Genomic DNA, 144,179 nt, shown 5'->3' on the forward strand with positions numbered 1-144,179 from the left:
GACTTTTTCATAACACCTGTGGAAAGCAGTATAGCTTAATATTCCTTCCTGGTGCTTGAACCTGCAACCTCTTGGTGTCTAGTTGAGTATTCTGGAACCACTACACTGGCAACAACTGGTTGTCAGTGAATGCTCTGCAAACTCTAAACATATCAAAATAACTTAATAATGTGTTGCTGAATAGCTTTGTGTAATCAGTGCATTATCTTCTCACTTAAATCTTGTCTGTCTATATACTTGAAGTCACAATAAGGTTTTTGGCAGTAACTATTAAACTCCACACTCCATACAAGAAAAAAGAACCTATTGCATTTCCTTGTTCAGCCATCCAGGGTACACACACACCTATTTATTTCGGTAGTACTTTTCAAATAAATAGAAACATTAGGAAAATCAGAGTTAAAACAGCTATAGGTACATTCAGATTCAGGCCACATTTCATTGTAATTACATAATCCCTTATTCTACAGTTTTATGCATCTCATATCTGTCTTAAATTTATGATAAAATTAATAAGCAGCAATTTGATCTAGTCAATGACGGGTTAGCTACAGAGACTAATTTAATCACACGAATGTGACAATTTATAGTGAAGTACACACACACACACACATTTTCCAAACCGCTTGTCCCATACGGGGTCGCGGGGAGCCGGAGCCTACCCGGCAACTCAGGGCGTAAGACCGGAGGGGGAGGGGACACACCCAGGACAGGACGCCAGTCTGCTGCAAGGCACCCCAAGCGGGACTTGAACCCCAGACCCACCGGAGAGCAGGACCCAGTCCAACCCACTGTGCCACTGCACCCCCTTATTATAGTGAACTAAATTGGTAAATTTAAATTTTTTGTTAACAGAAGGGTCTGGGCCACCAGGGAACACAGAGACACCATAAAAATTGACCAGCAGTTGGTCCAGCTAAAACTGTACTTATGTTAATTACTATGTCTTGGTGTACAGCATTAAGACAGGCTTTATACAGTCTTTATTTAATTACAAATATGTAAAACACAGTAATACACACACACATTTTCAGAACTGCTTGTCCCATATGGGGTTGCGGGGAACCGGAGCCTACCTGGCAACACAGGGCATAAGGCCGGAGGGGGAGGGGACACACCCAGGATGGGACGCCAGTCCGCCGCAAGGCACCCCAAGCGGGACTCAAACCCCAGACCCACTGGAGAGCAGGACCCGGTCCAACCCACGGCACCCCCACGCCCCTACGCCCCCCTAACACGGTAATAATAATCTTGATATAAACTGTGATATATTTTACCAATTTTAAAGTGCAATTATTTCTGTTATGCAAATTTAGGGCCACACAAGAAGTAATTATCTTCATATACGTCACCGAGTACATAAAAATCATTTTAGGCGTGATTGAATGATACCTAAAGGACACAGTATATTGTCAAAGCACCTGAACTCTGTGCCATATTTTTAAGTACAATACATCCTGCACAGGAAAAAGAAAATTCATCAATGTCTAGATTGCTGCCAGGGAAAAGAAATACAAGGGTGGAAGGAAAAGAGAGATGAGAGAGTCTGTGACAGATCATGGGGTTTCAGCAGAGGCAGGAAAAGATGGGTTATCTAGTGACTGGGAGACTGACAGCACAGCAGGCAGCCTTCACAGTTCATTGTCAGGGGCTCAAGTAAAACTGCAGGGAGAACCTTTATGGTCTGCGGAGGTACCTTCTCACAGCCCGTTTGAAGGATTCACCTTCATAGGTTTCGCACTGTGACCTGAAAAGGGGAAAGGAACTGGAGAAAACAGTGAAAGGAGGCCAGTGAGACACCTCCAGCCCCTCTGTGCAGTTCTGCTGCCTCGCCCCCCGTGGAGCTCCCCTCTAGTTCTCAGAGGTCAGTGGAGGGTGAGGTCAACGCTTCTGATGAAAACTCAAGAATAATGTAATTTTTGGGGCCTGTGCTCCAAGAATGCTGCTCAGGTATGTTGAGGAAGTACCCGTGAGAACCTTAGCACTTGTGTGCCAGCTGTGTGTGCAATGTGTCCATGTGTGCAGTGTGCAGGACCTCGTGGTGCTCCTCGCAATAAAAGTGAACAGGTCTTGCTAAATATCAGACACAGTACAGATGTGCTCTACAGATCTGAAAGGAGAAACAAGATGTGTCACAGTTTCTCTTAATGTCAGAACGCTGAGATGTTTCTGTGTATTAATACAATTTGCAATGCTGTGAGACCTGATCCAGAAGTCATGGTTTGTTTTTTGCTTATAACGTAATGTCAAACCAACAGGTCGTTTATAATGTATGAACATGGCACTCCGACATCGATCACTGTGATGAAGCCATTATAAATGTCCCGAAAAGACCCAGTTGTGCACATAAATTTGAAAATGCCTTTAAAATTTTACATTTAAATATCTGACACTCGGTGCATGAACATTTACACCATACATGAGCTTGAGACATCATGGGCGAAGTGAATCTGGAAGAGGTGAGTTTTCAGAGCCTTCTTGAATGTATACAGAGTTTCAGCAGTTCTGAGTGAGAGGGGGAGGTCATTCCACCACAACAGAGTCAGAACTGAGAACCTCCGTGTTTTACCTTTCGTCTACCTTTCATATGTACCGCAACTGGATTGTTCTGGTAAAAGTAAACAGATTGAGTAAAAGATCCCTCCAAGTCACCTTATTTCAGAGGGCACATCATTCACAGCTGTGTGAGTTTTGCAGAATCATTCTTTAACGCTAGGTCAGCGGTCATCGAGGGGACCCTGGGCTGCTGACGTGGGGGGTCACTTTGAACTTTGAGACGTCAGACTGAAGAATGGGTCATTATGTCCGCACCCATGACGGACAGTCCACGGACTGCAGAGGCCAGCAGAAACGACCCTATTTCTGGTTCCTCACTGAGGCTCCGATGGGGACAGAAGGCAAAGCTACACCTAATTGCTGCCTCTGCTCAAGCGTAAGAACTACAGAGAACAGAACCTCTAATTTCCCATGAATAATGTCCCCAAGCAGACTGCACCCCATAGAAAGTAGTAGTTTCCCCTCTGGAAGGAACCGTGGTTCTGCTAATACAGAGAATTGCGGGATTATGACAAATAGCTCTGGACGGTTTTCAAAACGGTCAAACAGTTCACGTTGACATTCCTAATATATAATGGAAAGTGCAAAACTAGCATATATGTTTTGGAAAAAATACTGAGTTGTATTCAAAACAGGAGAGAGTTTCTTGTGGTAATGAGTTACATTATGACTATGCTGTATACGAAGAGCACTCATAATACGTAGACGGAAACCGTCAATTGACAACTCCACGGAACGACATTTAAATAATTTAAGCATTATTAAGGCATCATTACATCATACGCTGGACTGGTGCATTAGACACAGCATAAAACTAATGTTCTCTGCATTAATAATGTAATGTTTAGGTAGTTCATATGAAGGTGTTGTGAATTTTTGCAGACATAGCATGTACTTTGGTACCATTTGTATGTTGTAACGCTGGAGATGAACACGAGTTGACAGACGGTAACTTTTACCACTGTTTAAAAATGGAGTAAGAATGTTCATCTGATAAATTCCTGTCCTTCAGTGGAACATGCAGCATTTGTTTAATAGTGCTATTTATGCATAGCCTTCCAGTCACTGGCCTGTAAAGCCAAGGAAATATTATTTGGGATTTATTTCCATTTGTTTAGGTTACCAAATGCTTTCATTTAAATGTTTCCTAAAATTTGTTTTCAAATGCAGCCTTCTTTGGGGCTGCAAAGCGAGTTTACAAGGAATGAGTTTGCCATTAATCATTTGGAATTTATTTAGTTTGAGTCACTTCAAGAGAACTCGTCTTGATCTCTGCAACATGTTCCTCTGGAAGGACTTCCCTTCGAAATACTCAGAATCAAAAATAAGGGGCTCAGTTTTACATTCCACTTCCCAGTATCTCTGAGCTCCATCTGGCACTGTTTAAGTGTTCTGGAATGAGGGCGACGTCAGTGACATACTTTTAATATTTGACAGTTTTTCATATTCCGATTTTTATGACTGAAATCTCACAATCATCATGATTGTCATGATGGCCAAATAAATATCCCGCAGAGGCAATTAGGACTACAATAAGGAGAAGAGTATGGAACCAGTGAAGATATGTTGTGATAAAGGATCTAAAATCTGATTATGCTGTTTACAATAATATATTTGGAAACACAGAAAAAGCTTTTCACAAAGAATGGCTTCTGATAAGAAAATGAATCAGGGGGAACTGTCAGAGTTAAGATCAGACACCATTCTAGGAGACAACACCGAATAGCTCATTTCTGCTCATTGTCAAAATGGTTGAGCATTTTTCCAATTGTTACGTATTTACATGAACAGGTAGAAAATGAAGATGTTCTGGGAGTCATTGAACTTTCATTTTGTGTAAATGTCAATTTTGATATCCCCTTGGTGTCAAACTTAATCATTTACAAGTAGACATCTTTCTGTTAATGCACACATACGCAAAATATTACATTCTCAATTCAAAATTTGGTTTTATTAATCCAAGCAAGACAACCACATATGGGCCTTATTTAAAAATGTATCTGTTACACAATTACATAAATTTTACCGCCTGATACGTGCTTAGGACTGCTTTGCTGACAGGAAGAGTGTACAGTCTTTGGCCAAAGGAGAAACAGAAAAAGAAGGCACTTATTGTTATTATTAAGGCAGTTACTGCGGAAAATGGAAAGAGACTGAGTGTTTCATAAATACTTGCATGAAATCCAAATTAAATATTCATTGAAATGTATCGGCAGGATTTTAAAATGCTTCCTGCTATTATAATAACCAGAATAATGTAAATATAAATGCTGACATCTGTTTTCTTTCCCTCTTAATCTGTACATATTTAATATACTTCCAGCACACCCTGCTGAGTAAATTCTTCATTCTGGATACCCTTGCAGGTGACAAGATGCCCAGGAAGGCGCTAACCACTTTTTGCCCTCAGTTGTATCTGGCCTTTTCGTTGGCCAGGGCAAGTCGCCGGATGTTGGCCACACAGCCAGCTGCTGCTTCTTGAAGAACCTCATCACTAGATCCAATCATGCCCAGGAGCAGCTGTTTGAGACACGAGGGAGAAGGAAAACTGAGATGTAACAGGAAGCGGAACACACACTGTGCACAGCTCAATATCCATGACACATTTTTTAACATGTTCTCAAACAGTTATTAATACTCAGAAATAACTGACTAACAGAACACAAGTGTGACCGTGACAATAAACTGTAAACCATATTGCCTTGCCCTGTATGGTTGTGTATCGGCCCTTTGAAAGTGTTATTAAGAACTGACTACTGCTGCAAACATGTGCTTCCTAAATTTTGATAGGATAAAGGAATGTGTCTAACAGATGGGACCGGCGCTGAAACCCTGAACTGGAAACTTACGGCCTTCCAATCTTCAATTGTCAGATTATATCCGAGTCTTAGGGGCTTATTTTAGAATCCTTTTTGATCCTATTGAAGAACATAGGTTTGAAGTATTCAGATGTGCATGTTTTAAGAACAAGGTACAAAAAAGTACATACTGCCCTGCAAATATGTGCTGTGGCCATTCACTTTCTTGTTTAACACCGAACGAAAAAATGAGCAGAACCTGCCGGTTTTGCCAAGTGCCTTGGCGTTAATGGGGTTTTAAATGGGATTTTAAATTAGTCCACTGTGGTAGTTTGTGTATTTTACATGGATGTACTGCTCTTGTCCTCGTAGGTGATTCTGATTGCTGGTAACTGGTGCACAACAGTGACACTTTTCATTATTCTTTCACTTTGATTTACAGTGTTATAGACACTGTAACAGTAACTTGTCAGATGTCCAGCCAAGGAAGTCGTGATGAGGGCTTTCTGTCCTTCACAAAATTTCAGGAAAGTATATTTGCCCACTTCCTGAAATCTCAGAAAACTACATTTCAAAAAATACAAAAAAAAAATAGTGGGCATTGTGTAGTTATACAGTTACAACAGAAGTATGCTATACAAATAAAAAAAGGTATATAAAATTATATGACACTGTATGTGTGCAATTAAAAATTACAACTGTTTTACGCAATACAAAATTTAAATTGTTTACATGTAGTTATACTGTTACAATACTCTTACACTGTAACTATGCAGAGGGTGTGAGGTGGCGCAATGGGTTAGACCAGGTCCTGCTCTCCGGTGGGTCTGGGGTTCGAGTCCCGCTTGGGGTGCCTTGCGGCCGACTGGCGACCCATCCTGGGTGTGTCCCCTCTCCCTCTGGCCTTATGCCCTCTGTTGCCGGGTAGGCTCTGGTTCCCCGCGACCCCGTATGGGATGAGTGGTTCAGAAAATGTGTGTGTGTGTGTAAGTATGCAATACAAATTAAACAGGGTTATATGTAGTTAAACTGTTACATTGTCTGTACGCAATACAAAAGTTCAAATTCTTTACATTTAGCTGATACTTTTCTCCAAAGCAGCTTATGTCAAGCAAGCTACAACTGCTTACCTATTTATGCAGCTGGGCGGTTTTTTTACATGAACAATTTAGAGTAAATACCTTGATCAAGGGTACTACAACCAGAAGTGGAACTTAAACACAGCCTTTGGGTGCAAAGGAAGCAACTCAAACCTCCACACTATCAGTTGACTTCTTGTTTCTTCTAGTTGTATGTAGTTATACCGTTACACTGTAAGCATACAATACAAATTAAAGATTTTTATATGCAGTGTACTGTTACACTGCACATATGCACTACTGCCTATTTAGACTAGATGAATAAGTTTTTGGCTATATTTAACAACTTTATTATGTTCATTAGGGTTATAGGAACCTGCCCCTATATTTTTGTAGTAGTCATCTTTCTAATATCTGTGTTCGCAGAGATGATCTCTGACTTTTAGAAGTTACATGCAAACCTGCTCAGTATTTATGTTGTAAGGATGGTGCCAAGACGGAAAGAGAGAACATTCCCAGAATTTTCGGCTGAAAGATAAATATGGGAAGGAAAAGAGATGAGACGTGAAGCTGCTATCTCCGAGCACACATTCCTTGGTGAATTGGCAGCCCTGAAAGACTGCCAAAGTACTATTATTTAATTTAGTTTTTATTGTTTTTTTTTTTTTTTTTTTATTCTGGAGGGGAAAAAAATGTATGTGAGGCCTAGTTTTTCCCTAATATATAATTTGTAACTTCATTTTGTGGCGATAGTTACAGTTCGTTTCGCTCCAAAATAGCATCAAAAACACCACAGAAAAGCAAACTAATATTTGCCAGTTCAGAGAAAACACACAGCTCCTCGGGACAAGTCTCTTTTGTGAAAATAGAGGATGCTTGAAGTGCCAAGAGTAGCCTTTTGCCAACCTCATTGCGCGCTATTCAGACTTGGCCAAATAGCAACTCCTGAAGCACAGAGTTAATGCAAAGATAAGGTTGTCTTTCTTTCCTGCCCCCCACCCCCCCACTCCCAGCTGGGATCTGAGAAACTATAATGCAGCACTTGTTCAATGTTTCTAAAACCCGTGGAAACACGGAAAAACTCGACTCGTGCTTGAGCAGCGGCTCCAAGTCGCTTGACTTTGCGTGACTTGCCTGGAGCCCAGGTGTGCACCCTGTCACTGGATCTGCAGGTTCAGGTACGAGGGGCCACGGCAGTCACTGAGGTGTCGTTGAGTTAACCATTAAGCAGCCAGCTGCTGCTTCCTGAGGTATAACCCCCAAATCCCCGACGGTCTCAATCCATTCGACAGCAATTAGCCAGCCGACTGTACAGAGCCATGGATTTCCTTGTTTTCATCGTCCAACCAACCAACCAACCAACCATCCAGCCATCCATCTCTCCATCCGTTCATCCATCCGTTATCCATACCTGCTTCTACAATTCAGGGTTGCGGTGGTCCAGAGCCTATGAATACTTTAAGTAAAAATCCATAAATTGTTCATTTGAATAAAATGCACAGAAACTAAATGTTATTTCTCCTAAACTTTGAGGGTATAAGCAATTAATAAACATGATCACGCAGATAAGTCAAGAAATAAAACAAATAAACTGATTCAAACTGCAGTTCCAGAACGTCTTTATGCGTCTCACCCTTTCCATCCTTCTTTTGTCTCTGGCTGATTGTGCTGCAGAAAATATGTGGTGGAGAAAATCCCAGCTGTAAGTTCACTGGGAAATTTGGGACTTTCAAACATGTCGACTGTTTTCAGCTCACGAAAGTTCTTTGATCCTTGCAGATACAAATCGCAGCGCAAGACGCACGCAGGTCACGGAAACTCACGCCAAAGTCCTTAATGTCTGTTTTACCTTGCAGTTGGCATTCATACTGCAACACATGTCACAAACTGGAGAGATGTAAATAGAGCTGGTTATGCATTGTTGAAATGAGATGGATGACTTATCAAAGTGTAGGTTTTGAATACATTTCCTGGGCAAGGAGAATAACTGTGCAACAGCAATATCATCTGTTCACCACATCTCCACCTTTAGACCTGTAACAGACACAATATGGTTAGCAAGGAGCTTGGAAATATTTCTGACAAAAACTATTCTTACAAGCATACCTCTACTGCTTCCCCATGTCCAGTAGCGTATCAGAAAAAAATGAAGATAAACAGCAGTAATATGTTCTGTATACAAAGCAACCCCAAAATGAGGTTTCTTTGATGTCATTTAAACAAAGTACATTTTCTGTAATAATAATTTTTTCAATAACTTTGGTTGAAAATCACCGATAGCTGCAATCAGTGTTTTTCAACGGGTCAAATTTGCTTCATAAAAGTGAATTCATATGAAAGGAGTCATTTAAAAGCTGACTCAAGCTGTCTCCTGGGATTTATGGTTTCGGCAAACAACCCTCCACCCTCCAGAAGTAATGTAAAGAAAAGGACGGAGTGTGTTGATTTTGAACAAGGGACAAAATAAAGTGCTTCCTTATAAAGCTGTGAGATACCAAGAGTATATGTGAAATCAAATGAGAAGGCAATTCATCCTGGCCTTTTTTAGTTTCCTACTGATACATATTTGTACTGGGAATGCAGTTACAGAACCTCAGCTTCTTTTTTTTTTAACAAAAACTTCAATAAAAAGATTTAAGAGCACAATGCCCCAAAAGCGTAAATGAGTAAAACAAAGCTTAGGTCAAATCAAATTTTGAACTTAACAAAACAATTGAAAAATAAACAAACTGAGACCTGTGATGGAATTGTGTCTGGACCACGGCGACCCTGACTTAGACAAGTGGTTAAGGAAAGTGAGTGAGTGTGAGTGACAGAACAAGGAAGGATAGCACAGCTTTTTCACATTGTACAATTACAGAAAAAAAGATGGTGATATTTCAAAGGAGGAAAGAAAAAAACTGAAAAAGTCTAGATGATCCTAATGTGTTTTCCAGTGTAAATGCTTAATTTCCTCCCCTAAGCCAAGGGAACTGAGTTATACACCAGAGGAGGAAAGTGACTTGGAGATGAAAACACTGGGGGAAAACTATACACTCAGTGAAATCACAGGAAATGTGGGTGAGCATGTCTTGAGCACTCTGTGTTTTTGAAGTAACGAAAAAGTGTTCTGAAATACTGTCGCAATAACACCAGAAGGCATTCTTGAATTTTACACTCACGCATAAATTCAGCTCTAAGGAAGACAGAACCCAGCGTCAGTTCCCGAGAAATGCATTAAACAATGTATTAAACTGCAGGAAATTATGTTTTGCCACACTGCGTGTCGTGTCATGGCATATATCATAAGCACTACTTAGGGGAGGACTGACTTTTCGTCTCTAAGCCTGACAACTGCTCATGTTATAATGCTTTCTTGGGGTCATAAAGGTACATTAAGAAACAATTCTCGGCAAGAAACATGATTTAATGTGAGATGAATTAAATTTTAATGTCTCCTATTCACAGTAACTGATGTGTAATTTTTGCTTTTCAGTTAAGCCCATTAATAGTACATGGTGCAGTTGTGCGGAAACTCAGCTTTTACATTAACAAAGGAAAACAAGAACAATCTTAAAACGAAAAACAAGAAACACAGCTGTCATTTTTTTCCCCCTCTCTGTGGTTTAAACAAAAAATAAAAATAAAATCTGCAAAATTACTTTTGCAAATTGGACATTACTCTTTTGGAACGCCAAATGTTCAGTTCAGCAACCAATTATGGGCAGTGTTGAACCACATGTGATGCAACAGCAGATTTAGCTGAAGTACACCATTAAATGAACATGGGAAAAAATATTTGGCTGCCAGAGCAGAACCACTTCATAATTTACAGCCCAGTCAGATTTGAGAAAAAAAAAAAAAAAAAAAAAGAAAAAGAAAAAAACTTCATGTGGTTGAAAATATTTTCTCGTGTGAAGCTGTGTATGGGATATATGAATAATGAGTTAAAGAAATAAAGGTAAAATATTGTTCAAAACTTTGCAGGCAAGAACCTTGTAACTTTGCGATACAACAATGACATCGTGACAAAAAAAAATCTCTAAATGCATTAAATATTTAGAAGCATTGAGAAGCCAACTTCATCAAAAGAAGGGAACAGGTAATGTCAGGACAAAGATGCAATAAATGCTCTTGGGAAAAATATTCAATTTGAATTGCTTCCCAAAAAGTTTGCATATGTATGAAATTTACATTGCGCAGATGTAAAAAAAGTAATTTTTTCTGAATGTTTGAGCTAATTTTATTTGAGCATTTTTAATGGATGTACTGCACAGCTGTACAGGAATAGATAACAAGCGATACACTTGAATTATCGTTTCTAATTCGCTCGGCAGATTCTGCAAAGTCTCAGTGCTGAAGCTTTAATTTGCAAGTGTGCAACTGGATCTTTAGCTGTTGCTATTCAACTAAAGCAGCTTGCTCAGGTGAAAGGTTTCAGTCTGCAACCCTGTGCTCATAAACTGAATTCCTGACCTGCTATTGCCCTCACTTTTAAATTACTGTACTGTTATCTGCTCTTCCCGCTGCACTGAATTACTGCACCGCCTTTGAAAATAATTTGTAGCTGTCTTTTCTGATCCAGAACGCCCTTGTCTTTTTGGGCAAAAAAAAAAAAGAAAGCACTGCTTCATCGCTGCCGTTGTGTAGAACTCTGGTTGAGAGTTTCACCCTTGTGTTGAGATGTAGGTCGCCGTGGCAACGGTTGCTGCAGATACACCATTTATAATGGCTCAGTAATGGCATCTCCAGTTTGAAAGTGGCACTTCACACACTGAAATGTTTACTTTTACAAATTCCCTTGACAGCTAGAAAATTTTGCCATGTTTCTGCCAAGGACAAAACAAGTCTTGTTCCAGCTTCGCTGATCAAAGGTTTGCGAACGACTACAAGCGTCTTACCAGAAGTTTCCTTTTCATTGTACCCAAAAAAAGCAAGTGCAGTTGGCTTCAGACAGACTAAGAAGAGTAAAAGGAATGACAAAGTCTCTCATAGCTATTTGTCATCTCTAAGTTTGGGTAGGAGGGTGGGGTGTTGCTTGAAGAATAAGAGGGTACCTTAACCGCTCCATTTTCATGCATTGTGATGCAGTTGTTAGGATCCTTAGACAGCTGGAAAAGGGCCTCTGCGGTGGCCTGATGGACCGAGGCGTCCGAAGACCCGAGGTAGCCCACCAGCGGAGCCACGGCACCAGCCTCCCCAAAGGACACACGGTTGGTCCCCCACATGCAACACTGAGCAATGGCTTCAGCCAGGTGGCGGCGCAGCTTGTCATCAGCCTGCTGCAAGGTTTCAAAACCATTGAGAGATCTACTACATGTGACACAGTAAAATAACCCAGCAGAGCAGCAGATACTGATGGGCTCTTTGACCATCACCAGTTCTCAGTCTAGTAATTGCACCAAGTCCACTTTTAGGTTTGAGCACACAGAGCAGTACTGCTTGCTGGCAGGAAAGGCTACTTACTGTGTTTGCCAGTTTCGCCAGCATCGGCACGACCCCGTGGTCCGTTATCACTGCCAGGTTCTCTTCGTCTTTGGCTATGTTGGCGATGGCAGCGCAGACGCTTGCCAGGACCTCTTTGTTTGTCGATTTCAGCAAATTAACAATCAACTCCAGTCCGCAAACAAAGGATCGCACCATTTCCCTTGCATCCTGGGGCAAAAAGCATCTCATTACTTTGATTTCTTAGTTAGCAAAAGAACAGCAAAGGGATCATCCCTTCAAAACAGAAGGAGGCAACAAACGGGCAACCATAACGATCAATCACGTTAAAAACAAAGCAGTTATTTTAATAATGTTTAGAAATTTCTCTAAAGTTTACAAATTATAATCCATTTTCACCTGTCATTTTTAATTTCATCTTGCATCAAAACAATATACTTCTATATGAGATAGCGTATTTGTCATCTGGGTGGTGCAGTGGGTTTGACCGGGTCCTGCTCTCCGGTGGGTCTGGGGTTCGAATCCCACTTGAGGTGCCTTGTGATGGACTGGTGTCCTGTCTTGGGTGTGTCCCCTCCTCTTCTGGCCTTACGCTAGGTGGGCTCCGGCTCCCCCCGACCCTGTAGGGGACAAGCCGTTCAGAAAGTGTGTGTATTTGTCATCTCAACACAAGTACTGAATGTTTCAGTATTGCCACCTTTTTTTTACACTGAGAGGGAAAATTAGGAGCAAAATGAGTCCTGGTGAAATTTGACCTATATACAGTTCTTTCTGTCGTAAATACTATGGTTTTGTTCACCTGATTGCTAGAAGGCTTCATGCCTTCCTCCACATTAATCATCAGAACACAGAAAATCAATGGTGGCCAGTGCTGATGAATTTTAGGTACTTTATTCACATTTTGTACATCTATGGTGTGCGTTGAGATCTGGGTGCCACAGGCAATGAATGGTTGAGACTATAATAAAGAGCAAAGAATGTCAAATGCAAATGCACGGTTTCATTTTGAGGAAATAATGTCCAAAGACCATAAGTTCCAAAAAGAATTGAATAACTTGTGATAATGGCTACGACTGAAGTTGAATGATGTTACACAACTTTAGGTAATAATCAAAGTTTTGTAATTGCTTTGTAAACAGTTATAAGGGGCCACCCAATTCTAGACAGTAACACTACAAGCAGAAAGTTGTCTGAAACACGACCCACGAGTTAAACAAAACTGTATTTAATGATCATCATAAGGAAGGCCAGCCCATCTAGGGTACAGCAGGGAAGAAAATGCAGGGTCTTACAGATTCACACTGCAGGACAGTACCAGGTGACCTTTACATGCAGAATCAGTTATGTAGCATCCGTGCGTCCGTCCACATGCTTACACTGAATATGATGAAAAACACGGCTGTATCAGCACATATAGCAGGTGGGCAGTGAGAGGCGAGTGTTTGACTGTGTTCAGCGTTGAGCTGTGGACGTCCCTTAGCCGCTGGCATGAGTTGCGTCAGAACATGTGCCAGGAGAAGAGCTCTGTTTGGAAAGCCACCCCCCTCCCAGTGCACAGAGGAAGCGCTTCCTCAGGAATACTGATGACTCGAGTCAGAATGACAGGGCTCTCTAAAGCCACCAGCTGTGACACACTGTGAGCATTTCTTTCATGAGCTGGATGGCGGCCAGAGATAAACCACGACATAATGGCTCTCTGCATATCACATCAAAAAAATGAAATAAAATTGAAAACACACTACTGAAAGTCCTTATGCAGGCAAGACTTATTCTGTAGGCAGCAGTGGTGAAACACAGAAACATGTAAAACCCCAGGAAGACCCCTAAATTGCACTGATCTGCCCCAGAGCCGTTTACATGAGCAACCAATGAAAAGAATGAAAGTGAAAGCTGGCATCATTGCCTTCTGCTGCTGCACCCAGAGGAACATGTTTCACTGAATGAAGAATAAAGCGAGTGAAGCAAATGCAGGACTTTACCGTGTTACCTCTGACTACTAATGACTGTCCCATTCAGAAGTGACTGTCTCTGATGCAGAACTTGTAGCAAAGGAGGAGTGGACACATGGGTACCCAGCTGTTCTTACAGCATGGCCCTCTTATAAATGCACCCCTGAGCTGCTAACCAGGCCCACATGTGCTCTATGTAAATAACTACTGCACCAAGGAGTATCGGATTCCTGCACCGTATCGGCGGAATGCACCGTTTAGCTCGTGTCACTGCTCTACCCCCAGAGTCATCGCAGCAGCGTGTATTCGAAAGAACTGGCACCATGACTATCAGATAAACACTGTCAAACACTGTTAGCTCGCAATGAGATCCTCCGTCCTCTTTTCCGTATGGTTCGCATACATCATTCCCGCCACCCCGCTCAGCCAGGAAAATCCCTCTTGCAGAGGATCACAAATCTTCATCTTATAACACCTGCCTGAATGTAGAACCCGGTTTAATCCAATATGTTTAATATGCAAACACACGTTTTCTTTAATCACATTCATTGTATTGAAAATAAACACGTTTCGGGAAATCATATTAATTTTGGAAATAAGCTCAGACCGATTCTGAGAGAAAGACGTTCAGTGATACCGAAATAAGAGCGGCTCTTTTCCGGCGATGGAGTTTGCGTTTCGGTTTACAAAATAAATGTTTCACCTTGAGATGCTGCGTGAAAAAGTGCAGTCTGACATCTCGGCTCAAGTAAAGGGTGAGCGTACGGCCCTCGGACGCATTTTTAAAAATATAGTTTCCAACTGGACACGATGTCAGTCTCGCTCGGACCGATTTCACACATAACGGAAGGCCTTTTATTAGCACGTTTATGTACATTCCGTGTAAAACTGTTTCCTTCTGGACCCTTGAAACGGCAGATCTGAAAAACACCGAACAATAACGACGATATTCAATTTGATGCAACTAGGAAATTCCGAGTCAGCGTGAGCCAAGCATTACAATATTTTCCATATTAAAATCAACGTTAAAAGGCCACTGCATGTGGTGTAAACATGACAGTCTTGATTACGCTGCACGGATTCCACTTAAATGATACGTATATAAATACGTCACATCGGAATCTAATTTCACCTCAAATTTTCAGACGCTGCAGCTCCTAAATGTGTCTCGGTGTGTCCAGTGTCCTAATTTTACATACCTTTGCATTTTTGATGCAGGGACAGACTGCCCATGCGGCATTGGCTTGAACATCTGGATTTGGATTTTTTAACAGGGACCAGAGGAGACGAACTCCATCCAAGTTGTCGATTATTCTGTAACACAGAGAGCAGCAGAAGGATTTCATCTCAGGGCACGTTCGATCTGCCGTTTCCACGTCCGCACGCAGAGCGATAGTATTGACTCGCACCGATGTTGTCTGTCGACAAAGGGCTAAACAAAATAATAGCCAATGCAGGGCAGCTTTCACCTACAGTTTACTCATCTTTACTAGTATAAGCTTATTGATCGGGTCCACCATTGTGACGGGGCTTAAATAAAAAGTCACCAAATGAACATCGGTGACGATTTAACGCTCCATGAAGCTTCATGCAGTATTGTGTCACGGTCATGCGTGTTTGAAAAGCCCATTAAAGGTTTAAACGGACACAGCGCAGCTCCTTTCACTGGGCAGTGGCACTCATTTCCAAGTCAAACAGTTCAAGAAACAGGCCTCCCAATATTTCACTTTCTCCAGACGAAGTTTACTCAAGCACAGGCCATATTTCATGCTACATACATGACTGTAGTTAGTGCTATAGTGAAGGGCCAGAAAGCTAAATTATGCCGCAGCGCATCCGTTGTCTGGTATAAATAACATGTAACGTGTTTCCCATGTGTGTGCTCAATCAGCCAGCCCAACTTCGGAGCGTCGTCGTAAGACTCTCTAATCAAAGGATCTCCGTGGCCAACAACAAATAGTGTCTGGTCAGAGGCATCTCTGCACCATCTGTCACCCATTTGTACATAAATCTGTCCGGGATTTCACTACATCACGGTAAAATCCATGTGATGCTTCCACTCGATCACAGCGATGAACCTAACAAAGCGTCAAATCCGGGCAGTTCTCTTCAAATGAACAGATATGAACTATAGTAGAAAGATCAAGCAGAACAATAAGAAACATAGAATATACATTTTTGCGACAAATATTGGATTGTACTTTCAGTAAAGTTCTAGCAAAGGAAATTACATCAAAAGTGACATCAAAGGAAATGTAACCTTATTCAATGTACAAAATGCACCCACTTGTGGAGTTACATTTAGCGGTATAAAATATGTCATCTGTAGACTATCAGTGCAATATATAAGAAAATAAAAGCAGTGATCTGGTTTAACCCAGAAACACACAATTTGCAGTAAATACTGAGTACTATGAGCATCCCTGTGCTGAGTGCCTTCAAGTGTTGCGCACACAAAAAGTGCAGGAGCTCAGCACAAGAAACGGTAGGAACGGACGCAGTTTCATATGCAGCATGTAGTTTTCTGGTAAAGTAAACCAGATGGGAGTGAATCTGTCAGCTACTTGAAGAATGGCTGCTTGGCTTGTGGTTCCTTTGCACCAACCAGAAGCTGTTATGTAGACGGTTTCATAATACTGCTCTTCCTATGTAAACAAAGCCTTGTTCATATATACGGAGGAAGCGGAAGAAAAAAATACGAAAAGGGAGGAAAAAATAGAGAAAAATATCATTTTACACTGAGAGAAAATGGTCAGTTTGTGAGAACTGAGAGTCTGGAGGAAAAGTGAAACGCAGCCATGAGTGAGACATCTGACCGAGGCTCCTCCACATGGCAGAGGGATGTTGCTATGCTTGAGTCGTTCTTGAGTCGTTCTGCTCGGTAAATTTCAGAAACAGCTCTGAGCAGATGGGTTTCAGGCAGGAAACAGTTAGATATGAACCATGTTAATTGCTCAGTGAACTACTGTACACTATTGTCAAGATATCTGACAACAAATTAGTTTAGCCCAAACTCTGCAAAATGCAACAGTAGTGGGCATAATGAGTGTTGCCAAAAGTATAAAAGTAAAAGATTTAAACAAAAAAATAAATATAGTGTCCCTGAGTCAAAAAGGACGAATTTCTTTCGTTTCAGGTATTCATTTTCATTGACTGCTAATTACTATGGACTATCATAATAAAACCTGAAACTGAAGCCCTTGATTTAATCTATCTGACCAATAAATTCATTTTTTCATTCTGTTATAGTAATTTTTAACGATAGGAACAATAGAAGTATAAAACTGCATTATTAAAATCAATATTTTTAGCAGGTGGGTGTTGACAGCAGAACAGCACGATATCAATGAAAATGACTATGAGAAGGACGTGTTCACCATTCAGGCCCATTCTAACCCCAACACTCCAGGAGGCCTTTCAGTCGAGCAAAGAAGAACATGGAACTCACGCCATGTTCTCCAAGTCCACGGCACAGGCCCCCACGGCTCGAGTGACGTTGACCAGCAGCGCCGGGTTGATCCCCGTCAGGAGACCGACCAGCGGCTGGATGCCACCGCACTTCCTGACGGTGGCCCGGTTGGGTGGGTTCCGCGCACATTCACCAAGGGCCCCCACCACGTTGATGAGCACCTCCTCAGGTTGGTCTGTCAACAGCCCCACCAGCATCTCCAGGGCGTTGTACTCCTGAAACCTGGGGAGAAGGCGCAGCGCATCTTCAGAGATCCACTCTGAACTGGGTAAAGGACAGGTATCACAGAGGAAGCTACACGCTGTAGGATATATGCAGTAAGATATATGCGAAACACAACAGAACGCCATGATCTGTAGCAGTGAGTGACCGTGCGCTACCGTGGTTTTACCTCACTTCCCCGCACCTACGGCTGGACGTAACAGTTCAGGCCGACAGCAGATAAAGGGACAAAATGTGACGTGAAGGGACACGCTGTGGTTTCAGAAAGCCTCAACTAACCCCTTATGTACGTTGAAAGCTACAGTATGTGGCTCTTTTTATTCACGGTTACGGTTTCTGGCAATAATGCTGTTATTGTAGAACGTGTCCAAGGTCATTCGGTTTTGGTCGCAGTTCAACGAAACATTTTCTTGCACATAAAACAGTAAATGAAGAGGGAAGCTGCCAACATTGTTGCTGAACAACATACAGAGAACAATGCAGTGCATGAGCTGCTACTGAACTGTTATCTGCACTAGAGCACAACTGTATGGTAAAATGTCATGCCATGTACTACATGCAACTAAAAGTATTTTTCAGGGTTCTTAATTCTGTCTTTAATCCACAGATGGGAAAACTATAAACGTCCGAAGACTACATCAAAAGTTACACATAGATATGCTCAGATTTTTTAATACTCTGCGCTACAAATAATTTTTCATTAGAAAGTCCCACTTATCTTGAAGTTCCTTTTCTGCTTTGTTTTAAAAAAAAAGGTTCCAGTATAAAGAAACAGCTGTATTACAGACTAATTGGATGCCTTACAGACATTTTACAGAGACCATAAATAGAGCTCTTCCAAACAGAGGTAATACAGTAAACCGCAACTGGTTGTACACCGATTAAAGAGTACATTATGCCAATGCAATAGAATATAAAAAATACATCAGTCTCTTTTGTTCCGTAATGAATCTGACAGCATACCACATATTTTCCCACAATCTAAGTTTCTGGTGGGTTACAATAATAGCAGTTATTCTAAATGTAAATGTATAGTTGTTCAGATAAAAGCTACATCTTTGGGCAAAAACTGGTCATCTTAGAGCATACTGAGGCAGTAAAGGGAAGAGTTGATAAATCAATAGTTGTACATTTCAACCAAATTAAATACTTATTTGAATTTAATTCATTAATAAAAGTAAATCTTTACATTTAATTGGGTTTAAAAGTAGGAATATTCTGTTGAATTCTCTTTTTATTCTTTTAAGGCTGTTTTTAGTTAGGTCAACTTTGAGGAAAAATAAATAATCCAGATGTGAAACTTCTCAACCTTTCAAAAATCTCTTTATTCACTATAAAATAATTAATTATATTTCTTCTAAATAAAGATCAGTTTTATTGCTGCACTACATGTCTTATGAAAGTCTAAAAGTCTTGGTATTTACACAATTCTAGATTTAAATAAATGCTCTGCGGTTATAAATGTAATTATATTTGTTCCATCAATCATCTCTCATTCTGATGCATCATTAATCAGGCAAATAGTTACCACATGCTCTTTCTGGTTTTTGAGCGAGGTCAGACTTCCCACTCAGAGCTTTTAGCATTTTGAAAAGCTATAAATAATGCTCATTATAAAATACAACTTACATAATGCAACACTATTATCTACCTCAAATAGCACAAAAATTGTTGCTGGTTATTCACAAATTGTTGACTGATGTTATTTTTATTATTATCTTCATTCATCTCAGAATGCCTAACAAGAAAGATTGATTTTGAAATAGACCCATGTAGCCAAAAGTCACATCACAAAACCTTATGATTGTCTTAATACTTATTAGACAGTTCTGGCTTCAGCATTTTATTCCAAAGCTTTGTGTAACCCTGACATTTGCACTGTATTTGCCATTCAAAGAACCTTGAGAGAATTTAAAACCAGATCCACTCACAAAATTTAAGTGCGCATTAAAACGTTCACTTTGCATCATGCTGGTTTCTTCCTATAACTGCCAATTTTTACCTTCGTTCGCACCCAACCAGCTGCACAATACAAAAAAGCTCAGAGTGATATAACTGTTAAACAGAAATATTAACAGGTGGGAACACATCATGGTTATTTCCTCAGTGATTTTTGCCAGTAGCCGCAGCCAGCTAATATTTTGAATTTTCTTAATTCAGTGCCACCATATTGCTGTTAATGTGATTATTGGTATCAGTATTATTGTTACTATTATTTCTAATTTTTTTGTGCATAGCAACGGTGTTATGAGCAATTACATAGAGGCATTAAGCCCATAATGGGAGTAACGGACCTAAGGCACCATATTATAAACTGCCAGAACAGTTAACGCATTTTATCACCTCGCCAAGGTACTTTTGGAATACTTTTTTGATGCTTTTGTATAATCATGGACCGTGTGTAGGTTCTGTAGGTCTCAGGGGAGGGAAAATTCTTCTGAAAGGTACACTTTGTCTTGCACTGAATTTTTTGATGTCTGTATAATCTCAACCAGGTGCTGGAGGTCAGTGTAAGCACTAAAATCTGCCCTCGGTAATACTGCTGACAAGACAGCCAGACTATCCTCTATGACGCTAATGTCTGGTCATTCTTCAAGCTTCAGCCTCTTCAGCCCAGTATATGACAGCCTGATTAAAGAGGAGCAATTATTATACACAGCAATGAGCAAGTGTTAGCCTCACGTGCAAAACATCAGGAATTTTATAAGGCGCATCATTTTTTAAGGGATGAATGCTTTTTAAAACGTATGAATTATTCCATTCAAACGTTTAGACATTCATCTTCATACACAAGAATAGCAAAAACCTCTACATTTGCTCAGTCCATCAGTAAGCACGAGGGATACAGCCTTATCAGTCTGCTGGGAACACAATAGCAAACAAACCTGCAATTTATCACCACGTTATTATACAACAGACTAACGCACATGAAATTGGTATCCTCGGAATTTCACCTGACAGAGGAAAATAAACTCACTTAGATAAGTATAGTACAACTATCATATCTGATCCAAAAACCTCACTTGCTTTCCAGAAACTCACATCCTTGACATCTAAAACACACACACACACACATTTTCAGAACCGCTTGTCCCTTACGGGGTCACGGGGAACCGGAGCCTACCCGGCAACACAGGGCGTAAGGCCGGAGGGGGAGGGGACACACCTAGGACGGGATGCCAGTCCGTCGCAAGGCACCCCAAGCAGGAACAATTAAGTAAAAAATTATTTTTGTTCTTTGACATTTATCATTTGGAATGCAAAAATCTGGATGGGTTTTTAAAGGATGTGAGGAGAGGTATGACTGGGGGGCATGGTGGCGCATTGCGTTTGACCATATCCTGCGCCCTGGTGGGTCTGGGGTTCGAGTCCTGCTTGGGGTGTGTCCCCTCCCCCTCCAACCTTGCACCCTGTGTTGCCAGGTTAGGCTCTGGCTCCCCGTAACCCCACATGGGGCAAGCAGCTTCAGATGATGTTTGTGGATAGATATGAGGTTAGCCTGCTGGTTCACAAATGAATACTAAATATGACAAAATTAAAAAATGAAATAACTACAGAAATGAAAAAGGTGTATGTAGTATCAATAAAAACTTTTTCATTGATTAACTGTCTCATTTATTGGAATCCTGTGAGAAGAGGGGCTACAATGTCAGGTACAGTCATTGCTGAACATGCACTAAATGCTGAGTAGTGTATGAGTCGATATCGCTGATGAAATTTAATGGCTTAATCCATACTTTTCAACGTTCTCCAAGCTAATGGAACATTTCCAGATGGCTCCAGTAGCAGCGGCCAGGAGCTGCTTGTTCTCAGATACCTTCAGAAGGCCAACAAGCGTCTGAAATCCTTCATACTGCCGCACAAAGTCACGCGTTTTTTTATCCTCTGCACACTGAATAAAAAAACATTGAAACGTTAGGACATTTGTAATCAGTTTCAGTCTAGATGGAAAACATGGAAAAATAAAAACACTTAACAGCTGAAACTCATTGTAAAAGTCAAAGCGAAGAGACTCACCTTAAAGATGGCACTGGCACAGTGCATTTGAAGCTCATGGTTACCAGAATTGAGATTTTTGACCAGATCTTCAATCAGTCCCTCAGCTTGAATGGCGATCCTGTAACTTTTCTAGAAAAAAAACCCACTTCCTTTATGCATGAGTCTGCACTAACGGAGAGAACCAGCGATCGCTTTGGTACCACCACGCATCAGCGCGAGAACATTTCACGAACCCTTTAGTAGGATAAAACAACATGGTCATCTGTACGTCAAATCCTGTTTATAGAAGAAAGTGGAAATGAAGGAAATCATTCACCTCAGAGGCACATTCCTGCAATGTGCCCACCACAGGGATCAGCATGTTTTCATGAGGGGATTTGAGGAGACGTGCAAGCAGCGGGATGCCGCCCGCTCTGCGGATGGCCTCCTTGTTCCTGGTGCTCCTGCTGCAGCTCCAGAGCGCCAGGGCCCCACAACGCGCCACCTCAATGTCTTTCTCCTGCTGCTCTGACAGAGCTGCTGAGTCTGGGACACAGTCCAGGAGCTCGACCTCGGAGGTACATCAGATCAACGCGCTGCTAACATCCACGTATTAAAATCAATAACAAAATTGGGTAGCATTCAAAGCTGCTTACATTTCATGCAGCCCTTTGTTGAACTCCCATTTCATCTGCTGGACACTCCTTCTTGACTGATCTAGGACACTGAGAAACATGCAAATCTATAACAGGTTTGGCAGCAGTGGTCCTCGCTGGGATTTGAATCAGCATTATTCAGTCTTCAACCAGGAACTTTGTGGTCACAGGTTCAGTCAGCTCTCAACTCCTGCAACCTGCTACCGAAAATAAAAATTACCTCCTGCAAAATTCCTTGCATATTTACAGAGTTGTTACAGCGGTTGAGCTGTACTCCATATCACTATTTACAGATCCATAGCTAAAAAATACCCTGCACAGATAAGTTGTAAAAACATTGTGAATATTAAAATACACACACGCATTGTCTGAAACTGCTTGTCCCAAGTGGGGTCGCGGCAAACCAGAGCCTAACCCGGCAACACAGGGAACAAGGCTGGAGGGGAAGGGGACACACCCAGGACGGGACACCATTCCATCACAAGGCACCCCAAGTGGGACTCAAATCCCAGACCCACCGGAGAGCAGGACCCAGTCAAACCCGCTGCACCACCGCACCCCCTTGCAACATTAAGATAAACAAAATTAAAATCAATAATAACCCAACTCTTTCTTTTTCAGGTGTGCATCTGAATCTGTGAAACAGTCGCTCGAAATTTTCAACCACATTTCCTGAGGTTGTAAATGATGCGTGGAAACGGTTGCACTTTCATTTCAAAGGTGGTCTGCCGTTTTTGTATGAAATCAATCTGCAGCAGCAATATCTGGTATCAAAAACTGAATACATCCGAATGCAAGTTTAGGAAAATATACAGAACATACGAGCTTTAATCACAGCCGGCTTCGTCAATAAACAAAAGTGAAACCAAGGTGCTCGTTTGGATTCTTTCCCTTTCAAGTAAAATTGCTTTGATGATGCTGTGTTTGGTATGTAATGAGTCTGAAAATGTATAAATAAAAATGGTCTAGTTAGAGCCCCACCCAGAAAAATACAAAAGCAGAATGTCAATAAACACAATGCGATTTTATGATTTTCCCCCACTTACAAGTCTCTTAATTCCACCGTGCTGCTTCACTGTCCTTCTCGCCCTTCGAAACTTTGCCACATTGGCAACGGTCTCCGCAACAAGACTTTTGAGATCCTTGTCTGAAGAGTCCAATATCTCCACCATAGTCTGTAGGCCGCCGAGGTCGGCGATCGCTCTCCGGATCTGTGAGTTACTACTGATTTCCTTCAGGATTTTCAGCGAGCCTATCTAATAGCAAGAGAAAGTATTATATCTCCTATCCATGTATCCATTAAATTATTTAAGTAATAATTTCTTAGGTCTGCTAAGGATTGCAGTATCGATGTAAGCGTAATGTAGCATGAGCGAAACAGTACAGGTAAAAATACCGACACCCAAGACCCCCAAGAAAGATTCTTTGGCAACACATGCAAAGTACAAAAGTACATCATTATATAATAAGTGTTAAAGGCGCAATAATGAATGTCCTGTCTTTAAACTGGGCCACACAATGGCCCACAATGCAATTCTGTTTGCCTGCAGGCACCCAGGTTCTTTGGCGGGGCTACTCACTTTGCATTTGATTTCTTCTGTATCCAGCAAGTTAATGAGAACTTCAAGGCCACCTACATCCCGGATGGCCAACTGGCAGGACTCCTGTGCTAAATTAAAGTCCCTCATTGAGCACAGAGCAATTACTGTGGCTGTCTGGTTGCCTCCCTGAAATAATAATTCCAAGCATGAATTAATGAAATAGTTGGCAAACACAAAATTAAAGGACATTCTAGAATGGAAAGAACAGACTTCTGTTTTACAATCTCCCACTGCCGTTGCTTTGTTTATCTCTAGCTGGTAAGTTTTCAGTTTCTGAACTGCAAATACATGAAAAAAACTAATTCAAGAAATTCATTTAGACTCCTGAGCCATTTCCAGAAACCGTAGACAATGACCTAAGGAAGAAATCCAAGTAAAATGAAAACTGAAATGTTAAAGATAATAAGAAGTTTTCATTTGAAAGCAGTGTTTTGACAGTTGCTATATACACACTATGTTATGTTCCTTTCCCTAAAATTAGCAACTAAGTAAATGTAAGGTAAACAAGTGGATTTTTCAATGCCAATTTTTTATTTTTTTTTCATTTTAAGTTATGCAATGCACTGAAACAGGAAATTGAACCGATTTTGATTTTACTACTTTTAAATGCAATATGTACATATGCAGAACAGAAGAGATTTAAAACAGGTGGTCATCAGCAAGCCAGTAAATGTGTGCTGGTACCGAAGTCTTCCAAACAATGCAATATTTCTAAAAATGCTTTTGCACTTGCTGCACTCCCTCCGATCAAACGGGTAGAAAGTAATTGAAATAGGGTGGCCAGAACAACTGCCTATTGTCACGCCCCCCTCGGCGCAACGAGGAGCACCTGCGGCGGATCAGGGGACGGACACATAAAAGGGGGGTGCAGAACATGTACAGACGTGGAACCTTGTTCAGTGTTATTACTCGTTTGTGCACCTTTCCTGAATACTTTCCTGACTACTCATCCTCATTTCCCGGAACCCTCTCCTGTATCTCCACGACTGCCTGGCTTACCACGACTCCTTGCCTGTTTACCGGATTTCGAGTCTCGGATTCGCCCTTCGGATTTCGTTCGCACATCGGTGACCCTTTGCCTGTTTTTCGACCATGTTTTCTGGATTGCCCCTTGAAAGATCTTCCTGTGCTCCGCGCTTGGGTCCGACGCTCCCGCCCTGGGGGAACGCATATTAAGATAGCTGTTTTCTTTTTTTTCTTTTTTTTTGCTGCTGTTTTAGTTAGAGATTGTGTTTGCAGTTATACTGATGCAATACTAGAAGTGTAACAAAAGGCAAATTAAAATAATTCAATTTGAATACACAACTCAGTAAAAAGGTTAAATCTCCAGGTATATACTGTATTTAAGAATATTTTAGTGATCAAACCACAGACAGACATGTATCACTAATTTATTACACTTCTTTTATTTGCTGTATCCTGTATAGCATGAACATATCTAAACTGAACATCCAAAGCAGATTACCTGCTTGGGTGGAAATGCCTTACTTTCAGTTTTATCACAAAAGAACATGGTGTATAACTAGAGGTGGATACATAACTACCTTAGAAAAAAGTCAAACACTTCATATCATTTGCATACTGTATATAAAAAAAAACACTTATATGGAATATTCAACATAACACTGTTCAGGGTCCTCAAGTAAAATTTTAAGAAATGTTTTGAACTGCTGACAGAATAGTGTAACACAGCACCTGTCAACCTACATTACAACACCGGCCTAAGATGTAAACCATTTGTCCACGAACAAAGGCCTATCAGTATTTTCTTCATGTGTCCTCTGTTATTAGTCAAATGGCTCAAGGTGCACAGTTCATACTTTTTAAACGCAAGTTACATTTAGAGTCAATACTGGAAAAATTTTCACATGCTTCCATTTTTATGCAAAGGGGTAAAAAGATTGACAACAACGATTTATGTGTGACAAAGGAGTTAGCCACGGAATGCTTGCAATACAGTATATTGGTAAAGTGCATACAATGGTACAACTATAACTTTGTGTTTTTGGATTTACACACACACACACACACACACACATTGACTGAAACCGCTTGTCCCAAGTAGGGTTGCAGTGAGCCAAAGCCTAACCCGGCAACACAGGGCGTAAGGCTGGAGGAGGAGCGGACACACCCAGGACGGGATGCCAGTCCATCACAAGGCACCCCAAGTGGGACTCGAACCCCAGACCCAAAACAGAACAAGTCTCGGCTAAGCCCACTGCACCAACGTGCCCCCCCGCCCCCCTTTGGATTAATATATATATAATAATAAGCATGAATAATGACATAATGAGATGCAGTGTACTACTGATGGTATTTAATTCAGATTAAAGATCTGAGCTGGAGTGAAATGTACTGACTTGCTAAAATTGTTCAATAAATCCATCCATCCCTGTGTAAGTAGTCCCGGTGAGGGTTGTGATGGCAGCAGGCTGAGCAGGACAAACCATACTTCCTTTTCCACGGCAATAATCTTCGGCTCCTTCTGGGATTTGCAATGGAAAACAGGCAGACAGAACCGTCAAAGTTTTCCCGATGCATCTTATAGCCATGTCAAGTCGATGTTCTCAGTTACTGAGACAAACTCATACTACGTATCAACCAGTTGTAGGCTAGTAAGAATCCTTGCACCTGCCTGAGACCAGTCACATGGGATGAGTTCAAACTGGGAGAGAGATGATGTTGAGAGTCCAGACTGGGAGAGAGGTGTTATGCGGAGATAACACCTTCTATATCATGTCTGTACTTTTCTACTGTAGAAGATCCAGCTCTGTCCCACCAAAGTGGTGACATTTCCCAAGAGCTAGTTTTTATTAGGATGATCTAAATAATACTGATGTGTCCCATCTCTTCCTGCTACCTGGCAGACACTGCATCCCACCCTCAGACCTCACCTTACATGTAGTGAGCCCACAGAAGTTCTGCTGGATGGTTATTTTGGACTCTGCTTGGCTGGGATTCATGTTTCATTCAGCCCATCCCAGTCCAAATGAGGTTTTGTACTTGTGTTATTATTTTGAGCTGTTGTAGAAGTCTGTCCAATTTTTCGCCTTCTAATTTACAAAAGGAGACAGCACCTTAAGGATAGGGGTAGGGTCCAGACAACATCGTTCTCGGGATCCCTGGCAGGCTCACGACTTTCCACCATGGCAAAGTTGCAATCTGTCAGAGGTACGTAGTAACGAGTTACATTTGCTATGTTACTTGCACTTCAGTAAATTTCTGGAGAAATTGTACTTTTAAGAGTAGTTTCTCGTATTGAAACTTTTGACTTTTAACCAAGCACATTCATAATGAAAGAAGTACTGTTACATTTCTGTCACCCTCTTTTTGATCCTTTCTCAAGTTTTTCATATTTAATGTTTTCACTCTATGTTCCTATAACTAATGCAGTCAATATTTATTACATGCATCCTGACGTGCCCTTTGATACATCATTAATGATATAACCTGAGATAGCTGCAAACCATCACATCTTTAATAGATTTTGTCAGTCACAGTCAAAGCTGCCACCTTTGGATCTAAAGGCAGCAGCTCTAACCACTGTGCTACCAGCTGTCCCCATTCGCACTGAGATGGACTAAACCCTATGGGGAAAAAAAGACTAATTATCTCTAATACATTAAGCATGACTTTTTCCCATATTGTAGGAGTTGGTTTTTGGAGACGAATTAAGCAGGTCATTATTATTTTTAAACAGTTATTTTGTGAGTCACTCATATTTCATTCTATTATTTTAAGTGTAGGTAGGGTAATTGCCGCTGAGTGAAAATTGACTCATAGCAATCACTTCCGCTGTTTTCATGGTAAGAGTGGGTACGGGAGAAGTTTTCCTTTTCTTTCTTCCACATGTCTTCGGATTGCAAACATGGGAAGAACATCCCAGCTTTGCACACCCTGCAACAAACATGAGCTTGTTCCTAAATGTTGGGCTCAAGCACTGTGTGATACCAACATGACCAGCTGCACCATCCATCCATCCATCCATCTTCCTCCGCTTTTATCCGGGGCCGGGTCGCGGGGGCAGCAGTCCGAGCAGAGTACTCCAGACCTCCCTCTCCCCGCACACCTCCTCCAGTTCCTCTGGGGGAACCCCAAGGCGTTCCCAGGCCAGCCGGGAGACATAGTCTCTCCAACGTGTCCTGGGTCTGCCCCGAGGCCTCCTCCCAGTGGGACAAGCCCGGAGCACCTCCCCAGGGAGGCGTCCAGGAGGCATCCGGAACAGATGCCCGAGCCACCTCAACTGGCTCCTCTCGATGCGGAGGAGCAGCGGCTCTACTCCGAGCTCCTCCCGGGTGACCGAGCTCCTCACCCTATCCATAAGGGTGCGCCCAGCCACTCTGCGGAGGAAACTCATTTCTGCCGCTTGTATCCGCGATCTCATTCTTTCGGTCATGATCCAGAGTTCATGACCATAGGTGAGGGTAGGAACGTAGATCGACCGGTAAATTGAGAGCTTCGCCTTACGACTCAGCTCCCTCTTCACCACAACAGACCGGTACAATGACCGCATTACTGCGGACGCCGCACCGATCCGTCTGTCGACCTGCCGCTCCATTTTTCCCTCACTCGTGAACAAGACCCCAAGATACTTAAACTCCTCCACTTGAGGGAGCAACTCCCCCCTAACCCGGAGGGAGCAATCCACCTTTTTCCGACTGAGAACCATGGCCTCGGATTTGGAGGTGCTGATTCTCATCCCCGCCGCTTCGCACTCGGCTGCAAACCTCCCCAGTGCACGCTGCAAGTCTTGACTCGATGAAGCCAACAGGACCACATCGTCCGCAAAAAGCAGAGACGAGATCTCGCGGCCACCAAAACAGACACCCTCCGTTCCCTGACTGCGCCTAGAAATTCTGTCCATAAAAATAATGAACAGAATCGGTGACAAAGGGCAACCCTGGCGGAGTCCAACATGCACCGGGAACAGGTCTGACTTACTGCCGGCAATGCGAACCAAGCTCCTGCTCCGGTCATACAGGGAACGAACAGCCCGTAGCAACGAGCCCCGAACCCCATAATCCCGAAGCACCCCCCACAGGATGCCACGAGGGACACGGTCGAATGCCTTCTCCAGGTCCACAAAACACATATGGACTGGTTGGGCAAACTCCCATGAACCCTCCAACACCCTAGTGAGGGTATAGAGCTGGTCCAGTGTTCCACGGCCAGGGCGAAAACCGCATTGCTCCTCCTGAATCCGAGGTTCGACTATCGGTCGGATTCTCCTTTCCAGTACCCTGGCATAGACTTTCCCAGGGAGGCTAAGGAGTGTGATCCCCCTGTAGTTGGAACACAATCTCCGGTCCCCCTTCTTAAAAAGAGGGACCACCACCCCGGTCTGCCAGTCCAGAGGCACCGTTCCCGAACTCCACGCGATGCTGCAGAGGCGTGTCAGCCAAGACAGCCCCACAACATCCAGAGACTTGAGAAACTCGGGGCGGATCTCATCCACCCCTGGAGCCTTGCCACCGAGGAGTTTTTTGACTACCTCAGCAACTTCAGCCAGGGTAATGGACGAGTCCCCCTCCGAGTCCCCGGCCTCAGCTTCCTCTACGGAAGGCGTGTCGGAGGGATTGAGGAGATCCTCAAAGTACTCCTTCCACCGCCCGAGAACATCCTCAGCTGAGGTCAGCAGCGCACCACTTCCACTGTAAACAGTGTTCGTGGAACACCGCTTCCCCCCTCTGAGTCGCCGGACGGTTTGCCAGAATCTCTTTGAGGCCGACCGAAAGTCTTCCTCCATGGCCTCACCGAACTCCTCCCAAGCCCGAGTTTTTGCCGCGGCGACTGCCAGAGCCGCGCTCCGTTTGGCCCGTCGGTACCTGTCAGCTGCTTCAGGAGTCCCATGAGCCAGCCAGGCCCGATAGAACTCCTTCTTCAGCTTGACGGCATCCCTTACTTCCGGTGTCCACCACCGTGTTCGGGGATTGCCGCCGCGACAGGCACCGGAGACCTTATGGCCGCAGCTCCGAACAGCCGCACCGACAATGGAGGAGCGGAACATAGTCCATTCAGACTCAATGTCCCCCACCTCCCTCGGGACCTGGTTGAAGCTCTGTCGGAGGTGGGAGTTGAAGACCTCTCTGACAGGGGCCTCCGCCAAACGTTCCCAACAGACCCTCACTATGCGTTTGGGCCTGCCAGGTCTGTCCAGCTTTTTCCCCCGCCATCGAATCCAACTCACCACCAGGTGGTGATCAGTTGACAGCTCAGCCCCTCTCTTCACCCGAGTGTCCAAGACATATGGCCGAAGGTCAGAAGAAACGACTACAAAGTCGATCATCGACCTCCGACCTAGGGTGTCCTGGTGCCAAGTGCACTGGTGGACACCCTTATGCATGAACATGGTGTTCGTTATGGATAAACCGCGACTAGCACAGAAATCCAATAACAACTCACCGCTCGGGTTCAGATCAGGGAGGCCGTTCCTCCCAATCACGCCCCTCCAGGTATCACTGTCGCTGCCCACGTGGGCGTTAAAGTCCCCCAGTAGAACGACAGAGTCCCCAGTGGGAGCGCTTTCCAGCACGCCCCCCAGGGACTCTAAAAAGGCCGGGTACTCTACACTGCCGCTAGGCGCATAAGCACAAACGACAGTGAGAGACCGTTCCCTGACCCGAAGGCGTAGGGAGATGACCCTCTCATTCACCGGGGTAGACTCCAACACATGGCGGCTGAACTGGGGGGCTATTAATAAGCCCACACCAGCCCGCCGCCTCTCACCTTGGGCAACGCCAGAATAGTGGAGAGTCCACCCTCGATCGAGTAGAGTGGTTCCAGAACCCAAGCTGTGAGTGGAAGTGAGCCCGACTATATCTAGACGGTATCTCTCAACTTCCCGCACCAGCTCAGGCTCCTTCCCCGCCAGTGAGGTGACATTCCAAGTCCCAAAAACCAGAGTTGGCGCCCGAGGTTTGGGTCGGCCGGGCACTCGGCCCCGACCACCGCCCAAATCACAACGCACCGGCCCCTTATGGTTTCTCCGGCAGGTGGTGAGCCCACCGAAGAGCGGCTCCACGTTGTGGCTTCGGGCTGAGCCCGGCCAGGCCCCGTGGGCATAGACCTGGCCACCAGGCGCTCGCATGCGAGCCCCCCCCCCAGGCCTGGCTCCAGGGTGGGGCCCCGGTGACCCCATACCGGGCGGGGTAAACGGACGCCTTGATTTTTTTGTCATAAGGGGTTTGTGACCCCAGCTGCACCACCGTTCTGCTATTTCAAGTGAAAAATATAAACTAGCAAATTATATTTTGGATGCAAGAGGTAAATTGCAGTTCTTATCAAACATGTTGTTAAATATTGAAAGTATTAATTGGTCTGGAATATTTTAAGTTGAAGGGGGTGCGGTGGCGCAGTGGGTTGGACCGCAGTCCTGCTCTCCGGTGGGTCTGGGGTTCAAGTCCTGCTTGGGGTGCCTTGCGGCGGACTGGCGTCCCATCCTGGGTGTGTCCCCTTCCCCCTCCGGCCTTACGCCCTGTGTTACCGGGTAGGCTCCGGTTCCCCGTGACCCCGTAAGGGACAAGCGGTTCTGAAAATGTGTGTGTGTGTGTATTTTAAATTGCTTATAACTACAGGAAAGTTGTTAACGACCATCTAATTATAGAACTTTTTATTTTAGTCTACCTGAAAAAACCTAATTTTATTGACATAGCAGTTTTAATTCATTAAAAAGGTATTTTTATATATTTTTAATTAGTTAGAACTGTATATTTAAAAGCAACATTACTGTCATCACTGCCAATACTGTTAGTAATGTTCAGAAGATTAATAAAGCTTACTTTGAATCAAAGTAATTTAATGCCTGAGTATTGTTTAGTCAACCCACCTCTGCTGGTTGCAAAGGGGTTGCAATACAAAGACAGACAGAGATCATTTCATAAAATTATTTTTCTTTTAAACAAACCAGGAAATAGACTGAAAAAATCTAGCACCTAACCTTAGTTCAACAGTTCAATGCACCTTTCCTCTTAATCCCCAGCTAGTTCTGAGACAATAAAATTAAAGACCCACTGTCTGAGACATTTGCTACTAGAAGGATCTGGCAATGACCATCGACGTTACTAAATGTCCTCATAAATAACATCCTGAGGAAAATATCTTTAAATATCACACATTACAAAGTAGGAAAATATGAAGGCAAATCATAAATCACCTTGGGGTCTAGGACATGCAGACAACAGCCGCTGTATCAGAGGACAAACATCCCTCAACAAGTCTCTGACTCCAGCAACGCACACTTGGGTCACAAATCAAATATATTAAGCTCCCGACATACACAAGTACTTCCTGGAAATCATAAATATTATTCATAAATATAACTCCATTTCTTCTATAACACTGAATGGCTTAGAAACATTTCTGAAGCTGAATGAGAATGATGAGAGGAACTGGGTATATTTATGATTAAACTGCATAAGAACAGGACGAATGAGACTATAATTATGTAATTGTGTGTCTTAACATTCATTGTCAATGACTGCTTGCCCAAATACAGGGTTCTGCTGATCTGGAGCCTATCCTGGAAGCACAAGGTATGAAGCAGGGTTCAGCCAGGACAGGGCTTCAGTCCATCCCAGAGCAATAACATTATCATAGTGGTTAAAGTCTGTGAATTTTTTTCTGAATCCTATTTCCTGCTGTAGAACCCTTGAGTATAGTACTTACTCTGAGTTGCTCCAGTAATAATCATACACACACACACACACACACACACACACACTCCCTGAAACCGGAAACCGCTTGTCCCGAACCAAAGGCCTAACCCAGCAACATAGGGCGCAAGGCTGGAGGGTGAGGGGACACACCCAGGATGGAACGCTAGTCCTTCACAAGGCACCCCAAGAAGGACTCGAACTCCAGACGCATCAGAGAGCAGGACCCAGCCAAACCTGCCACACCACCGCACCCCCTCCAGTAATAATAATAATAATAATAATAATAATAATAATAATAATACACACACACACCATCTGAAACCGTTTGTCCCATACTGGGTCACGGGGAACCGGAGCCTAACCCGGCAACATAGGGCGTAAGGCTGGAGGGGGAGGGGACACACCCAGGACGGAATGCCAGTCTATCACAAGGCACCCCAACCGGGACTTGAACCCCAGACCCTCCCGAGAGCAGGACCTGGTTCAACCCACTGCACCACCGCACCCCCTCATAATAATAATAATAATAATAATAATAATAATAATAATAATAATAATAAAAGCATCATCATTATAGTAGTAATTGAGTGTTGTTAATCAATCAAACAAACAAATTAAATTACATTAAATTAAATTAAACTGACTCGATGTAGAAACTGGTAAATCATTGTAAGTAACTTTGCAGAAAACTGTGAGATGAGAAACAACAGTTCAGTTCAGAGTCTCCAGTTCAGCTGAAACACATATCTTTGGATTTCTGAAAGAAAACCATGTAAACACAGGGAGCACATTTGCTGTCAAGCTTTACAACTGCATTACAGTCTTTACCAGATACGGCTAAACTTTTTTTATGTTTCAGTTGTGCTACACAGACCAGCGTAAAGAATTACACTTCGTAAATCATTAAAAACTATAACAAAAAAAAAACTGAAGCAGAACTAAAGAAGACATTGAAACTGAAGATGGGGTTTGAAGATGTTTTCCATGATAAAACTGGACCGTGAAAGTACTGCGACACTAAAAACTTGGTTGTCATTCCCACTAAAAGAGATGCACTTGGTGACATGTGTGGTACATCGGGTTGAACTCTGACCTCTGACCAGGCCTAAAGGTCTTACGCAAAGACTCTGTTCTTGTTAAGTGGGTTAAGCCACCGCAAATGCGCAGGAATCTCGATGCAGAGAAGGATGCGACTGGCTTGGCAGAGACAACATCTCTAAGGATGCCTGCGGTTTTTACTTTCCCCATTTGAGGAACAGAGTTTCAGAATTACGGCAGGGATGAAAAAATGCCAAACCCTGCCAGGCCAAAAACGAGGAACGAAAGAACAAAATATTATTGTTTCGTGTCTGAAATATCATTCACGTCAGATATTCTTCAAAACAAGTTCTTTTTGAAATACATATGCATACGCTGTATTCCAGCACAAAATAATACCTGTTGTGTTTTACAACCATTTTTGACAGTCAGTATTGTGGAAGTCACAGCTGTGCACTTGAACCACAGTCCAAAGACATGCTGTTCAGGTTCACCCGTAGTGTGTGAGTGACAGAGTGCTTCCCACTGATGTATGGATGAGTGACCCGGTGTAAATAGTGTATCTAGCAGTGTAAGTCACCACGGTGAATAAGGTGTGTGGGCTGATAACACTACATAGTGTCCGTTGGCAGTTGCTTTGGAGAAAAGTGTCTGCTAAATTAATGCATTGGATGAAGCTGCTAGGAACTAGATTTGAACAGCACTTTTGTGGAGACATTTTTATATTCTCAGATTTTAAATTAGTTATAATTTCGGTATGGCTTGAAATTAAAAATATATATATTTTAGAAGTTGGGGAGCGGGGTGGCGCAGTGGGTTGGACCATGGTCCTGCTCTCTGGTGGGTCTGGGGTTCGAGTCCTGCTTGGGGTGCCTTGTGATGGACTGGTGTCCTATCCTGGGTGTGTTCCCTCCCCCTCTGGCCTTACGCCCTGTGTTACTGGGTAGGCTCCGGTTCCCCGCGACCCTGTATGGGGACAAGTGTGTGTGTGTGTGTGTGTGTATATATATATATTTTAAAAGTTTTACAGAGCTCTTTTATTTATTATAGCTTAATTTGAGGTAAATTTGAGGGACGTTGATATTCTTCAACTTTTGCTGATTATACGGACAATAAAGAACAAGACCGAGATGCAAACACTGCAATGTTAGGAGACCTATAACTACTTACCCATATATACAGCTGGATAATTTTACTTACATTCACAGTAAGTACCTTGCTCAAAGGTACTACTGCAGGAGGTGACGTTTGAAGCAACAGTCATCAGATCCAAAGGTAGGAGCCTCAGCATTATTCCATCAGCTGCCCCTAGTCATGGATTCTGGATTTATGAACAGACTGTCCAGCTGTGATTGAAAAGTGAGGAGCCAGTGCAACAGGCTGAATAATTGCAAGTGTATTAATATATAATAACATTTTAAGGTGCATTAAAGAAAATTAGTCGGTAGAATGAATAAATAATAGTTCTCCAAACACATTTCAACTGTGTTTTAAATATAGCGGTTCTCTGGGCACTTTAATATGTTTACAGTGTTTCTGTGTGTATGAAGTTTATTTGAATGTGTTCATTCAACAATTCAAAAAAATTTAACAAGAGGTGTGATTTGTCTCCCTCTATGTTCATGTTAAACTGCAGCCCAAATTTTGTTTAATATGAAGATATGGAATGTAGGCTGATTGCTCTTTCATGTTTGCCAAGGAAATTCTATTGCTATGCTCCACACCAGAAGCTCTCTCTACAAATATGTGGCTGACTCAAGCTTCTCAATTTCTTCCACTAGAAAAGCAAACATTTGAATTGCATGATAATTCAAATAAATTCTGGAATGCCTGGTCACCCTTTTCAAACTACTGCTACATGAACATCCCTGCTAGATATTATAACAATTTGCCCTTATATTCTGTACGTATTGGCAATTTCCTCATATAATGTTTCTCTTTCCATGTCGGTGTGATCCATTTCAGTTCTGCTGTTAATTCATTTTAATGGAAATTGTTTTCAGATTCCTTGAAATATGTAAAAATAAACAAATGTCTGTGTAGAAACAAAAATTAAACTGGTGATTTTTTTCAAGTACACTGTTCTCTTTTCTGGTCATTTTTTAGAAGAATATTGTCCACAGAATCTCTAAAATATTTTTAAAAATTCTATACAGAAAAAAGCAAAAAAAAAAAGGAAAACTGAAGCAGTCGTACACATGAACATAACTACATTGTTTATTAATTAAAGCATTTATCCATAGCACCATACACCATTTAACTAGTTTATACTGCTGATTAGTTCAATTCAGCAAAGTGCTTTGCTCAAGGGTACTAAAATTTCAGTGAGAAATGGGGCTTGAATCAGCTACCTTCAGGAAGCATGTCCATGCTTTTAAACCATGGGGCCAGAACGGATGCACAGCGAGATACAGTGCTGTCTCACAGCACGTGGGTGGTACGTGAGGACATGGGTTTGGTCCCCACTCAGTCTGCGTGATGTTTGCATGTTCTCCCCGTGTCTGTGTGGGTTTCCTCTGTGTGCTCTGGTTTCCTCCCACAGTCCAAAGACATGCTGTTCAGATTTACTCATAGTGTGTGAGTGAAAGAGTGTGTGTTCCACTGATGTATGGATGAGTGACCCAGTGTAAGTAGTGTATCTAGCAGTGTAAGTCGCCTTCCTGAATAAGGTGTGTGGGCTGATAACATTACATAGAGTTCACTGGAAGTCATTTTGGAGAAAAGTGTTTGCAAAATACATGTAAATATAACCACTATGCTAAATGCATAAGTCACAATTGACAATCTGTTGACTAGTTGTAGTACTTTTTTTCAATTACTGTTTCTGTTTCTGAAAAAAAAAAAACACATGCTGTTAATAGGCTTTTAAAATATTTATTAAAGAATAATTTCTTGTAACAAGATAAAAAAAGTCTCTCGTTTTAACGCAAGAATGAATGTACTACAGTACAACACAGTACCAGCAGGGGGCAGTGGTATTTTCATTAGGGGTTAAAATCAGTCTGGTGTGAATGACTTTCCTCACACCTTTGTTCAAGATACATGTATGAACTATTTATTTAACTATCTATTTCTTGCACTTTACACTGCTGAGCACCCTTTAAAGCATTTAGTTTTGATGTCCAACTGCACCCAGAAAACATTAAGGAAAAGATTACAGGAGAAAGTCCAACTGATACTTAGTGTTGCACATTCTTCCTGTTTTTGGGTTTCCCTCGAGCTCTGGTTTCCTCTCACACTTCCATTAAGTATTACATGTGAAGTGGTTCCTTTAACTTGTTTTTAGAGTGTGTAATTGCTGTATTATGAACGAGCATCCCATCCAGATTGTACCCTGCCTCACAACATGTGCTTCCAACATATGTTCTGGACCACAGCGACCCTGCACTGGCACATGTTATTGAAAGAATTGATACTTTCTTTATCAAAGAACTATTAAACTGATGTAAAAATACAGTATATCCAACGCATCATTACAAATGTTGCAAATGTCTATTACTGCTTGAAATTATTGATTTATAACTTATTGTTCACATATGACTGCAAAGCCCCATTTTCAGCAGCCATTACTCCAGTGCCCCAATGATAAACTCTAAGGGTAATAATGCTAATGCTAAAGAAACTTCTGTAATTGCATTAGTTAAGCTTAAACCTGTTATTCTGCTCAAGAAAGCAAATTAATTGTCAATGCCAGAGTAGTGCCATTCCTAAAATTCATTTCTGGAATCAAAAATGGCCAAAACGAAACATCTTTCTTAAGAAACATGTCACTGTATTGTTGTTTTGGAAAATTTACGTTATTACATGCACCAGATTGCCAATAAACTGAAAATTTTCATACAAAGGTGTCCACTACTCTCTTGAGAGAAGAAGGTAAACTGGATCTAACCAGAAGATAAGCAGTGGAAGGTCCAGATGCACACCTGTAGAAGAGGATAAGTACATCAGTCTGCAGTCTGAGAAACAGATACCTTACAAATTCTCAATTCGCTGCTTCCTTAAATCGTCCACACCAAATACCTGGGTCAACAGCAACAGTGGAAGGACAACTCCAGCGACGATAACTATTTTGAGACAGAGTTTCAAAGAAAAAGGCACATCTAGAACTGGCAAATAGAAAAAAAAAATGTTAAAAGGGGAAAAAGAACATTCACATTGGATGGTAGATGATGAGAAAAAGTATTACAGATGGATGAGTGAGTTTAAGTTGTTTGGATCAAGGAGCAGGACATACGCGAAACATACAGCAAATGAAAGGATGGTAGAGGAGTGTTTGCTGCTTTCTGCTAAGCATGGTGGAGGAAGTGTAATGTTATGGGGATGCTTTGGTGCTGGTAAGGCGGGAGATTAATATAGAATGACAGAAATTACAAAACAGAAAGGTTACAACTCTATTTATAATGTCATGCCATCTTCTGTGGTCAGCGCTTGATTGGTGCAAATTTCAACATGCTGCAGGACAACGATTGTAAACACACTTCAAAAGTATGCACAACCTCTTTGATGAAGGAACAGAAAGCTGGAGTACTGCCTTTGATGGACTGGCCGGCGCAATGACACATTCTTCGATGAATTTAAAGATTGATGTACAGAACAGTTATATGAAATAAAAATATTATGACATTGTCAATATATTGACTATAATTTCTGAGCAATTTAGTACTACCTGGGTAAATGAAAGCATAAATTTCTATTAAAAATAAGAACATTTCTGCATGATTCCAAACTTTTGAACGCTAGTGTACACCTGACCTCCAGCCAGATCTTCACACTTCATTACCTTCCTCTCACTGGCACCCTCCATGTGATCTTCTCAAGGGACTCTAAGCTCCAGCAAAATGAAGCGTTTACACATTTCAGATAGTACGACAATGTCTAACCCTGGAGATGTCTCCGTGTAACTGGAGACCTAAGACGCGGTTGAGGATGTGCTCCAGTCACCCTCTCTTTTGTACATAAGATTGTATGATGGCAAATCAGCTCCTCCCCATGTGTTACAGTATATGGACATCATGGACTGCTTGCATTGAGAACCTGATATGTTCAGATTCCTTTGTCCCAAGTGCTGCCCAAAGTTCTCACCTCCCCATCTTGTTTGATCATGTGAAAATGTGACAAACAAATGGAAATGATGTTATACCAAATTATATACAGAAGTATATATATATTTCTGTGATACAATGTATGAAATTACAGTTCAGTCATTTCAGCTACTGAATCATTAAGTTGAAGTTCACACATATTTTCTGGTGGGTTAAAAGAGAAACCCTGAGAATTAAACCACTTTTAAGTGTACCAGTGCATCGGATTTTTTCATCATCCTAAAGTTTTACATAAGCTAAAATTAACTTCTTTGTGACTTTGTAAAGTACTGAAGCTAATCAGAAACAGAAGACCGCAGAAATCGAAAACAGCTTGAAAGCAACATGGTGAAAATGGTATATTTATTCTGCATGTTTTTTAATATATATTAATGCTCCGTACTGAGACAGCTGGCTTTTTCCTTGTAAACTAATAATCCTGCAATGCTGCTCCCAGTTAACCAGTAGGGAAAGTACACTGTTTACTCATTAACTACTTGCATTAGTGAACACAGTCCAGGTGTGTATGTGTTTGAGAAGTTTAATTTTTCATGTACACTTCATATGTTTGGTTTGAAAAGCCTGCATTGGTTTGCAAGGGGGAAAAAAGAGGAAAAGCAAAGGAAGGCTTTTTTGACAGCCCACGATTTTGCCAGTTTTCTTCTTTAATTCTAAAAACTTCTTTATATGGTTATGTGTTGGTACACATTTACAATCCAAATGCAAATCTTCATTTTTGGCTCTATTAACAGAGAATATTATGTCACTTCATGAAAATTCTAATGTTTTTCAGATACAAATGTCTGTCTATTCACAAAAAAACCTCCTGTTTCTAAAATAAAACAGATATTTAGCTTGGCTCTGGATTACCTTTTAGCTTCTGATGGTAATGATATTATAAAATGACTACTGGGCAAACCCCATAAATAACTTCACAGTCTGGTTTCCAGAGAGGCAGAAAGAAGGAGCTGCAGGTTACCCATAAAGCATAGCAATTCTAGTGTATTAATAGTGTTTTTAACCTGACGGGGTAAAATACAACTGATAGTGTTCAACTTACAGGGGTAAACAGTGAGAAAGGAGCAGCTTGACAGAAAAAACAATCTTATTTTATCAACAAACTAAATGCCTTCCTCGGGTTGATCAATTTTCTATTAAATATAAAAAATGCTTAATGTTGGAAAACAGCTGAAATCGTAATAGCTTTTACAACTGAGTCAAAAAAAAAAAAAGATTTTTGCCTAAAAGGCAGGTACCACATCATCCAAGCACTAACCCTGCCTTCTGGATGGCTTTATAGTAGAACCTTCTTTCTCACTTTTGGGTCCATGAATGTTGATCAGGACACTACATCTTCAATCAGTTTTAATGAGCTGCTACAGATGCTTCTTGAGTTACGATGGTTTGACTTCTGATTTTTCAACTTTACAATGATGAGCTGGCGATAAACATTCAGTAGAAACGGTACTTTGAATTTTTTAATTTAGATTTTTTCCCAGGCAAGTGATATGCGGAGAGATACTGCCTTGCGATGCTGGGCAGTGACAGCAATCCACATCTCCCAGTCTGCCACTCGGTTGTGTTTTGTGCATCCATTATGTCACAGAAACGCCCATCTGTGTCTCCTGCTATTGGGGGGAAGAAGAAGACGAAGGTAATTCCTTTTGAGGAGAACTCAAGATAATCGCCCAGCATGAAGGCAGCAAGCCCGTAATGGCCACTGCACATATGCTAAGCTGTGATGTTCCGTAGGTTAGGTGTACTATATGCATTTTCGATTTACAATATTTTCGATTTACCATGGATTTCATGGAACATAACTTCATCGTAAGTTGGGGACCACCTGTATTTTTCAACCAATTTGACCTTGCATAACCATCAGATGGCCTTTTGGTCAATACTCTTTTGTGTTGTTCCTAAAAATGATGTAAAATGAAAAATAAAATTTGAAATATATGTCTGTTGTTGCTGTGAATATATTTCACACTGTCTGAAAGCGCTGGTGGGGGCCGGGGAGGCGCGGTGGCACGGTGGGTTGGACTGAGTCTTGCTCTCCGGTGGGTCTTGGGTTTGATTCCCTCTTGGGGTGCCTTGCGACGGACTGGCATCCCGTCCTGGATGTGTCCCCTCCCCCTCCAGCCTTACGCCCTGTGCTGCCGGGTTAGGCTTCAGCTCCTTGCAACCCTGTATGGGACAAATGGTTCGAACAATGTGTGTGTGTGAAACCGCTTGTCCTGAGTAGGGTCGCGGTGAGCCAGAGCCTAACCCGGCAAAACGGGGTGCAAGGCTGGAGGGGACACACCCAGGACGGGACACCAGTCCGTCACAAGGCACCCCAAGTGGAACTCAAACCCCAGAACCACCAGAGAGCAGACACAGGCCAAACCCACTGCACCACTGCACCCCCCTGTATGTATTTCAGCACCGGTAAAAAAGGTGAAATGGATATTCTGTTCTCAGTAAACTACAGGAGATGGGGCAGGGAGAAATGTGCCCAAGAAGGAGATTGGAACCATTAATTTAAAACATTTCCAAAGATCAATAAATATCAGTCCATAAGCTAAATAACTGACTTTGCAAAAAGGGACAGTGAAAAGCCAATTGTGGGCAAACCACAGCGGATTGTTTATTAAATCCAGCAGCTGATGCAAAGTGCGGCGCACTACTTACAGAGTGAGGGGGTGTCTCTCAGTACAATTTGCAGAGGCTACACTATTAGATTTGACATCACATAATCGCCAGAAAATTGGATTAAAAATATATAAGGTGCTTATGTACAAGTCAATATGGAAATGAGCAGCAAACATTGTGTGAATGCATTGCTGAATGCAGCAGGTCATCAGCTCACAGTAAAGCAGGAACACTCCTCCTTTGTGTTTTGACGTATTAATGTGCACCACATGTCCTGTCAGTTGTTCAGCACAACACTTCACTTTGATGCTGCTGTGGGCAAGTGCGTGTACAGCTGTCGTCAAAAAAAACACGCTTCGTTTCTGCATCATGCGTGTGTTCACAAAGTCCAAGATGAAGATCAGCCCTTCTGGAAAACACACTACAGGATTATGTTGTGTTAGCTTTATATTCCTTTCATTAGGACAGAAGAATTCAAATGTATTTCCAGTCTAGAAAGCATATGGCAGAAGAGGTCTAATAAATATAGATACTGAAATAATAAATTAAATTAGCTCAGAGGTTCTCGGTTCTGGCTCCGTTGTGGTGGAATGACCTTCCCCTGTCACTCAGAACTGCGGAAACTCTGTCTACATTCAAGAAGGGTCTGAAAACTCACCTTTTCCGGACCCACTCCACCCAAGATCTCTCCAGCTCATTTACGGTGTAAATGTTCACGCACCGTAGCTTCATGAGCACCCCCAGATATAGCCATTATTCAGCCACTATTCCGGCGTTGTATTTTCTTGTTTGCGTATCTTATAATATTTAAAAAGAAAAAAAAAAAATTTGGTGGGAGGGTATCAGGATTTGTCTATCCTGTGTTTTACGAACCTACTCGAACGATGAACATCAGTGCAGAAAGTTTTCAAATAACAAACTAGGTTTGCTTGAGTCACATGTCTGCAGCTATGTCTCCTTCTCTTAATGTAATGCATAAGTTGTACTTTTGCTGAGATGTATGTCGCTTAGGACAAAAGCATCTGCTAAATGAATAAATGTAAATGTAAATGTAAATTAATGCTTTTAAAGAAATTTTTATTTTACAGGGTACAGTAAATAATTTTGAGAAGTCAATGCAGTTACAGGCTGAGATAATGACTGCAGTTACCTTTAGATACTTGACAATCTTCTGGATCTGCCAGTACTCGGAGGGCAGGTCGGTGAAGCGCTCCACCCGGCCCCAAAAGTTCAGCTTCAAAAATTACCATAAAATTGAGTCAACACCTCCGTGACTCAGTCTAAACGAAAACCGTAAATCTTGGTCTTCACAAAGCTGGAATTTGAGGCAAGGCTGCCACTGAGAAACCTCTTGTATCCAAGACCAACAGACAAAGAGACATAACATGGTCCATGGTACAAAACCTGGACCCCTGAGCAATGGAAGAAAGCAATATGATCTGATGAATCAGCTTTCATCCTAGTTCTTACATCTGGATAGGTTGACCTTTGGAGAAAGTCAAAGGATGCTTTCAACCCACAACGTCTGATGCCGACTGTTAGTAATGGTTGGAGGATCCATAATGGTATGGGAAGCCATCTCATGGGAGTCAATAGGTTTGATGATTGCTACGCTCTGGTCATATAACAGCCAAGGAGTATCTGGCCATTTTACAGGACCAAGTGCATCCTATAGTGCAAACACTATTCCCTCATGTTCCCTTATCCTAGGATGATAATGCCTCCGTGAAAACCAGGATGAAGTCAAACACCTTCAATGGCCACCCCAGTCACCAAATATAAACATTACTGAAGCATTTTGGGAACTTCTGGAGCTCAGAGTGTGAAGAAAATTTCCACCTCCTATCCCACAGTTCAGGGCTTGTATGAAAGCATTCAGAGAAGCCGTTCTGAAGACAAAGGATTACCTTACTCCTTATTAAGCCTTTGAATTAATATATTGTTAGATGTTTCTTTTACTTTGTCAACCCCCCTGAATATGTCCTAATATGGATGTTGCCTGAAATTTTGAAAACAGTGCATTTATTGCCTTCTCTTTCTTCCGGAGACATTTCAGGTAAGATACATGTCCTTGAAATTGTAGAGAACTTGTTCGTCCGAGTGTCAAATGGAGTCATTGTTTATTTAAACACATCTGCTGACATACCTCATAATAATAGTTTTAAAATACATTTGGTTTTTCCTGAGATTTTTTTTCCAGAAATTTCTATAACTGTCTGTTTTTATAGGTGGTGAGGGAAACTTGTTCCTTACAATTTTAACTTCTGATTCCAGCATCGTATTAAAACCACAAACAAACAGTAGTGGGGGGAAAGGGTGTATGAAGATAAAAATTCTCCAAAATCCAAATAGCAGTAAATATTGCAAAACTGAGCCCAGGATGGACTCATCAGATGAAAACAGACACACAGTTGGGCCATACAGAGACTTGTGCCATGAAAAGAGCACACTGTTCAGCAATGGAGTTTGGCACTCGTGCAACAGAAGCATAAAGAAACCATCCTGTCCTACAGAGACTGCATTTCCAGGGAGCCCTATATCAGCAGAAACAGCTATTAAAATGTCATATAATAATGGTGTGATTCTATGGTGGTGTCATGTCCACGCCAACAACCCATAGCACCTGATTAACCCCTCACCCTTTAAAAGACCCTCCTCAGCTCCCATACCTTTGCGGAATCTCGTCAGGGACAACCGCTCTTCCTTGTGACTCCTCGCTCATACGCATCTCCAGTTCTCAGTTCACGTTCTCCGGTTTTGACCCCTAGCTTTGTTTCTCGACCACATCCAGGGATTTTCGTTTCAACTCCGATCGCCGTTCGACCGACTCTTCACTTCGTCTCCTGACCTTGCCCATGGATTCCCGCTCTGTCCCCTATCGCAGATCGACCAACCCTCCGCATGTCCCCGATACCGAGAACTTGCCTGATCCTCTGACTCCAGACGAACAACTCCGCACTTGGGTCTTTCCGTCCCGGTTCTCTTGGCCTGATGTGACAGGTGGCAATAATTAATTTAATTTTGTTGCAGCTGGACTTTTTGCTGCAGCAGTGAGCTTGGTAACCTACAGGTTGCGGACCTGTGTATCCTTAAGTAGTACATTTCCAGATGCGATAACAACTATCCTTGGGTGTGTGTGACTGTCATCCATGGCAGGAAGCTCCAAGCAGTCCCATTTGTATTGCATATGAACCAGTCACACTGGTGTATTGCATAACATGGTCACACTGCACCTGCCTTACACCATTCCAGGAACTTCAATGGTATCCATATAAACCAGTGATTCACAATTAAGAGAACAGCTACAATTTTGTCTAAAATCCTACTAATGTAGAACAGATATACGTAAGCAAGTGTATTTCACAGAAGTATAATAAAGTCATCAATGCAAAATAAAAAATAAAATATATAATAAAACATCAAGCAGTCATGAGAACATCCCTGGAAGCGTAACCATCTGAAACAGTCCCCCTCTCGTTCACTCTCTCTCTCTCTCTCTCTCTCTCTCTCTCTTTCTCTCTCTCACACACACACACACACACACACACACACACACACACACACACACACTGTACACACACCCTGAGGGCAATTCAGTCACCAGCTTTCATAGCACGTCTGGAATGTGGAAGGAAAGTGGAGGATCTGGAGGAAACCCACGAGAAAACAAGGATAACATGCCAGTTTCACTCACACCAGGGCCCAATTCAAACCCGCAAAATTTGAAAAACAAAAAAAATTCAAGCAACTTATAACTTTTGCAAAGAAGGACATCCATGTGCAGTAGATAAGGAGAAAAGTGCCTTTTTCTTGCTCTCTTCCACTGAAGGACTTCCCTTAGTTTTCAAGCCCTTTTCATTTGCTCCACTCCTTTTAGTTCTGCCATCTTCTTTACCGAAATTAAAACAAACCTTGAATCTTAAGCTCAAATAAATTATTATTCAGTTGGTTAACTTGATAACGACACATTAATACCTTTTTTCAGAGAAACATAAATGCTTCTCACTAGACTGGCCATTACCTTGATAAAAATAATGACTGTGACTGTAATAAAATTTTCTAAGGTGTTTTGTAATGACCCAAAGAAAGGTATTCAGAAACCACTAACTTTTAAATGCAGTGGATGAATAATCGCAAATATTAGTGTCGGCTGTGAAATGCATAAAAAATATTACGCTTCTTTACAGTGTGTGACTTCTGGCACAGGAATATAACAAACAGTACATATGCAGATGTTACTGCCATGAGAATTCCCATTAATAACACTGTTATATTGACCCTAAAAGGCACAATATAGAGCTTGTGGTACAGTTTTAATACTGCAGACAATAACAAGAGCAATGATCACGCAATGAATGGGAGATGCTGGACGAAGACTCTCCCAGTTCAACGATGGCTCTGCTTTCTTCTTGCTGCCTGGCTAGTTGAGCACAGGCTGCTGCTTTGCCTTCTCGAGCACATTCTTTTCCTGGTGCTCGTAAGACCTTTGGGTTTGGCCTTGTTCCTTAGCATCAACCGATTCCATATGTTCAAACTTTCGTGTCGACGGAGGTTCACTGTGAACTCTAGGATCTTGTTAGAAAATCAGGAGAAAGAAGACCTGTCTTAATTTACGCAGACATGTGAGCATTAAAATATAGAACAAATTCTGCCAATGAAATTCTGTAGTTTGGGTGTTAAAAAATGCTCTTGCTCTGAGTGATTGTTCTTTTACACCTTGGATGTTGCGCCTTTTTTTGGGAGGCACTTGACACAGGAACGTTTGAAAGGTCGTCGGAGAGTTATCAATTCATAGACTAATTCATAATCTGCATTGGTGAAAGTCAATATGAGAACTGTGGACATCCCACCAGCATGGAAATTCCATCATTACTAAGAGTTGAATAAAGGACCAATTTACCCAGAGGAAACACTTTCAATTAATTAGCTGAACAATGTGAAACATTTTTTGTTCCTTCATATTCCAACCACTAAAACTTTAAAGTTGGCACAGAGAAAATAGAGCTTTTGTGTAACACCCCAGTAATTCAGTGATAATTTTAAAGGTTTAAATATCTTTTTTTTCCCACCTTTACAGCCCAAGTTGGCATGCCAACAAAACACATAAGAACGGTTTGCAGACAGGAAAGATATTAATTGCCAACACCTGCTGTACAGAAAATAGTTTATGCTGAAAATAATTTTCTTAACCGTAATCTTGACTTTAAAAATCAACATGCTACACTGAGTACATTCAGACATTCATGCAGAGAAATTTCTCTACTCTATGTTATTGGAGAGAACCTCCAACTGGTCAGCTTGAGTGAATAACTCAGTTGTAGCAAACAGTGCAGTCTCAAGTACAGTCTTGCTTCTTCTCATAAGTCATAATATTTGCTGTTATTTACAATTAATTACAATAATTATCTATGTAGTTAGGGGGCGCGGTGGTGCAGTAGGTTTAGCCGGGTCCCGTTCTCGGGTGGGCCTGGGGTTCGAGTCCTGCTTGAGGTGCCTTGTGATGGACTGGTGTCCCGTCCTGGGTGTGCCCCCTTATGCCTTGTGTTGTCGGGTTAGGCTCCGGCTCTCCGCAACCCTGCTTGGGACGAACAGTTTCAGACAAACAGATCTATTTAGTGTTTTCGTTATATGTGTATATGTGTCCGATCACAATGGGAAAAACACCTTCTTTCAAAAAAGATACAGGCACGCACACACACACACACACACACACACACACACACACACCATCTGAAACCGCTTGTCCCACACAGGGAGCCGGAGCCTAACCAGGCAACATAGGGCACAAGGCTGGAGGGGGAGGGGACACACCCAGGACGGGGTGCCAGTCCATTGCAAGGCACCCCAAGCGGGATTCAAACCCCAGACCCACCGGAGAGCAGGACCCGGTCAAACCCACTGCGTCGCTGCACCCCCCTCAAAAAAGATAATAGTATATTATTTTTTTCATTTGATTAATTTAATTTGTATGTGAATTTGAATATTGTAAAAGTCACATTGTTTTTCTTTTAACTGCAGTAATAGACTCATTTAAATTCAATATACTCAATTTGAAATATTGAATTGATTATGCACTCTTGGTTTTTTACCTGGCAGCCTTTGGTTATTTAATCAAGAAAATAAAGTATAAAAGGTATGAAGTGTGTTAATGGATACCTTGAATAATGTTCAGGAGTTTACTTGTTAGCCTAGACATCAGCATGCAAACTGAAATGAAGTTGAAGTGCCCTTATTGGTGCTGCAAGTCTTGGTAATTACAAAGTAAAGTACAAACCTTAGTGTGTACCATGAAGAAATATACTGCAGAATGAGCCTGAATACTGCAAAAGTCTTGTGACCAATGAAATGCAGCTCATCTGAATATAGTCTAAAACCATGTGGAACAGCAGGTGCACAATATTAGGTTCAGGAATTTTTTCACCATTTCATTATTCTGAACCCAGAAATTCTTGGTTCACATTGGTAAATGAATCACTTCATACAGCATCCTCGAACCTCATGGTAAAATGACGTCTACCATGTATCACAAACGTAAAAATTCATTCATCCATAATTTGCCAATGTGTACAATCTGTGGACATCAAAGTCAGAACAACATAATTATGAATGCCTTTACGTGTTTTAATTAATATCTGCATGAAACCAACCAATCACATCCAAGCTTCAGGCAATCCCACCCATCAAATCATATATAAAGGAGGAAGCATCCAATACAAATGATGCAACTTGCGCACTGATGATGTCACCTCGACTGGTGACGAAATGTTTGCAACCTAAACACCAAGCTTGGCGAACAACCGAACACCTCAATATCTGAAAATAATATATAGGCATTATTTGCGGTTATGCTGTTCCTTTTGATAACCCATGGAGAGAAATTAAATTTAATCTAGAAAAACACACATTTTAACTCATTCAATCACATTATGGAAAATCCTCAAAAGTAAAACTGCACTGTGAGTGATTTTACCATATTTATCAAGGATAAATACATTAAAATATGAAAATGTTATCAGAGCTTACTGTATTAAAAACAGTCATTTACTTAAATAAAACTTAAATTCAGCCAAACATTGACAAAGCACTTCTATTTGTGTATGATCTGGTAGATGAAACAGTTCAAACTGACATCTCTAACCCTTAAATGCCACTGCACCAAGTGAGGACTAAAACCATTAATGTGTTTGTTGTGTTCAGCAGCTTGAAACAATTATACTAAATTCTTATGAAGTGATTTACTGAGTCTGTATGTTACATGAAAAATGCTTAATATTAATGTTTGAAATTAGTTGTGTAACAAATCATACTGAACATCAAACATCTCCAACAGAAGGGGAAGAAAACCTGAATTCAACTTTGCATATTCTTAGAATTAATACTGGTTATTATTAGAAAAGGAAAAACTGTTTTTAATTTCTTTTCTGTGTTTTACAGAAATAATGTGAGATTAATTTTACATTTTTTATTAAAAGTATTCAGCGATAAAAAGAAACAATCACATTTTATTTAGATGATGACTGACAACGATGAAACATGTTTAGGTTCATATTATAAAAGCGATATCAAAAAAATTGGCTGTTTATTAATGTGTTGTGCAAGAGAAGGTAAAATCCATTTCAGGAGCATCACAAGATCCCTGTAGTCATCTTCATCTCCTTACTGTTTTAAGTCCCTGAAAGTAACCTCAATGTTAATTCTAACGGCTCTTTAAATAATCACGACTACAGACCGTGTAAAGTTGTCTAACTGAATCGTATTGTCTTGCAGGTCATTAGTGACATTAAATAAATTCTCTCCTATCAAATCTTTAACGATCATATGCACTAATTGCATTTCTTCTTATGAAGCCACAAAGCTTCATGCAGAATTTCTGTATTTTGATTAATATTGTATTTACTCTGTAATATGACTGCAAATTCTTACGGTGCTAAGTGGAATTTGGAAATGAATCGTTTACATAAGTTGCTAAACTTTTCAGTGACACTTAGCTAATGTTTTGGAAACATTGTGGGAATCATTAATTCATGCTCATTATGGAGTCACTGTGTGTCTTGTAAATTATATTAAGATTAATCTGCTTGACCAGCTGCCATATTTCTGCACAGCATTCGCAGCAGCTGTTAACGTGCAGCAGAACTTTGTGCAACACTGTGAAACATGCTGTTGAAATCATTCAAATACTTTTGAAAATTGCCACCTTCAAAATTTAAACCAGTCAAAATTCCTACATGCTAAAGGCTGACTATGCAAAGAAAAAGAGTGTTATTTTTTGACATACAAAATACAGACTCAAGACTATTTAAATTTGTCAACAATTTCATTTAAAAATTCTCAAATGATACTTTGAGAATCACGGTGAATGAATAGTTCATTTGTGCATTTTTCTTTTTTAAATGTCCGGCCTACTCCATTGATAAACACCCCAGTTGTGCCCAAGTGGTGTATAAATGATCTACATCACACAACTTTGTGACTGATGACACTTATTTCTCCATCCACTAAATTATCACCATCATCTGAAACCACTTGCCCCATACAGGAATCCCAGGGAGCCAGAGCCTAAGCCGGCAACACAGGGCATAAGACTGGAGGTGGAGGAGACACACCCGGGACAGGATGCCACTCTATCACAAGGCACCCCAAGCAGGACTTGAACTCCAGATCCCCCAGAAAGCAGGACCCAGGCCAACCCACTGCACCACCACGTCACCACTAAGTTGCCTAATAGCAATATCGTGTGTCATTTCCACAACATACTTTAGAGGGAGGAATCAGCACAGAGAAAGACTCACACCAAACTCATAGACATCATAGAAAATTATTGTAATCCACTTAATGCCATATATATACCAATTTGGTCCAGTCCCAGGAAGCATGACCTAAGGTCATTCCGGCCTATGGCTCCATAGTGAGTCTTCTCGCTGACCAGGTGGTACTGAGTGGTCAGTGCTACTTTTATTTGTACACATTGACACTTGTCCTGATATGATATTTATCTCAATTTCATATACGTCTCAGTATAGTGTTTATTTTTACCACTTTGTCACTACTTCATTCCATGTATCATATGCATCTGCAAACATATCTTTTGTTACAAGCATCATCCTTTTCCCTCCTCTATCTATCTATCTATCTATCTTCTTGATTTTTCACTATGGAAAATGAAAACTTCAGCTGAATAAATTATAGACCCCTATTAAAAAAGGGCGAGGAAATCGAGAAGTGTTTACAATCTCTAAGCTCTGTGTGTTACTTCGTTACATCACAACAGCAGGAAATTTCAATGGTGGCCTTAACTTGTCAGCTGGATACTTAATAGCAGTTCTGTACATTGCTGAATGCAATAGGGGTTACAGATGTGACAGCACATGCTTATAAATCACAGTTTGAAAACAACCACCATCAGGACAATGTAATATATTAATGATGCTCATACCTGACACATAAGTATTTGCATAGAAGGTTTCAATTTTTTTCTCTGCGTTAGGGAGATATTTTTCAAAGAAGTACATTAATCATTTGGCATATAATACATTTCTGTTAGCAGTTAATTGTTATGGTTCTACAAATCCATCCCTTTCTGGTTGGTGAACCACTGATTAATATTTTAATAAAAAAAGAAATGTGACATGTATAATCATTCCCATGTTTTACAACAGCTGAATGCACACAACACTGTATTTCGGGATTTCCAATACTACCTGAATCTGCATTCATGACTCAAAAATATGATTATAATTCAAACCTGATGTGTAATCAACAGACATCGGCAGCCTTTTATGCCCGGCTACACGGAAGCCTTTCAACACTTCTACATCACTGCCTCGCTGCAGAGCAGCTGAGTCTAACATCTCTGTGCAAAACGAAAGCAAAAATAAACATTGTTCAAACAGAGGTTCAGCTACTAGTAATCCAAATGCCTTTTCTCCCGTTAAAATGCTGTTTTTCACCAACAGTTAAACTGCTCAGCAATAGATCCTGTGAAACAGCAATACATGATGACTCCTTCAAAATACTGGAGCCTTTTGGTCCTGTTTTATTTATGTGGATCTATTTGCACTTTCTCATTGTACTGCTTTTTATGTTTTTATGACCCGATATTGTTCTATCAATACTGTTCAAATTCAAATTTGTTATTAAATTGCAAGTCCCCTCATTATATAAACCATCACATTATATAAACAATTAACATACATGAATGCTACTTTGCATAATACAGCTTTCTTACATATTTAATTCATGTTACAGAAAACTAATATACAATGATATAAACAATACCTGTATTTCCATGCTGCACTGTCATTTTCACTTTATTTTTAACCTCTTGTCCTCTGCCTTTTTTCTTTTCAGCACTACCAGAACACTCTATTTTTTTCCTGCTAATCATTTCAAAGAAAAAGTTACTTGAGGGGAACCACAAACAAAAAGTTTTGTCGAGGAAACATAATTACTGCTGGACACCCAACTACTGACTGAGAGCCAAAGAATAACAAATACAGCATCTATCCAATTTATTTCCCATGTGCTCAGTGTTGGAGAGCTGACTGAAATTGTGTAAAGAAATGGTGGAGCAGGAGAGCTGAAGCAAGGGGTGCCCATCACTGTTGCTCTCCAGTGACTTCACAGTAGGTCTCCTGAAAACCCGGTGGAGCAGAAGACATTTACTGATGACTCCTTATGTCCTATGTGCTGGAATGCTGGAAGCACTGAAGACAAGAAAATAACAGAATTAACTTAAAAAAATTGATAAATAAAGATGATCATGCATTAGTTTTCATTATAATTTTCTTGCATCATGTTCTGCTTTAAAATTATTGACTCTAAAAGTTGTGTTCCATCTCAAAGGTTCCTTGAATGCAAAATTTGCATCCTGGGGGTGTTTGGAGCTGAGCTGCTCCAAAAAGTAAAGTACTGTACAACATGTCTGTCAGTAAGGATTCATTCAGTGGGGTCACGTCCAGTTTGACAAATCTAGAAGCAGCCGTGGTCCACTATACAGCTCTCAATAGTGTAACCCCCATGTATATTGGAACACTGCAGTCCCATAACAATAAAGTTAAAAATAAAAAAAAAAAAGTTGATTTCCTTGCTTTTTATTTATTACCAAAACAGATAAGCAGTTACCCAATCATCAGCCAAACAAACACTGACTGGATTATCCTGAATTTTCTCCCAAACATTAATTGAAGAGTGTCAAGCGACGTCCCAAACAAACATTTACCAAATAGTCTCCCAAACAAACATTAACTTCATCACCTCCCAAACAAACTCTGTATGAATTGTCTCGAGCATCTTCCAAACCAATGTTAGTTAAATCCCCTGCCAAAAAAACAGATGCTGAACTGTTTCAAATTACACTGATTTACCAAAACAAGAACAACTGAACAAAGTCTGCAAATAATTTCTTTGGAAATCCAGAGTTACTAGTACCACTGTTAAACAGCAGAAACTTTATTAGTTTGATTTATAGTCCTTTAAAAGTCACAGATTTAACTCTACTAAATAAATCCTGCCCAAATCTTTATTTTAAGGTTTGTGTTAACTTCAGTCTACATCAAGATTAAAAATAAAAAGCCTCAGGGGAGCATGATGGCACAGCAGTTAGTGCGGGTGTCTTGTAGCTCCTGGGCTGTGGGCTTGAAACTGGCTTTTTTAATGCGAGGTTTGAGTAGAGCCATAGAGTTCAGCCATGGTCTCTCCATGTTCATTTGGATTTACTCCAGGTGCTCTGGTTTCCTTCCACAGTCTAGAAATGCTTTTCAAGTGAACTGGTGTCCCTGATTGTCCGTTGTATGTGCATGTGTGAATGAATGTGTTTGTAGCTGCACTGCAATGTACTGTCGACCTGCCCGGGGTGTCCTCTGCCTCCTTCAGGAAGCAGCTCCAGACCACCATGACCCTGAACTGGACAAGCGGTTGTTGGTAATGAATGAATGGCATTGCGTACCAGAGTATGCCAAGTTTGGGGAGTGACCAGGCAAGGAGTGATAGTAGATGTGTTTGCAGGTGTTTCAATTCCTCTTTCCTTAAGTACACAATAAGCAAACCGAAAAAGTAATACCTGCCACAAATCAGATTTATCACAAAGCAAAGATACAGAAACCAGAACACAACAACAGGCCACACTCATCACCACCAATCACAAAGTGTAAATTCTGAACAAAACCTCTACTTGCTTGTCTTGTGGAAAGGTAACACGGGTCCGGAGCCTATCCTGGAAGCATAGTGTTACGGGATAAGAAGGGTACAGCCTGAATGTGACATCTATCCATCTCATGGCAGCTGGAAACCCTCCTGAACACGGGTAGAACACGGAAACTCCGCACAGGCTATATATATAGCAGACATAGTAGTGGTGGACAAACAGAGGAAGAAAGCCGTAGCGATAGATGTCGCCATCCCAAGCGATGGCAACATCGGAAAGAAAGAACGTGAGAAGCTTGAGAAATACCAAGGACTGAGAGAGGAGCTAGAAAAGATGTGGAAGGTGAAGGCAACAGTGGTCCCCGTGGTAATCGGAACACTTGGGGCTGTGACCCCTAAGCTGGGAGAGTGGCTCCGGCAGATCCCGGGAACAACATCCGAGATCTCTGTCCAGAAGAGCGCGGTCCTAGGAACAGCTAAGATACTGCGCAGAACCCTCAAGCTCCCAGGCCTCTGGTAGAGGACCCGAGCTCGAAGGAGTAAGACTGCCCGCAAAAAGGGGGGCGAGTGGGGAATTTATTTTTTTTTAATTTTTTTTATATAAACGCTTCAAAACGCCTGAACATAAAAATACGCAATCTCTGCAAACTCATATTATCCTATCAATATGAGCAACCTTCCTGATGGTTGGTGATCCTGATCACCAACATTGAGAACACCACACAGGAGCTGTTAAACACTGACAGCGAGCTGAATTACTGCGGTCCCGCACGCACACTCTGGATAAACTTGCACACTTCAGGATCTGAATAAGTATAATTAATGAATAAGTCATCTCGGATAATCTGCCCAACAAACAATAACAGAATCATCTTTAACAGACTCCCAGCTATTAACTGCATCAGCTGCCGAACAGAGAGCAAGTGAACACATTTAAGTTCATTCACGTTTATCTAGCCGACACTTTTCTAGAGAGATGATAACAGTCCGTAGATGTGTTCATCGTTCAAGTGTGCATTTATGTAATTATTAATGTGAAATCTAAATCTCAAGGCAGAAAACAGATACAAGTTTCCAATCGCCACATATGAGGAAAGACCTGGATGGCTGGTAGCGTAGTGATTAGAGCTGCTGCCTTTGGATCCAAAGGTTGCAGGTTTAACCCTCACCTCCAACTGTAGTACCCTTGAGCAAGGTACTTACCCTAAATTGTTCCAGTAAAATTACCGAGCTGTATAAATGGCTAAATATTTGTAAGTAGCGTAACATTATAAGTTGCCTTGGAGAAAAGTGTCAGCTAAATGAATAAATATGTAAGTCCATGTTTGTAACTCCTTACTTCTTACTTCTTCAAGATAGAAACGTCACGATCGTCAACCATTTCTTCGATACCATGGAGATGGACAAGCAGCTGCGGCTACTAGGATACCGTCGGCCGCATGGCTCTACAGGCGGTGGGCCAGTGCCATCAAGTACTACGCTGTGTTCGTTCATTCATTTGCTCGTCCGTTCATTCATACATCCGTCATCCATTTGACCCCCCGCCCCCCTTCCCTGCGCTACTGTACAGACACCGAAATATGAACCAAATCCAATGTTTTAGTTCAAGACTCATTTTAGGATTATTTCAATAATCATCACTGGCAATGTCACCTGAGACCCCAATACTCATGTACGACTCTTCTGAGTATTACTGATAATATTTTCTCTCCCAGTACCTGGCAAATTTTAAATACTTGAATATGACAAATCTTTTAACTTCACTCCCTTACTTACTCTTTTACCTGCTGGTTCAAACTGAAATGTTTATAACCTTTGTCTTTGTAGCCTACTGCCTTCAAGCAACACTTTCAAGAACCTTCTCGTTGTAGACAGTTCAACCAAGGTTTGCAATGGGATGCAGATCTGGTTGACAAAAAAAGAAAAAAAAAAATCTGTCTGGAGTAAATTTTTCCTACTCAGCCTCTCATAAATAGTCCATTGAGTTAATTCCACTCAGGTTACACCAGCCCTAATTTCTGATAGCCTCAACTCTGAAAATAAACTCTGGTCAGCTGTATATACACACAAATATTTGTTTAAAACAAGTTTCCGGTGACATCCATATGCAGTGCATTAACAGAGCCTTTAAATTTAAGTGGAAGTCAAGGGAAGTGGAACTTGAGAGGTCCATCAAAGGTCCATCAAAGACCCAGCTAAGGTTTATATTTCAAAATTCAAGATTTGTACAGCTTTAGAGTAATATTTTTTTCTGCAAATGAATTTACCTCCAAACACAAAACGTAAAAATTGAATAATTACAGTACTCTTGTGTCCTTGCAAATGATTCTACTGGTAATAAGAAATGAACAAACTTTGGACAGAAAGATATGTGTCACCCCTGGCGTGCTGTAGGATTATCAGGTGAATACACACATAAAGCCCAGCCCACAAAAGAAACTCCACATGGCAAGTGCGAGGCCACGCTGTGATTTATAGCTCTTGACTAGACTTGTTTTCATTTGATTAGAATAACCCCTTTTTATCCGGACTGATGAAACTGTACAATTTACACAAATCATCACCATTTCTCTGTTGTTGGCACTATCCCAAGTGTCCTATGATTCACCAGAATGGCAGCAAAAAACATCCCTTAGCCAATAAAACGACTGATTTCCTCAATTCTCCAGTTTCTCTTGCTTTAGTCTCCCTATTGGCCAATTATTCAGAAATCCTTGATGTTTTTTCTTCTGCCCATCCAGAACAGCAGGTGGAATTATTTTTACTCTACAGTCTCGGTGCACAGAACTATGTGGCTCCGTGTAAATCAGTCGTCTCTCGGTCTCTGGAGAGAAAACTGTAGCTCTTCTCCTGAATCAAGAAGGATCATCGAGCGCAGTTACAGGACTTCACTGATGGATTCCACTTCAGCCATTTCATGCGGGATGGGAGTCGTTTATATTTTAACAGTCCGTTTTACTACAAATGAGCGTATGAGTGCAAGGTACTGTAACTGGAAGGTGTATCTCTGTGTGCTTTTCAAACACTGAGGCTCTCACACTATTAATCCATTAACCACTGGTACATATACCAGTAATGTGCCTTTAAAAGTCACATTAAAACCAAATGTGAAATGAAATTATAATATATTTGAATGGAATTTTGCATACGTGAGCCTGGGAAAACTGAAATTATTCTATAAATGCTATGCATTAATATCATTATTGTCTAGCACTTTTGATATTTACCATCTATGCTGTATTTTAATTACTTAATTCAAATAATTCACGAAATGATGAATACGAAACTTAATGATCGGTCATTTGGCATTTTTCGGGGGATTAATTTACTGGGCCCATGTGTAACGTAGGTGCATTTTTCCTGAGCAATCTTGACACTTGCCTGTCACGATCTTTTATGTCTTGTAGAAGCATTATTTCCACATAAATGCAATAGGCAACATTACTTGTTTTATTAATTTCATTTATTAGCTATAGAGAGCGACCCATTTTTATTGTCTTTGCAGGGAATGCAGCATGTGATGAATTCATGGAAAATGCTCTTTTCTCCTCGTGCTTTGGAAAGGTGAGGCAGAGGAGGCAGGACTTGCCAAAGTAAACTACAGTTAATGATCCACTGCTGATAAAAACTGCCATGAAAGTATCTCTTGGTTTTCTGAGACGTCTCACAACGTGATTCACGACCGTCCTTTATGCAAATTGCTTCGTTTAGATATAAGCGACTGAGATGCTCTCAGTGTCTGAAAATGTTGAGAGCCGCTCCAGAAGTTTGGGAGCGCAGACTCACCTGACACTGACAAACTTTGCATCTCAGAGACAACAGATGGGCATGTGGACACTGTTTTCTCAGAAACAGACCTCGCAGAAGCAATATGGCTCAAGTTAAAAGGTTGAAATATAATTTTTCCCTTTTTTATTTTACCAGTTTGGAAATTTATACTGATGTATTTTGGTGATTTCATATTTTCATATGGCATTTTGAATTCATACTATTCTACTACTGAAAATACTGTCAATCTGACCAATTATACTGTAGCAACATGTTCAGCTTTACTCAAATCAGTGTTTAACATATTTAATTCACCTTTTTGTGATGGGATGACAAGCATGGCCGTTCACACACACAGACATACACACACACACACACACAGTCTGAAACCACTTACCCCAAGCAGGGTTGCGGTAAACCAGAGCCTAACCCGGCAACACAGGGCGCAAGGCCGGAGGGGGAAGGGACACACCCAGGACGGGACACCAGTCCGTTGCAAGGCACCCCAAGCAGGACTCGAACCCTAGACCCGCCATGGCCGTTCAGTCAGGATTAAAAAAATTACAAGTTCAGTGGATCAGGTATAGAAAACAAGCTCAGGAAAGGAACATTAGCAAAATTAGAGTCTGGTTACAGTTTATAATTTTATGATAATAGTGGTGTTTATGTGAAACACTGAGGTCTGTTAAAACAAAAATATGTCATATACTGCAGTGTTGCCTTCTGTGATAAATGTTTACATTTCTGTCTACACGTGCAGCATTTTGGATAATTTTTACATGCATGTGAAGTGAAAGATTATTTTTAATGAACACTTTTCTCAAATTATGAGGAAATGCATGCACTTGCTTATATTCTTCTAGTAGTTCCAGTGCACACTTTTTTTCCAGTCTTTCATTTTTTGCCATAAATTTTTCACAAAGATTTTTTAAAAAATGAAAAAAGGGTTTGTTTTACAAACTCTGGGAGAAATTCATAGTGGATATAATTCCACATAAAATAGCTCCAATAAAACCAATGGTTTCAATAGTAAACCATTTCAGTAAAGAAAACAAAATCAGATACTCTTGAAAACGGTTTCTCTGTAACAATGAATATCATTCCTAGTGCCTTATATGGATGTAAACCTGCAATTATGGCTTTAAAGTGCCGTGTATATTTTCAGGTTGTTACAGCCAATGCTTTCTTTGGAGCAGATTGCTGCTTGTCAAATTTAGAAGTAAAAAGAGATTTACGAATATATAGATTCAGGAAGAAAAAAATTCGTTACTACATACACTGGAAAAAAGTCTCAAGCTCATTCCCTTCTCGTTTAGTTGCATTTGCTCAAATCTTTATTTTCTTTTTTACGGGCATTCAGGTTTGCTCAAAATGCCAGAATTTTGATACAATACGATAACTTCAGCGATTTTAGTCATACGAAGATAAAAATATTTGCAATGCAGATGTAAGAGAGGATCATATGTCATGATGTGTATCCGTCCATAAGCACCTACATAAAGTACATGCATAAATTAGTACAAGTGTGCTTTTATTGAGAGATGCCTGGTGAAAAAGAAATTGGTTAGGAAGGGAAGAGCAAGCCAGGAAAATACTCTTTAAGGCCCGATAAAGTTACATTAAACCAATAGCAAAGGGATTCCACACAGCTGAAACCCACTGCAAGAATTTTATTAGCAGGAAAAAAAAAAATGTCTGCAAGGTTCATATTTTGTTTTGTTTTTATTTTGAGATGTATTCCAAATGCTGTCATTTTCCCAGTGCAAAGCTATTTCTTTGACGTATTCTCCAAAGTCGGAAAACAGTTTAAGGAGAGGGACGCTGGAGGCGGAGGCTGCGCTGTCACAGGCTGCTGGCGTTCGGCATTGGGAGCAGCCGGGAGCTTCTGTAGGGTTAGCGTCGGTCTTGTTTCCTGGTGGGTTCACCCGAGGTCAGCCTGGCCCAATGTCCCACGCCACTGCTGGGCTCCGAGCAGCCTGGCGCACCCTGCCAGACCAGAGTCCGGTTTGGGGCCCAGTTGCTGCTCTGCCCTGGAGATAGCAGCTGGCTCTGCCATTTCCAAGTCACTCAGCAAACTTAAATAGAAACCCAGAAGTTTGCTTTGTCTCTCTTTCCCTCCATTTTGTCCTCAGTCTCATGCTGTGCTGTCACTGCTTTGAAGCTGAACTCTCAAAACTGTCTGTGTTTGGCTGCATCTGTATTGTTATCTCTTTTATGGTTTTAATGGATTTTGACTTTGTAAATATCCACAGCAGACATTTCAGGGCATGGGCCAGCAAACTAAACTATGTAGATCTGAGGACCGGAGAGACAGGGTCTTGGCTCTGGATGGTCACCATGACTGGATAAGGTGCTTTTTTCCGTGTATTGTCTGTCAGCCCCAGCTTAGTATGCTTGCTGCTGCATTTCTTGTGCAAACAAAGAAGGAAGGAAGGAAGGAAGGAAATGAAGAGCTGTGACAAGGATGCAAGCATGAACCTTAAAGATTACACACCTGTTTGAGATCTAAGAACACCTTGGAGGTGTTCAAGGTCAGGTTGGAGATCAACATCGCGATCAACTGACATCTCATTCAAGGACACAGGGACTCCATTCATGTATTGCTAGAACTGATAAAAAAAAGTTCTGCTCCAATTTAATGTCAAAAAGCTAGAAAAATAGAGAAATTTGGAACGGGGTGAGATTTTTTTTCCACCTCACTGCAGTCAGTGTGGCAGTTTAATCTATTGAACACATACAACTCAGCTCTCAGTGTTCTGATATCTCTTTATGGGCGATTACATCAGCTTATAAAGGGACATGACACATTGCGAAAATCATGCAACGCCATTTTCTTCCTCAACAGTCGAGACAGTTCTTTGTGGAAACATCCAGTACATTTCTTTGGCTCCTATCATGCCACTTGAACAAAGCACGGGTGTCTTTCACTGCAAACAGTAAGACAGTTTGTGTCACTGCTCCGCAGTCCTGCTACCACTTGGAAGAAATGTCAAGCTGTCAAGACAAAACTGCAGCAAGAAGTGGGATTTCAACCTGCAAACCTCAAACCCAAAAAGAGCAGCTCCAATCACTGTGCTACCAGCTCCTTTCAGGGCACTCTTCTGCCCCAACTTTCCTTCTTTTACTGTTGGCTCACTAACATAACTATACATACTGCCTGTGCAGGTGGTTAGGTAGCCTAGTCACACACTGGGAAGTGGTGGTAAATTGTAAATGAAGATGAGGTATCAAGAGTTTCTTTTTCCTGAATTGTACCTGGTGTGTTATTTGCTGTCATTAAAGGAACCATGAATTCCTCTTTGCATCATAACATTTTCAAGGAAAATCTCATACCGTGTGAAGCACAGCTGCGGCATAAAAACAAAATTTAAGTTATGGAATGGATTAGTCAAAGAATTCACACTCAGCTGAATCATATTAAAATTTTGTGGTAAGTTCAAAAAAGAGCTGTTCATGTTCAAAAACCAATTGCTGAGCTAAAGCGGTTCTGTTTGAGGGAGTGGGTCAAATCCATTGACTCTGATCAACAAATTCAGGGAACATTTAGTTGCAGTCATTTTAGCTAAAGGTGATGCAGCCAGTTATTGATGGTGAAGGGGCGATTACTTTTTCACACCTGACTGCACATTTCGTTATCTTCCATACCAAGGAAAAACAATATTGGTGTCAGTTTTCCATCTTAGGCTACATCCATATGCTACTAAAAAGACCTGATTTAATGTCAAAATGCTGCAAAAAAAGGCAAATACTACTTTTTCTCAATGACTCCTAATGGAAAAGTGGTGGGTTGGAAACTTTTCTTCTCCAACTTAAGCTTTAAAACCCTATAAAGGCCTGGTTCCCCATATAGGGTTTACCCTGCCTAACCCAGCACTCTATGCTTCTGGGATAGGTTCTAGACCACTGTACCCCTAGATTAGGACAAGAAGTTATTGCATTTGTGTGTGAGAGTTTTCTTTATCATCACGCACATATATCATTCATAGCAACAATGTGCTTGAAATATTCATATTCCATGGCTTCATTGAACACATCAATATGTCCAAAGGCAGTCGCCATGATCAATCAGAGCATCTCAAAACTACCACTGGAAAAAAAAATATAGAGCAATCACAAGAACAACTTACCTCTGTAGTCTATACAAAGTTCTCTTTAGAATTAATATTTTCAAGAAATACATAACACATATGTTAGGAAGGTGCACTATGGCATAAACAATCAAGAAACACATTAAATGTTAAAACCCTTCTAAACACTGGTTGATGAGATCCTGGTGACTGCCAGCATTCTTTTTTCTTAGACATGTGTTTCTTCATGTTGTCGTGTGACCTTCTTTTGACATTTCCGCAGTCAGGCAGTTTACTTAAAGCTGTCCTTTTTTCTCTCAAGTAATCATCAGTGAAGGTATGTTTTTCTCATTTAGTTGATCTGTTATGTACAATGACATAGAAGAGAAAGACAGGCATTTAGAATTCACACACACAATGTCTACAACCGCTTGTCCTGATCGGGGTCACGGAAAACTGGAGCCTAACTCAGCAACACAGGATGCGAGGCTGAAGGGGGAGGGGAGACACCCTGGACGGTACGCTAGTCAGCCGCAAGGCAAGCCAAGCAGGACTCGAACCCCAGACCCCCCAGAATTTAGAATTGGATGAATATATTTATCTTTATATTAAAATGTTTAAATTAAATAAGAATGTGATACTCACCGGGGGGTGGGGTGGCACAGCGGACTTGGCCGGGTCCCGCTGTGTGGTGGGTCTGGGGTCTGGGGTTTGAGCTCGAGCATATTATTTTGTTACTCTACAATGGACTGGCTTCCTTCTTGTTCAGAATGTACCCTCCACCGCCACGACCATATTCAGGAGAAGCCATTCTTGAAAATGAATGGATGGATATAATTTTGTTTCGGCGCAGTGTGAAAAACACAATCGTTACACTAAAATTGGATCACAAGAACATGAATCCAACTGTACATCGATATCAATAAATCTCGGATGCCAAAACCCAGAAAGGAGAGGAGCTTCTAATGGAAACACTATGTCCTAAGTCACTGGACCTTTTTATACTACACCAGCAATGAGCTAGGAGAAAAGAAAACAATTTGTATCACCATTCAGTTGTGAACTGCACTGAAAAGATGCAGCCCATGACCCGACTCTTTCCAAACACTGTTTTCACCACAGAGGTAATTTGAGGGGAACACATAGCTCAGGGGTGTTTTCATGTGCAAAAGCAAACTGGCCTCTTTGCCTTTTACTACTAAACATGGCAGCTCCTGGTTGAATAATTATCACTGGTGCATGGAGGCCTACAAGACCCCAGAGAGGGCTGAACCAGGGTTTAAGCAAATACAGGTGGACAGCCTCGCGTTGCGCTTACATAGTCAATGTGCTCTCGGGGGTGCGGGTCCTGCGCACTGCTTTCACTCTACAGATGTCGAGATTTATTTCTACAGGCCTGGACCACTGCACTTGAACTTTCACCCAGGCTCAGCCTCTTCTCCCTCTCCTCCTCCTCCCCCTTCCTCCCCACACCTCATCTTTTCTTCGATGAGCTTTTACGTCCATGCTGGTGCTGATGAGATGCTGGCCTGCTGCATGAATCACAGCTGGGGGTGGTGAAAAGGGTATTCTCTTGGCATCCTCTCTTCGTGTTTTCCACTCCATCTCACAGGCTCTTAATTGAATGAAACAGCTCAAGGTAACACGGTGCCTCGACCTGCACATGCAGACATGAGGTAATGTGCTGATAATTGCTCTGAGACGCGGCCAGCTGGGAGCTCTTAGCAGCAAGCGCACAAACTCCCCTCTCGCTAGTCAAGGGCAGTCACAGCGGAGTAGGAAAACAGACCAGCATCCTGGCCTTCCTCTTGGTACAGTCAATGATGGCAGAGCGAATTCCCAACCCAGTGTCATCTTCCTGAAGCATTAAAGCTTCCCAAAAGGCCAACAATTTTAAAATGCACCTTTTGGATATTTATTATAGAATTCTTCGGGCATTTTACCTCCTGCGCTGGAAGGGTGGAATGCACCATTTATCAAGATCATCGCATAGGACTTATGAGAAAATAGAGGTCTGAGGATATTGACCCCGAGAATGAATTATCATTCTAAATCAAATTGATGGCACCGCATTTCAGGAAAGTGAGTCATTTCGTTTTAATGACTTCCGAAGTGAATCAGAAACAATGTCGAGCCCCTGTGACATGTTACTGCTTGGCATGTCACTGTCTGGACCCTCGCATGCTGGATTAACAGAAGAATTTATGTTTGAAAAATGAATACATCACATGGGCTCAGGCATTGCCATTAGTGGAATCTCATCCTAATAGGACCATCAGTCTTCCTGATCTGAGATGAAAACTCGACGTTAATAACGTAAATCCTAAAATTCCTCAGCTGCTCTGCTCTGTTAAACCATTATAGGTATGAGGAAGAGCAGGAGAAAAGCATCTCTGATTTTCCTTTTTGAGCTTGCGGTTTTATTTCACAGCAGGGGAAGCAGTTACACTGTGCAGTTTATGTTAATGTTTTTCCAAGGAGCAGGTAAGAGGAAAAGAACATTTGTTTGTTTGTTTGTTTTTTTTTTTTTTTTTTTTAAAAAAAAAGAAAAACAGCATGAGCTCTGGGTACACAAGAGGTTTATTGCCCTTCATTTGGGATTTATTTTAAGAGCTCCCTTCATCTCTCTGAGCAGAGCCTAAGATCTGGATATCAGTAAACACACACAAACTCACACATGCAGATGTGGCAGAGGCCACGTGCCGTATTAATTCAGCACCATGGCACCATCTTCAGTGAAACTGCCTGTAATTGGTGTGATTGAGTCCTGGCCCAAGGGGAAAAGGGAGCATTTCTCCCGACCAAACGAAGCGTTGCTCCTTTCCAGCAGCCCCTGATTGTCTGTGGCACTCACAGGGAAACCTAATAGGGGAACATGTGTTTCTGTCTTCTTCGTTTTCATGTGTATAAAACACCAAAGCAGGGCTGATGCAAAACTCCCAACTCACGGAGGGAGCTGTTCGACTCCAGGATTTCATCACAGGTTCCTGAGCAAACTGGGACTGAAACTGGGCTGTCAAAGGGTCAGGAGGAAGTGAGCCATTCCGTTTAGAGTGCATGACTTCTAAGAGTGTTAACAAGGGCATAGTTCAAGGAGACAGCACTCGTTGTCTACTCATTGTCGCTGACTGCCGATGGCACAAGGTCGAAAATACTGCTCAGAGTTTTATTTTTTGTAGCTACAGAGAGACTGTAATTCTCAAGTTTTGCTTTACCAAAAAAAAAATCGCTTTCATGAAAATAGTCCAAGAATAGAATATTTCAATAGATAACAACATGCCATTTAAAACAGGTAACACTAATAATAAACAGTATGAACACATATAGGCAGCCCAAAGCCCACCCCAGACCCCACACTCAAACTACACCTGTTACTGAAGGACCATGACTATCCATCAAACTTCCATGACTTTCCATCCTACAACTCAAGACATGGTCCCCTTTCGACCACAATATCCTTTATGCCATAATATCCCTTTCTGCCATCAAAGTAACCTCCGTGGAAAGAGGAACACAGAAGGTCACATGACTTCTTTAAGTTGGGAGTTTGTTTTGGAACATCATCAAGTGGTTCCGTGAATCTCCCCACAGTGCACTCAAAACCTTTTCACTTTCCTGCTACCATTATTTTTGAAGGTCCATACACATCTGAATTAGCCATTTAGCTATTGCTCAAACACTGCTACTTCAATGAGGCTAGGCAATTGGTTAACATCTACCTAAACCCTGGAGCAATGCTGTCCAAGTAATTCTTCTTAAAAGCAAAGATCTTCACAGGCTGGGAGTTTCCCAACTAATTACTAAAAATGTATATATTATTACCGAGTGTTAAAGAGTGCTATTGCCCAGATGAAGTAAAGCTCTCCAGTGAAGCCATTTAAGCAAATGAAAAGTGCTGCTCATTTTGCTTTACTTAAGGTATTTATTTAAGTGGTTGCTGTGAGCATATTTCGGTTGAACTTTTACAATGAGGTTCTGGAGAGCTAAACACAGTCAGTGGCACCAAAACCACATATCCAGGCCCTGCATGTATGACTTCTTTCACCAGCTTGTTGATAATATTAGTGTCAAACTCAACATCACATTTGGAAGTGGGATTATGGTAGACTCAGGTGTGGAGTTTAATAAAACACAGTGAACTAGAGATGTGGATGGAGGTGCTATCAAGAAGGTACAGGGGGCCGGCTTGCAACCATGTGTGCATCCTGTTCCGACACTTTGATCAAGGGAAAAGCGGTCATGTCTTGCCCTGCTGGTTGTTGAGTCGGTAGAATCTGCATAAGAGCCTTCTGCAAGTTAATGTGTTGTAGCTGATATCCAAGGATAAGTTCTAGTCAAGATGTGAATGCTGAACCTGTTGAATTACTTGACTATGATGCTGCAGGTGAAACTGAGATAGTTCCTACTTTAGATGGTACTGTGGGATCTGTGGGAATTGTGCATGTCGCAGAGCCAAGGAGAAGCTAGAAAAACCAATGCTGGTGTTACACTTGAACCCATTTCTTCAGAAAAAAATCAATATTTAATGCTGTGCTGCTTAGTCCAGATGCATTCTCACAGGTGTTGGAAAGTCTTTGTACACTTTTCTTCAAGAGAATGTGAAAGAATTCAAGAATTCATGTTAGGTCACCGTGGACGTAGACTTCAAGCTGGGGAGAATGTAGCCAAGTGGTGAAATGTCTGCAGAGTCATAAAACAGCCACGACAGCTCAGCAGGTTTGTGAAAAGTTATGTGCAAAGATTTGTGAAGACGAAAGAATTACTCCATGATGTAGGAGTTGGCAGTGACTGGTCTGTGGTAATTTTGCTAATAAATATCTATTCTTTTATTTTGCTAACCACACTAGCTTTCACCTGAATATTTTTGCTTATTAGAATCTTTGGCAACAGTTGCTCCTAAACATTGAGGAGTATTCTTGAAGTGTTAGAAAAGTAAAGACCAACAATCCAACCAAATGTCTGAAGGAGAACATGAGAATTTATAAATGTTCAGTCTTGTAATTTTGTGTATGATATATTAATAGAAGTTACATTAACTTATATGATGAAGGTATGTGTTCTTTTTTATTTTTCATTCCAATACCCTTCTTCTTACTTTTATTATAGATGTTCTGGAGGAGCTGAAGGGGGTGCAGTGGCACAGCGGATTTGGCCAGGTCCTGTTCTCTGGTGGGTTTGGGGTTCAAGTCCCACTTGGGGTGCCTTGCGATGGACTGGTGTCCTGTCCTGGGTGTGTCCCTTCCCCTCCAGCCTTGCGCCCTGTGCTGCCGGGCTAGGCTCCGGCTCGCTGTGGGACAAGTGGTTTCAGTCAATGTGTATGTATGTATGTATGTGTGTGTAGAGTAGCTGAATTTGTTTAAAATGAAGTGTATTCAATTTTCTTTTTCACTCCATGACATTCAAGGCAAAAGACTTCAATTTTAATTTGTGCACTGTAGATCATGAGCAGCATCAAAATAAAGGATCTGATTAATTTTTTGCTCTGTCTAAGTCACTACAGCAGGATATATATTTAAACATACCTAAATTGTCCATGAGGGGGTGCGGTGGCGCAGTGGGTTGGATCGGGTCCTGCTTTCCAGTGGGTCTGGGGTTCGAGTCCCGCTTGGGGTGCCTTGCGGTGGACTGGCGTCCCGTCCTGGGTGTGTCCCCTCCCCCTCTGGCCTTACGCCCTGTGTTGCCGGGTAGGCTCCGGTTCCCTACGACCCCATATGGGAAAAGCGCTTCTGAAAATGTGTGTTTGTGTAAATTGTCAATTTTGCACAGTCAGGCATGCCTTAAGTCTGCCTTACAATCAAACACTCAGCACATGTTGCATGTATCTGTGCATGGTTGCTATACACATATTTATATTCATATTTAACATCTCTTCAAAATCAGGCTCAGTATAAACCTCTGATGTATGTATATGTGTTCATTCTGCCCTCAGTAAGATGAAATAAGGAATTCTACATATATACACTATCACTCCCTATGGTCATCCAGCTCTGTTACATACTCTGCTACAGAAGGAATGTTTTGAGCACAGAGGGAGAATGCTGAGCAACAGATCCCCAAAATATCTAGTAACTTTTTTATATATAGACACGAACCTTGTTAAGTTAGAAGTAGCTATTTAGTACTCGTTTTAGTTGTAAATCTGGAAGTGCTTAGAAGCCTGTTAGATCCCTTGTTTTAGACCTGTTTTATGAGAATAAATGTGACTGCGCTCCACCCTAATTACACAAGATTGAGAGCATTTCTTGTAGTGGAGAGCCAAAGTCTGGTAGTTTTAATGGCAAATTTAAGTCGTGCACCTTAAGAACTGGTGGACAGTTTAAAATAGTTCCTAAATGAAATGTACGAGAGTTTGCGAAACGACATCCTGTATGGGGAGCGAGAGAGACCATCGCAGTGTTCCTTGGTGAAAAGCACACTGAACATTTTCTTCTCTATACATATCACGCCACTTTAAAAAGCTGGCAAAGATGCATATAAAAAGGTATGTAAAACATCAGAACGTATTAATATATTAATTTCTCTTCAATAAAAACTATGCCTCCGCCTTCTCAGTTTGTGAGAAATTTCTTTTGCTTCAAAAAAATAATATCGCTGAAAGCAGGAGTTCTGTAAATGTTTGGAGATTGGTATTCTAAGCACATTTTTGCCCCAGTAATGCTGTGCACTGTACATTAATTTACATGCAAACCTTCCCCCACCCGGAAGAGAAAAAAAAAATTCTAGAAACAAATGTTAAAAATGGGCAGAGTGCTGGTTTGTCGTTACATTGATCAGTCCACAGGAACTCATCCAAGGAGCGTATACGGTCATATCTAGTGTACAGTACGCTGTACAGAAACTGTGACCCAACCCCAGATGGAGAAAAACTCCTGTGCAGTTGTGATCTGCAAAAAACTGAAAAATCCTGCTCACTTATAAAAGGAGTAGCAGTTCATGAAGTCCTTCCCTTTGTTTTCTTTGCCCACGCTCTAACACGCACTTTTCAGGAGTGCGTCCAGTGTATGGGGACCCATTGAGTCTCCGTCTCCAGCCTCTTCAGTGCATTTCTCAGCTCGGTGAAGGTCGCCGTGAGCTCATCGTTGATGACGACCTTCTCGAAAAGATGGCCATACTGGCTCTCCGTCGCCTGGGCTGTAGTGATCATTTCCTGAAAGTCTTCCTCCTGTGTGTGGACACAATAAGTGAAATGAAACCCAAGTTACACAAAGAATTCACGCATGTGTGTGCGTGTGTGTGTGTGTGTGTGTGTGTGCGCGCGCGTACATACACTTGTAGACCATTTACAAAACCCTTCCCATGCAAGAACTAAACCTCAAGGAATTTTCATGACTTCCTCTGAGCAGCTACAAGACTTAGAGGCTATTTTTTTTTTAAACGTGATATTTTTGAAAAGACATAAAAATCTGAGGTTTTTAAACTTTTTTTTGTTTTGTTTGGTTTTCTTTTTCCTCTCTCTGGGACTAAGTGTTCAACACCAACTTAAGGGCAGGTTTCATTTCAGTGTGGGTCACAGTTAGCCAGCTGTAAGGATCTAAAAATGAGCACAGCACACATGCACACGCATATCTGAATACCCCTAAGTTCCCAAGACAATCTAATTACCCTGTAATACTCCATCACCACAATGGAACATTCCAGCAAAGGTCTCTATGAGAAATAAATAGCAATCATCAGAGAACGGTGCAGAAGAGACAGACTCAGTCCATTTGTTTTAAAATGCACTGGGATATGCAGTGCTGTATACATAGTATTTACAGACCGTGGGGCTGTTTTTTACTCGGTCTTTCCCAGGACACTTCCAGTATCAGGGAAGCTCTATCGCCTCTTTCTAAGCATATTTGCCCCTATAATTACCAGTTTGTTTGGCATGCCTGGTCACACCCTCCAGAAAACATGACAGGGTTCATGTGGGTTTACGGCTCTAAGCTATTCCTTTTTACGAGGGGAACTCGGCGCTCGCCTCACCTCGTGGCCCTGGCTGGCAGGAGACACACAAACAGGCCTTGCCAAACATGCAAACACACTGATACACACATCCACAGCCAGCAGACAGGGAAAAAAAGAACGGTTTTCATAGTGGCTCCCTTTTCCAAGGGAAGTCAAAGCACAGCCAGGAGTAACTTTGCAATGTTCTGCAGCTTCTCGCCCTATATTTGTTAATCCCTATACTGTGACTAAAATTATATACAGTGAGAAGCACCGTGAAGCAAAATGGATTGCTTTCAAAACAGCTGTGTATTGGTTTTTCTCTGAAATGAAAAGAGACCTCCCACCTGTCATGGTATGGGTTGTAAAGGAGCGACAGACTCAGGTGCGAGTCTCGTCCTTCTATTGAAGAGGGGTTGTCCACAGCAATGGTCTAGAATCGGGCAAGGGTCAGTTGATTAGCAAACGTTCAGCGGAAAAGACAATACTTGTAGTCAAGAAATGGTCCGAAGATCACTATCAGGAAAAGACACAACAAGGAAGCAAGGATGAAGAGCACTGCGGTTTCTCCACCGAGGTTCCGCAATGAATCGTTTCCTGGACGCCCTTTTATGCTGTGCTCCCCGGATTGGCCACAGGTGTTGCTAAGTGGCTGACGGACGGGGGCGTGACAGTACCCCCCTCCCCCCCGTACAGGCGGCGCCTGCCGCCCTATGCCAAGAAGGGGGATGCCCCTGCAGACGAGGCAGCAGTTGGTCTGGGTGGTCTCTGTGGAAAGTGGCAATCAAGTCAGGGTCACCCACGATTGCTCCTTTGGACCATAGTCCTCCCAGTCCACCTGATACCGTACCACCTATCCCCGGCACCGGGAGTCTAGAAGTGCCTGTCCTGCGTATGCGGGTTCGCCGTCCACCTGTATCGGCTGAGGAAGAATGCTGCTGGAGGATGGCTGGAGGAGGAGGTGCTGCAGGGCTTGAAGAGGGAAATGTGGAAGGTATGGTGAACGCGCATTCCAGGCAGCAGCTGGAGTTGGTACATAATGGGGGTCACCCGGCGCAGTACCTTATAGGGCCTGATGAATCATGGGCTGAGCTTTTTCGGCGTGCAGCCACAGCTTTAGATCACAGGTGGAGAGACAAACCCTTTGCCCAGGCAAGAAGGACAGAGTACGCCGGTGTCTGTCCGCCTCCTTCTTTCACTGTGCAGTACGCTCCTGGAGGTGGTCCTGGAATGAACGCCACATCTTGCTGCTCTCCCTGTACAACTCACCCGCTGCAGGGACCTGACCTGGGGTGGTCTGCCAGGGGAATAAGGCAGGCTGGTACCCTAGGACACACTGAAAGGGTGATAGGCCTGTGGAGGTGTGGGGCAGGGCATTATGGGCATGTTCAACCCGGTGCAAGAACCGAGCCCACTGGTGTTGCTTCTGGCCACAGTATGATCAAAGATACCCGGAGATGTCCTGCTGCAGATGTTAGACTTGGCCTTTAGCCTGTGGATGATAGCCCGAGGATAGGCTTTCCTGGACCCCCAATTTGTCCCAGAAGGCCCTCCACACCCTGGATGTGAACTGGGGCCTCCTGTCTGAGTTGATGTCTTGCATTCCCTGTGACAGAAATATAGCAGTTGGCTATTTAAGTGAACAAGGTCTTCCTTTCAGATTTTCAATGGCCCGAATCTGCATGCTTAAAATCCTGTCAGTGTTCCTAAGGTAAGGTCAGCCCAGGAGAAAATATTTGAGAATTTAAGTACATTCTACCGTAAGACCATTTCTTCAATAACATAAGAAGGAAAGGCAATAAAACCCAAACACTGCTTAAAGCAGTCATGTTTAGTGCAATAATTATTGTTATGCTGCATAGCTAACACTGTTTTCCAAATCACCTGAAGGACCCTGTTCAAGGCTTCAACATTTGATCTCTCCTGGCATCCGAACCAGCAACCTCGGGTCATAAAGCTCATGTCCTAGAGCACTCCTGCCCTATGAGTGACACATTCTTGGGAGAACAGAGTGGGGACACAGATGGACCCCAGATTGAGGCTCTGCTAGCATTAAGGTTGTAAAGGCGCACCTGCAACTCCCACGGGTATAGGTGAGAAGGAGCGCATTACGAGGCTGACCTTCACTGACGGCGTGTGCAACATCTCCAGAGTGACAACCAGGCAGACCCCGCTGCTCTCACATCATGGCATTTAGAGCACAGCAGCAGTGGGTCTTGGCTCCCCGCTGCCCCAGAGACACGCGAGCAGCACCACTCTCTCCAGCCCCCCCTTTCAAAACTGGGAAAATCATCAGCACACTGCACTGATTCACACAATAAGTGGTTTCATGTGGCCCTGAAAGGACTCTGAGAGGTGTACAGATCACCTCATCCTTTTCCTTCTGATAAAATATGTCATGCAAAGTGTGCAGTCCTTGTTTGTGTGAGTGGGGAGATGGGGAATCAAGGGCCTGAGGTTTTAAACCCTTTCATTGTAAATGAAATCCAGGCAATAAATAAATAAAACAAACATTAAAAAATGGTAAAGTTTTGCATAAACATGGTCACAGTTGTAGAGGAGTGCAGGAGATTACCTTGAAGGGCTTCGTCGAGCTCTTATCATCTTTCCCAAAGATGAGTTTTGCATTCTTCCTGGTTTCCCCCAAGCTCTCAATGGGGGGCAACTTTACAAAGACCACAGAGGGCTTAAATTCCACCATCCGCAGGTGCTTTATTGTCTGGGCATTATAAAGAGAACATGTGGAGGCAGTCAGTAGTCTGGGAGTAGACTGTGGCTGGAAACTACAATCATCCCCCAGTTTAATGAGCATAAACGTCTTTCCCCTATACCATCTCTCATGCCATAAGGTCACATGGTGTTTTCCACACATAATAACTTGCTGAACTACATTTGACTGCACTCAAAATAAAATGTTTCTCTTTGAGCTATAACCATTGCAGGTTCCATCATAAACAGTCTATGCAACTTTACCAGAGTAAGAAGAGAGGAGTACTGGAGTGACCATTAGCCTTACTGTCTAATGGAAAGGCACCTCTCATTACGTCTTCAGACATTCTGGTATGAGGTCACATCACTCAGATCAAGTGCTCCTAAACTGCATGAACTGTGCTGCAGATCTGACTCTTTAAAACCACTAAGGATTTCCCCAATATGGGCAGAGAGAAGCTCCACAAGGGCTGAGCGATCCCTTTAAAGCTACACACCATGTATCATTACATTCTCAAAGAAAAGAAAAATACACTTCAGACGGCACAAAAGCCAAATTTCCTGGCCCATGATGATGTCATTCTTGCTCCGGTCCAAAACCACTGCAAGGGACTAGCTCAAGCCTTGAGAGGTGCTCTCTGCCACCCAGACAAGGAGAAGCCAAAAAGGAAGTCTTCAAATGAGGGAAAATTAGTAGTAAATTGTTTCCCAAAAAGTTCCCCCAAAGGCTAACAAAGTCTATGGGCCACACTCTGAGAGTTAAATATGGAGTGCAAAGCGATACGTACACCCTCGCACATACACGCACATACACACAGGGGCATGAAGTGTCTCTTTAGTACGGGCACATCCGGCAAACATACATTGTTTTTTCACAGGAAGGAACACACGGAGTCTGGGCTCGTTCCATAATAGTTCCCATAGCACTCACCTACTTGACAAACCCGCAGACGTGAAAGAGTTCATTGGAGTAGGAATGTGACACGAAATGATGTGAAAGAAAAGGACTGTCCTCTACAGCACGGGTCTCCAGTAGCATCCTCAAGTTTTGCCTACTGTCACAGCAGTAAGGTGTAATCTGAGTAACAGCTAACATTAAGTGGCTTTTGTTTCAGGGTTCATTCAGATTGAGCCATTTTGCAGTCCAATCACACCGATTAAGGATGGTGGAGACAGTGGGTCTGTCATCGTCATCATGCATAGCTCACGGCAAAGTCCTTGTGGCATGTGGCAGCACAAGAGGAAGGGAACAAACCTTTGTCCCACGGCTGCAGACCATGAAGGAGACCAGATCATCAACTTTTAACATACTGGCACCACAACTCTTTAAATATCAGGTGGTCCAGTGACTAGGGCTGTGCCCTTTGTGCCTGATTTCCCCTCCAGAGTGGGAAGAAGGACCAGATTCAGTGGCCGAAAGGGCCCCGAAGGCAACATGCCTCGCTGTTTACCTTACGCACGCACCTGTGTCTTGTTACTGTACCTCCTGATCGCCTGTTTAAACCCTCAGTTCTCCGTGCAAAGCATATGACTGACAAGGAGAAAAAGCAACCCAAGATGTTGCGCAACCCTGACGTTCCGAGTTTTTATTCCCTGTCTGTATTGGTTCCATCTTGTTGCAGCAACAACCTTATGATCCTCCCTGACTACAAGTGTGTCTTGTGTTCTATCACACAACACCCACACTTGAGCATCAGAGCTTGACTGGCCTTTAATTTGCCAGTAAATTAGATGGCATTAGTTTCTTCTGGGTTTTCATACAATACTGTCAGTAGTGTAGCAGTTTGGGACAATTACTTGTATTGGTTCTCGGGTCAAATTCTGCTCTTTCCACTGTTGTTTGTTACTAGGTGTCGTGGTGGCACCGCTGTCTCAGAGCATCGAGGGTGTTCAGACATAGGTTTGAACCCATCAGTCTGTGTGTAGTTTGTATGTTCTACCCAGGTCTGCAGGAGTTTCCTCTGGTTGATCTGGTTTCCTCCCACACTCCCGTGAAACGAGTTTGAGCTTAATTGATGACTGTAAATTGGCAGTAGTGTGTGTTTGTTGTCACCTTATGATGCTCTGAGTCCCATACAGGGTGTGTTCTGACTAGCCCAACACCCTGTTAACAAGAGTGGCTGAGATGTATCCTGAACTGCACCAGGACAAGACCACCCTAACCCTGAGAAGAAAAAAGTGGTTCACAAAAAAAAAAAAAAAAAGTGGTTAGAAAGAGTGAATGACTTTACATTTGTTGAAAAGATATGCAGATATACTGTAGTTGGCATAAGTTAAAACAGTATATTTATGCTCCTAATATTGATAATTGTTCAGAACTTTATTTTCAGTTTAACTAAGTAATATCTTTACCTTACTCAATTACATTTTTGGATCCTAACTTCTCATACAGTTATTTTTTTCTTCTTAAAGTAACAGTACTTTTCTTGAGGACTGACTACCCACCTCTGAGTGTAACTGAAAAGATACACCCCAACCAGCAGTATGACTGCTCTTTTCAGCCAGTGAATAAGTTGTACAGTTTGTCAGTAGAACACAATTCCAGACATCTTGGCAAAGTAATATTTTATATAATCCTCTATGTTACACTTTAAATCAGTAACACCTGTTTGTTTCAAAAGCTAAAAAATGCTTAAGCCAAGCCTCCTCTAATCCAGGTTTCCTGAGCAAACTAAAGCAAACAAACATTTTCCATCACATAATCCTGCTTATTCCCACTGATGAGTGTAATAAAATACCTACATGTATTTTTAGTAAAAAACTGAAAAAAAGGGAAAGAGGTGGAAAGAATTTCTAGAAGGCCAGTTCTAAAACAGAAGCTGTGTAGCAATATCACTGGGGCTTGGTAGAACATCAAGTTTACTTTTAATGGCTCTATAAAGCTTTTCTGAAGTACTCTGATTAAGGCAAAAAAGTAATGGGAACAGAAGATTATGCCATGTAAACATTCTGAAAAAGACGCTAGAAAATCTGTTCATTCAGCTTATACCGTACGATCAGACATGAAATGGCAAAATTGTCCACGTGCTGCAAATTACATGTACATGTTACCTTGATTTGCCACAGTAACCATTTCCAACATGTCAAATCATCATTAAAAATACAAAATTCAGAACTTTCCAGAAAGAAGCCATTAATCCCAGCTGAAGAGAGTAGCAGAAACGTTGTACTTTAACTTCATGAGAGACAAACACATTTAAAATCCTTTTATCCTCATGCTTCCAAATTTTGGTCCATATACAAAATCATTTTAGACATAATTGTTGAGCATAATCTAACTTCATTTAACAAGCACAATCATTAACTGATGCTTAAATGCATATTTGATCTTAAATTGAGTGACAATTTAAAGCAATTTGTAGTTAATGTGATGTATGCTAGCGGGGGCGCGGTGGCGCAGTGGGTTGGACCGCAGTCCTGCTCTCCGGTGGGTCTGGGGTTCGAGTCCCGCTTGGGGTGCCTTGCGACGGACTGGCGTCCCGTCCTGGGTGTGTCCCCTCCCCCTCCGGCCTTACGCCCTGTGTTGCCGGGTAGGCTCCGGTTCCCCGTGACCCCGTATGGGACGAGCGGTTCTGAAAATGTGTGTGTGTGTGTGTGTGTGTGATGTATGCTAAAAAAATATCATGCAGGACAGAAGCACCTGCTTAGGTGATCTCTTTGGTTCAGTCAGAAATAGAGGATGACGGGATAAACTCTCTTTCCTTTGCTTTTCTTGTAAGGATCCCAGGTATCCTTAGGGGAAGCTGCACACTTTAGAGGAGATCTTGCTCTTACAGTAACTCTCTTTCTCCCTCCCTGTTGCTCAGACTCCTCGTCCTGCGAAACGTGCAACGGAATAAAACAAAAACAACTGCGCTCCGGCCCGCGCCTTGTAATTTCTGCCGTGTTTCCTGTCCGCAGCGCAGCAGTTCCCTCAATCACCTCTGATGTCCCTGACCATTGCATGCGTTGCGGAACCGCGAGACCAAAAATACACCGTCGCCCCCCGACGACCAGTTTCAATGGAGTGACACCCTATATGCTGCATGCAGCCGGGCTTCCTGTTGTTCCCGGGTGAAAATAAGAAAAACATTCGTCGGCTCCCATGTCAATGTCCATTTCAGCAGCTGACCGCAAATGTTCAAATTAGGGCTGTAAAAGCTCTTGGTTGCAAGAGAGGCTTACAGAATGGGATCCATGACTTTCTTAGGCTCCCAAATGTAAAATTCTCATGTCATGGGCAGGGTGGACCTTCTAATGCAACTTCAATAAACTTAACATTGGTTTAAAAAAAGTTGTGCTCCTCCAGAACTGGCCCTACAGCTGTCTGCTACACATGATCATCGGTCCCTATGAAAATGCCCTGTCACTTATGAATTGAAGTTATTCTTGTACAGGTGGATATCATTTGTTAGGCAGCCATGAACAACCTTTATAGCCCAGAAAACCAAGTACTGGATGTGTTAGTGAAGCAAATCTTACTGCCCTGAGGTTCCTACATCATGTTTTGGATCTCTGTCTCACACGGGTGCTTGGTGATGCAGTGTGATCACACCTGTCACTCACCTGGTTCTTTGGGTGGTGTCTGAAAGACAGAGGGAGAAATCTCTGGGGTTTTACTACATACCTTTGATACTTTAACTACAAATCAACACATCTGAAAGCAAGAAATACTGACTGGACATACTTACACTAAAATGTAAGAGTTTTCCTTTGGGAAGTGTGGTATAAACCATAAACACATATACTCTCTTCAGTTCCTTAATACTGACATGAGGAAAAATGTTCAGCATTCACAGTATCTCCCTTATAATAAATGTACAAAGTCACAGAAAGTAATTAAGCTTTCTGTTTTAAAAGGTAAAATGTAGCAAAACCATGGAAAGTTAGCTTTGACCAGTAAGCATTGACCTCATTCAAAATCTTTGACCCTGAAACCTAAAATGAGATGTCTTAAGAAACATCAAGTCAATTTTGACTCTTGACAAATATATAGAGTGCCTTCATTGTGGCCTGTCTTCCACTTGTGTTTGTAGGGGGGCATCCACTGTCACTGTGATTGAGTCCATCCATCTGGTTTCTGATCGTCTTTTTTTCCTCCATCATTTCCAATAATTACTGTCTTTAGAAGAGAATCCAATTTTCTCATGATGTGTCCAAAGCACGATAACTTCAGCCTCATCGTTTGTGCTTCTAATGACAATTCTGGCTTTACTTGATCCAGGAGTCATCTGTTTGTTTTCATCGCCATCGGTGGTATAATTAGCACCACACGTCAAAGACGTGTGCGTATTTCTTACCTTCCTTCTTCAGTGTCCAGATTTTACACGGTGTTATTGAAAATACCATTTCTTGTAACGTAATGTGCTGCAGTGCACAGTCTGGTAAATATGTCAGCACATTTCATGATCTTTTCCAGATTTTTGCAGCTCCGGTTACATTCCAAATAAAAATAATGCAAACCCTAAAAATATTGCCATTATTTATTAATGTAGCGTATGTGAAATGACTTTCAGTGTTAAGTTTTTGGTACAAAGCTAAAAGTATTTACCTATTTATACAGCTGGCAGTTCTTGGGAAGTACCTCACTCAAGGGTACTACAGTGGGAGTAGTGATTCGAACCTGGGGCCTTTCATTGCAAGGTGGTGGACCTAGCTGATATGCTACTGGCTGCCCTACCTGAGGGGGTAGGCAATATGACTAAATGAGCATTGCAATGCAAAGAGACTTCCCTGTGATAGAGTGGAGGATTACAGATGTTTTTGTCAGGACCTGAGTAAAGGGTTAAATGTCCATATTCATGCCATCTCCAAAAATTAAAAACATGATGATACCAATTTCAGTCTCTTTCCACTTACACTAAACTTTTGCTGATCCACCGTCTCTGTGGAGGGGTATATGCGAGCTCCGCGTCTTACAGTAGAACATGAAGTACAGGTCACATTTGCAAACAATTAACGGGCATTAAGGCAAAAGCTGCAATGGGATTTTAATACGAACGACATTTCATGTGTCAGATTCGGAATAAGCCACATCCATTATGTGCTGCTTGCTTGTAACAAACACTGCAATTAGTTTTAGTCTTTGAGATTCGTTTTTCCACAAGTTGCACCCCTAATAATACACTTTCTCTGGTACTTTTGCTAAGATGTATAAATCACACAAATCAAATTGCACTAACATGGTCTACAAGCGCTCCCTAAATCCCACTTTGCAGTCAGACTGCACTCAAGGTCCTGGCTCACTGTCACTGGGTTCCTTCATGGAGGAGACAGGATAGGTCCAACATTCTCAGCTGGGCACAAAATAGCTCCACTTCATCCTTCCAGCCAGCCTGTCCATATGGCTGTGAATATCTGTAGCTGTACGTGAAGGCAAACACACCCGAGCATCTCCACAGACCCTGAGTTACTTTCAGCCCATCAACCCACACACATACACACACACACACACACACACACACCTTCTGACCTGCTTGTCCCATATGGGGTCACGGGGAACCGGAGCCTAACCGGAGGCCGGAGGGGGAGGGGACACACCCAGGACGGGATGGGACACCAGTCTGTCGCAAGGCACCCCAAGCGGGACTCGAGCCCCAGACCCACCGGAGAACAGGACCCGGTCCAACCCACTGCACCACCGCGCCCCCCCATCAACCCTGATGCCCATATATGAAATCCACATATCCCCACCTCTGTACCTCGCAATTAGATAATGGTAGATAATTCTTTGCCTGCCAAAAACCATATTGGAGGGTCTTGGTTCCTTTGGCTTTTTTCACTTCTGATGTCCACACCCTATGTAACTTAACAGACAAATAGGCTCTAAAGAGTTATGAAGTCCTTTAAGGCTGGACTTAATGTTCCATTTTTATGTTTACTGTGTTCAGTGGTTATTAAGACCTGTAATAAAGCTACAGTAAGAACACTATACTCGATGCAATGTAAGCATCAACAATTTGCTTGTTCCTTACACTCAAATGCATGATGAAAAAGCATGTCTTCATCCTTTATTGCTCAAAAGCCCTTGACTGAGTAAGAGACTAACTGCTGAAATTGAAGGCCTCAGATAGGTAACTGTACTCACCTCTCACCTCCTGTCCTCCACAGTCGTGTCTCCTTCCTGGCTGAAAGGTCCAATAATTGACTTAGCATAGTCACACCGAAGTTTTGAGGATCCAAGACCAGCATCTTCCTCTTAAGCTTGCTTAGCCGACTTCTGTAGACCTTGAGGAGACGAGGTGTAGACAGGACGTGAACCTTAAACACATACAGAAGCATCAACACCACAAAAGACCTGTATTACTCCATCAAGAACAAAGCAGAGATAGAGAAACATGAAATCTGAGACAGCGTTTACTCCTGATACTGACACCGGAAAGATTCCAGAACAATGGGGTGACACCATCAGGCCAAGTCTGCTCTCGAATTGAAACGAAAAATGCTAGTCGAATTGAGAACACAAACTCGGTTAGGTCTTTATCCTAACAGGGCACTGGGTTTCTTATTGCCACCTCTGAAGGACTGAGAAATGCAATACTGATTTGTCTAAGACCATGGAGTACAACCTCATTGCGAAACAAAGACCCTGGCATGTTGACACTGAGTCTTCCAACTCTCTGTGGCCATCTTTAATCAACAAGGATAGAAATCCATCTTACCTTATTTCAAAGAAATTCAATATCTAGGTCTTAAGTTGCAGCTAAAAAGAACAAATTACTTGGTACAACGACTCACTCCCTTGAAATATCCAAATGGGCTCTAGATGTTCAGCCCAATTCCTGAAATACTTGTCATTCTAATCATGCATTAAATGCGTTCAGCCAACCAGGTGTTTTTGCCTTTCAGAGCAAATGGTTTTTGCAGGGAAAAAACAACAAATATGGAGCCAGTGCTGCAGGAGCAGCAAAAAGGAAAAAAATCAGGGGAAGGGGAACTTTGGGGGGAAAAACCCATCTTCGCTCTGGGAAGAGTTTATTTAACGTTCCTGAGAAACACAGTGAAACACCAGGAACTTCTTGGTTTTAGGGACTTTGCTGCAGATTTTTAAATGGCTCATCTCCGCCGTTGCACGCGGATGCTTTCATTGTTTACAACATTGATTTCCAGCTATCTAATTCTACTCACTTGTGCCCACAGTCACACATGCAACTGAGCTCCATAGCTGGCAGATTTGTTCTTCTGAGAGTAAAATTATCCGATGGAAGAAGCTCGTCTTACAAAGCATGGTAGGCTTTTGCATAAACAGCACATGGCAGCGTGAAGACAGCAATCAATCTTGGGCAGTTTTTCACGAACGAGAAAGAAAAATACCCCAATGCAGCTTACAGTACTTGTGATTTATGGAGAGCAGGAAATGGAGTTAATTCCAAATTTGTTTCAAGGAGCCACAAGGAATGGGGTTTTCCTGCGAATAAGAGCGATGCATCAGCATGCAGTCAAGCCCCGTGTGTTGTTGTAGGTGTTGAAGTCAGTGGCGCTTGTTAATGCAAGCTCTTTATGAGCCGTGTCATCCTGCTGGGACACTACACCAGAGCTCTGCTCCATTCCCTGTATGGTGACTGACATACCAGCTTGGAGTAGTGAAGCTCCATGCTTTGTGTCATTCGTAGACCTTGCCATGGCCTCCTGAGCTGGTTGCTTTGTTGTGGGGTGGAAAAGACCGCCCCTTCCCACCACTGAGTTGTAGCAGCCCATTAAATTTTCCTTTTTTGTGCTGTTAACTCTTTTACCCCCCATTTGATGTCCAAGAACACATTTTTTTCATCTGACTGGAGACATTGATTATCATGAAATTCTGAACTACCGATGTTTTAATAAACAAAAGTTATACTCATTAAGGATCCTATTATTATCTAAGAAGCAAACAGGCAGCATGGGTTTGACATTTTCAACTCAAACAATGAAACACAGTGGCAAGAAGTTCAAGCATCAATTAAAAGGAAAATTAACTTCTTTGCAACTGTTTCTAAATTACCTTCTGTTTTATTTTCTGTTTTCTGCTACACTATTTGGACTACTCAGGAATTTACTGGAATACTTGAGTTGCCGAGTTAAACAACCGCCTGTAAAAGTGTCACACTCTATTAGTGCTCTCATTAGAGTAGCAATGTTTAATATTAGACCCTAATAACTTCCAGGCTGTATTCTGAGTGGAATTGTTGAGCTGAGCAGCAAGGGGGAACACTTTTTTGCTGGTGGGGTGTCTTTTTGGTATGGCCACAGCTCTGCTCATCACTGTACACACTTCTTCCTTGAGTCAAATAAATGCTGGAAATAAGTAAAAAATTACCAGGCAATCCCATTAAAGAATACCATCAGATATGTTGTGTCAAAGTGGATATAGGTTACAAAAAGTAGCCTATGTAAGTGTAAACATTGATGTTGATTGTATTTACATTATTTTTTTATAAAATGTTACATTATTAATAATAATAAATTATAATAATTTTTACATAATTTTTTCTTTTCTTCTTTGATCTGAAAACCTGCTGAAGAGGATTTCCTAGTAAGCTGGACAGTCCTTGTGACATTTGAATGGAAGAGATAACATAGCTATTACAGAACAAATCGAGCAAAAACACAGTGTCAACGCCCCATCCTATCCTGTTTGGTAAAGTGTCCTTTAAAAATGGCTGTGGAAAACAGAGCCTTTTAAATTAAATGAAATCTGTGCAAAAAAAGGGAGAAACGCATTGAACAGATCAGCCCTCGCCTCATGAGTAATTATCCGTAGGTGACCCCAAATTGTGCAGTTCCATGGAAAGTATTTACATTAAGGCGTTTGAAATGAGGGGTGTGCAGGGGACGCGTCTCTTCCACAGCCTGAGGGGCTGGCAGGAAAATGGGTGAATTAAACACCCCAGACAACAAGTGATGCGTGACAAAGTCCATGTACAGCAGAGAACTCTCAGTGCTGGAGCCTGGTCAGTTCAAGGCAGGACCCCCACAACTAAACGCCAGAGAGTTTTGTTTCATACACACATTCATAGTTTTCACTCTCAATCAGTTTTAGCTGTTATATACTGCAATGATATTAGATAAAGTGGTACGTATATATATTTTTTAATTGGAAAAATGAAGGCAACCTGTTATTCTAGGACTAAATAATATTACAGAGGCAGTGATTTATCTAAAGCACTATCAATCACCTAAAACATTATCAAGCACTAGAGCTCCTGTCTACATAAAGTCTAACAATTTCTTTAAAAGTACCTTTCCCTTTGATGAAGGACTTTTGACTAAAGGCTAAAGGTTTAAATAATAAATCTAATTAATAGTGTGTGCCATTTCTCTGTTCATAGTGCAGCATATCATTTTTGCATGCATTTATAACAGCACCTAATCTTGTGTTTCTCCAAGAGCAGCTTTACAGCTAAAAGGGAAAACATCGGCATGGTGAAAATAAAGTCATAAATTCAAGTGAGTATTCAGAGTGGGCCTTCGCTGCTATTACAAGACCTCTGGGACTGTCCCGGTGAGCACTGGGAGCCCTTCGACTGGGCTGCATCGCACAGCTGCAACTCACCAAGTGAAGGGAATGTAGAAAGCCTGCAGGTCAGGGGCTGCAAGAGAAAAGGGAATTCTGCAGGGCCCAAAGATAAGCACTTGTTGACCAGGACCACCACCCTGGTCACCTGTGGCAGTCAGCCACTTTCTCATAGGTGGGCACATCTGCCATGTCATAGAGATCGCTGTTCTTGTTCTCTTACATTTTCTTGTTGGTCTTCCAGCTCCTTCTGCTGAGTCTGAAGGAAGGGTACACCTGTGCAACCCAGTGTTTGTTTGAAAGTATATCCCATCTACAGCGAACATTTCATGAGACTAGGTGTGTGATTTGCCATGCCAGGCACCCGTCAGGCAAATTTCGCCAAACAAAAGTGGCCCAATGGCACAGAGAGTACCGCTGCTGTCTCACAGCACCTGAATGGGTGAGAGGACATGGGTTTGATCCACACTCGATCTGTGTCGAGTTTTCATGTTCTTCTCGTGTCTGCGTGGGTTTCCTTCGGGTGCTCTGGTTTCCTCCCACAGTCCAAAGACATGCTGTTCAGCTTCCCCATAGTATGTGAGTGACACAGAGAGAGTGTGCTCCACTGATGTATGGATGAGTGACCCAGTGTAAGTAGTGTATCTAGCAGTGTAAGTCACCTTGGTGAATAAGGTGTCTGGGTAGTAAGACTACATAGAGTTCCTTGGAAGTTGCTTTGGAGAAAAGCATCTGCTAAATGAATAAATGTAAAAGCATTTACTGCCCAAGTGACACTTCAAATGCAGTGTACCTGGCTCTAATTTCCTAACATTTGATATTTTCCACAGAGCATGTAATGACATATAAAAACATCATAACAAGTTCAAGGTTTACATATTCTCAAAATCATATAAAACGTTATTGCACATTCCTTTAAGCTATTACAACCATTTATGTCATGTACCTGTAATTTTTCCATTCACGTAATTTATTTACGTAATTCACAGATATTTCAGCTTTTGTCTGCCGACCGCTACATTGCAACCTCACGGTCTCCACTTGCGGTCTGCATAACAGGCTTGCTGTGCGAAACTACAAGAGTGGCGGTCTCCTTTTTGTAGCACAATTCACTGTTATGTGGATTTATTGCCAGTAGCTTCATGCACGTCTAACCAAAATGACCGTGCTCTGATTTCTACCAAGGGAAAATATCACTTGGCTTGGAAGTGAACATGTTGGCCATTTGTTCGGGTTGCTTAACAATTCCTGTCACGTCTGATACGTTTATCATGTGCTGCTCTTCAAAGAAACAGCACCACGAAAACTTCCTTACATATCATTTTGGAGCACGAACACCCAGTTCCAATGATGAAAGGAGACGTGTACAGTTAATTCAGAGACCACATAGTTTTATATTTATGACAGATGCTAGTTAAACCAAACTCCAAAACCAATGACACCTAATATCTAAAATCTGCACGAGGCAGAAGGACAATTTGTACAGTGATTGATGAAGCTAGGAATATGATGCAAGATGCCCCAGTAAGTCTAAGGCAGTATGAAAATTATGGGCTGGAAAGGGAAAGAATCTGATCCAGTGCTCTTAATACTTTCCACAAAACCGAGAAACCACTAGTGCTGCACAGATGGCCTTTGAGTAGAAAGCCCATGTCCTTCAGTGTTGGGTGTTTCCAAAGGGCCCCTCATTGAAGAATGGAGTAAACCCAATATCACACCACAGATGCAACATGTTATAAGTCAAACAAGCCTGGTGCAGATAGACATGTATTTGTGGCTTTCTTATCGTGTTGCAGTATAGGTTTAGGCAGAGCATGTAGAACATAAGATAGATGCCCAATGCCTATTCAACCAGGAGGCCTTACCCATCATGCTTGGTGGGTAAGAAGAGGGTGGGTGCTTCAAGAGAGTAGCACTGTTTTGAATTTCTTTTGTGACAAAATAGGCACTGAGGTAAGACCACGTTTCCTCATCTGTAAACAACAACAGACACAGATCTTGACATTGCATGAATTTTTGTGTCCAATCTGGGCAAAGCCAGTAGGGTCTCAAACTCCAAGGTGCCAGGCGTTCATTTGTATGGGCAGAACAAATCTTTATTTTTGGGTGAGAGGCAGGTGTGGGGGATTTTATTAACTCTCCCAGCTGCAGGCAGTCAATACAAATTGCTGTTCCCCAGCCCTGAGTGGGAGGGGGCATCCGAATCACTTAAACCCTTCCAGACAGCTCCATCCAAATAACACAAAAGCATCCCTCGTGAGGCGGCTGCGCCGGCGTAAATAAACCAAAGCAGGAGTTGGAAGCTTTTACCCACCTCACTGATTGAGGTCAAATTAAACCGAGGGGTGAAAATTAATTCAATCCAGAATGAAATGACTCAACTTCTTGGACTTTGGCCTCGGTTGTGGAACTTCAGCGTCCGTGTTTGAAACGTCAGCCTCATCAGACAGAAAGGGGACCTTCTTTCCGCGCAGACCAGTAATGGAAGACATGCTGGTACAGCAGCAGGAGAATGTTAGACATGCATGGCTTTGGCCCTGAGCTGGGACTGATGATGAGCAACGAAAGAGCACACGTCACACCGAAAGGAGATGGTCACTGTTCATTTTGTGTCCCCTGGCCAGCTCTGCTCAGTCCTCCTAATAGCACAGTGCTCACAGTAAACCCTCAGGTTTTCGAACAATTGCTCCCGGGCAGTGAAGCTGAGACAAAGAGTAGGGCGAAGCACCTATTTTGGCAGCCATGTCCCTGGCTGCACTGATGCAAAAGGCAGGCACTCCTCTCTCCCTATCACCTGCAAGTAGCCGGGGATTCTGCACGGCCAGTTTCCAGTGCAATAATGTTTAACAGGTGTGTAGGAAACGGCTGAGCACGAAAGGTGCCCCAGGCCTTAGTGCGCCACGCAGCACTGACCCACCAACTTTCCTGTGTGCAAAGACCTTGTGACATAAGACATGAACATAATGAACATCCCAACAAAATCACTAAATGAGAAATCTAACAGACGCTTAACATGTGATTCCGAATTAAGGAAGGGCAGGATGAAATTTGGGGGAAAAAGTTTGCGTTTCACTTTGAGAACCATGAAAAGCATTTAATTCAGACTTTAGGACAAACTGGACCAGGATGTCAACATGTTGGAAAGCGATGGATGATTGATATGGCCTGACACAACATGTCTGAAAGACCAAGATGATGAGCACTAACCAGGCTGGTGTGAAATTGCTAAAAACCACATCTGCGTGTGATACACATCACATTCTACAAGCTGACGGATGCCTTCCTGTCTCAGTGGCCAGCAAATACTCAGCCAGGGAAAAGCGAACAGGGACGTCAACTATGGAATTAACAATGCCTTGTAGAAGTGTGCATTGCGCTAACCACACATGTGCGACTTATCGCCACAACACTTAGCTGTCTGCAATAACATGGGCATGAAATGTGGTAAGAATTACTGGCTTGCTTTTCTCACTATGTGTAGCCAATCTTATAATCCTACAGTGGAGGCTGAGATTGCAAACAGAGGACTGATTTTCCAAACTGTCAGACGCAGTCTGTCAACAGTTTCGTAAGATCAAGCACTACCTTAAAAATGGCAAGAGAATTGCTATGCCCAGACTTTCCTTTTCGCCCCTTATTTAGTCTCATGGACAGCAATTAATGACAGAAAAAATTTCTGAGTGAAATTTATGGTTTCGAGCACAGCATTTTGTTTTTGCCTTGGGTCTCCAAGCTGTCCATTCATAACTTTAAGGACCATGTTGGAGGAAGAGAAAGCCATGGAGGAATTTTTGCACAGTTTCTAACCCAATCTGTATGGCTTAGTATTAACTAAGAAACCAGCCTTTATCTTTGAATTTTTAAAACACATCTGCTCTCTGCCGTCCTATGATTTGATTCCAGTGGGAAGCAAGTTGTTGGGGGTTCAATGATTGAGAGTCTCCACCCTCAACAACTCGCCTCCCATAGCTCCTTTCCAATGGGGACCCACGTCTCCTCAACCTCCGCTCCTCAATGCCCCACCCCCTAATGCTACATGGCCATCTGTAGAAAGGTTTAAAGTGTATGAGGGGGCACGGAAGGGTCTCCACTTACTTCTCGTGCAGAAAGCATTGTGCTGGTCATGTACTTACCCCCTGAGCCCCAGCCACAGCATGGATGGTTATCATATTGGAAGGAAAACGTGCTCCCAGGGCATGGGGAGGAGGAACCCGACCTCACGGTGAGAGGCGTTTTACCAAACCCTTGGGTCTAAGGTAGCTCTCTCAGTGTTTTATTGGTAACTGTTTCCTGCCAAAGGGAAACATAAAAACTTTGCATTTGTTTCTTATCTCCCACCAAAAAAGTATTTGGGAGTGATGGCACAAATATTTAGCACACTCCTGCATTTCTTGTAAATTTGTGGGGGTTATTAGTAGTGCTGTGATTCCAGCCACATGTGGAAAGGGTACCACTTCTAAGTTCAATTGGCTAAGAAATACTGGTTTATCAAACTATATTTATTTTCTCCTCCTTCCCAGCCTAAATGCTGCTGGGTCTGTAAGAGCTTTCCATCTTAACAGTCTGCTGGTGGAAGAGAGCAACTTAGAACTGGTGAAGAGGTGCTGCACTTCATTGGTTACAACCTGTACCATAGTAGGTGGTCAAAAATGCCCTGATCTGAGTTCTCTTGCTGAAAAGCAAATCGTCCCTTCTTCTCTAACAAGTCCTTGCCATTATGATAAAAACAGCTTTAATGAAGACTAAAGTGCAGCAAAATGTTTTCAACCGTATGTCATTGAAATTACTCTTTGGAAAAGATGTCCAATATCAATGTATCTATTTGCCTTCAAACGTGCAGAAGTCATACATCAAAATTCAAACAACATTGTAAAAATACATTTGAACTAACTTGTATAACTGATTGAGATAAGGCTGCAAAAATATTATATGAAAACAATAAAGGTTTCATAATTTGATGAGTTCAACAATGGGAAAAAAAAGTCTTTATTTTCAGCATCCTGCTACTGCTCTACAACAGTGTACACTTAATAGGATTGAGGGCCTTATTCCTTTTCTTTCTCCTTTTGGATCAGTAAGGGAGGATTTTCTAAGACACAAATGTTGGTGTCTGTGCATTGGGCCCAGTTGTTTCCCTCTCCCTTCCAAACGCTTGGCTACAGCTCATGGATAAATCTTCGTTCCGATAAGAACAATCCCTAGGCCATCAGATCTTTAATTTTTTCTTCTTTTTTTCCACTCTGCAACAAACACAAGACTGTAAAAGTAGAAAATAGGCAAACTAAGTCTTGTGCTCCTCCTCTTTATGTCTGATCCAGCAGAGACGTCATTGGGGGCTTTAATGGTGCTGGGAGACACTTGAAATGGAGGAGAAGAGTGCTGCCAGGTAGGGGAAGATAATAACATGAAATTAGGATTACGAAAACAAGACAGCAGCCCTGTTAACACAGCATATGGTACATGTTGTCCACTGGAACAAGATCTCAGATTTCACATAGCAAAACACTATGTGTCCAGTCAATATTATAATAGCAGGTAGAGTAGTGTGAGATGCATCCTACATCAATGGAACTTGTAATTTATTTGCTCCTTTATCAGTTTTAATGGGCCTGCTTTGTGTCAGAGTTCACAACAGGCCACATAAATAACATCAGCAAGCTGCTCTAGCCCATAACTTGGCAAAATAAAAGGAAGAAAGAGGTCAAGGGAAGCATGTCCAGAGTGTACAGGACGACCATGGAAAAACTTTGTAGGCAACAGAAAAAGTTCCGTGTTCACAGTCTACATCTGTTTAATGACATCCCTTGAATGACTGCAAATTTCAGATATAACGCTACTCTAACTGCACCAGGATCCAGCATTTCTTTGACATCCAGAAACAAAACCAGAACTCATCCTCAGTACATTATTGAGCTTTCGTAAAACATTAGGTGACAAGAAAGATGACCAGACCAAAAATGTCATTTGAGCCCATATTCATTCAATGGCCTAATGTATTACTGCAGAGAATCTAGCAGCAGTAATGACTGTATCATGATGAAACAAAAGAGGCCAAATGTAGAAAGACCATACTAATAAACCGTATTGGTGCATTACAGGAACAAAAACACTGGTTTCATCCAAACACAATGCATTTCATATATAGTCATCTTTATTAAAGTTAAAATATGTTTCCCTGAGGAGCCATAAAAATCCATTTCACTGATGATCAAAAGCTTTTCTTCAGAAGAAAAAGGCAATTTACCATTGAAATCAATCAAGAAAAAGACATCATGAACTTCATATTTTAACCAACTTGGCATACATGCAAAGTTGTATGGACTGCAGTCCAGATTAGCAAGCCAGTGTGTTCCTTTCCATTCACTGCACTCATTCTGCTGAAAATGGTTCTCAGGAAAGTGTAGTCCTGATATTGTTTCTCAGGAGATTTCACCACACCCTGAAAGCAGAGTGAAACCCAAACACATTGAAACAGCTTGTCCCAAGTGGGGGTCATGGCAAGCCAGAGCCTAACCCAGCAACACAGGGCACAATGCTGGATGGGAAGGGGACACACCCAGGACAGGATGGTAGTCCATCACAAGGTACCCCAAGCAGGACTTGAACCCCAGACCCACCAGAGAGCAGGCACAGGCCAAATCCACTGCACTACTGCACCACCACACCCTCTGAAAGCCACACATGCTATCATTATATTCATGGGTGGTGTGCAGAGGGTGAGTCATTGTCCTTGATAGACAGGTGTTTGTTTAGAAACCTTGTCAGTACCACTTACTCCAGGGAGTTCAGCCTAACCCCCAGGACAGAGTCAGCCTTCCTCATTAACTTTGCTCAGTTTGTGGAAATCATACCACACTCTCTCATTTTCTGCCCGAATGAACTGGTAGAAGATCTGCAACAGTGATGCACAGAAAGCAAAAGTGACCATGGTCTTTCTTGAACTTATCCTGTATTCCTAAACCACTCCAACCTGTTGTCCAGGTGCGACCCCAGGAACTTGTACATCCCTACAACCTCAGGAGGTCTATCATCATATCTTTGGCCTTTTCAGTTGCAGAGCAGAATTTTTGTACCACCCAACATAACTCTTCTCAGTCTGTAGTACTCATCTTCCTGCCCATCCCTGATACACTCAACTATTACTAAATCCTCTGAGAACATCTACATATGACAGGGTGTTGCATCTAAAGTCCATGGTATGCAGGGTGAATAGGAAGAAAACCAGGACTGTCAATTGAGTGACTTTTTTGATGCTCACAGGACTGTCTGACAGGTAGCTCTGCAACTTCACAAACTGGTCTACCAGTCAGATAGTCCATAATCCAGAACGCAGTGTATCTGCCTGAATGGAGCAGCACATCACAGCTTGACACAAAGGAAATTATGGACTAACTTCATCACAGAAGGGGATTGAAAACATGTTTCACTGGCATGACAGTCCTCCCAACATCACTGCGATTCCACAATGTGTGACAAATGGTGTTACTGTTCCAATAGCACGACTACATGGCTGTTTTCTAACTGACCACAGTTTTTTAGAAGACTAGAGCATACAGACAAATGTTTAATAAATGTATCAATACTGCAATATTTTTGTGTATAGGTGGGCCTGACCATGGCAAGCCAATGACCAGTCATCAGTAAACTTAAATCTGTTAGCTGAACATGAAAAGGATGGGGTTAGTCAAATAAGCAGTACCTTCAATATCTTCTGCTGAGTGTGAGAAAAACAAAAGGTTTCAAAATGTTTGCACCAGGTGCTTAGGCAATGAAACAGGAAAAGGATGGGTGCGGTGTAATGAAAAATAAGAGACCCACTGCACTGAGTAGCCACATCATCTTGACATTCATAAAAAAGAAATAACACTGCTAACCCTTATCCTTTTCTGTTCTCTAAATAAAAAAACAAAATCACGTTTCAAGTTTTTTTTTTTTTTTTCCATTCTGCTGTGCATTGCAGCAACAGAAATTGTTCCCAGTATTTAATAGAAAGTTTGATTCAGTTAGTTTGATAAATAAATATAGAAAAAATCCTGTTTATTCCACTAGTATAGAAGTCCCTCAATAACAAATAGATACTGACAAATGCAGAAAGTATTTTGTGAAAAAGCATTAAAAAAGCGAAGAGGGGAGGGGTGCACGTATAGTTTTTACAGTCAGAGAAAGCCACAGCACAAAGTTCTTGCAATCTTTGTCAGTGAACAGCAACTGCACAATAAACTGCTTTAAAAGCTGAAGTGACCATGGTATGTATGGTATTATACCTACCCACACTAAAGAACTGCATGGAAAGACTTGACTGGATGTGTGTTTCTTTATATTTTTTTGGTGTTGTATATGTTGCATCAGTGTTATATTTACTGTGTGTTTATGAGTGTTCTTTTTACTGTTTGTGTATTTATTGCCTACTTTGTATTTCGCACTGGTAGAGTCTGCGGAAGACATGCTAGCAAGAATTTCATTGCACAATATACACCTGTACCACATACACAATAATCTTGACTTAGTACTTGGCGACTAAAATGGTCAATATCCTCCATGAATTGCTATTAGTTTCTTCACATGGTCTCAGCTACACCAAACAGGGTTAAACCAAACATTGAAACAGCACTTCTGGACACCCCAGCTCACTGGACTGTCCTGCTGCCTTTGCAGAACTCAGCACTGATCTGTGAGACACAGCCTCACGATGCAGCTGATGTCTAAAGTGACATATGCACACGCACTGTCAGAAACCGCTTATCCCAAGTGGGGTCACGGTGTGGCGGAGCCTAACCCGACAACACAGGGCATAGGGCTGGAGAGAGAGGGGACACACCCAGGACGGGACGCCAGTCCGTCACAAGGCACCCCAAGCAGGACTCGAACCCCGGACCCGCTAGAAAGCGTGACCCAGCTAAACCCGCTGCACCACCATGCCCCCCCCCCAAGTGACATATAGCTCAAAGCAAAGTGTGCTTCACCAGCAGAGATGCAAAAACATGATTCACAAAGTAGTCAGTTAGTGTAATACCACTGTTTTTGATGAAATACATTATATTATGAATAACTGTAGGTTTTTTTAAGTGATAAGGTAGTAAATTTTCATGGAGCAGATAGAAGATCAGGAGAGAACTGAGTCTGAGAGAGATGTGTTGTGTTCTTTCTTGAATGATGAGAAGGATTCAGCAGCTCTGAGGGGGATTATTTCACCACAGTGGAACCATAACTATAAGTTTGGGCTTTTGATTTTGGACCTCTTTAATAACAGCTGAACTCATGCAAAAGGTAGAGGAGTGTGAGTTATAACTCATACACATAATTATTTTGCATTTCACATTTTTCTAAGATTTTCCCAGCTGTTCCAACCACAGTTTCAACAGCAATCTGACATGGTGCAAAAAACATAGTCTTGGAGAGCATCCTCTGAGCTGAAGCTATGTGTGAAAAAAAGAATGAGGAAGGGATGTCTATCTATTCCCAGTCACTCATTTTGGGTTTATCCTCCTTTCATTTCTTAACTTTTTCTTGCCATGCATGAGATTTGCTGCCCTTTTTCTTTATGTTCTCTTGATAACTGAAAAAGAATAGAAATGAAGGCTCAGGACAAGAATGGAGGAGAAACGGGAGCTGAAAACTGGTCTAAACGGTAACGTTTTTACGGATCTGAGATATAGGAACATCTGAGGGCAGCCAGTGTAACAGAAGGACAAAACTCAAGTCAGTGTGGTTATTGACATCACTCCCTGAGAACTACTCCGGCCACGGAGAGGATGCCATCCGCCTGCACTGTGGTCGCAGCTCACCATGCAGCATTGGTTCAGTGCCTGACAGAACTAATGGGAAATAGCACCATTCACTCCAGCAAGAGATTCTTTTATCCTTTTATTATGCTGAAATGAGGTCTGTGGATATGTGTGTAGTGATGGAGAAAAGGGGTAAAGTGTGTTTGGGATATGAAGCATGTGCATCCCTATCCCAGATCTGTCATCTGGCTTGAACAGACCTGCCATACACGATGGGGAGGACAAATTTCCTTTCTTTCTCCGAAAAGTGAGCAGCGACCACCCACGAGGGCAAAGTCTCCGACCCTGCGGCGGGATCCCGAGCCAGGACCCAGGCCTGGACCCCGCCTCCTTCCTGGACAGCACCAGAACTACTGTTGTGGCCTCTACCTCATCAGTGTGAAGCGACGGCGGAAGCACAGCAGGGCAGTGTTGCTATGGTGCATCCGCACCGGTTCACAAAGAGTCACACAGGCTATACCACACACACACATACACACACAGACAAGTAAATACATATATACACTCCCCGCCTGGCTACTCAGGTAAACACATACCATGCTCATTTATTTAGTGCGTAATTTAGGGTTTCCCAGTTCTTAGTTGAGTGCCCAGCTCAGCAACAAAAGTTTTCTTCTATATATTTCAATAAACTGTATTGTAGCAAATAACAGGTTTGGCCATTTCTGCTCAGCTCCAGGGTTTTTATTACACACGGCCAAGCGAGGCTTGGAATTTTTTCTCTGATGTTCCTTCAAACAGTGACCTATCGGACAACTCATCACGAGTACAAAAATATATATAAATTTCCCCTGACAGAAACTGTATCTGACTGCACTTAAAGAAGGACAGGTGGTGGGGTAGCGTCCTTCCACTCCAGTGCATGTAGAGTTCATTATTTTCTGCTTTACGTAAGGCTTCAGAATGCTGCTATCTCTGTGTTATGGAAGAAGCTGTAAAATGACCCCCAGTCATCACCAATAGAGTGAAATAGAATTATAGGCTGATGTCACTCTGTTTTTGGCCAGCGCACATATGGGATTTTATTGAAGCAGCACTCGCCTGAACAAACTGCTAACTTGTTTCCAAGATGAGCTGAATTTTCCAGATGACATGAAATTAAATCTCGTACACGTATCGATCAGTCAAGGAATCCTTTCTTTTTAAATCCAGGACCTCTTATAAAATCAGGGCAAAAATTTGACTTTCCGTCTGATAACATTTAACGTCGTGTTATATAAATTTTGTTAATACGACAGACAAGCCCTTTTGCAAAAATTCTGCATTATCCCTTCACTTTGAATGAAAGTAACCTAACGAGCATTTTTTCAAACTATGTCACCACCACAGTTATACTTTAATGAAAGAGAAAAGGTTGGGTTGCATTCTGGATGAGCGGAGAGACTGGGCCATGGGTTTGGAAAGATGATAACGCCCTGGAGAGTAAGGAGACCCTTTTCAAGGTGAGCCGTAAGGCATTTGGCTGCAGGTGCCTCTGGCAATAAAACCTCCGTTTAAAAAAAAAAAAGACAAGACCCTCCCCTGCAAATATGATCAGAACTCTGCTTTAAAAGGTTTGTCAGAATATACAGCTTACTGGATGGGCAGAGGAGAGGGTGACTGGCAGACAACCAAGGGGAGAATGGGCTGTGAAGCTAGGGAGCACAGAAACCATAGGCAGCTTCAGCAAACATGCAGCAACACCCGGTTTTGAAGGGAAAACAACAAACACATAGACTTTAAGGTGCAGCATGTAGCACAGGAGCTAATGATCTGGCCTTAAGACCAAAAGATTTTATTCTTGGAGGGTGTTCCTGGTGAACACTGGAACAAGGTGATTTTACTCTATTTACAGCTGAATTTTTGCCAAAGCAATTCTAGTTAAGTCCGAACCGCTGTAAGCTGTGCTAGTTGTTTCAGGTAATAAATTTCAGTAAAGCATCAAGATAACGTAACACAAAGAAACTCCTAAACGGTGACGGTAAAGAGGCACTTGCCAGGGTTGCAGCACTCAGAGCTCCTGTCTTGGAAAAGAACAGACACCACCACTGGCTTCTTCCGCACTGCATAGTTTGGAAGTACTTTGGACAAGAGATGTCTGCCAAACCCCCCACCCCCCATAGAGTGATACGGAACTGGATGAAGCCCCTCGCTGAGGTTCAGCCCAGCCACAGTCGGCCTGCCTCGCAAAGCCGTGACAAAGGTTGAGGCCGGGATGAGATGCGCCGGATAAACGCTTGCAAACCTTGCGGGATGGCACAACCATACATGACGCAAGCACAGTGGAAGCGCCATTATCATCTGCAGATCATCCATCATCTCCTGAAAAGCCTGTCGTGCAGGCTCGAGGCCCACCGCTCAGTATTTATCATGGAAACTGAGACGTCTGGGCGCAGGCTCAAAGTGCAATTTCTACTCGCATCTGAGAGGAGTGCTGCTGCAGTGTGGCATGCTCGTGCTCCCTTTACGAAAACATTGCAGCCATTAAATATTTATTTTAACACTCTAGTCGAAGGTTCCACCTCAGCAGCTCAAGTCAGACTGGACTTTTTGGGAACAAAGATGTTTTTGAATATTCAGTATTTCGAGCTCAGATGCAATGCATAGTGGAGTATATCCAACTTAGTAACAGTAAGGCTGAGTCCTGAAATTTAGGAAACAACTGAAGTGTTGATGGTGGAAATATAAAGTACTGTACACCATGACATTTCAACCCATGACTGCTGCCCTTCTACTGCTATTGTGCAGGAAAGCAGTCTTTCTGCATAACAAAGCAATGAAGTCCAAGGGAATGAGGACCCTAAGAAAAGCACAATGACACAACTTTCTCTGCTCTTTGATTGTCCATCCTGTGGACATTTCCCTATAAGTCAAGAATGGCCCAGTTATTTATGGGAACAAATGTCATCCAGTCAAATATGAGACATTATATTACTCTACAGACTCCTCCGGGAAGTAACTACACATCCTCGATTTGAAGACGAAACGCCGTAGCCTCCAGCGCAGACTACAGTCGGCAAACTTCTCCACCTCAATGTGCCATTTGGCTCTCGCACGGGGGGCCGCTGTGGCAGGGGTTTACAGGCGTGACGGTAACCGGGACATTTCCGTTGGCCGGAAACAAGTCCGTTGGGAGGGCGTTACTATGTCAGTCAGCACCGAGTGTAATGGAGCTGCGTGCTACCGAGGACATGGACTTACAGGGCCAGCGCTCTCCCGAGGCATCACGGAGAGGGAAGGAGATGAAATGCTGAAATAGTACACTGCTGGGTGATGCTCTTGTCTGGGCAACGATTGAACGGCATAGATAGATAAGCTTCATGGAAACGGCACTCATGTGAGAACGTGTGCCATAAACTATGAGGTTTGCACTGGGGACGAACTCGGGTGCTAAACCAGCGCACACACAATGTATGACAACCTGTCGCTGTGAAACGCCACTGAAATAGTCTTGGCCAGGATTTACTAGCACATGGGTTTCACTCATCGCAAACCTCATTTTCACTGGACTGCTAGACTCCTCAGCAGGTAGAGAATCAGTTAAACCTAGACCTGTGACCCAAAATACCAGCAGGAGCCCCCTCTGGATTACTGTTCAGCAAGGCATTTTACCGGAACCAGACCAATAATGAATTGCCAATCTTAGGAGAAGAAAAATGACAATTCAACCTGTCTATTTCTAGGTTTGCCTGAGAACCATCTTACTTCAGGAATGTCACTTCTCTGGGTGGTGTGGCTGCAGCTACTTGTTTCCAGGGCGGACCTGAAACTCCTTTTGTCGTGAGACTGCATGTTTCCAAGTGGTCCGGAGGCTCAGAGCCAGCACTTCACACACCATGAAACATCTTTAACGTGTAAAACAGGACCAGAGTAATTTATAACAAAAGCCTGTCAATGTCCACAGCTTACACTGGGTCATTAGTTCTTCATCAGCATCCCAGTATGTTTTTTTCTATCCTCAGGGCAGCCATAAACCACAAATCCTGGCTTCTAGGCTCCAAAGTGCCCAATAGAGTGCAAGCGATATTTTGTCACTACATTCCGTTAAGCAGACGGATAGGTAGAGGAAGATGGTGATGAAGTGATTTCACAAGTGTTAATCAATCAGCTGGATTTACACTAAAGGAATGTTCTCAACAGTCCCCCTAAACTCCCACTGAGCATTACTTTCACCACCTGAAATACATCCAGAAATGTCGATAGTCACTCTCTAAAGCAGACATATGCCGCACAAAGAACCAGAATTAATGCAAAGATTTGTGCGCCCTGTCATTAAGCATATGATCTTACATGATCTTCAGCTGGATATCTTCTGGGGCTGAATAAGGGCGGCGGGTCTTCGGAGTGCAAACTTCCTGTAGGAAGGGTAAGAGAGGCACAATAAAACCATCTGCTTTCAAGACTCATCTGGGATTAATAAACACTTTCTCCTGTGATACCAAAAACGTTCTTAAATATCCTTAATAAATAAAAGAATCAAAGAGAGAGTGTTAGCGAGAGAGAGCAGGACAATAACACAATGCCCTCTATTCAAGACACTGAAATAAATCTGGAGATTTCAAATTTTCAGGACTTTGCCAGTGCCAAGAAAGTGCTCCATCCTCTGAGCTCTGTGTTGCACATCAGTGTACAGTCAAGTACTACTGATGGTCTATTTTCCATACGCGCCCCATTCCAAGGTGGATCAGTACCAGCACTATCATTCTTTGTCATTATTCATTTTGGGCCAGACGTGCACGGAAATCCAAAGTATTTTGGCAGCACAGAGGCGAAGACTCATTGCTCTGGTTGTCAGAAGTCAAACACTGTCATGTTGATCTGGACTTGCCATTGAGGAGGAGTTGGGGGCAGCAGGCAGCCTAATGGCACAGATCTAGTGGCTTGGTTTTTAGGAATGACCGCAGAGCAGGTGGACGAGGTTGAGAAAGGCAGGGTGGGGCTTCAGTAACTTTGATACGATGATGTTCTCTTGCAGGTTGGCACCATTACTGTGTTTGGCCTGCCAGCGGGTTGCATTATTTTGGATGATGAACTGAAGGATGTCTCCATTCCTGAACGCCAGTCCTGCCACCTTGCATGGGATTGCTTTGTCCTCGTTAGGGTCATAATTTAAAAAAGCTCTGTTAGACATTTGGAGAGAAACAAGGGAAAAATAAGGAACAGAATAAAATCAATTCTCCTGTAGATTAGCATCCTAGAGTGCCAGGCAGGTTACTTTGGGTCCCAATGATATCAGGATGCAGCGAGGGGCTTGAGCCTGAGTGGCAACCTCATGCCAGAGGCCAGACAGAACCATCTTGACTTCTGACGGGATGCATTTTGCTGTCATTTGGGAAAAGGCTGGAGTAATCCACCTCACTACCTGCTGCTTAGAAGAATCCAGTGGTGATTCCCAGCAAGCAAGGAGCTGCCAGCTGCTCTGAAGCGTTACAGCACTTAATATTTCTTGATCTGAAAACACTGAACGAGCCCCCAGCAGGTTTCACATGTGATTTCTTTGGAAAGGGCAGTCAAATTAACAAGCTGACAATATTTCAGAAGCAGCAGTTTATCCTGGCCACCAGAGACCCTAAATCTACACAAAAAAGTGAAGCAGAAGGGAGAAATTAACATTCAAGACACCGATTAAAAATCCAAATGCAAGTCTTCCCTTCTAAAAGGCAAAGCTGTCACAGTTAATTATGATCTGGTAGTTACCAGGCAGGTAAGAAAGAAGAATGGATCCAGGAAAATAAAGTGATGTTTATATCAATTACATACAGGGCAAGACATGCCATGTGCTGAAATCCTGTCTGGGCTGAGGACTTTACTTCAGATCTGTGAAGAGTTATCAGCTGACAGCACTGATAACATCCTTGTTGAAAGTTACCTTCTTTTATGTTTTCTGGATGGGTGTTGGGGGGGCATGGTGGCCTGGCAAGTTCCTTTTATGTTGTGCCTTTTGTGTGGTGAGTCTGGGGTTCGAGCCCTCCTTGGAATGCCTTGTGACGGACTGGCATCCTGTCCTGGGTGTGTCCCCTCGGCCTTGCACCCTGGGTTGCCGGGTAATGTTCTGGCTGACCGCAACCCCGCTTGGGACGAGCAGCTGTTCCCGATGGATGGATGGATGGATGGATGGATGGATGCATGCATGTGTGTCTAATTAGCCAACACCTTTAAATGGTATTTCAGCATTTCTTTGAAGGTACATGAGATACTTGCATACTAAAGGTAGATATATATCTATAGCATGGTGAGAATTCAGCCAATCAGCTTACACACACAAAACTGAAGCCTGAATTCAACAGGCACATTAAAATGACTGATCTATGACAAAGAATCTTTAAAAGGACCACTCGAGTTTGCAATCAGTAACGGAAAAGACTCAGGGCTCTTACGTGACCTACAACATGCAAACCCCCTGTTACTGACCCCTGCGAAATGGCAAATTCACAGGACCTCAATCCAGGGAATAGATCCAGGAAGTCGTTGCTAACATTGGGTTCTAAACAAGGCTCCCCATTGCCGGCCCCAGACTCTGGTGGCCTCTACACCCACATGCCCTGCCTGTTAACATAAAGACCAGCTCCACAGACAGACGTACAACTTTTGAGACTAACAGCCCCCTAAACCCCCAACAGCGGAAGGGATAGATTTCCCTGAGAAATAAGGAAGACCATTCAGAGCCCACGACTGGAGGCAGTGAGTAGGAGAAGGCTTTTCATTTCAGCCCTTAAAAGTGCACATCTGTAACATAATCAACATAATCTGTATGGCAGGACGTACCTTCGGCTCCTTGCTGGGGGCGTCATCCTTATTTCAAAAGTAACAACCCCATGGAATTGGGCCTAAACAGGATGGAAGTCAGAGGGGCAAGAATGAGGCTGAAAGACAGGTGGTTTATTGTCCCAGTTACAACATAGGATATCCAATAACAAGCAATAATGTGAAAAATGTCTTTTGACAACTGTCACCCATTAGGGCAGGATACCAGCAGGATAACAACACTGCAAGCCTGGTCCTGCTGGGATGTCAACAGCACGTCTGATCAGTATGAGAACTGTGTTCTGTTGCACTGCTTTAGCCCTTGTGCCTAAGCACTGATGGATGGACACACTGAGTGTTCAAGTTGTCTCATTGCAAATGCTGCCACAGACCCCTCAATCAGCAACAGGTGGAACTGATGGATGCACCAGAATCCAAATTATTTCTTCAGGCTTCTAGTCATCCAACTGAATTCCAATCCCTTCTCTGAACTCATCCCCTGAGTATCTTACAAGTTATAAATTAAAGGGTGGGGCAATAGTGAGTTGCAGTAATAAAGCCTGCTGGAGATGAAGATATGAAAGAGCATCTTCTAGCATGGTTCCTGGTGAAAACACAAAGAAGGATAAAAACCCAAGGTCATGTTATCCATTTGTCTTGGCCAGACTTGTAATACAGTACGATACAAAGTACAACTTTCAGAGTACAACTCTAAAAGTCATTGTCAGAAGTATCACAGTATTGTAGAAATTTCTATGCACAGTACACTTTGTTTTGGGGTAACACTGGACACAGTCACATCAAACAATTTTAAAGACCATGACGATATTCTACCAGTGAACAAACAACATGTACGGCATACTATCGGATGTTGCACATAGTCTGTGCTTTTTAAGACTCTCATAATCAAAAGAAATACAGTCCGTCCATCCAAACTGCCCCATCTCCAGGCATCTCCAGTCCAGCCACTAACCTGAAGGCATTCTGGTATGTCATTGGGGAACATGATCAAATTAAGAGGAGACTCCACACAGCAGTCAAAACTGACCTCCCTTTGGGCTGATGGCCCAGGGACTCATCTCTGAAGAGTGGAAAACAGCTACTGCTGCCTGCTCCTAAATAGCAGGGTGTGTAGTGCAGAGAGGTGTAGATAGGTTCATGAAGCAATCTGAAGGTACTGCGTTACAGTACCTTTGCGCACTCTGAACTGCTTAAGTGAAAACACTCATATGTACACACACACACTGTCTAGAGCTGCTTGTCCCAGGCAGGGTCATGGCGAGCCGGAGCCTAGACCAGCGGTGTGAGGCACGGAGGTGGGGGGGATGCACCCCGGGCGGGATGCCAGTCCTCTGCAAAGCACCCCAAGCAGGACTCGAACTCCAGGCCAGACAAAAGGCCCCGGCCAAACCCATTGTGTCACCGCACCCGCCCTCATCTGTATAAATGGGTAAATGATTGCAAGTATCTTTGTATGCAAATCTAGCATTTCAAGCTGCCTTGCAGAAAAGCCTCATGTAAATCAAGAAATAAGTTGAGTCAATAAGTTATGTGAGCTGTGTGTCACCCCCAACCGAAGCCAATGACCTGTCTGGATTTTGTCTGCTATCCCAGCAACAGTGCATACTCCATGCTGTGACAGAAAAATGCCAAATAACAGAGGCCAATGTCACTGCCCTGAGAGAAGCCAAAGCTATCTGGCTTTTGTACCACTTTACACTTGCGGCGATTTAATTGCTATCATTACCTTCCTGATCGTTTGTGTCTGATATTCTTCAAAGTCCTTCACAAGAGCCAATGAGTTAAAAGAGAATTCCCTCATTCAAAGAGCAGCGACCAAACCTGGCTGAAAGACACAGCAAGCAAAAAATTTCTCCAGTTAACCGAATAATTGCTACAATTAAGTAAAGTGAGACCTTCAGTAGGAGGATAATCAGCACACGCATCTCCAGGGGACATCTGTCAGACCTCTCCACTCTGGGTCACTTTCCATGGTCCATAATGGCTTTTAACAGCTGCATGTGATGTAATAAAGAACCATTAAGGTACGGATTCAAAATAATGTAAGACCTGCACCCCTGCGGATCTGGAGGCTGCCAACTCATGCCCTATCCTAGCAGTCGGTTGTGGGAAGGGTGATGGAATAGATTGTGGGAAGACTGACTACAGCAAATGTTACATCAGATAGACCGGTTATGTTATGCTCCAATGGACAAGATAAATAAATTGGGTAAGTTGCAGTCATATCAATCAGTTATAATGTGGTTGATGCAGGTAAACAAAGTCCAAAGAACACAATGCCACTCAAAGTAAGTGGACAGGGAACATCATGGTTCAGACCAGACGTCCCGACCTTAGCAGTGCACAGCACCTTGAGGAGTTATGATGATGTGGCTACTCACTGTATCCAAAATATCAGACCAAACTCTCTTTGATTAAAAGAATAGAGAAACTCTGCAGCAATTTGGAATCAACATTCTCCAATTAAGACCATGGGGAGAAGAGAGGGGAGGAGGTGCATAATGTGATGCAGAAACACTAAACAATGAAAGAGAAACTCCTCAAAATTTCCTGGCAAGTCAGGCACCTCGAAAGGGAGTGGCGCCACAAGATCCGGCCACAGGAGGGCCAAGAGGCGAGGAACCGGCCCCGGAGACACTCGTCCGAAACTGGGACTCGGACCTGGACAGCATCACAGAGTGAGGAACAGCAGTTCCAGGAATGGTGACTAGTTCTGGATAAGATGGGGACGGGGGATCATGAAGTTTGCTCGACTTGGCTCTAGGAAGATGGAATTAAAAGGTGATGACTTGTGCAGGAGGAAAATGTCATTCCTGTTTAGTGAGACATTGCTGTAATCATGAGGAGTCCCCATCCTCTTTGGGTTATTGATCAATCCATCTCTTGCCACTGACTAGCCAAAATGTCAACATTTCACCTGTCCCCACCCATAACCTGGCCAAACTGCCCTTGTCCACTCTACAGTTGATCTCTTCAGTGACCCGCTGTGTGTCTTTGCCATATTGTTCAATGTGGCTGATCTACTTTGGCAAGTCAGCGCACTTCTACTTCCCTTGTGGGCAAATCAACTTTCTTTTCTCCCTCATCTCACTCAGAGATCCAGCTTGCAAACATGGAAGATGAGGGGAGCCTGTTATACAGAAGAAGGTTTCCGAGGATGGCTTTCAGAGGATTTCAGACCACCTATTTTTACCCAGGGGGGAGTGGTGATGCACTGGGTTTGAGCAGGTCCCGCTCTCTAGTGGGTCTGGGGTTCGAATCCTGCTTGGGGTGCCTTGTGACGGACTGGCCTCTCGTCCTGGTTGTGTCCCCTCCTCCTCCAGCCTTCCACCCTGTATTGCCAGGTTAGTCTCCGGTTCACCGCAACCCCATTTGGGACAAGCGATTTCAGACAGTGTGTGTATGTTTATTTTTACCCCTACCACCTTTCCAAAACATCTGCATCCCAAAACTCACCTCTGCCAAACGAAAAGGGCAAGTGAAGCTCTGCTTCTGTGGCTACCTGTGGCTCCATTCAACATAACACATATACATAACAGTGAACTACTAAAATAAGCTCCAGTCAAAATGTGAATAACAAGAGAAAAAGAGTGAATCATAGGCTAAACATGGTCTGCCTGAAGTGCTTGAGGCCTCTGAGGTTGGTTTATACACGAGAATCACCACCAACAGACATATGGAAGTCATTTTCCATTCAGTGACGCGGTTGGTACCGGGTGAGGGTAGCTCTCATAGGACATCCCATCCCATGTACACGGGCACCTGCAGTCCAGACAAAACTGAGAGATCTGTAAGTCGAGTCTCCACTGGCGTGGCTGATCATTAAAAATCACAAAGACAGACACACAGGTCACGGTATACTCGTAATTACGGGGACACGAGTTAACCATCGAGCATCAAAGCATCAAAATCTCTTCTCTGACCGCCTCACCAGGTTCTCACAGAGGTATGTGCCAGCAGGAAAAAAAAACAGCAGTAAAAAATGTCATTGTTTATTTATTTATTTCATTTATTTATTTATTTATTTAGGGGGGGGGGGGTGCGGTGGCGCAGTGGGTTGGACCGGGTCCTGCTCTCCGGTAGGTCTGGGGTTCGAGTCCCACTTGGGGTGCCTTGCGGCGGACTGGCGTCCCGTCCTGGGTGTGACCCCTCCCCTTCTGGCCGTACGCCCTGTGTTACCGGGTAGGCTCCGGTTCCCCGCGACCCTGTATGGGATAAGCGGTTCAGAAAATGTGTGTGTGTGTGTGTATTTATTTATTTATTTTTAACCAACTTCTGCTTCCATGGTGAGCCAAAAATAGACATTACTTAAAGCAGCAAGCCTCTCAAAAATGATAGGTTGGGGAGAAAACAATCCTCTTTGTGGAAGCGGGAGTACTTTTAGCCGAGGCGGTCAATTACTCATCAGTAATGCTATCTGGGGCAGCTACTCTCCAGCATGATCAGGTCCATATGTACACGCAGCATGGAGGACTATTACTGCATTTTAAAAGCACATAAATGCTTCTGATTGTTATTCTAGGCCCAGCCAAAACCCAATAACTTAATCTCCTTGGTGTGATGAGAATTGGAGCAATATCCTTCTTTATCAGACTTCTGCTCCCCGTCGAAATATAAGTAGAGCAAAGATTGCGGACCTGCCGCCAAAGGGGACAATGACAAATCAGGAGCCACCACACTCAAATATATACTGCATTATAAATATATGTGTTCATGTATGTTTATATTTATCAGGAGATCTCTGCTTAGGGTTTGGGTTAAGGAAAGGGATAGGGTCAGGGTCAAGGTTAGTGTTACAACTAGTTCCTTTCAGTAGAAGAGACTGAGGGAAAATAATTTCAGGTACTCATATTTCTTCAGGTGGAATTACGGAGTTTAAACTAGGCGGACAGATCAGACTGTTGCGTAGCTCGAGGGCACTGCTGACTCGATAGGCTGTTGATGGACTGACATCCCATCGCACCCAAATCCCTCCAGGTAAAACCTACTCATTGACCAGTGAAAACAAACACGGGGATCTGTTTCACGCGTTTCACCCCATCTTGGTAATGACCATTCCAAACATCAGCCCAGGTGTGGCGCGCAGAGTGATATTGCTTAATATTATTCCTTGACGCAATTGAGAAAGACAAGAAAAACAATTACAGTGTTTGCCACGTAAGGCGACATGTTTTGACATGAAGTGATTTAACGATGAAGGCCAGTTGCGATGATAAACTTTCTCCAACTGCGATGACTGGCATATTTGTAACAAGAAACACAAATGAGTGCCAGCATCATTAAATTCAGCTGCTCTCAATGAAAATAAAAAAACTGCAATGCAGGGGGTAGGGAGAGAAACAGCAGCTACACAGTATCACATCTTGTTTGGCGAAGCCTCATTACATTACATTTATTTATTTAGCAGATGCTTTTTCTTCAAAGCGACTTCCAATGAACTCTGTGTAGTGTTACCAGCCCACACACCTCACTCACCGCGGTGACTTACACTGCTAGATACACTACTTACACTGGGTCACTCATCCATACATCAGTAGGACACACTCTCTCTTTCTTTCTCTGTCACTCACACACTATGGGTGAACCTAAACAGCATGTCTTTGGACTGCTGAACATGTCATTGTTGCATATTGCATAGACTTCCATATTCCACACAATATATTGTATAGACCTTTGTATTCGGAGGTGCGGTGGCTCAGTGGGTTGGACCAGGTCCTATTCTTGAGTGGGTCTGGGGTTTGAGTCTCGCTTGGGGTGCCTTGTAACAGACTGGGGTCCTGTCCGGGGTGTGTCCCCTCCCCTTCTGGCCTTTTGCCCTGTGTTGCCGGGTAGGCTCTGGTTCCCTGTGACCCCGTATGGGACTAGCGGTTCAGAAAATGTGTGTGTGTGTGTGTGTGACCTTTGTATTCCACACAATGTATTACATAGAACTCCATATTCTGACACAATATATAAAATTATTTAGGATGAAAGAATAGAGGGGGATGTGGTGGTGCAGCGAATATGGCTGGGTCCTGCTCTGTGGTGTGTCTGGGGGTCAAGTCCTGCTTGGGGTGCCCTGCGGTGGACTGGCGTCCCGTCCGGGTGTGTCCCTTTCCCCTTCGGCCTTGCGCCCTGTGTTTCTGGGTTAGGCTCCGGCTTGCCGCAACCCTGCTCGGGGCAAGCGGTTGTAGACATTGTGTGTCCGCGCGTGTGTGTGTGTGTGATAAAAGAATGAGAAATGCATGCTAATTACAGAAATGTAAGCACCAGGAGAAACTGAAAATGAATTGAGCAGAAAAGAGAAAGAGTGAAAAGGGTAATCCAGATTTTGCACTAAATAATTTTTACAGTTCATTCCATGGCCCTGCCGTTATCCCAACTGGCTGGCCAATGGGAAGCCTTCCCACCTGTTCCATTGAAATAGCTTGTGATTACAACTAATTTAAAAAAAGTGTTCTTAGGTTTCCTCTTTTATTTCCTTAACCTGAGTTCCAACTTCGGCTGTAATTAACAAGTATTACAAGAAAAAAGAAAATTGCAGGTCATTATCATGATAATTGCAAGGAAATTTCAAGCAAGGAGCTGCCAGATACTGGTAATGAAAAGCAGGGATGAAGGAGCCAAATTTTCTTTTCATTTTTCTTTCCTGGCTTCTGAGTGTTTGATAGAGGTTCAGTGATTACACAGGCCTTGTAAAAATATATTTAGCTCTACACTTCAAACGGGTGTGTACGCGATTGCGTGTGTGTTTGCGTGTACCGGGCATCAGTGTGTGCCCCACACCAACGTGGCTACCCCCGCGGTCACAGCCACAGCCGAGACACCATCTGATCACCACCTCCACAGTTTTTCAGTGCAGCCACAAGAACTTTGGGGCAAAAAAGAAATGACAGAAGCAGCATCTCCGCCTTTCAGTGTAGACTATTCTCATTAAATTTATTCCAACCAAGAAAATACCATTTTTACATGTCACATCTCATTTTCCAAAGCAGTGTGGGAAGCAGACAGCCCAGGGCAATTAGGGCTGCCACGTGGGTAACAGTGCACGCCATTCATAGGGCTGCCTCATGGAAAGGCACGCGAAGAAACACTCATAAAGGAAGTGGTGAGAGAGCAGAGAAGACGAGCACCGCTTTTACATCCACAGAAAGAGGCCTAGAAACCCTGAGCCCTTAACGTGTTTTGAGTACCTTGGCCAACTGCTGTAGAATGAAAAGTCCTACAAGAGGCTGTCATACCATCCTCGAGGATTCCATTTTTAATAAGGACACTTAAAAGGACGGCTTTGATTTTTCATCACTTGACTGCGGTGAAATGAAGACTGGTCTTCGGAAACTACTGGAGCGACTCCAACCTAGGCCTTTCAATTGTTCATGTCCGTACCCGAAGGATTTGCAATGTCTGGACAGCAAGCAGGCCTAAAATTCTACTCCTGTGACTTTCAATGCCATTAGCAGAACGGCCCATATTAGAAAACAAAAGACACGACTCAGGACATGGAGAAGGAGCAGGGAGTGTCAGGGAAAAAGATGGAGCAGCAGCATCGTGTTCCCGGAGCCGACCCCTTCGTAATTTGGAGTCCACGGGTGTGTTTCAGGGGGTCGGTGAAGTGAAGGTTTACTTTGAAAAAAACAAAAAATTATTATTTATGGCATAATTATACGTAAAGGTCAAGTTTCACTTAAGTAAATTCTCTTTAAATTTATTTATGAGCTCTCCTCATATTCTTAAATGGGTCCATGGCCTAAAAAAGATTAAGAACCTTTGCTGTAAACGCAAAATGAGGTGCCAGACTGACAATCAAGCACGTATTAGCGCATTTAAAATAGCCAGTGAAGTGTCTAATTCCAGACAAAAGTCATTAATCTCGGGCTCAGATCTCCCAGCGTAATGCACAGACATAAATTGTCATTGACTAATGTTTTATTCAAAATGAGCTGTCAGTTACCTCACTGTGTTTTCCAAAACTTATCCAAAGAGACTTGAGGACAACCATTTGTAAATGTATCAAACATTTCTCATAAATTAAAACCACACAGTCTAATCCTCAAATTGCCAGACCAGTGTTATTTATATTACATGGTCAGACAGCAGAGAATTAGCTAATCCAGGACATGTTCTGAGTCAGAAATATGTTTCAGTTATGCAAGATGTGGCCCTTATAGATTGGTTGACAGTTTGTCCCATTCATTGACTGGAATAATTAGTGTGTCTACAATGGCAGAGTCTATGTAAGATTCTTTAAAGCAAATATAATTTATACAGGCAGTTTGAAATCAATGAAAAATTACACATAAAACAAACTGCACAGATTTCTACTAAATGTAAGGCTCTGGATCTTTGGGAAGGCATTGTACACATGGAGATCCACGTTATGCTTCGTATAAGCCTGCATATAAGGGCGTAAGGGTCCGTTCCTAATTTCATTAGACAGTCCCATATTTTGTAATAAAACAAGAAAAATTAAAAGCTTAAACTCGTTAAAATTCCTTTATACATTTTTTTTTTTCCCCCAGCAGGATTCTCTTTCTCAAGCTTCAGCCACAACAACCTCTGACATAAAAAGCAATCTCCTTTGCTAAGAAGAAGAATCAAAAGCATCCATCTGAGGATGGCTGGTGTTTTGAGAGTGCATGATGCATCCCTCCAGTCCAAAATGAAGCACAAAGGCTGCTCAGCTCAGGCACAAAGACAGCAGCGTCTCCTGGTTCACCTCTTAGTAAGATCAGAAAGAACTCAACGTGAACTTCCAAGGAAAAATCCAACAGTGATTCCAATCTGCCATTTGCACCTGCTCTAGAGAAGGTCTGAAAACAGAAATCAGTGCAACAGATTAAAAGCACAATCACTCTGAATGACAATCACTTTCCTCTTTAAAGTGCGCAACGGCGCCTTTTCACGAGCCGAAATGTACAAGGTATTCCCGCTCCTTTATTCTCAGCCACGTTTTCCCCCCAAGATGCCGAATGGAGATACCATCAAGTTTGGCAAACTGCTTGCTGGGGCTCCCAGGTGGATTGTGTAACGCTGCCGACTCCTTGCTCTCATTTACAGGCTTCTGGCATTTCACAGCTCATTCCTGAAAGAGTTCTGGTAGCCAATCTGTGCTGTGGCATTTTCTCAGGGGAAGCAAAGCTGCCGTACCACACAGGACAGAGGCCACTCTATGCGTCACATGGCATTCAGCTATAATTCACGTCCTGGCAACCTGGTCCAAAACAACATTCAATTTTATTGTTCAACAATAGAAAAAGAACAGAGCTGGGTCCCAACAACATAATGAGAGAAACGGTATACAAAGAAAATTTCACCTTGGGTGAAAAGGTGTGGGATAAATTCTATGGAAGTCACTTTAGAGAAAAGCATCTGTTAAATGAAGAAATGTAAATGTAAAATGCAAATACATGCAGGTACACAATCCAGCTGACAATCCCCAGACGAAGGGTTACAGTATTTACCAGAAGTGATCAGAAAGCATTAAAAATGTAGAAAAATGTCTCATTCTCTAAATAAACGCGGTGAAGTGTCTGGAATGGTGTTATTTTTAAAACACTGCAGAGGTGCTCCTGAAAACACGCAATGAAGATGTGTTGGTTTAACATAAATTCTTTAACTGGGTTTGAAGTAAAAAGGAAATCAGCATTAATTATAATAAATAACAGTACTTCTATTATTAAAGCGAAAGGAAGAAAATGACCGCAGACCTATGTAAGTTATAAATGCTCTCTTTAGCAGATATGGGTTTCTTGTGGTAATGCAATAAATATTTTTTATCTCGTTTTAGGAATGTTACAGTCTTTTTTTTCTCTTAATATTACTTATGTTCTGCAAAGCAAGTTTAATTCTAACACTCGTATAATTTTACTGTAAAATAATGGTGTAACCGCAGCATGAGCCGGTCATATTAACAAAAACTTTATAGATAGAGACAAGTGACTCAGTGAAGCAGAAAGCCAGAAATAAAGAAAAAGAATAATGTCAAATCCATGTCAGAACACCCTCTCAGCAAGAAATCTTTCAGTCACCCTGTGATTTATGGCTGCAACGTGGAGACTACTCCAGCTCACTCCTACTCCCTCTCACGTATAGCTGTGCCATCATCCCAGAATCCTCTTTAAATACAGCAAAAATCCGTCAATAAGTAAAAAGTGCTGTAAAGACCATTTAAATCAAAATAAAAATGGAAAGAAGTTCAGATCTTTAAAATACTTACATGAACATGACTCAGACTTCCAAAGTGGCCAGAAAAACACCTGCTGACTCCACGTTGTCAGGTTAATTTTCCCCTCACGCTGGCCTCTGAGCTGGCCTAGGTAAGCAAGACCGCAGTATATTGTGCATTAGGCTAAAGTCTTGGGCACAGTGTGGAATTCACGTTGTCTTCGTAGAACATCAGCAAAGAAGGTTGGATAAAACCGCAAACGGGTACCTTTAAAGGTCACCACATGTTTTTTAACTGCAGTTCTAGCAATGTCTTCATTATCATAAAAACATAGAGATTGAAACTTGAATTTTTTTTCTTGGAGGTGGGATATTTGGATCAAGTGCACTGGTTGGGTATCTGTAGGCAAAAGCTATCTCGAATAGAGGAGAATTAGATGGGGAAACCCAGCAGAGAGCGTCTTGTTCTGTAGGAATCCTTTCAGTGAGAAATTCTCTTCATTGCTCTCAGGTGAGCCCACAAGTGTCAAATTATTGCTTTTTGTTTTCGAGCTCATGCTCGTTTACTTGGTACAGATCAGCTTTTTTAGCTCAGCCTGAGACTCATCCAAATCCACAACATAAAAAAAATCCTGTATTCAGCCTCATCAGTTAGGTTTTCAAAGTTATCCACATAATCGGTTAGGCAGGTAAGTTCTGCTTTTGTACTTACAATGGAGGACAAAAGCTTTTTTAGTCTGAAGTTGACAGCATTCATCTTTGAAAATAACACATTCCTTTAATAAAATATATGGCTGCACTTGTCTGTTCCTTTTTTTTTTTGCAAATTCCCCACTTGTTTATACTTCTTTTGAAACCTAATTGTGTCATTTTACTGACATGCGATAACAAATTATATGGCTCTCATTTCAAGTGGGAGAGCAGGAGTTTTGGGAAAGGATCACGAAGATTAGGTTTTTCAGTTTGTAAAAAAAAATGGCATGAAGTCAAGGCCTGAAAAATGATAGCAATTAATCAGCGCTACTGAATACAATCTACTCGACTAATCACAATTAAGTTAATGGATGAGTCATTGCGAGGGCTGGCGTAATAAGAGCGGTCTCCGAAAGACGTAGCCAAAACATCCAGAGCTATAAAATCAGAGTGGAAAAAAAAATAGTGTTACAGTGCTGCAGTCTTGTGATGATGTCAAGTTTGAAAATTTCAGGCTGATCGAGTACAACTGAGAGTTAAAGGGCACATCAAAACCAATTTTTTAGAACAAGGCAGAAGGCCGTGCATAAACTTCGGGGTTTACTGCAGCTGAACTGAAACATCTAGAAAGCTTTAACAGGGAAATTTCCTGATTCTGAAAAATGTCTCGCGTTCAGAGCAGCAAAAAACAAAAGTCAAGGGGCAGGAAAAAAACATCAGACAGAGATCAGACCTGGAAATGCAATATTCATGGAGAGCTCCATCTAGGAATATGAGAGCAGTCTTAGTCAAGAGTGAAGTTCAGTTGAAGAGGATCGCAGGCTGCTGCAGTGCAAGGACAAGGGTGCTGTTGTAAAGAAGAACAGGCTGGAACGGGACAGGCCCTGGCACTCCGAGACAGGGTGGGACGGGATGGGAATGGTGGTGCAAAAAGGCTGGCCTCAACTTTCCCATAACTCCCGAGGTGCGAGTCCTTTTCTCGAACCACACAGACATCATCATCAAGAGCGACGTTCGAAGAGGACTAAACCCATAATCAACATTTTGGAATTTACTGTTTTGTTTTCACTGTCACGAATGTAGTGCTGCACACAGGAATCCTGTGCCAGTCGGCCAGTCCTCAATTAGAGAGGCCACGCCACATTGGGCCGCGGCCCTGGGTTGACCTTTCAAGCAGCATGAGGGCAGAGTGACCGCATCGCTTGTCGTGGGAGAAACGTAGGCTTCAGATCAGCCCCGACTCTGGTCATAGCTCTAAGTGTTAAGCTTGATACTAGAAAAATACTCATGGGATGCACTTAATCTCTTTACAGTATGTTTACAGAGGAAATGTAAAATATATGAGAGAAAAAGCTAGATTTCTTTTATGCGGATAAAACATTATTGACCTGAACCTAAGAGAAAAGTAGAAGGACAAAGATGAAATAGTGTGAGGGATGAAAAAAATCCATCCATCCATCCATTATCAATAACCTATTGTATAACATAGCATCAATGTGGTCTGGAGTCTATCTGGACGTATAAGATATGAGAACAGTAGCCCCTTTGGGCAGGACATCGGTCCATTGCGGGGCAATCACACACTCATTTACTCACACATTTGCAGACTAAGAAAAAGTAAAATAATCATTTCACCTGAATTACATCTTAGGACTGTGGAGAGAAACCACAGTAGCCAGAGGAAACCCACTTGAACATGGGAAGAAGGATATATTTTTGAAGTTGAATATGAGAGATCAAGAAAGAGCTTGAGTGGGATAAACATAGTGAGAGGGATGGACAGACCCGGGAGACCACAGACTGGGGCCCTATTTACCAGCACTTCTGGCAGACTGCATGCTATGCCAGTACAGAAGATCCAGCCCCATCCAGGGAATACTGAGCATGGGGTGGGGTCATGAGAAAAGGGGTGGTATCATCCCAGCAGAATGGCTGCAGAGGGCAAGGATCTCAGAAACAATCTATGAGGCGGGCCATGAGCAGTACAGCTCTGTGGGAGTACCACGAGGGGTTGGTTGGTAGGTTGGTTGAAACACTTAACTGAAACTCAGCTCTAGTGACAAGGTTTCCATTGAGGAGTTGTTTTCGTGGACTTCAACTGTGTCTCCTTTAGGGTACTTGAAAAATAAAATTCATAATAAAATGCACTTATATGTACTTCTGACCTTAAGGCTTTCTACTTAATGATACAGACCAGCATCAACAAAAACAGGAAGTGTATAGTTCATACAGCTCAGGATCATACCACGCTTCTCTGCAACAGTGTATGTCAGTTCTGCTCATGGTGGACTTCTGCATATTCCATTGTGTTTCAACTGAACTGTTTTAAGTTGTGTTGATTGGGCTGTCACTCATTTCTTTTCTCCATTACTAACAATGTAAAACCAAAACAAAATACCTTGAGTACCCATCCAGCGTTTTAAGAATCATCAGGATTGGGGCATTCAATCTCCAGACATTTTCTCTCATTCCTCTTAATGACATCTCACAACAGCCAAAACTATGTGCTTGTGATAAACTGGCGCCCAACCTCGAAACGTAGCTCTCAACTATTTTCTGCACTTGAAACAAGCATCAACGACCAATTTACGTCAAATAACGTCAGATAACATCGACGCTATCAATACGACTGCGTCATCCGTTGATGTTCGGAATGTTTGACATTCTGCCATTCAGCTCCCTCGCAGCAGAAGCCACATTTTTACTCTTACGTATTCAGTTTCACAAATATTTAACGTATAATTTTCTTCGCTTCTTTCAAACAACAGAATGGAAAAAAAAAAAGAAATCAAGACTCTTAATACATACTGGGAGCACGTGGCAACACAGCACTGAAGATGTTCTTAAAAAGGACCAGATGGTGATGGGAGGAAAAGCAGCGCTGCGTGCCCAAACTCCAGAGGGAGTCTGCAGAACCAGCGAAGGGAGTAAACAGCAGTCTCCCATTCATGTGTCAGAGCATCGGCCAACAAGTCACTCAGAGGCCATTACCACGCACTCTTCCTGCTACTTCTGCTCCTAATAACACAGGCCTTCCACCACCTAGAGCATGAGGGGAAACCACCAGATCACGATATGACTCTGGACCGAATAAAGGGCTATACCATAAATATTTTCAGAAGCTCTTAGTTCCGAGCTATGTTTCGCCTCTCTGTTTTTCTTCCTCTGTCTAGCTGGGGGAAAACGAGTAGAGGGCTGGTTTTCTCCAGTCTCTGAAAACATAAGCAGATAGAAGTGGGATCTACCCTGGTGGGTTGGGGGTCCTGAGCTGTGGTGAAACACAACAGCAGCTCCGTGGACCCCCCCTGCTGAGAAGGGGGGTAAATCGCTTGCATGAGTCTTCAGCTGTAAAGAATAGTCTCCCCTGAACTGCCAATCACTTCTTTATTGCTCAGTCCCTCTGGCCTCTACGTTGGGACAACACTGGCCCAAGCCTCTCCACAGTTCCCTGTCGAGTTTATGATCGGAAGCCCTGCACTTGGCAACTGCTGCCCCGCTGACCCACTCCTTTCATTGGCTCCCAATCAATCAAGACCAATATCCTGGACCTCCCATGCCTTGCCGTTGATGCCTGTCACATCCCACAACAGCAAATAGCAGCACAGCTGGTAATGGGCTCTAGCAACCCAGGATCACAGGCATGAAAAGGTAACCACACTGCTGGGAGGGTAATTGGGAGCACATGGGCTAAGCCTTGCTGGTGGCTGCTGTCACCTGTGGCTGCTCTGTTCTCCACGGTCACCACTGATGGTGTGCCTCAACTCAAAACTGTACAGTTTTCCTCATTTGAAGGAAATAAGGCTACAAACATGCCAGACAATGGAATGCTCAACAAGAACTTGTTGTCATAAACATGGGAGCAGTGGTGTTTCAATGCTCCCGCTCCATATTTGCAACCCAAAGACAAGCACAGAAGAGGGCAATGGGAAATCACATCCGTGCTCTCCTTTACCATACTTACCCCTACCTATCTTAGAGCATAAGAACAGAGAAAAAAAACATATCAAAACTTGGTCAAAGAAGGGATGCGTTCCTGGTATAAAGAATTATTTACTACGTTTATGAAAAAACTTCCTATTTGGCATCACAACTGCAAGTTTATATTGGGTAAAATTTGCTTTTTTTTTTTAACCATTATGGGCCAGTGGATGTGGTGGGAGTTGGGTGGACAGTTAAAAACAAAAAGACATGAACAGTGGGCTGAAAAGGGAACGTTTCTGCGGAAAACAGTTAGCAGCCATAATGGGTACTTCCATCACTGTCAATATTGGTTTTTCTAACGAAGTTAATACGGACTAAATTTGTTTTTTGTGTGCAAATCATAAAAGCATAGCGTAAGAAAATGTTTAACCTTTGATTTATGTCCCACCCAATGAATGGATCATTTGCACTCTAATTGAGAGTGATAGTGTTACTATCGCACAGTGTGGCGGTTCAAGCCAACCATCTGCATATGTTTTGCGTGCCTCTGAATAACATGGCCACACTACCAAGTGCCCCACCACACTGGTCCAAAGCCATCAGAGATGTTTTTCATACAAGCAGAACCAGAACCCAAAGGTCCTTATATTAACTCGATCATATTCCAGCCATTTGTTCACGCAGGAACGTTTTTATTACGATGTCTAGGTTCACTCTTTGGTGACCGAATTTTTTCTGACTAGAATAACACCCGAAAGATTTTTGAGATATACTGAATTTTCAGATTAGACACAGGTGCTGTAAGTCCCAGAGAGAAGAGCTCCTGTTAGGTCTTAAGCGTACAGCAATGACAGGCAGCACAGTGGGCACAAGAGCTGCTGCAACCATACACTGAATGCATGTGAAGATGCTTTTCTTAAACGCTGAGACTGGCTCGAGTGCCTCCTTCCCAAGATTGGGTAAGATGTCTTATTTGAGCACTTACTCTGGGCAAAGAAATGACATGGCTCACACACACGGTTTCACAGGAGCTCCATTCAGAACAAATCGGCCCAGCAGAGCCAAATGGGAGGCTGCAAATTCAATCAAAATAAATCCAACCTGTCAATATAAAGACGACCTATGGCAACCACGTGTCCTAGAGGAGTGACTGACTCCGTGTGCTAAAGCAATCGTTAAACCATAACGGCTTCATCTGTCTGCCATTTCTCTCCCACAAATAGTTCCATTTAGCAACAACCCTTTGTTATTAATGTACCCTTGGAAAAGGCCTGCTGCTCTACCATCCATTTGACAGAAGGGAATCAGTCCTTGAAGGTATTTTCTCTGGCATCCACAGACAAGTTGATGTGCTTCAGCACTACTCTTTCTCAAAAACCTTTCCATTTCATATAGGACTGCTTCCTAACATCTAGATCCTGCTATGTCGGCCTGTGATTTCAACCCAGCAGAAGGACAAATAAGACAACACATGGGCAGAAGGTGAGCGGGAGACCCAAAGGATTTGGAAGGTGAAGTAGATACAGTATAGTGGCCACACTTGCTAAGCAGTATTTTGCTCGTTGACCTTCAGTTGAGTGAGAGAAGCTGAGTTTTGAGTTTCTCAGAGCAAGCCATACAGGGAGATGGGGCACACAGAGTAAGAGGATGACCAGGTTGCCATTCTTGCCAGTGAATCTGTCAGCCGGTGAACTTCAGAGGGAAAGGAGCAGTTTGTGAGAATTCAGGCATGAATGTGTGGAAAAGCGTAAAACTGGGAGCAGAAATGTCAGAAAAGCTCCACAGTACACTGCGTGAGTGTTTGAGCCCCCGTGAGTCAGTTAGCAGGTGAGCAAGTGTGTCTGACACCGGTACAGCAAAGCAACTACTGTCGGTAGAGTGTGAGATACTGTGTGTCAGTGAGTCATTTGGAATGTGAGTTATTTTTTATATGTGTGTGAGAAGTCATGGTGGACTGAGTTGGAGAATATGCAATTTTGCTTTCGTGTGTGTGTGGGATGTAAGATAGGGAACAAGTGAAATGGATAGTGTGTGACAGTGTGTGTGATGCTGGAAAATCCACCTGGGCATAAGGCTTGTCCAGCAGCATCAGCAGCTCTTGAACCTCCACACTGGCTGGCTTGCTCTGGAGCTCCTGGACCAGCTATTGCGCAGAAGGGGTCAGAAATCAAAGAGAAAAAACAAAACTCCTGCCCCTGGCTCTTGAAGCATCTAACCCCCTCCTCACCCACCACAACCTCCCAAGAGCAAGGAAGCTGTTGATCAGCACTTGTAGACAAAGGGCCACTTGAGCGGGAAAAAGGACTGAATCGAGACTGACACCCATCCACGTGGGTTGGTTTTCAGTGCGCTCTGGTGAAAACTCACATCACTTCTGTGAATCTTCATACCAACCAGATATGGAGTGGCCAGCTACAGGTGGGATTAGGTGGTTAGTTTGGGGTGGGGGAGACAAGAGAGCAGGTAGAGGAAGAGGATGAGAACATACACACGCTGCACCCTACTGGCCCAAGTCTACTACTGTAGAATAATAATGATACTGCAGTTTGGGTCATGTTTCACAATTTGCAAAGCTCTAATGCTAAGTGGGACAGCTGTACCAGAGTGGACAGCAAACTGCCACTGCTGGGGTTTTCAATAATCAATACGTTGTTGATGTACTCAGAGGGGGGCCGAGTAATTTTCACTGTTTTATCTTGTGGACTGCAAGGGTAATTAATGGAAAAATTCCAGTCAAGGGGGTCTTTAATCCATTTTACATAGATACAGATTGCACATACACCCACTACCTGCTGAGGTCCTTAAAAAGCATTGTGGGGTCAGAAGTTGGGAAGCTGAACCCAGGTGTAGTGGTGGGTGAATGAAAATCACCCCAGTTCTTGCACAGATTCATCATCATCAGCAGATAACCCCGTATTTCTTACTTTATTGTCATATGAGAGGTTATTTCAGACCCCTTGCTGGAGTGGACTTAAAAAGTATGTGTGACAACTCTCTGCTCAAGAAGTTTATCGCTGAACATTAACATTAAACTTTCAACACTTCGAGCTCCCATCTGTAATCATTTCTCAGTTTTTTTCCCCCCAAAAGTATAAACTGCACAGGTGTGCAGCTAAGCTCACCGCCAATGTGTGTTCCCCTATAAATCTGCATTTTGGCATCTGAACTTCATTAGTGGTGCGCGAAACTTTCGCTGTTTTAAAATAAAATCCTCACACATTTACTAAATTAAACACATTTGCTCAAATTAATGACCTGTTTAAGAGACAAAGATTTGATGTTTCACTTTGAAAAGTGGTATGGCTGGAGAGGTTTGCATCCTTCCAGAGGAAAACAACATGTCATGGTGTTTGAAGGAAGGATTTAAAGGGGAGCCTAGACTCTGGAGTGGAGAGAAGCAGAGACCCTGAACTGTCACCTGATAACATACATCTTGTAAGTACTATATATATTTGTGCTGTAAGTGCTGTGCATGTCTAAGTGTACTATGTTTTCTTTTTCCCAAAGTACTGGGACTGAGCATCCAGGGTCTGACTGGGGTGTCATCACTCAATGCAGGTAAGCGCCACTTTACGACGTTTCGGGCAGCGACGGACCACATATACGACGGTGGTCCCATAAAAATATAATGGACTGAAAAATTCCTATCAAAGAGCAACGTCACAGCCGTCGTATGGGTCGTAATGGGATGCATCGCTCAAACCAGCTGTGCTGCCAGACATATCAAAGTATATACGATTTATGTATATTACATAATACATGATAATAATTCTGTTACCGGTTTATGTATTTACTGTTGTCACGACAGGCCGAGAGAACCGGGACGGAAAGACCCAAGTGTGGAGTCGTTCGTCTGGAGTCAGAAGATCAGGCAAGTTCTCGGTATCGGGGACAGGCGGAGGGTCGGTCGATCGGCGGTCGGGGTCAGAGCGGGAATCCATGGGCGAGGTCAGGAGACGAAGCGAAGAGTCGGTCGAACAGCGATCGGAGTTGAAACGAAAATCCATGGATGTGGTCGAGAAATAAAGCTAGGGGTCAAAAACGGAGAACGTGAACTGAGAATTCAAGATGAGCGAGGAGTCACAAGGAAGGGCGGTTGTCCCTGACGAGATTCCGCAAAGGGATGGGAGCTGAGGAGGGTCTTTTAAAGGGTGAGGGGTTAATCAGGTACTGGAGCAGAGTCGGGTGTTGTTGGCTGAGTTGTGGGCGTGGACGTGACAACTGTACAGTAGTTGTTTTTGTTATTTTAGAGTGTACTCTTTCTACTTAAAAAAGTTCCATAATGTAAGACAGTAATGCACACTCCATGGTGTTCGCTCAACGACAAAGTCGAACTGCGACAGGTTTCACAGAACGTGACCCCGTCATTAAGTGGCGCATACCTGTACAGTATAGGCGGCTCTGAGGTCAAATTTAAGTTTACAGAAGCTACTAAGGTATTCGCTTGTGATCTTTTAGGAGGAGACACAGACGTTTTATAAGCGGTTAAAGGTATTTGAAAACATGACATATCACCTCTGAAGGAGAGTAAATTACCAAAATGAGTATGTTCACAAAAACGATATAGAACAAGTTCAGTGGTAAACTCTACTACTGAAACTCTACTGTATGTGGCTTCGGGGAGGGGGGGGGTCCTGTAGGACAGGGTGGGGATTAAGTTTAGCTGGCACCCATGACCTACCAGGTTCTCTCTAACCAGCACGCTGGGGTAAAGCAGAGTTCAGGCGTCGTCTTTGTGCTTCAGTGGAAAATTAAAGCCACATTAGTGAAACTCAAACCTGAGCTAAAATTAAAGGAGAATCCCCTGTGCGTTTCAGTGTCCAAAACGACTCTGACTCCTTTCCTTTGAACGTCTACGTGGTGTAAAGGGATCCCTCTCAAAAATACATAACTGCAATGAATAATTTCGAGGACTGTGGTACTTTGGCGTTTTTCACTTTGATAAAAACTATTTTGGGATTTTAATCTGATATCAGATAATCCCGCTGTGACATTTTAAAAGTGTTTTATGGGAACGCGCAAAGGTAACGGTACAATCCGAAAGCGAGCAGGGCAGGCTATACGTCCTGATGAAACCTTAAAAAATGCCTTCCTGAGGAGGACGTGGGGAAGGAACACATGTCAGGCAGAGCACAGGAGACTTGCTGAATGACCAACTGTGGCAGGGAGCAAGACAAAGCATACACACAGAGTATACAGAAAGAGCAAACACACATACAGAATGGAGTACAACACACTGCCATTCCCATACATAGACCATCACACACACACACTCCCAACACGTACACCTGTTTACCGCTGTGGTAGCAATGCCACCTTAAATCATACACCTAGTTACCATGACTCCCCTCCTTGGCAGTGAAAAAGGACTTCCCTGGAGCGAGAAACTTGAGAAGGGCCAGTTCCGACGCCCATCTCCCACGTAACACCTCACCCAGCCTAAGGGTTGCAGAACAAAGACTGCTGAACCCAGAAATCCCAAATATATCGGTGTCCTCTTGTCCCGCAAACCAGTACATCTGTCAGACCGATCAAGCTTTCCGGTTCGTTTTTTTAAAAACGGGATTCTGGTGTAGGAGGTCCGTGTTCTGACCCTGCCTTCTCCTGCCCACTTTCAGAAGAACACTGGGGTTGTGGAACGCATGGTCCGCGAGGTGGGGAGTTCAGGAGGAGGAACCTTTACACACACACACACACACACACACACACACACACACACACCTGTTCCAAACGACACGTCCTATGTAACCCACCTCCCTGGCAGGGAGAGGAGTCACGGGGAAGGACAACGGACCGAGAGTCCAGATTGCAAATGGAAGGAGCGAAGAAGCACCAGCAGCACCAACGCCGAGAGCCAACAGCACATTCCTGAGCACAAGAACTCCCCCTTTGTCGACACTCCGTTGCCTTAACTCTCCTGCACTGTGTAAATGAATGTCACGTGCGTTCACCTGTCCGGAGTCCCCCGAGTCCTCGTCTCACAGGGGTTCTTACGGAAGCAAGGCTCCAAGTGCCAGACACGGGGGTCAAAGTAGCAAAACCTGCACGAGTCCACCCCACCCCCACCTCCCAGCCGTGTCTTTGTACTAATTAGGAAGACATATTGCCAGGCTTTCTTAGAAAAATATGAAAGAAAATCTCCAAAGGCCTCTGATTGTAAAATGCAGAGCAGGAGATTTAAAAAAAGAAACCACAGAGCCCCCCCCACACGCACACACGCACATAAACAAAGAGACTACGTTCGAGTTTACACAGGTGTGTGTGCATGAAGAGAGGAATCTTGGGCTTTTTTTAAGGCAGAGAGAGAAAGTTGGGGGTGTTTGTAGTTTCCAGGAAATGGACTGTCATTCTGTCTGCGCTACCGGCTTGCGCCAGCTCATCTCGCGGGGCATGCTGGCAACCTGGAAAGTGAGATGGGTCCATAAATCACGCGTCCGGGAGAGAGGTGGGTATATCGGGGCTGGATGTTCACGCCTCATCTCTCCCGCTCATCATCCGTCATCCCTCTCATCGCAGCAGCCAGCCAGACAGGCACGATCTGTATAAATTCCTGCGTGCTGCGTTGTGCCCAGAATGCCACAACGTCTGACAGCCAGCCTTTTCCAGGGGGGAGCCACGACTGGATTTTCGATCCCAGAAGCGAAGGATGGAAGGGCAGCATCTGCAGACTGATAAGAAGACTGGTTATTCCGGCACGAACGCATGCAAGCCGAAACGGCTACGTAACTTCATTCTGCAGTCCAGCACAATTTTGGTGAAAGAAAGAAGGACGCCATCACAACAAAGGACAACCTCAGAGGAACACTGACATCACAGGCCAGGGTCTTTGTGGTGTCCAAGCTATGATCTTCGTAGTGCTGCAGCTTGTCATGGATCTTAACAGAGAGCTGGGTTTTTCATTTCTCGAGTCTAACCATGATGCCATAGTCACACACACATTTTCAGAACCGCTTGTCCCAAACAGGGTTGGAGGGAACCAGAACCTACCTGGTAACACAGGGCATAAGGCCAGAGGGGGAGGGGACACACCCAGGACGGGACGCCAGTCCATCACAAGGCACCCCAAGCGGGACTCGAACCCCAGACCCACCGGAGAGCCGAACTGTGGTCCAACCCACTGCACCACCGCACCCCCGTGCATGCTACACTCAATAAAAGCTTAAAAACATGGCTTAATCCCTAGATTTATTTACATGTTCGGTTCTGTTCAAAACATCAGATAAAGCTATAATGAAATAAAAATTTGCTGTAAGATTTTTATTTGTTTGTTCTGTTTCAGTCCACAGCTCATTACAATGAGGCCTTTCATGGTTCCTGTGACCTGGAAACACTGACCATGAGACGGGGAGGCCAGTTTATTCTCTTTTATGAACAGGAAGCAACAAAACTTAAGTCCACTGTAAAATTATTAATTTTTTTTTACTAAATCTATGTCAAGAGCCTCCTATTCAATGTGTTCTGCTTTATACACACAGTGTTCCTCCTGCCATTCAGTTGCCACAGGACAAAAAAACAGCGGAGTTGCAAAAAGAAAGTGAGTCCTGGAGAATGAATGATGGCAGCGAGTAATGAAGGATAGCATGGGGAAAAATATTTTAATGTTTCACTTTAAATGCCAGTTATTTGCTTTATTTGACACTAAGAACGACAAAACTACCCTCATTTAAGTATTATTGCGTTTTGCTCCCAGCCAATAACAGGAACCAGAAACACACACCCTTTTCACTCTGCAAAAGAGACATAGAAATACAGTGGTAAAGAAAATGCCATTTAAAATAAATAAACTGGGTAATGTTCGTGTCTTCAAAAAATTGAAACTCAGACGTTTACAACATGAGGTACATGTTGATACATTAAGAGAAAGTGAATGCTGTCTGTTAACAGCTCTGGGGATGTGACAACCCCCCCCCACACACACACACACACACTGTCTGAAACTGCTGGACCCGAGAAGGGTCACGGTGAACTGGAACCTAACCCAGCAACACAGGGCACAAGGAGACACACCCCAGACAGAACGCTGGTCTGCCAGAGGGCACCCCAAGGAGGGCTTGAACCCCAGACCTGCCACACAACGTGCCCCAGCCAAACCCGCTGCACCCCCCCCAACCCCCCATGTGACACCCATTGCTGTGTATATGCAAATGAACTCAAGTTTATTATAATCTGTATGTAGTAAAGGTAAATATCACACAGTGAAATTCCTGGTGGTTCATCTTCCACAGACTATGAAGTTACAAATACAAACCAGGCCATAAATACACATAAATGGACAGATAAATAAATAGACAGTAAGTGCAACACTAATAACAGACAGTAAATATAACACTGCAACACTATATACAGCGTGAAGACAATAACACATTTTAGAAGAAAGCTCTAAGTGTGGGTTTGTGTTTGCCTTATGGTTTGTGGTTAGAAGATGAAATGAAATACATGCCAGGTCTTATTGGCAAAATTGTTTTATTTTTTTTTTCTTGTTCGTATAAGTTCATATTTTCGCTCCCGAGAAAGACTGCAGCATGGCAAATCCAGACACAAAGCTGACGCCGCAGCGTCAGTCCGCTGATCCGAACACAGCAGCCGGACCACGCTGCACCGACTGATACTAGGACAGCAGTTCTCCATCCAGGGCAAGGCACGCAGCCAGTTTTCTATCTATCTGAGCACTGCAACCATTCGTGGATATAATAATTTCTTTAATTCCACTTCACTTCTAAATTCACCTTCTGTTTCGGATCTAGGTCTAAAGAGAAATGTGAAAAGTTCAGGACCGGGGTGTCGATACACTTCAGCTGAGCACGAGACGCAGCGAGCTCCATCTCGCCGAACGGAGGAGTCCACATGTCCACTGGACGGCCAGGCCTTTCTAAGCACTGCCTTGAGTTCCGAGCTTGCTGCCGTTCCTCGTCAGATGGAGCCAAACACAGCCTTCGAAGCACCTCAGCGGTTAAAAGAAAGAGGGAAAAAAGGGGGAAATGTGGAATCCATAGAGCAAGGAATGTCACTTGTTCTGGAGCTCTGAGTCCAGAAAATGACATCTGCTTTGCTACTTGCACAGAGTCTGGTTTGTTACCGTGGAATTTTTTTCTTTTTTTTTTTTTTTTTTTTTTTGGACAAAGTGAATGCAAGATTAAATGCTTTTATTTACAACTCGGGATGGCGTCCAGCACACCCGTCCCTGTCTAACAAAGGAATGCATTTGTGTGCCGAAGCCTTGCGTTTAAAAGCTATTATGGCACTTTACATATTGTAGAGCGCATTCTTAGGGTCCCTGGTGGGAGGGGGGCTGGCAGGGGCACACAGGATGAAAAAGTGACACTACTGGGAGAGTGTGAGTGTGTGTGCCAGCACTGAAATTAATTAATATGTTTAAGAACAGGAAGGACAGGTGCTGGAAGAATGGTAATGAATTCAGAGAGAACCTATAAATAAGAAGTTAAAGTTGCATTTCAAAAATAGGGCATCAAAATGTTCCCTACATAAAATCATTCAAATGCTCAGTGAATAGTGAAATGCATCGGCAGTTATCCTTAATATCTGCTGGAGTGGTCTAAATACAAAGTTTTCCAACTCCCCAAAAAAAGCCCTCAGCCTAAATTGCTTAAGTAAGATACCCAGATATTTAAACAAGTAAAGCACTGAAAGCACAAGTTTTCCATGCACAGTGAGCAATCCTAAAGGTCTGCTGTAAAGAAAATTCTTGTGAAAACAACTTCTTTCAACACTAAACCATGACAAATAAATAATGTGTTCCTGAGGCATGTTTTCAACGCACAAAATTCCTGCTTTATCTTTTAAACAAGTAGAAAATCAGATTCAAAATCAAGTCCAGAATATCAGAATCTCTACGGACGCCTTTAAATCCAGGTTTAATACATTCAAAACTGCTTATGCATAACACAGTTGCCTGCATCCTTTTTCCATCGTCATGTATTAAATTGTCATTTTTCTCTGTTTTATCATTTGGTTGTTTTATTATTCTGTTTTGTCGTTTTTTAAACACTGATATTTTTTGAAAATTGACTGGTGGACATGTATCTTTATTGAAATTAAAAGCTGCTTGTAAATGTGCAATTATAAAATTATTATTATTATTATTATTATTATTATTATTACAAGGTCTGTGAAATATAAGTATTGGTTAAATGATAACGGTAACTAAAGTTGGTTTGTTACAGAGGTCCTAGCAGTGCAAGAGAAAGCAGACAGCCAATATTTCATTATTTCTGACATAAACCTTCAGACCACACAGGAGTGCTGTCTTTCCAGCAACTGAGCCAGAAGAAGAGGAGGAGTTGGTGGCTGAGGTTAGAGGTTCTGTTGATGTCTTCTTTAGACAGAAGTGGAGCAGGAGACACTGTCTGTTGGACCCTTGAGGAAGGGGAGGATGGGTAGACAGACGAGGAAACGTGTGACGGCAACAAGCGCTGTCCCCATGAGCTCCACCTGCAGCTGGGCAATCTGCTGTCTGGCCACCTCCACACCTATTCACTAAAACCCCACAAATGCCCAAGAACCCACTAGGAACACTCAAGCATGCTGCAAAGGAATGACCATAGACATCTTGTTAGAGAAAAGAATGAAGGACGCAATCTTGCTACAACAGATATGCTGGATTGATGGCATCTTAACAGCACCACACAAAAGAAAATAAAAAGTAGAAATACACACTTCCAGCTCCATGGATGCACACACATTGCCTGAAACTGCTTATCCCAAGTGGGGTCACGGAAAACCGGAGCCTAACCCGGTGATACACCCAGGACGGGACACCAGTCCATCACAAGGCACTCCAAGCGGGACTTGAACCCCAGATCCACCAGAGAGCAAGACCCGGTCAAACCTGCTGCACCACCGCACCCCCCCAGCACTCTGTGAATGGCCCAACATTAATTAAATTGCTAACTTACTTGTGGTGCTGCTTGAACAAGAATGTCTTTGGCAAGTAATGGAAAAGGACAGCCACTCTCTGCCTAACGTTCTAAAAGGCAATGGTCAACAGTCAAGGGTTGAGCTGTGGACCAAAGTTCCTCTACACAGAACTGAGGGAACCCGTGGAGGGTGACCTCAACACCTAATATCCTGTTTCATTGCTCTTAAAAACACAGCCAGTTTAAAGCAGTTGTGGCATTTCTAAAACAACATAAATGATTTACAGCAGCTACTGGGTTGTAAACAAGGATATGAGAGCTAAATAAATCTGCAGACGTTGTCTGGATTTCTCCTGTGGGTGTCCTCCATCCTTCATCCAGCTTGTTCGGTGTCTTCCTTTTCTTTGTTGCTTTTTTCTCCTAATCAGCATGGAAGCCAACGAAACAGTTGAAAGAAGGTTAAGCTCCACACAGGCTGAAGAGCAGAAGGGATGTGTTGGTCCTTGATAACCTTGATATGTTCCAGGACCTTGTTTTGCTCTCTTTTGCCATGAAACCTTATCTTTGGGAGACCCCCTGAGAGAAGACACATTTGTTGAAATTGAGATTGGCATTCAGTCCTCCCATTCATCAGGGTAGAGAGCATTTTGAAGGGACACTATATAGACTATACTGTATACTACATGGGGGGCGCGGTGGTGCAGCGGGTTTGGTCGCGTCCTGCTCTCTGGTGGGTCTGGGATTCGAGTCCTGCTTGGGGTGCTTTGTGACGTACTGGCATCCTGTCCTGGGTGTGTCCCCTCCCCCTCCAGCCTTATGCCCTACATTGTCGGGTTAGGCTCCAGCTTGCAGCAACCCCACTTGGGACAAGTGGTTTCAGCCTCTGTGTGTGTGTGTATATCACAGCATTTTTGGATGCAGGACCTAGATTTAGAACATAAATGATATATCTTCACCTGAAAATACAGTAACTGTGCATGTAATGTATATAAATTATATAAAGCATGTGAATGTATGCAATAATGTAAAAAACTGCAAAGTAAGGGTGTAAAAATGAGAATGATATCAAACCATGGGCAATAGGATACAGGTAATGGGGCTGTGTCCAAATACCATGGTCTGTTACTGGGGTTCAGGACCAGCCAGGTGGCTAAAGATTTGTTTTGAACTGCTGTGTTCTGACAGCAGTTCCTTCCTCAAGCACATGATTGCTCTTGGTTCAAGCTTGTGTTACGGCAAACCATGCATACCAACCACCTGAAAAAGATGGATTCGATGTGGAAATGGAAAAAAGAAAAGAAAAAAATTTTTTAAAAAGCTGGTGAGCAATGTTGCGCGAGGTGTGTTCCAGATTATGACAGGGAAAGGAGACAGAGGCAAGAGGCATCTGCCTGTCCACCAACCCTAACCCCTCTCCGGAGCTGAGACATCTGACACCCTACAAACACCACAGGTACAGGCTGACAGCTTCCACAAAATAGACCAGCTGTCCAGACTCTTAGGATTACCACGTTTGGAGGTGGAGCTGTGATTTGCACACATGTTCACCTCAGAGCATTACATCATTCTAAAGATGCCCCCCATTGTCTCTGCTAAGGAGGGGTTAGACAAACATGACTGCCCACAGGCCCCGAAGGTCACACACAGGGAGCACAGACAACATTTAAAGGACAGATGACACAGACTCTATACCAACAGTGCTCAGAAATGTACTCTGATCAACTTGTTTCACACACACACACACACACACACACACACACACACACATTTTCAGAACTGCTTGTCCCATACGGGGAACCGGAGCCTACCCGGCAACACAGGGCGTAAGGCCGGAGGGGGAAGCAGACACACCCACGACGGGACTCCAGTCCACCGCAAGTCACCCCAAGCAGGACTCAAACCCCAGACCCACCGGAAAGCAGGACTGTGGTCCAACCCACTGCGCCACCGCACCCCCTCAACTTGTTTCATCTGTGGAAATTCTAGATGTTTAATATTTCAGATTTCAATAATAAAATACATTTTAGCACATCTTGATATGAGAGAGACGGGGACCTGTGCTGAGTATTTGGGCATAGGTTCGAATTCGGTTTGTGTGGAGCTTGCATGCTTCCCCCGTGTTCACATGGGCTTTTCACCATGCTCCAAAGCATGCTTTTCAGGTAAATTGACTCTGAATCGCCCATGATATGTGTGTGCGGCTGTGTCTGTTCCATCATTGCAGATGAGTGTATATGCAATTGGACTAGAATTGACTGGCATCCTGTGCAGGTTTTACCCTGTCTCATTCCCTGTGTTTTTGGGGTAGGCTCCAGAGCACCAAGACTCCACTGAACAAAAAGTTATTGAAACGGACGGACAGAAAGAAAGTTTTGCATTGAGTTAAAAAATATAAATTTTTATCTGATAATATGACATTCATTATACATTAAATTAGTTGTAATCTGGTATTCATTTCAATTGTTAAATACTATTTCATAGATTCCAATGATTTGTCCTAACATCTCTGTTGTGTACATAGTCGTATGGAGATCTTTAAAGGAAAGAAGTTCTAACAACCTCCGGCGGGAGCTTCTTCTAAACTGAACAGAATGGTTTTGCCAATTCAATTTAACAGGAAACAGACTGGAGCTGATGGTTTGGAGATCAGAGGTGCCTCGGGGGAAGCACAAAATGAGTGATGTCAAGCCTCAAATCGGGCAGCCTGCAGAAGAGTGCACTAAAAGTGCTGTCCAACAAGGCAGGATAACCCAGGGGTCGTCAGAAAGGATGAATATTAAAAGCTCCCAAGGAGCCTCCATCCAGCAACACTGAAGCAGCCTTTGTACAACCTCCTATTACCAACTCATGCACACAACGAAATCACCCACACAACAATGAGGTTCACCTGCTGATGTTGCATCCCCTGTAGATCACCTGTCACGCTGAAGACCACACTTTCACAATCATGTTTTTCTCCTGCGCTTTTAAATACCATTGAACAGATTCCCAGTCATGAGTGCGCCCAGCCCAGACCTAACTGAACTTAACTCGAGCAAACTGAGCCCAAGAAGGTTGCAAAGCAAGGTTGCGTTTGAGGTCGATGACTTGCTAGGCCACTTTCGATGGTCAGAGGCACTTCCTTCCCCAGCTGCTGTGGGGCATCTGTTCATCTCATTAATTGACAGGTTAGGAAATCTAAATAACATGTCATATTATAAAAGATTTAAAGGACACGGGATGATGTGAGGAGGGACGTGGAAAAGCCATTACAGCACCAGACCTTCATAAGAGGCGAGAGCATGGCTAGGTCTCCCACTCTCGTATGTCACGGACCCACTGCCCCCTCTTCCATGCACTCGGAAAATTTTAAATATGTTTTTATATTACATTTATTTGAGAAACATATCAATCGCTGGTTTATAAGTTGAAAAACTGGCACAAGACCCTACCCTTTAGCCAGCCAGCTGAAGTCCACCGGTGCACCATAAAGTGCGTTTGACCCAGTGTCCCCCAACACAAGAGAGGACAGGAAAACCTCTGTGCATGTCCCGTAATCTTAAGGTCTGATGTAGTCCACTAATTTTCATGCCTTGAGGACATCCTTCAGGAGTCTACTGCTGAGTTGCTGCAGCATCTGAGCGTGCTGAGCTCTTGATGACACTAGCAGGGGTTCTTAGGCACTCGCATCACCTTCTGTGGATTGAGATCCAGGAAAGTCAAATTGTGTGATGAACACAGCCCTCATAACTGATGGCCTTCTCAGACAAGTCCTTGCAGAGTTTCTTTAACAAGCGGCCTGTAATTGGAGGGCCCGTGAGCCAAAAGCAGAAATTGAGTGAATTTGCCAAGAGCAGAAGAACATAAAAGCACATTTAAATGTGTCATAGAATAAGATGAAGAAAGAACAGGACCACAAGGCCAGATCAGAATGATAGAAGCTGGTTTCAAAACAAATTTCGGCAGTATGATGCCAAGCCAGGAAGGCAGTGAAAAGGCAGTGAAGGTGGGATGTTGCACCTCTAAGAATAATGTAGGAGGGTTATGAGTGGACTAGTCGTGGTTCCACTACAGGGTGTAGCTCTTGTTTCCACATATTCCAGCTGGTTTGTGTGATGACACATCTCATAGCACGCTGCACATTCTGATAACTGTTTGTATCCAACGTTTTGTTAGGGGGCAGCCATGGCATGACAACTCAGATAGTTGTCCCATTAAATTCCTATAATGTCCTCCCCAATTCCTGTGGATGCAAGAATTTAAAGCAACTCTCCACTGTGTTTTTCAGCATACTACATTACAAGATAATTCCTGATGATCCACTGAAAAATCCACTCGTGTCCACATTGCTGTTTTGTCGCCAAAGAGAATTGTACTCGAATTGCCTGAAACTGAGATTAACGTAAATTGAGATATAGTATATTCTTCTTAGGTTGGTATTAATAAAAAAGATGGTTAATAGCAGAAAATTTGAGCCCTGGCTGCACTTTTAGAAGCATGAAGGTGCTGAGCTGTCTAAATGTCTCAACCATTGAATGAATGAATGAATGAATGAATGAATGAATGAATGAATGAAAACTTTATCCATCCCAAAGGAAAATTCCATTTGGTTGCTGCAGTGTACAACATAGATTTGGCAACGGGGCATGATAAGATAAGGAAATATATATGTCCCTCACTGCTGAGGTCCCAGGTTTTGAAAAACATGCAGGGCAAAAAAATAATAAATAAAAATCAGGAGAATTAATATGTGTATCTGCTTGACACACAAATCCCAGTAAATATGTACTTCATCTGATTTTAAAAAAAAATGGCAGTGATAGAAGTCTCTTAACATTAATAAAACAAGTATTTATGTTCAATTTTTTTCACTTTCTTGTAACCAAAAAAGAGAAATCAACAAAATTCATTGTCTGGCAAAAACAAAATAGGTGTTTTCCAATAGCAAGAGGGAAAGTTACAGGACCCAAATCCACCTCCCTCTGCAGATGTCGCAGAAGTAAAACTATTTGGTTTGATATTTATATATATCCTCAGGGTCAATATTTCAAACATTTTTCAGCAAACATGTTTCAAGATGAAAATGGAGCAGTAAAAAATAAAAAATGGCACCTACAGTTGCTCACTTGTAATTTGGAACCCATCGGGAGACAAATGTTGACTGGAGAACAGCAAAGACAGAGGTGAGCTAGTCGGAAAATAGACGCACTCCACGGTGTTGCTGGAGTCACCTGAGGCTCGAGAAATAGAGGTGACCCCGATGACCCAGTGAAGGAAGACGGGGCCCTCGTACCCGTGTCTCACATCCTCGCAGTGAGGACGCCACGGACTCATCCTCCATCCTAACAAACAATCCCGTTGACCCCTCGTTAAACCTACATCGCGGCGCCTCGTCTTTGGAGCCGTGTCCATTACTGTGTCTTCCCTGTCGAGTCCAACTAGCTTCGAAACAGACACTCAATGAGTGGAAAAAAGAAAACCATCACGAAGTTTGATGACAGTGGCCAGCACTTTGTGTCTAACCAGCACGGTCCTGTATCCTTTGGTGCACAAAGGCTGCATCATATTTCATCATCCTTCCTCTGTTGCTATAAAAGTGCAGTACTTTGGCTCCAGCATTAAAAAGTAACTGAACCAGGACTTCATTAAGACTATTCCAGGCATACAAACACATTCATATTTCTCTGATGAAACAAATAATTTCAGGTACATAAAATGAACCTGAAAGCGTGTCCATCCCACGCCTGGAAAGAGCAACGTCTAACATCTGCAGCAAAGAGCTTCCAGGCCGAAAGCCTCAGGAACACTGATGGTGGGGCCAAGCTTTTCAGCACAGATTTATACTCTACTGCGGCGTTAACAGCTAGTACACGTGGCTCGTCGCACACCTATTTACTTCAAAAGGCATCTCAGCACAAGGTTAGAAACACAAGGGTTTTCGCCGGTGGCCTTGAGTGTCTACGTGCTGAGGACCTGCTCATATTTCAGCCATGCTGATCCTTCTTTTCTTCTACAGGAAGATCTATAGTCATGCATCAGAGCAGGGTTCCAGCAAGTTTACTTTTGCGGCCACTGCAGGAATGTGAGAAACAGCAGGGGGCGAGAGCCTTCAAGACCTCATGCCCTGGTGCGAAAGAGTCCCGGCATGGAAGGCTCAACAGCCAGTACCAGGTGGCCTTTTCCTAGGCCGTATAAATCATGTCAGTACTGATCGGGAAGTTAGTCAGATGCAAAACAGGTCACAGCAAAGAAGGAAAATCCCACAGACCATCAGCATCAGCCCGTCACTGACATCACACGGGACTGAGTTGGAGCATCACTTGTCCTGGCAACCTGTGGACATACTGTGACGAGTCAGTTAGCATTGTGTGAAATTATACATTATGTCTCAAGTATTTCACCTTGGAAGATGGCTCAGCCAGGCAAGACTACCTATGTGATGATGACCGTGAGCCCCTTTGAAACATTATTATATATGGCTTTCACCCATTCAAGGAGGTGAATTCGTTCCTGAAGATCTCCTCATAAAGTGAGTTCTTGCCATTAATTTTAACTGAAAAAGTAGATAACAGGTTCCTCAGTCATAACAGATTCACCTGTGAGCAGATTGTGCAGCTGCTTTTGTGCATTACAGCTGTGATTTGTGACACATGCAAAAGGGGGGTATGGCTTATGTACTTTACAGCATAGCAATAAAAGTTAATATCCCAGTCTACACTAGAAACCGCTGATACTTACGATACCAAATGATACTTATGCACCAAACGTTCAAAATACCTGCCATATCTATAAAAATTAAAAGGTCTAATTACAAATTCCAAAATATCAGAACTGGTCTGGAGAGCTTTAAAGCTAAATTTCTTGTACATGCAAAAGTGCTTGACTATTAAAGTTAAAACGTTAACTGTGACAGACACAGGGGCAGGGACTTTGGTAATAATATGATTATTATTATTATTATTATTATTAGTAACATTTCCTATCCAGGAAATTCTTGTAATTACTGTAATCACTTGTAACACTTTAAATCATTCTCCGCTGAGCCATTCACAAAGTCTCCTTTGAGATAAAATATGTAAGTCATTTGCAATGATATTGTCGTTCAAGGCAATTTTAAACTTTTTATTACTGTCATTCCATTTTTAATTTTTTTTGATTTGCAAATGATGTGCAAGAGAAACCACACACGGTAGTGTGTGACAACTCTCGGCTGCTGTCACCACTGTGTATTTTGAATCGAAATGTGTTTTCCTAATGCATGTCTCATAAGGCACAGCTGGCAGCTCATTATGCAAATTTTCAAGCACAAATTACATTTGCTTATAACTCAGGATTTTCCTACAGGGGCCTCTGTCACACAAGGGAATCCTGTACATATTTTTGCATTCACATTTTATTTTCAAAAATTTATTTTCCTTTTTTTGTCCAACCCTTCCTTGTTTGCTAAAATGAAGTGGAAATTTTTGTTCTGATGTAATTGGAAACAGGGACCCTTTCCAGTGGCAACAAATTCTTGTGTTACAGTCACTGTACTGCTCCAGCAGAGTGCCGGATCCTGCAAGGGGAATAAATGGCTGGAAATGGCTGGAGTGCTCCCGTAGCGAACGCCCCGCTCGCGCCACAGATTCCAGATGCTCGGCATTCCTGACATCGGGACGGAAAAATTTACCGTCGGTCTAGGGAAATTTAATACTGCCATTCTTGTCATGTCCCTCATAGCTACATTATTAGGCCAGGCCTGTGGAAGCAATAAAGAGCCTGGATTTAACTGATAAACAATATGCATTCCCTGTGTTTCATCATTGGATCCGATTATAAAGCCATTACCTTGTTTGAAATCCGCAGGACGGGGGCAGGATGCCTATTCACAGAGAGAGCATGGGCCTTCATTAGGGAGATGGTCTGGAAAAAAGTTTCCCTCCTTCAAGGATTTCTTTTTGCTGCTGCCCATTGCCCCCATTGCCCCAGTACCAAACAACAAACATGTGCTCCCCTCTCATCTTTTTTAACGTGTTCGGTGGGACAGTAAACACCAAAAGGGCCACACAGTCATAGCCTGAGATAACACAGTACATTTTTATGGGGTTAATGGGAAGGTTGGGAGAGAAGCACCAAACGCCCTTCTGACGATCGACACCAAGTCCTTAACCTGTTACTGCTGGTTTACCCCATCCAAAAAACAATATCAATGGAGAGAGAGCGGAAGAGGAAGGATGTCGATTCCACCTTATTTCACTCCATATGGGGAATTACTGTGCCGTGTGTCTTATGTGACCTTTTCAAACAAGAGCTTTGGAAAAGACAAGAGCTGCTGTATTTGCTGGTTGGGGAGGTTGAAAAGTGAAGCCAAATGGACCAGTGTGCGAACTGAAGAACACGCATGTACGAGGAAGGCACGTGATGGCGAGAATCTTTACGTAGCCTGTGGTCATAACCTGCACCAAAGTACGTCCGATGGGTTTGGTCTGGAATGAAGGGTATTCCGTGATGTTCAGGAACTTTTGGAGGATGTGGTCCCATGCCTGTTAATTCCACATGGAACAGGGAAGGGAGAGTGTGCAATGCCACACATGGGTGGATGAATCTCGTAGTGCAAAGCCAGGTGCTGTCGAGAAGCACTAAATGCCTCCAGAAACGTCCTGGTAAAAGGTGCACCAGGGGTGGGCTAAAGTGGAGCTCATAGACCTCTGGGCAGGGAGGCTCCGGGGAACTGGGATCCCGGGGAAATGAGCGTAACCCACTTATATACACATGCATACTTTGCAGACCTTGGAGGAAACCTGACCATTCGGTGAAGAGTCTACACCAGTGCCAGAAGAACAAATGGATATCAAAACACAAATAGAGAGTTGTGGATACAAGGCAATGGTGATTGTTTGCTCCTCTTCCATCACTCCCCAGAACTCAATGACATCACCGCTCCACACCAAGGCTTGTAGGCCTGTCCATCACAACAGATGATATGGAGGAGTAGGACAACACTGTGAGCTCATAACTTTGCGAGAATTTCTGTGAACTTCAGCGAAAAGGTCAAGAATCCTCTTGTCCACAGTTGGTAAAAAATTTGCATTGAGGAGCCTGTATGGGGACCAAAGGACTACCTATAGGTGAATGTTGGAAAACTGACAAGGTAGAATAGTTGTGAACGTATAGATACCAACATGTGACATGTCTGGAATTTCTTTCTTTTGTGGGAGATTCCTAATGAAGTCCACAAGTTTTCAGCCACCACAGAACATTGTGGGATTCTCACTGCTTTCAAAATAGCACTGGTGGCATTGATAGTCTGCATGGAAATATTCTTTGGGGGGCATGTGGAGGTAGAACGTGAAAACAAAAGTGCGGAGATGGGAGAACAGATGTTACTCACCAGCCATCAACCTCTTCTGGTATTCTGGCTGGTTTTTGCTACCCGTTGCCTCTTTTTTTCTTTTTTTTTTTTTTTTAAAGATCTTGGCCACTTCCATTACCCCAACAACTCTGTCTTCAGTCTCCAACATATTATCAAAATCTCCAGACATTACCAAAAAAAAAAAAAAAAAAACGAACAAGTAACCCAAGTAGCCCAGGAGTGTCTCTTTCCATGTCCTCCCCCCCTAACAGGGGCTGTTTAATGCAATTTTTTCATCTTCTTGCTATTTGTCTGATTTATTTATTTTTTTCCACTATTTTGGTTTTTTTATTAGATATTAATTTTCAGCAGAGGAAGGCGGGCCAGTGAAATGAAGCCCCTCCAGCTGGGAGCAGACACAGCCTGGACCAGTTCGGACCAGCAGGGTACACACGCTACGGCAACCCTCTGTTTGCTCTCAAAACACGCCTGTAATGAGCACTTTTAATAGGACACCCATGAACCGAAGGCAGCGGGCCGGGATCTGACTTTTAAAAGGGGAAAATATTATCCGTGATACTTTTGTAGTCCACAAACAATATTTAGTTTAATCAGCATATTTGATTAGTATCCATTTCGACCGCGTTCCCCAATTTGTTCACAGGGGGCTTAGTCGAGTCGGTGCCTTCTGTGAGATGGGCAGGTAAAGTCCTAATTAAGAACCAGTCACCTGCCGCTTTTGGGGTTCAAAATGTGCTGCTAAACCCCTCACATGGACATATAACTCCTCCATCAATCCACCCACCCATTTTCATTAACTCCTTTCCTGGTCAGGGCTGCAGTGGTCTGGAGCCTATCCCAGAAGAACTGGGGGGTACCCCCTGGACAGGATGCCAACCCCTGTAATTCAATGCACTGAAAAGCCCTTTAAAATCTTCATCTCCAGTAGAAGCTCCTCCTACAACAACACAGGCACATCCTGTCCATCACAGGCCTTTACCTGGACATCCTCCTTTCAGCAACACCCACATCTTCATCCTGAGTCTGAGTCCTATTCGTTTTCACCGAATCAGTCCCATCTTATGACCTGGGTGCTCTGGTTTCCTCATACACCTCAAATACATGCAGTTCAGGTGGATTGGTGACTAAAGTGCGTGTGTGTGCGTGTGTGTGCGTGCGTGCGTGCAATGAACTGGTTTCCTATCCAGTTATTCTGGGATAGGCTCTGGTTTACCAGAACCCTGATGAGGATAAGCAGTTCATGAAAATGGACGGATGGAGAGCCCACTTTGCTATTACCCTCAGCAAACAAGTAAGATTCAAGTATAAGAAAATATGTTTAAAAAAATGAAAGTGTGCAATTAAACTGTCAAGCTTCTATCCAGCTGCTTGCATCAACCTATGGGGGGGGAGGGGGTGCTCGGTGAGCCTTTACATGCTTTCTTTGGAATGTGTCTCGCGCCAGTAACTGCCACAAATGACGATAATAGTAATTGACGGTCTGGCTTTTCACTTTGTCTATACAAATTTCTGCAATGTCCTCCTAATCGTTGTCGGCATCCCAGCGCAGAGATGAACGCAGTCTTCCCGACACCCGGCCCTTTCCTTCCTCATCCTCGGGGAGGGGGACACTTTGTCTGGGGTCGCTCCGGGAGAAAGCGTCTACGTCTAAGCGAAGGCGCCCGCGTTCGCCATGTGGAAAAACTCTGCATGTTCATGCTGGTGGCAGAGGGGATGTGAGGTGTAGCAGACACAGCATGGCAACCTCCCCCCCCCCCCCACAACCCCACTGCCCATCCAGCCCCCTCCCACCCGCTGCAGTGCTTCAGCCATCTGCTTTGCCTATCAGCACCGTCCATCCATATTCTCCTCAAACAGTCTGAAATACTTACTGAGGTGCTATTCAAACTTGTCAGATCTCCTGTAAAAAAGATTACAAATGATTTATGCAGATTTAGGGTTACACACACGCACACACACACACACACACACACACACACACACACACACACACACACGCACACACACACACACGTACACGCATACATAGGCTACAGTTTGGCAGAACAACGCTATACCCCAAGAGCGGTTGTGAAAAACTTTTCCATTTCGGTACATATGAAGAAGAAAAAAAAAAAAGCGAACAAATATTTGTGAGGAAAAATAATTTGTTTCACTGTTATTTGGAAAAATCTTGGAAAAGAATCATGACTTCTAAGTAACAAATTCAATCCACAGATGATCATTGATCATCCTGATGAGCTTTTTTCCCCTCAGGCATATGGAGCTCGGTGTGGAACGGCTCCCGGCGCACGAGCGTCTTGGTAGCAGTTTGACGCGCGCAGGACAAGTTGTCAAGGATGAAGCAGCATGGGACACTTGTCTTTCACGGTACATTTATTCATTTCACTGACGCTTTCCTCCAAAGCGACTTGCAGTGCTCGGCTACGTACAGTTAGTCGCAAATTAACACAGCTGGGTCATTTTATTGTACCAGTTCAGGTTAAGTACCGTGTTCAAGGGGACAGCTGGTGCAGTAGCTAAAGCTGTTGGCTTCAGATCCGAAGGACACAGGTTTGAGTCTCACCTCCTGTAGTACCCTTGAGCAAGGTACTTGCCCTAACTTGCCCCAGATATATAAATGGGTAAATCACTGTAAGTAGCTGCACATTCTAAGTTGCTTTGGAAAAAAAGTATCAGCTAAATGGAGAGATGTAATTTACTAGAGCAGGGAGTGGGATTCAAACCTGCAACCTCCAAATGCAAAGACTGCAGAGTTCAGCACTAAGCCAGCTGCTTCCCCTTTTAAACAGCAGTAATGTGGACAGACCGACCCATGGAGCCATTAGTGCGACCAGTGCAGGTCCCAAAGGCTGCTGGGAGAAGAGACTCTGCATCAGCTGGTCCCACACACAGTTGCAGGACAGGGAAGTGAGGGGGGGGGGGGTCAACTGCACCTGTGTCATTTCCAGAGCCAGTGGCCAGGGCCGGCATGGTCCCCGCGTGTAGAACACCACACAGTCAGGCGGGTCGCTGCTCGGTTCAGTGGGGCCGACGCACCCCTGGGGTCCGGAACGACTCCCCCGAGATTTATTCCATCGGCAGCGGAGCCCTGGGAAGAGAGACAAACGGCCCAAACGGAGACAAATCAGGACACGTTTACAGTGACAAGACCTTGTTTGTGGCTGTGACCATGGGTCGCTAAGGGTTCAACCGCAGTTTCCTCACCTGTGATTGAAACGTGTAACACTGGTTACGGGGCAGAGTGGAGAACAAGCGCAGAAATGCGTTTCTCCACAAGTACAAGGCATCCACGAAGAAGCAGTAGGAGGGAGTCGAACAAATAAGGTCTCTCCTTAAAACATACCCTACGGTTGCCCCCTTCCAGCCTTGGAACAGGCAGTTCAGAGCAATGAAACGGGAGGGGGAGACGACGACTCATCTCCTGCAGCTAATTGAAAGAAGATTTCCCGAAATGTGAGCGCTCCGCTACACGACACCGTTAATTTTTCACTCGTTCCAGTCTCCAGAAGTTTCCACGCAGAATAAAGGTGAGGAGGCCATGTAAGAAAAACAAGAGACCCGTCAGCGCTGAACGGGAGAGTCGTGTGGGAGGAAGACGTACAACAGACAGGCTGGGAAGTGTAACCCCGACCCCCCGTTCCCCAGCCAACCTCAGCAGGTGCCGCTACTGTGTTTGAGCCCCAGGGAGGGGGGGGCGTCTTAGTGACGCTCTGGTCCGAATTTCTGCGACCGGACTCCCTGACACCCCACCTTTTGCGGACCCCGGGTGACGGTTGATGCGCCCATCCCTTCGCAATGAGGCAACACCCCCGCTTGCTCCTCCTGAACTCTTTCCTACACAGTTAGAACTACTAGAAGAACAGCCGAAGGCCAAAAACACCATCCTCTGGGCTTGGTCAGTGTGCACAACAGTAGAGGAGACCGAGTCGCCCTCCACTCTTTATGGAAAGAAGACCTCCAACCGCAGGGTTGTGATTACCATTTACATGTAATTATTCAGCCAACACTTTTCTCCAAAGTGGACTCAATGTTAAGCGACTTAATTTATTTACCCCGTTTATATAGCTGGGGGAGGAAGTGCAGTGGTGCAGCGCGTTTGGCTGGGTCCTGCTCTCTGCCGGGTCCGGGGTTCGAATCCGGCTTGGGGTACCTTGCAGCAGACCGGCATCCTGTCCCGGATGTGTCCCCTCCCCCTCCAGCCTTGCGCCCTGTGTTGCCGGGCTAGACTTTGGTTTACCAGGACCCCCCTTCGGAGAAGCAGTTTCAGGCAGTGGGTGTGTACAGCTGGGTAATTTCCCATCCATCCAAGGCTGGAGGAGGGGACACCCCCAAGATGGGATGTCAGTCCATCACAAGGCAACCCAAGCAGGGCTTAAACGCCAGACCCACCACACAATAGGCATCGTGCCACCACAGCCCCCATGCTGGGTAATTTTACGGGAACAATTAAGGGTTGGTACCATGCTGAAGGGTGCTGCAGCTGGAGGTTGGATTTGAACCTGCGACCTTTGCCCAACCCACTACACTAGAAGCAGCCCTGTCAGTGGAGGCTACCAGTAAGAACAGAGAGCTCTGGAATGGCTTGGGTCTGGTTACTGACGGCAACACCACTGCTACACTGGCCTTGGATGTTAACGTCTGGTAACGAGCCGCAATTAAAGGCAGTATGAACCCCCAACACAGATGTTTCTGGAGACACTACTAATGCTGTAGCAAAAAGTCGACATTGAATCAAAGTTTGGATTTAAACCTTCAACCTTTATAGACGAGACGGATCCTTTGCGCTACTATTCTTCAAACCCATTTCAAACAAGACTACCTGGAGGGTGTTTCTTCAGAACATTGGCTGCAACGCAAAACAGGTCAATATGGACCAGCTCCTCGCAAACACATTTACACTCTTGATCCATTTAGATGGTGCTTTTCAGCAACATACAGTAATGTCAACATGCAATACAATGAGAAGATACAATGATCCACCCATTCATACATCTGGGTAACTTTTACAGTGTTAATTCAGGATAAGTACCTTCATTAAAGGAGAGGGGACTCAAACCTACAACCTCCAACTAGATAAGGGTCAGCTCTAATCACTGTGTTGCCTGCTGCACCTACCATAACACCACTATATAGAGTAGCGTAAGGTCTACATCAGTGTAGATCACCCACACGCTTCTATGTGATGTTCCTGCATACAGAAGTCAGTTTACTAACTAACAAAGCTTATTGGTTACTCATTACATATCTTGCAAACAAAACCCCTGAAGCTGTTCACCTACCTCTTAGTTTTTTTTGGTATTAAAATAATCCAATCCCAGGTAAAAAGAAAAATACCGTAATTTAAATTACAACTATAATCAAAACATTATTCATTTAATTCTAGCTTTTGGACAGGACACAACCGACAGATGGGATCATTTGAAAAAGGAAATGCGTTTAAATTAAGCCGCTTTAGAAATGTTTTCAGTTGCTCCAAAACAGCAGCAGATTTCTCAGTGCCGTGTGCGACGACACACCCATTCAAGTTATAGCTTATATATTAAATAACTTATTATACCTTATAAGACCCCCATCTCCCCTTAGCTGGAAAGCACAATAAACATGTCAGCAATAAAGAGAACGATGGGGTTGTCAAGTCTCTGCATTCTTACTGCGCCATCAGTCTTTTTAAAAAACATGTAAATAAAGCGGACGGTGACATGCGACAATGTCCTGCCGAGGGACGCTGCACCGCTTTGTGCTCCCGCTCTAGAAGACCGGTCTGGTTTAAAGTGTACAGGACCGGGGAATGATTACACAAACACACACGCACCAGATCGCATACACAAATGTCAAACGGGACCAGGCCGCACTAAATCATATTTAATTTTCATTGAAAGGAGTAGTGGGTCACGGGGGGTGGGGGGGGGGTGGACGTTTTTCTAATGATCGTTACGGCAGAGCGAGGCATGGAATCCATCTGGGAGCCCTGCGCAGATACCAACTGCCGTGTCCTGAGAAGGATTACTAAATATTCCCGAAATCAATCTCCAATCCATCTTTCCATCCAGGGCCTACGCTATCAAGAGCACCCCAGACGTTTGCTGTGCCCAATAGGCCTGTAACCGCTGGCTTTAAATAAATACTTAAAACGAAGGAAAAAAAAAAAAAAAAAAGAGGCTTTCTGAAAACACATTACCCCAGTGCACCTTACTTCTGTATATCACACAGTATCTGATCTTTGAGACATTTGCCATGTGGGGAAAAAAGAGAAAGAAACATCAGGAGCGCAATGAAAGCTGTGTTAGAATTTCCAAGAGATCCTTAGTCACCAATGTGACTCCCGGGTCGCTGGTGCCATCCAGGGGACACAGCCGGTACTGCGGCCCTCGGACCCTCTACCCACCACGGCCTCCTGCGGACACAGCTCGGCAGATGAGGCGAATCAGGAGGGACACGCTGATATCGTTTCATCGTGTCAGTGTGAAGGCAGAAAAAGAATAAGCAATGCGGTGACACTGGCGAAGTCAGAATACAGTAACAGAAGCTGGTTTTTTGTCTCCTTTTAAAAGCAGCAGCAGGTGGCGTAGTGGTTAAACCAGCTGCTTTGCACTCAAAGGGCCCAGGGTATGATCCCTCCTCCTGCTGGAGGCCCATTGCGCATTATTTATTTACCCTACAAAGTCTTAGAGTAAAAATGACCCAGCTGTAAAAATGGGTAAATCACAGTATGCTGCTTTGGAGAAAAGATCCAGCTGAAGGAATAAATGTAAAAGCAGGCCTGCTGGGGCCCGGTGTGGGTGTGCAGACATGTCCCAGCATCACCCCCAATCTCTTAAATCTCTTAAACGTCCTGGGATGCCCATGAGCAAAACGAGATCAATTATTGGCCCGGACTGGAAGTTTCTCCCGTATCCAGAGAGGTGTAGAGCACGGAGCAGACCCCGGGACCCTGCGCTCATGCTCAGTCAGTAACGGCATGAGGGGTGGGAGGTAACCGCAGACTCTCATGCTGCGCGTGAAAAATGGAAATTATGTTCAAAAGGCCCAGAAGGAACCGTTCGCTTTCAGCGTGCCGCCCGTCCAGCCCCCCAGGCAGATGACTTCAGGGCTAGAGGGTGCTGATGAGGGATCCGGGGTAAAGCAGCGCGCCCACACAGGTTCACATGCTGGTGAAGAACCAGAGAAGCTCTGAGAACAAGCAGCTCCCCAGCCGCTGTCTCAGGATCTACTGCATGAAGAACCAAGAGCTGAGCTTCGGGACCTCAGGACCTGGGAAAGGGGTGGATAACTTTGCTCACTGAGTCCTTTGGATAAGTGAAAAAAAAAAATTATATATATTTGCTCACTCAGGTGTCATTTATCTAACATCCCGTTCATTGTGGGAAAAAAATGGCAATAGTAATAGGGAAGCTGATACAATGACATGTTCTTAATTGTTATTTATGATTCGCGGCAGCATCGCCACTCCGTCGTCCAGGTCGACTGATCCAGTACAGCACAGCGAGTGGAAATGCACTTTTCCAAGGGCCACAAGAACAGTGCTTCTCATACACACACAGAGAATCCAAAACCACTTGTCCCAAGCAGGGTCACAGCAAACCAGACACTTAACTCAGCAACACAGGGTGCAAGGCTGGAAGGGGAGGGGGACACACCCAGGACAGGACACCAGTCTGCTGCAAGGCACCCCAAGCAGGACTCGAACCCCCGACCTACTACAGAGCGGGACCCTGCTAAACCTGCCAAGCCACAGCGCCCCCTTGACACCGCTTCATGGAGACAAGTCTTCACTGCCCTGGCTGCCGCATGCCTGAAGCCCAAGACCGCCCCCTCGTGGCCAACATTCTATGGAGTCTCAATGATGCACAAATAAACTTTAAATGGTTTATTAAAGTTTTGCAGAGTCTCCCCAGATGTTACCCCCATTACAGACGGCTGCCCCCGCAGTCCCTCGACCATTCTTTTATTCCCCCCACTGTCCCTTATCTGCTGGTGCCCATAAAACAGACCTACTAAACAGGTCCAGATAGTGCAGAAATTTCCACGGCAGGCAAAGGAAGTGCCAAAGAGAAGGGAAGGCATTATAAATAACATAATGGAGTAAAAAGAGATACAGATGAGCACTGCGTAGGTGAATAAAGAATAGTTAGAAGTAAATCATGATAGAACAGAGAAAAAAAAATTGAAATGCAAGCGCACTCCAAGATTCCCAACCCACTTCTGAAAATCCGAGAAAACACAGTCAAGTGGGTCATGACAGCAAGTTGTGGCTGTGACACGCGTGTTATTAAAATGCCGTGTCACTCGGGGGGTGTGATTCCAACTGCGGCGATACCCTGTTTTCACACGTGCCACAAGCTCCCAGTAAAGTTTTTACAGTGACAGGCGGCGCACGCCCGCCCAGTCCATAAAAACCAAGCCCAAATATTTGCACTGCAGCGAGTTGGCATATGGCCCTTTGGATCAGGCGCCGAGTTCAAATAAAAATAAAAGCCACAAGCAGTCATATCCACTGGTCTCTAATGACAATGACAGACTCTGACTGCTCCCTTTCAAGGTGTCACAATTTAAAAGTCTTTCTTCTCTCACTGATCAAACCCAAGAAGGTCAGAAAATGTTCCCGGGTCACATTTCACAACTCACTTTGTTGATGCATTCACTACGTTTCGATAGTAAATGTTTATACCTTATTATTCAGGGGCTAAGTTCTATTAAAAAAAAAAAAAAAATTGAATAACTCTATAATGGACAACAAAAATACTTTACTTTAAAGCTAGACTTCATTTATTTCCCCCCCCCCCCACAAAGGAGCATCGTGTTCCAGAGTCTCTCAGAAACAGAGAGCATGAGATCATACACTGTCTCACAACGGAGGGTCCGCTGTGGATGGGATTGCAGTTGCACAATTTCATCCATTTTTTTAAAAAGCAAAAACACGTAAATAAGTCTTAAAATTTTACTATAATGGAACATAAAAATATGGAGTACAACACTGGAAGAAAGTGCTAAAAACTCATTTTAAAGACAGATAGCATGTTGAATTTGCATTTGAGGACACATCACAAGTAGAGATGAGTGACAGGAGCGAATCACAGAAACATGTGCAGCAGTCACCAGAATCAGAACACTTTGCTTTATTATATGCAATCAAAAAAAGTGTAATAAAGCACCTCAATTTATTTCATGGGTAGATTCTGTAAGAGCCTTGGATGTGACTATAATTTAAAAAAAAAAAAAAATGCAGAATGAAACAGGTCCTACAAAGCTGTTTGTTTGTCTGTAAATACCGGAGACACCTAGAACCACAGCAAATTCCTTGTGTGCGTTCACACACTTGGCTGATAAAACCCATTCTGATTGTACAGTGTCCACCTCTATAAATGGCACGCACGCACGCACGCACGCACGCACGCACACACACACACACACACACACACACACACACGCGTGCATTTTCTGAACCGCTTGTCCCATACGGGGTCACGGGGAACCGGAGCCAACCCAGTAACACAGGGCATAAGGCCATTGCACTTTTATTCTGAGTGCATTTTGCTGCCAACTAACGACAAGATGGGGAAGTGCAGGCTATTATCTCTCCTCAGAAAAATTGTAGTCAGGTGGGTTTTTATTGTCATTCCTCTATGTAGCTTGTACACAATGGAATTAAATGTCATTTCTTCAGAGACCATGGTGCAACACAAAACAGTACACAAGACTAAAGTACCAATACACAGCAGTGTGAGTACAGGACAATAAATTCACAGGACAAACATTAGCCTGAAGTACAGATTTAAAGTGTTCATTAACTCTTGATACTTAAGAGGGCTCATTTATTTGGAATTTTGTAAAATACTGCTTTGTGGGAGATAGTATACTCTACCTACACCCACCTGTCAGTCACAAGGTTAAAAATAAATAAATAAAAAAAATAAATAATAACCTACGGATCTCCACTACCCAACATGGGGGAAGTTCCATGGGGTCCAGTGCGTACCTTTACACAATCTTCTTAGCATCCTTAACTAGAGAGTCTGGCACTTGCCCATCTTCCAAATCTGCAGGAACACCTGATTTCTATGATCGAGAGGTGCGGAACATCTTTACCGACTAACCGCGCCTGTAGGCCACTCGCCACTTATTTATAGGTCCTGAGCAGGAGGAGCAGCTGGGAAAAGGCAGTGCGTCGTCGGAGTTGTTTTGATGTAGATTCGTTTAAATGACACATTGATTAAACATTAAAAATAAGCATCATAGCTGCAAAATTTTTACAAAAGAAAAAAAAGCGAGAGAGACTTTCACACTTTTTGGCGTGCATGATCACGTGCGGCCACGCCCACCCCCTGGACTATTGGCCGCACCTGATCACGAGAGGAGGGTCAGGTGCGTCTGTAGCATTTAATGATCGATAAGGGGCAGGAGTGGTAGAGCTGTGGTTTTTGTCCCGTTGTTGTGAAAAGGTCCCTGGTTCTGGTTTCCGGCAGTATT

General features: G+C 43.1%; 2 protein-coding genes across 2 annotated transcripts in view; one reads left to right on the top strand and one right to left on the bottom strand.

The window, feature by feature from the left end:
• Positions 1-4,893: 4,893 nt before the first annotated feature.
• Positions 4,894-59,599, bottom strand: LOC108927640 (armadillo repeat-containing protein 4-like). Its single transcript, XM_029246470.1, has 13 exons — positions 59,543-59,599; positions 43,938-43,963; positions 42,287-42,341; positions 23,712-23,858; positions 23,178-23,387; positions 21,813-22,046; positions 21,515-21,625; positions 21,235-21,389; positions 17,255-17,497; positions 15,006-15,120; positions 11,879-12,067; positions 11,470-11,691; positions 4,894-5,076 (listed from the first exon to the last, which is right to left on the bottom strand). The coding sequence occupies exons 1-13, from the start codon at positions 59,597-59,599 to the stop codon at positions 4,963-4,965; spliced, it is 1,878 nt and encodes a 625-aa protein (XP_029102303.1). The 3' UTR covers positions 4,894-4,962.
• Positions 59,600-140,716: 81,117 nt separating this feature from the next.
• Positions 140,717-144,179, top strand: part of ptchd3a (patched domain containing 3a) — an 11,869-nt gene continuing 8,406 nt past the window's right edge. The window contains exon 1 of the mRNA XM_029246471.1: positions 140,717-140,750. Coding sequence (XP_029102304.1) covers positions 140,717-140,750 — 34 coding nt within the window. The remainder of the gene's footprint in view (positions 140,751-144,179) is intronic.

The sequence above is a fragment of the Scleropages formosus genome, chromosome 19 (assembly GCF_900964775.1).
Source record: "Scleropages formosus chromosome 19, fSclFor1.1, whole genome shotgun sequence".
In the NCBI taxonomy this organism is placed as follows: Eukaryota; Metazoa; Chordata; class Actinopteri; order Osteoglossiformes; family Osteoglossidae; genus Scleropages; species Scleropages formosus.

Excerpts from the sequence above, each read along its gene's own strand:
- LOC108927640 (XM_029246470.1), bottom strand. The coding sequence starts at position 59,599 with ATGTTGATCTCCAACCTGACCTTGAACACCTCCAAGGTGTTCTTAGAT. Across the intron at positions 43,964-59,542 it reads TGTTCTTAGATCTCAAACAG|TCGGTCGAACGGCGATCGGA; the intron begins GTGTGTAATCTT and ends CGAAGTGAAGAG. Across the intron at positions 21,626-21,812 it reads TGCAGGAATGTGCCTCTGAG|AAAAGTTACAGGATCGCCAT; the intron begins GTGAATGATTTC and ends TTTTTTTTCTAG.